Source organism: Falco peregrinus, chromosome 5, assembly GCF_023634155.1.
Source record: "Falco peregrinus isolate bFalPer1 chromosome 5, bFalPer1.pri, whole genome shotgun sequence".
NCBI lineage: Eukaryota > Metazoa > Chordata > Aves > Falconiformes > Falconidae > Falco > Falco peregrinus.
In genome coordinates, this window is record NC_073725.1 from 70,497,784 (window position 1) to 70,633,024 (window position 135,241).

General features: G+C 54.7%; 10 protein-coding genes across 23 annotated transcripts; 7 read left to right on the plus strand and 3 right to left on the minus strand.

Moving 5' to 3' along the window:
• The first annotated feature begins 2,028 nt into the window (after nt 1-2,028).
• On the plus strand, nt 2,029-68,941 carry GATAD2A (GATA zinc finger domain containing 2A). 6 transcript variants are annotated; one of them, XM_055804807.1, is made up of 11 exons: nt 2,029-2,154; nt 34,839-34,905; nt 44,561-44,832; nt 55,418-55,547; nt 56,068-56,199; nt 59,923-60,054; nt 61,145-61,312; nt 62,149-62,428; nt 63,042-63,331; nt 64,199-64,385; nt 65,298-68,941. In XM_055804807.1, exons 3-11 carry the CDS (start codon nt 44,570-44,572, stop codon nt 65,426-65,428), a joined length of 1,713 nt encoding a protein of 570 aa, XP_055660782.1. In that variant the 5' UTR covers nt 2,029-2,154; nt 34,839-34,905; nt 44,561-44,569; the 3' UTR covers nt 65,429-68,941. The 6 variants fall into 6 exon arrangements, with proteins under 6 accessions (XP_055660782.1, XP_055660783.1, XP_055660781.1 ...); XM_055804808.1 differs by lacking the exon at nt 2,029-2,154 and adding an exon at nt 16,005-16,130; XM_055804806.1 differs by lacking the exon at nt 2,029-2,154 and adding an exon at nt 16,137-16,303.
• Nucleotides 7,655-16,128, minus strand: THAP11 (THAP domain containing 11). The gene is made up of 2 exons (XM_055804892.1): nt 15,904-16,128; nt 7,655-8,464 (listed from the first exon to the last, which is right to left on the minus strand). The coding sequence occupies exons 1-2, from the start codon at nt 16,126-16,128 to the stop codon at nt 8,402-8,404; spliced, it is 288 nt and encodes a 95-aa protein (XP_055660867.1). The 3' UTR covers nt 7,655-8,401.
• Nucleotides 68,942-76,476: 7,535 nt separating the features above from the next.
• Nucleotides 76,477-78,117, plus strand: NDUFA13 (NADH:ubiquinone oxidoreductase subunit A13). The gene is made up of 5 exons (XM_055804881.1): nt 76,477-76,632; nt 76,719-76,797; nt 77,329-77,400; nt 77,478-77,547; nt 77,856-78,117. The coding sequence occupies exons 1-5, from the start codon at nt 76,539-76,541 to the stop codon at nt 77,973-77,975; spliced, it is 435 nt and encodes a 144-aa protein (XP_055660856.1). The 5' UTR covers nt 76,477-76,538; the 3' UTR covers nt 77,976-78,117.
• A 4,004-nt stretch (nt 78,118-82,121) lies between these two features.
• YJEFN3 (YjeF N-terminal domain containing 3) lies at nt 82,122-85,952 on the plus strand. Of its 3 annotated transcripts, none has more exons than XM_027796297.2 (5): nt 82,122-82,347; nt 82,484-82,592; nt 84,199-84,309; nt 84,395-84,508; nt 84,955-85,724. In XM_027796297.2, the coding sequence occupies exons 1-5, from the start codon at nt 82,289-82,291 to the stop codon at nt 85,402-85,404; spliced, it is 843 nt and encodes a 280-aa protein (XP_027652098.1). In that variant the 5' UTR covers nt 82,122-82,288; the 3' UTR covers nt 85,405-85,724. The 3 variants fall into 3 exon arrangements, with proteins under 3 accessions (XP_027652098.1, XP_027652099.2, XP_027652097.2); XM_027796298.2 differs by adding an exon at nt 85,731-85,952 and having other exon boundaries at nt 82,292-82,592; nt 84,955-85,105; XM_027796296.2 differs by having other exon boundaries at nt 82,292-82,592.
• A 1,129-nt stretch (nt 85,953-87,081) lies between these two features.
• CILP2 (cartilage intermediate layer protein 2) lies at nt 87,082-94,270 on the plus strand. The gene is made up of 9 exons (XM_027796289.2): nt 87,082-87,215; nt 88,809-88,907; nt 89,269-89,541; nt 89,809-89,991; nt 90,376-90,534; nt 90,640-90,900; nt 91,038-91,146; nt 91,243-91,400; nt 91,501-94,270. Exons 1-9 carry the CDS (start codon nt 87,155-87,157, stop codon nt 93,891-93,893), a joined length of 3,696 nt encoding a protein of 1,231 aa, XP_027652090.2. The 5' UTR covers nt 87,082-87,154; the 3' UTR covers nt 93,894-94,270.
• A 6,857-nt stretch (nt 94,271-101,127) lies between these two features.
• Nucleotides 101,128-106,189, plus strand: LOC114014046 (coiled-coil domain-containing protein 194-like). 6 transcript variants are annotated; one of them, XM_027796418.2, is made up of 8 exons: nt 101,132-101,531; nt 101,679-101,742; nt 102,080-102,149; nt 102,223-103,481; nt 104,492-104,588; nt 104,795-104,927; nt 105,093-105,173; nt 105,357-106,189. In XM_027796418.2, the coding sequence occupies exons 4-8, from the start codon at nt 103,137-103,139 to the stop codon at nt 105,364-105,366; spliced, it is 666 nt and encodes a 221-aa protein (XP_027652219.2). In that variant the 5' UTR covers nt 101,132-101,531; nt 101,679-101,742; nt 102,080-102,149; nt 102,223-103,136; the 3' UTR covers nt 105,367-106,189. The 6 variants fall into 6 exon arrangements, with proteins under 6 accessions (XP_055660816.1, XP_055660815.1, XP_055660814.1 ...); XM_027796419.2 differs by having other exon boundaries at nt 105,093-105,158; XM_027796417.2 differs by having other exon boundaries at nt 105,093-106,189.
• Nucleotides 106,190-106,592: 403 nt separating this feature from the next.
• On the minus strand, nt 106,593-108,831 carry LOC129784508 (uncharacterized). The gene is made up of 3 exons (XM_055804845.1): nt 108,497-108,831; nt 108,035-108,188; nt 106,593-107,763 (listed from the first exon to the last, which is right to left on the minus strand). The coding sequence occupies exons 2-3, from the start codon at nt 108,110-108,112 to the stop codon at nt 106,879-106,881; spliced, it is 963 nt and encodes a 320-aa protein (XP_055660820.1). The 5' UTR covers nt 108,113-108,188; nt 108,497-108,831; the 3' UTR covers nt 106,593-106,878.
• Nucleotides 108,832-108,956: 125 nt separating this feature from the next.
• On the plus strand, nt 108,957-111,679 carry PLVAP (plasmalemma vesicle associated protein). Of its 2 annotated transcripts, none has more exons than XM_005244221.4 (6): nt 108,957-109,366; nt 109,757-109,844; nt 110,060-110,649; nt 110,973-111,096; nt 111,208-111,286; nt 111,373-111,679. In XM_005244221.4, exons 1-6 carry the CDS (start codon nt 108,989-108,991, stop codon nt 111,377-111,379), a joined length of 1,266 nt encoding a protein of 421 aa, XP_005244278.2. In that variant the 5' UTR covers nt 108,957-108,988; the 3' UTR covers nt 111,380-111,679. The 2 variants fall into 2 exon arrangements, with proteins under 2 accessions (XP_005244278.2, XP_013160104.1); XM_013304650.3 differs by having other exon boundaries at nt 111,376-111,679.
• An 809-nt stretch (nt 111,680-112,488) lies between these two features.
• On the minus strand, nt 112,489-116,209 carry GTPBP3 (GTP binding protein 3, mitochondrial). Its single transcript, XM_055805178.1, is given in 11 exon segments — nt 112,489-113,106; nt 113,183-113,350; nt 113,352-113,462; nt 113,572-113,737; nt 113,883-113,952; nt 113,955-114,028; nt 114,116-114,188; nt 114,289-114,491; nt 114,602-114,688; nt 115,334-115,570; nt 116,149-116,209. Coding segments are annotated over 11 exon segments (1,482 nt in total). The 3' UTR covers nt 112,489-112,874.
• Nucleotides 116,210-119,279: 3,070 nt separating this feature from the next.
• ANO8 (anoctamin 8) lies at nt 119,280-129,896 on the plus strand. The gene is made up of 17 exons (XM_055804771.1): nt 119,280-119,559; nt 122,266-122,376; nt 122,715-122,847; nt 122,923-123,061; nt 123,602-123,698; nt 124,184-124,300; nt 124,379-124,506; nt 124,747-124,908; nt 125,092-125,244; nt 125,332-125,458; nt 125,562-125,617; nt 125,700-125,774; nt 126,472-127,143; nt 127,237-127,428; nt 127,506-127,637; nt 127,961-128,071; nt 128,190-129,896. Exons 1-17 carry the CDS (start codon nt 119,460-119,462, stop codon nt 128,865-128,867), a joined length of 3,183 nt encoding a protein of 1,060 aa, XP_055660746.1. The 5' UTR covers nt 119,280-119,459; the 3' UTR covers nt 128,868-129,896.
• Nucleotides 129,897-135,241: the final 5,345 nt, after the last annotated feature.

Here is a 135,241-nt window from a genome sequence, read left to right on the forward strand (position 1 = left end):
AAGTCGTTAACCAGCATAACAACTGGTTGTAAGCCACGCTAATAACCCTGAGTTACTTGTAGCTAAAATTGTCTTGTACAAAGGGTGGAGGAAGGTACTTGATAACCAAAAAACTTGTGCTCAGTCTTAAAAAGAATATGGAGCACAAAATGGTTAACAAAACCCATGCATCTTTAGAGTGGAAAGTGGCTATGAAAAGTTGAGTATGTCAGAACTTTCCTGATCACAGGCTGGACACGGTCTGGGAGCTGGCGTGCTGGAGCGGGAGGGATGAGGCCTGCATTGTAGCTTTGCTTCTCCTGCTCTTTTCTTGCAAAAGCCTCGATTACGTGCTTTCTGCCTTCCCTAGTAAAGTGGGAAGCACACAGATTTATGCTTATTAACAATTATGAATGAAAATAATGAGTATTATCTTTCACTCTTTTGAAACAAGCACCTAAAAAGCCTGATATGAAGCTACATCTAATCTTATAATAAGCTGCACGTGGAAAATAACTGATGAAAGACTGGCGCTGGCATTATAAAGTGCAGTTCCCGTCACTTTATTTACCCTCGATTATAAACTTGCTTCACCCAAGATTTCTTCTTTTTCCTTCTAAGAACAAGCTCACTCGCAGGTGCCTAAAAATGCTGAATAAGAAGTCCTGAGGCTTATGTCAGAGACAGCGAGGGCAGGTTGCAAGCTGGCAGCTCACAAGACATTTTTTGGGATGAATACAGTTGTTCAGGGAGTCTCACGGGGCAAGTTAAATTTATTAATTCCTTTGTTCCCGCTTCCACGCATTGGCTTCACCAGGTGGGTTGAGATGATCCCCCCGCCCCTGGCGCTGATGCCAAGACCCCGAGGGCGGCCAGGGCTGCCCGCAGCAGAAGGGTTAACGTCCCCTGGCCCGCTCCTGCGGGAGGGTCGGTACCGGGGCCCGGCGGAGGTGTGGCCGCTGGCGCGGAAGCGTCTGCGCACCCCTGACCCAGATCGGTTGAGGAAGCGGGGATGAGTCACCGCAACCGCGGCCTCTCCCGCGGGCGGTGCGGCCCCCGACCGGCCTGCCGGGGCTTGCCGCCGGCCCCGGGGCCTGCCCCCCTTGGCCAGCTCAGGGCCCTGTCCCCGGCCGCGGAGCCCCCGGCCAGCCCAGCCCCCAGCCGCGGAGCCCCCGGAGAGGCGCGGCCCACCTGCCCCCTTCCTCTCCGCCCCACGGAACGGGCGACCCCGCTGCCGGCCCCTATCTGAGGCCCCACGCTGGCCTGCGCGGGCCGGATAAGGGCCGCCCGGGGCCTCCCAGCGCGGCCGGCGGCTCCGGCCCCTCCCCGCGGGCAGCGCATCACCTCAGTCGGCCTCGGCGCGGTGCCGGCCCCGGGGAGGGGGGGAGGGGGGGGGCCGGCCCCGCCGCGGAGCCCGGGTCGTGGGGGGGTGGCCGAGCCCCGCTCCTCACAGCGCAGCGCGACCGCCGGCCACGCCCCCCCACGCGCTGCTCCGCGGATTGGCCTTCGTTCTCCCACCTACCCAGGGCCGCGGAGGGTTCACTGGCAAGCCCACCCGTCAATCAATAGGCTGCCCCGCCTCTTTTCCTCACCGCTTAGTAAGGGGGCGGGCCAAAGGCGGGCTCTGGCTGTCATTGGCTAGTGGGGTGGGAAACCCCAGTTTTTCATTGGGCGGCGCGGTCATCCGTACTTCGTTTTAAAAAAAAAAAAATAAAAACCCACACGACACACACCCCTCAAAAAAATAAAAAAAAAAAAAAAAGAAAAGCCCCGCGCAGGCGGCGCGGCCTGCACAGCCCCGGAGGCCCGGGCGGGAGGCGGGGCGAGGCGAGCGGAGGGGCAAGTTTACCCAAATCTGCCTAGCAACCGGGGTGGGCGGGAAAGGCGTCCCCGGGAGGTGACGGTTGGTGGCGCGCGCGCCACCCCGGGAGTCCCGCGCCGCCGGCAGCGCGCGGAGCGGCACGGGGGGGGGGGGGGAGGGGGGGGGAAGGAGGGAGGGAGCCCGGCGCGAGGCGGGTCTCCCTGCGCGCGCAGCCCCCTCCTCCCTCCCTCCCTCCCTCCCTCCCGCCTCCTGTCAGTGGCCACCTGAGGGAGCCGCCTCCCCTCCCCCCACGGCCCCAGTCCGGCCCGGGCCCCGCTGAGGAGGAGGAGGCGGCTCTGAGGGGGCTGAGGAGAGTGAGTGACATCGCCACCCCCCGCAGCCCCTGGGGACCTGGTGGTGGGGAGGGGGGGGCCCGCTCGGGGAGAGGGGGTAGGGGGGAGCTCACCCCGAGGGGGCGAGGGGCTGAGGGGAAAGGGGCGAGTGAGGAGGTGGGGGGGGAGGGGAGGGGAGAGGCGGGAGGGGGGGGGCTGTGGGGCGGGAGGGGCGGGGGGTCGCTGCGCTGGGGGGTGTCGCGGAGCGGTGGGGGTGTGTGTGTGGGGGTGCTGTGGGGCACGGCTGCCCCCCGGGGCGCGGGGTGTGGGCGCCCCGCGGGCGGCGGGGACGGGGCGGCAGGGCCCGGGCACGGCGGGGGAGGGGAAGGCCCGGAGGGACGCTGGGGAATTGGCCTGAGGAAGACCGGGCCTGGGAGGAGCGCTCACAAACCGGGGGGGGGAGGGGAGGGGGGGGGGGGGGAGAGGAAAAAAAAAGGGGGGGGGGGGGGGGCTGGGGAAGTACCAGCGGAGGGTGGGCAAGGCTGAGGGGGTGCCAGGGAGGAGCGAAGAGTGCATCCTGGGAGTTGCCCGATAGGCACAGCTACCAGAGCATGTCAGCAAAGCCAGATGATTAGTCCCAGAGACTTGGGAAGGCGGGGGAGGGGAAGTGGGGGAGGGGAGGGAACTACCGATGCTAAAGATGGGGCATCCGGGAAAAAACTTGGGGCCACCGGGCCGGGCTGGGTGTAGCCAGCCGCGGAGCAGGCGGGGAAGGGGGCATGGAGGGGAGAGCCGGTGGCTGCAGGGGGAACAGTGCTGCTAGGAGCAGGGGGCAGCTTTTTTGGTAACGAAGGTACCAGGACTCCTGAGAGAAGCCTCAGTGGTGCGTGCTTCGGGGGGAACAAGACGTCCACTGCAAGAGAAAGTGGCACTCCAGAAATGGACAAAGTTCTGCCACGGGGCAGCAAAAATCGAGGGGTCTTGCCCTGGATGAGGCGGCCCTGGGAAGAAAGGGTGAATGCAGGCAGGGTGAGGCCACTTACGGAGGGGACCTGCTAAGCAGGAACAAAAAAACTGGTTGCTTGCTGGAGAGTGCCAGATGGGTTGAATTCACGACAGGACTTAAGATGGAGGTGTTTTGTGGGGCTGATGCCAAAGAGGAGTCCTTATACCCCCTGTGTCTAGATGTGTGAAGGCTATGTGTGCAAAGAGTGAGAACCAGGCTCATTTTCACAAATTTGAAAACACCACTATTGCGTTTGCCTCGATCGCTTTCTTTTTTTGGCAGCGTTTTATCTCTGTACTACTTGGGGAGGGGGGGATTTAGTTTGTACGCAAGACAAACTCTATTCAAAATAAAGTTATATCCTGTCTGTGGTCTGCCACCTTCTCCTCACCCCCAGCTATCTGCCATGTTTCACAGAACGTATCTAGAAGGCTTCTTAAAAATCTAATTCATTATTAATTTTCTATCTATCTTCCACTTTTTTCCCCCATCTTCATGATAAGCGTGGTGAAAAGCTAGAGAGAGAGTACGAGGGAGTATATGTATGAGCCATGTGCGCTGTGGCAGTTGCTATAGGTTAAAGAATATTACCAGCTGAAGTATTTAGAAGTAACCTAACTTCACAAATTTTGGCTCCTCACAGCATTTTAGGAGCAAATTCCAAACAAGAAAAAAGTGTAAGGGAAGAAAAAGCTTTTCTTCCTGCTCTTAAGAAGGACCCTTAAATATAACTCCTAAACATCTTAGAAATTGGTGGTACAAATACTTATTTGAATTCACTGATCACGAAGCACTATGGAGTACAAAGAAAACTGTGAAATGCTTCAGTATTTTTCATGACTGCACTGAGCGCTAATTTTTAAGAAAGAAAACACATATTTTCAGTGGACAGTCTTCTTTTAAGCTGTAGATTGGGCTTCTAATCTCTGTGTCAGTGGTACAGATGACTTCTTTTTTTCAGACCTTCTCAAGAGTTTAATGACACATCTTACATGAGCCTGAGTATGCATACTGTTCAGACAGTGACTAACTTTTCCAGAGAGTAAAACAGATGATGTTCTCACACAAATGTACCTGCAATTACGTCTGTACCAGTGGTCCCTAAATCCTGCTGTTTAGTGGGCTACTATCTGAAGCAAGCAAAGTGCTGCAGGCTGTTTCGCGTCTCCCACTTGGCTTCATTTTAAACATCTTAATTTCCTGTTGCCATGAGCAATTTCAGAGGGTCTTGCAGGAAGAAACTTGTCCATAAGCAAGGAGTTGGGGACTACAAATAACAACGTTTTGTTTAAAAAAGTACACAAGCACAAGCACACTAGCTTTGCTTTTGAAAGCTACTTGAAGAATGTGAATTAGCTTTCACCCAAAGTTAATTACCCAGTTTCCATCATGACGGTCTGAGTGCTTCAAGGGTTGTACATAAGAGGCAGAATCACTGAAAGTTAGCCTCCTTATTGCAGCAAAAAATAAAACGCCGTTGCTAGTTTTAGGTATAACTGAATGTTCTGTATGCCCATAAGACTTCAGCAGTCTGGGCCAAAGGGACGTGAACCGATTTCTACCCTGATATCTTCAGCTTGAATTCAGAGTCTGCTGAGTCTCTAGGGCAACCGGCATGTGTGCTGTCTCAGTTTCCAAAAGGCAGGCAGGGAATTTAAAAGTAATGGTGGAATTCCGATGGTTGCAGCCACATTTTTAGAAGCACTCCTGAGGGGGGAACAGGAGAGAGAACCCTAAAATGTTTCTTAGTAGTAGTGTAATGCTGTGGAGTGAAGACTTGGAGGTTTTTTACTGCTAAGGGCAGAATGAACTGGAACAGTGGATTACAGACTGAGAGTTTTCAAAACTTTTGGACCATTTGCATCTCTGGACATACATGTTTCCACTTGAGGAACTGTGCAGTACCAGTGGGCTACTACCATAGTCTGAAATATCTATGTGGTATTCTTGCTTAGAGAAAAAACTCTTCAGGAAGATATGTGAAAAGTATTTACCTACTCTGGCTTGCCGGTCGTGCCCTCCGTTCCTTGCAGAGTGCTGGGGTTTGATCTCATCCTCGTTTCTGGGCTGGCTCAGAGCATCTAGTGTCACAATTTTGGTGCGCAACCAAAAATATCAATGGATGTTGCAGCCAGAGAACAACAGGAGAAGACGTACCATAAGAATACCCCTTTTGCTGACTAATTCCCTTTTCTTTGGAGCGAGGTGGCATGCGCATTTTTGGAATCCTTACTGCTGCGGTTAGTAGCCCAGGTCTGAAAACTGAAGGCATTTGAGCTGCCACACTATGCACATACGGGTAGGCTGGCTGTTGAAGAGCATCTGAGAGTACCTCCAGAGGCCAGTGGTCTTACCTGTTTGTTTGGTTACGTATAGAGATGCCAGAAGTTACTTTCAGAATAGGATAATAAATATTTTTACCCAAGTAAAATAAATCACATTGACCAAATCTGTTGACCCATCTTAATCACAGAAGAAAATACTACTCTCTGGGCATTCAGCGAAGTTAGAGGAGAAAGCTTAAAAATCAGTATGCAGAGGAGGACAAGAATCACTACTGTATGACTGATTCCTCCCTGCCTTTTCACTTCAGTCATTACTTTTAAGCAAATAGTTTTCTAGATTTGCAAAATAAGCAAATTAATGCTAGTTGTGACGATACACTGTGGAAAACACAGTTTCTCTCGAAACGGGTACATGAACATACTGTCGCCATGTATGAGCTATTGTGTCTTTATCATAGCTTCATTTTACAACAGGTTCCTTATGTCAGCCGTGACATCAGTTCACCCTTTAGCTCCCATGGCTTAGGACAGATCTGTTCCTTGCTGCAAGTGAATAATCAGGGTGTTAGTGCCAAGCTGAAATGCCGGAACAATACCTGCAGTGTTTGCTTTTCGGTTGCCTGGCATAGTAAACCAATGGCCTTATGCTCATGGAGCTACCAGAGATATTTTCTGGATTTTTGCATCTTTTTACTGTTTTTGCAGCCAATAGCGGCTTTCCCTTTGCCAGAAAGTGCCATCTTCTAATCCACCGCCCTTGCTAGTAGTGTTTTATAAGTTCTCTAAGTTTATGCAACTGAGCCCACTTGCCCGGCTGGTAAAGCATGGGGGTTCCAAGGGGGCTGGAGAGAAGAGGATGGTCGGTATTTGGTGACAACATCTGGCCTTTGGGTGCAAAAGACCCCGATCAAACAGCTTCACAGTCAGGGAAGGAGCAGACTTTGTACCATGACTGACAGCATAAAGTTAATTTTTTTTTTTTTCTAGCTATTAGTTTTCACCAGTTTTTCAATGTACATGCAATATAATTACTGATAAATTACAAAGCATTATATCTTTTAATTTATAGATAAGGATCTCCAAAGACCATCTGAGCCCAAACGCAGTTGCTGTGGTTCCTATGCGCAGACCAGTTAAACTATCCTTCAACAATTGATTTATATAACTGAAATAGCTAGGGAAGTGAGAAATTTCCTTCCTCTTAGGATACAATGCCAAGGATGTCAAATCTCCAGAGAGCCTGATGATAAGAATTGGGCTGACCTTTTTTTGCAGTTATTAAACAAGTATATGATTATTCATTAGAGCACTGAAACTGTGGAATGTGGTTCTGTGGCACTCCCTCTCCTCCCTCTTGGTGCCTCTGCACCCTGCAGACCCAGAGCAAGTGTGTGACAGAGGACCAGCCTCCTCTTCAAAGGAAAACAAAGGGTGCTTCAGCTTTTGGTGACAGAGATGTGACTTTTTTTTCATGAGAGCCATCTCTTGGCAGCGCACTGGGAGTGGCATGTAACCAGTAGCAGTATCTGATGGCTGTGAGGGATCTCCCCCACTGTCTTTTTCCCAGAAGTATTTGGATTCATTGCCCAGGACAAATTTCAGATCGCAAAACAGCTCACCAAAGTCTGCCGGTTGGCAGAAATGTTCTCCTCCTCTTCCTCAACTGATTCTTGTTCCTCTTGAACAACCTGTGTTTTCTGAGAGAAAGACTAGGGGAACCCGCATACGCGATTTGTGAAGTACTATTAAAATATGAGATTGTTTTGGAAGAAGAAAATCTCTGATCTTGGCCTTCCAGTAAAAGCTGTGTTAATTCTGCGAAGGTGGTCTCAGCAACTAACACAACGCACATGCTGAGATTTATAGTTCAGGACTTCTGTAAACTCTTAAGTAAGAAGCGGTAACTGCTTTATGAGTACTTTTCCCTTGAAATCTGCCTGAAAAAATAAAACCAGTAATGACTGATCCCATCAATACTAAATTTAGAAATGAATCTAATTTATAAGCCTTGCTTTTCAGCAGGAAAGCAGGTTTCAGAACTGACCTAGTATAGTGCTGTTGGGGAAGAGAGGCAACTTCATAGAGCTGCAGTTAGAATGAGCAGGGAGGTAGGGGAAAATACGGCATTTTTTATGTGCTGATAATAAACATCTTATTACCAGAAGGAACAATGTTAATAAATGCTTGTAGTAAACATTGTATAAGACTCTCATAATCCTCGTGAAAATACAGAGGTTTTCAAAACGCAGCGTACTCCACCTAGCTGACTTTATTTAGATCAGTAAAACCCGGCGGTGCTTTTTCAGGCCTTTTGCTTTACATCAGTGTCCCCGTGATTGCTTGTAACATAACTTTATGGTAAGGCTCTCTCGGTATCTTATAAATACACAGTCAAGTCCTTGAGAATTACAGGTAACAAAGGACTCAGAGTATTCATCATCAAAAAATAACAACATGAGTTACAGCAAACTGAGGTCACGTTGAGCTGTCAAAACTTATTCACCTCTGAAAGTTTAAAAGAAAGTTGTTTGAGAGGTACAGATAACTTGCTCGCTTGGCCTTGACATGGTACAAATTTTAATAAATTTAATTATAATGAAGGAGATGGTTTTGTAGCAAAATGGCACAGCTGTCTTTGGATGCAATGCAGGTGTCAATGCAGTGCTGATCCCTGGGGTGGATGCCTTGAGAAACCAGGAACAACTGGGCACTCGTTTTCACAGCTCTAAGGAAAATGCTTGATTTTACTGAAGGGAGAGTATTCTGCATGTGTTTTGCTCAAAGTTCCTACTTTTTGCATTTTAGCTACCTTTTATTGCAGTCACTTTTAAACCAGGATTGTACTATGTTCATTTCTTCTCTGTTGCAAGACTTCTACCATTGTTTTCAGTTCTCTGCCTGGCTCCCTCCAATGCTGCCTTGACTTTGGTCCTGGAGATGATCAGTGCGCTGAGTTAATTACCATCTGAAATGTAACCTCTCATGCCGACCACCACGCTTAGTGCTTTTGTCTGTAGCCAACCAGTAGTCCCACTCTTTGGGGTAAGAAGGGCTTTACATTCTGGGGAAGGAAAAAAAAAAAAAAAGACTAAAGCTTATTCAATTAAAAGATGACTTTATACACAACCAGCCTCAGTGTTCTTACACAGTATGGGTTTTAGCTACAGGGAGAGCATAAATCATTTGGCTGCCTGTGTATTTAAAGAAATCTGAAATAAGAGTAACCTGACCGTGTTTTGGAGGATCTTGTACCCATTTTCATCAAAACTGTATAGTGGAATAAAAGGGTCTCGCACAGGCAGAGCTTAAAATTAATACAGAATATGTTCCATCGACTCTATTTCTCAGTTACCCCATCCTTCTGGCTACAGAGCCAGAACTCGTCTGTTAAACCACAGAGAACTGTCGATGTCATGGCATCCATACAGACAGATATCTGATTGTGCGCGCGTTAATCTCTGTGAGGAATCTAGCCTGATGCTGGACTGAGAGAATAAACTACTGGGAATTGCTCAAATACATCTGTGGAATTTAGGTGGAGTTCTTTGGGCTGCAACTACAAACCCCTTTACCTTGTGAAAGACATTCCCTACGCGCTCTGAAACCCTTAGTTTGCAGGGTCTCAACTGTAAAAACAAATCCTTCCTGAATCAGGCTTTTCTGCGTCGTTTGCCAACTGGTAAACACTGACTGGGGGGGTTGTGCAAATCTGATTAATAACGATGTATTATTAACAACGACAACCTGGAGTCAGTAACAACCACCTCCTGCAATTTCAAAGACGTTTTGGCAGATAAACACAAATCATACTTGGAAAATAATTTTGAACCCTTTGGGTTTTAAGTTTTGATAACCTGAAAATTCACAGCTCGGCTGAGCAGCACAGTCTGGCTTTCAAACTCAAAATCTCTCAGTTGCCGAAAACAGCACCACAGCCCTGCACAGGGACACCCCGTGTGTGTCAGAGGGAGAAAGCAAAGTCTGAGTCATGGCATCTGCCATGTTGTCCGACGTTCAGATCTGCTGCTTAATCTTCTTGAGAAACAAAACATTTCAGCCCAAGTACACCAGGCAGCCTGCCTGGTCCCCTCAAGGATAAAAGCTGGTTTGCTAGAGACTGGGGTAACTGCAATAGAGCTTTCGGTCACTTATCTTCTGCAACTGGTAAGAACTACCAGTTACTGAGATTGTATTTGTATTTCCCCCATTACCTCTAATTTGGAGGTCAGTAAAGACCAAAATGCTCTCCACGATGGAGGAAATGTCACACACATTTTAATTCCATGAGGACTTCCTAATAACAGTGGTGCGGCAGCTCTCTTTTCTCCTGCCTTCGCCACTCAGGGTTTCAGAGTGTATGGACATGGATACTAGTGTGAATTAGTAATTTAAATATTTTTTATCAGGAGTCAACAAAAAAAACCCTATACACAACTGGAAAGTGTTCATTTTTGCACTCTGGAAGCAATTAATTCATAAAATCAGACAAAATAATAGCACAGCAGTCCCATAGCACTCAGAGTGCCCCTACCCTGAAGAGCTTACCAGTTAGAGGAGATGAAATGCAATATGTGTGTGTGTGTGTAAGATGAGAGGAAATTAGCAGATAATTATAAAATCATCTGATTGCCTATGTGGACGGTGGCACAACCCTCTTTTCATTTAAAAAGGACAGTGTCAAGTGATGAGCAGTCCAGCTGATGTAGAACAAGCCGCTGCTGGTTGGCAGACTTCTTGTAAGCAGATTCCCCCAGTGCCGAGTAACCCATAGTCTGTTCTGGAAAAGGATTCTATGCTAGAGAAGAGACTTATGGACTAAGCCTTATCTCTTGCACAAAATGATAAAACCGGTGAGGTTTGTGAGGAACTCCTGGTTTTCTTTTGGTGCATCACACTTACCGGCTGCAGATGAGACAGTTAAAAATAGGCTGGCAGGTCAGATGAAAGGGATTCTTGGGAATATTGATACCATCGGCAGGAAGGGAGCCTGACATCTCTTTGTAGGTGTGCACCCACTGAGTCGAGTTCCTGCTTATCATAGGACTGTTTGTGGCCGTTAAAACTTCCAGAAAGTCAAATTATACGGCAACTCTGGAGTTTTCTGCGACTCGTTAATTCTTCTTTTAATTGGGGTCAAGTACTGATGAGCCATGTGACGATGATCAGTGAGCAAGCCAGAAGAAGTGCTTGTTTACAGCCATTCCCTCAAGTATGGGCTCCGTGGGTCTGACTCACTGTTTGCCAGCAAAACATTTGTGTCCGAAGCTGCAGATCAGAAGACGAACTGGAAGGGATCTGCGACACTCTCTGGTGGACCAGTTTTCAGGACGTTGAGATGTTCTTTGGCAGATCTTTAAATAACGGCAGTGCTGGGTGAACTTTGTTCTCTCCCACTTCTGAGCAAAATCGATAGTCCATGAAGCGCTTGTCATTGGAGCAAAACTCCTAATATATCCTCTTCCAACCATAAAAGTGCTTATTAGAGGCAGGGTCAGATAATAGCACCCTGAAGGCACCGTCTTGGACCAAGCTGCATTTGCATACATCTGCCGCTTTCTCCATTTGCCCAGTAACTTACTGATCTTTAATTTCTTTCGGTTCCAGAAAGATTAATTTTCATTTCTATTTCGGGTCATTCACCTCACTGCTTAGATTGTGGAACTTTGCCTGTTTCCAATCTCGTGTTCTGTTTTGCTACAGAAAATGTTTCACATGTAAGCATTGCTCCCAGTGGGTGGGAGACAGGCAAACAGACCCAGTGGTACAGATTATATAGTGATCCTGAAGTGTCTCAGACTCTTTGCATCAAAAAGCACCAGTTTACAATCTCATCCTATTCCTGAACTACTTACCAGAAATTCTGTCTTGAGCAGCTGGTGGGAGCTCAACTTGCACTTGCATGAAAGTAGTTTTGCCAGAAAATAAGTGAAGGACCATCTCTTGGTCTCAAGCCTATGGAATTCCTTTCATTCTTAGCATAAGCCATCTTAAAATTGTATTCTTAAGATTTTGAGCATTGTTACAGCACACTTACGATTTTATCCTTTTTTTCCTTAACTATTTAAGGATGTAGTCTGTTAATTTCAAACTTCTAGCCAGCAATAGAAAAGATTTTAAAAAAATATCTTTACAAGGTGCTGGAGTGTGCTTTGATTTAAAAAAAAAAAAATAAATGTTTGCAGTCTGTCTTGTCCCAGTGTCAGACTCCAGGTCAACGCACACCCAGCAGCAGCCCCTGGTTTTATCTTCTGAACAGTGGCAGTTAGGTGAACCTTACAGACACAGACCTCGATCTGAAGCAGCTTTCAGAAGGATCTGTGCTCCTGATTTCTTGGTCCTCTAGACCATCAAACGACTTCAGAGTTGTGTTGTCTACCTTTACTAAAACACGTATCGGCTATTGAGCTTAAGAACTTGTTTAGCCTGTTTAGTATGCCAATATTAGCATGTTCCCATGCCTCTTACGCCTGCTGTTGGTTGCAGGAAGATGACCAAGTCTACCAGATCTGGCTTGAGCTTTACTGCTTGTTTTTCTTTGACCTACATTCTGATGTGCTTTGAGAAAAAGCTTAATCTCGTTTTTCATTCTTCCTTTAGGGACACTTGTGAATTTTGCCTGAATTGGTGGGGTTTTTCCCCTCATATCCCAAATTCTGCTATTGTCTCAGCAAAGTTAACATCCTAGCGTGTACTGTATTGGGTGGTATTTTTATGAAAAGTGTAGTTAGTGTATTAAAATACACAGGAAGGATGAAGTATTTGATCCGTGTTATCTATGGACTTTGCATTTGGAATCCGGGAAATACCTTTGGAGGAACAACTTAACAGTTGGACTTTTTGGCTCCAGCAAAATCTTGCTTCTGTGATGAGATGTTCAGCTTTAAAGTAGAATCTAGGCTACGTAGTATCAGTTGTGGTTATCAGAACAAATATTTATGCCGTTTTCTGGGTTTATGCCACGTTCTCAAAATCATGCGCACGTAAGGATTCAAGGCGGCTTGCTAGGTTGGATCTTTGTAAAACCTCTTTATAAAAAGGGAAAAGCCATACGAACAGGCAGAGTGCGTGACTGCGGCATGCCTGGCTGGAAAGGCTGGCGGGGACGGCTTCCCTCCGGAGCCACCCACGCAGAGCCACCCACACGCAGCCCATCTAGGCTGCCAGGCACCAGGGAGTGCCATTAGCACGGTGCGGCTGATGCCCTCCTCCAAACAGTGTCACCTTAGTGACACACCCAAGACTTGCCAGCTTCGGTTGAGACAGCCGGCTGAACTCCGTCTTTCCTTCTCCCATTTGACCGCAGACGCGTGGTGCTTTGCTCCGTGCTTAATTGAGTAGCTTTAATCAAGGCCCAGGTGAGGAACGGTGAGGTAATACTGTTCTGGTATTGCTTTACTGTGCATCGTCTGATTCGTAACAAGGGAAAGATTTGCAAAAGTATAGCTGTTTGCTTACATAAATGGCTTCTCTAATTTTCAACTATTGGATTTTAATTTAAACGTAGTATTTAATTTAGTTTAAAATCCAATAATGTTAATAATGTAATATTGGCTGTTTTAATAAGGGTGTAATACGGTGATGCATAGCAACCAAGTATTTAGTTCGAAGGTACTGGGTCCCAAAAAGGAGTATATTCGGATTAAAGGCGCGCTGATGCTTGGCTCTGAAGATTTTAGGTGCTGTTTTTAATGGGAGAGGGGGGCTGCTGTAATCATGTATTAGCAATACTCTTGTACTGGCAAATACTCTCTACCTGGCAAAGGTGTGTACATACTAAACCAGGGATAAGATACTATTTATTAATTACTGTTTCAGATGTCTGGTTTGGCTTGTTTGGACCTAAATAGTGTCAGCTTTATTTTTTCCTGAACACAAGATACATAGTGACAGAATTCCACCCCAAATCCCAGCTCTTTCAAAGTCTGACAGATACAGGTAGATTCATTAGCTTTTTTCCCATAATTTGTTGCAGTTTCATAGAACTTTCCTCCTGAAAGCAGGACTAGTTTCACTTCAGCAGTTAACATAAACATGCTGTGAACAAGTTACTTGACAGTAGGTATGTATTTCTAGGAATACACAAGTCTGTGGCGTTTCTCTTGCTGATAGAGCCACTGACTTGCCACACTTGACTGTCATTGAAATAACAGCAGCTTGTATTAAACAGTTACAACACTGATGCACCTTCCAGGTGACTGAATTATTGACAGTCCCTCTTGATGCAACACCCATACCGTCCCCCAGCAACATCTCATTGCTAAATTTTGAACTTTGCCCCCAAAGAGAAGCCAGTCTTTATTACCCAAAAAAATCAGTTGCTGGTCTTAAACCACACACAATTCTGAAGTATTGACTAAATAATCACTTATTTCGCTGTTTTAAGTAAACTGATGATGGAAAAAAATGAAAAAGCATTCTCTTCAGTCTGCGGTAGCGTTTCTGTGCACTATGTTTGAAGGCCTGTAGGCGGGTGGTTTGGTTATCTAGGCTTACGGTTACCTGACCTGTAACAGCTAAAACTGAATTTTCCCTGGGAGTCTTCTTGCAAGAAGGGGCCGGAGGGAGCTTTGCCACTGGGTCCCACTGCGGGGTCCCAGTGGGAAGGTGGAGAGCAAGCTGGCTGCTGTGGTAACGTGGCTTTCCCTTCCCGTGCCAGCTCTCCCTTGGCATTTCTCTGAGAGGGCACCTACAGGTTTTTTACAAGGAGTTGTCTTGTCATTTTTAATTAAAAAAAATAATAATTGGCAAGACTCTGGATCATGTGCTGACTGGGAGGCAAAGTAATGGTGCAGATGAGTGAACTGTGACTGTTGGAAACCCTTTGTGCTGGAATATTGGGTATAATAAGGGGATGTGACCCACAAAGAGGCAGAAGGGTGTCCCTGTCTTTTCACAGGACCTATGAATTAACTTTCAGCCTTAGAATTAAGTCACCAAAATCTGAAAAAAACTAAAGCATCGCTAAGTTATTCTGCTTCTTAAATCTCTTTCGATAAGCATCACACTTGGAAGTGTGTTGGTGGGGAGCATTCATACACGGTGTCTGGTAGATATATCGCTTTTGGAGTAGCTTCCCTAATTCCTTGTGACATCCCTCCTGGTTTTAACTTTGTGCTTCAACTAGGGTTTAGAAAATGGGTCTGAAATACGAGTGCAGAGCCAGAAGCCTTCATCCTTTTAAGGAGGAAGGAGGACCCTGAGATGTGGTGTATAGCCCTGCTGAAAATTATTAACCTGAGACACTTACTGGGCTTAGTGAAGAGGATACAGGCAGGCTGCTGAATTAGGAGCCAACAGCCCACATCCAAAAATAACCTGTTTCCAGAACTGTGGAAAACTGGAGGTCTTGAGGTTTGTTGGCATGAGTCCGCTACAGAAAATCTAGAAGAATTTGGGATCTTTTGTAACTGGCAGAGGTTATTCATATCCTCATGCCTCAGGCAGACCTGTACGGGGATTACAGCCCAAAGAAATATGAGGGTACGAATGGTCTTCAGTGAGCTGCCTCTGCTGATGGACAGGAGAAAAGCAGTAGTTAGTTGGAAAACTGCATCAGAGATGTGCAAGTGTGTTAAAGGGATTGGTAATATATATATTAAAAAAAAGAAACCAGAATTTCTTCTATTAATTTGGTCTAAATTTACCAGCTGGATTTCTGACCTGGTGATGGAGACTTCCGAAAGCCCTTTGAAAGTGCTGTGAGGTGATGGGAGGCAAGCAGTGCAGCGGCCACACCGCATCACCCGCAGCAGGACCTGCAGCTCGGCCCTGGGTGCCGGGCTGTGCGGGGCTGCGCTCCTGGGGCTGAGCTGCCCTTCTGGGTATTTCAAAGGCATTTCCAGGCGTTCTGCTGCTTGCTGACCCACTGTGAGCTGCGGCGGCACTAGTGTGAGCTACCCTCAGGCTCTCGGGTGTAATAGCGATTTCTAGCGTTGCTGCTTAGTGTCTCTCTCGATCCGTGGGGCGCGGATCGGCTCCGTCTTCGAGACGGGTTTCAAACCGAGCCGAACCGTGCCTCCCCGCCGCCCGTCCGCGCTCGGCAGCCAGGCCTCCGAGTATCGGTAACCCTGCCCGGCATTCGCCACCTGCCCCGGGCTCGCTCCCGCAGCCCGGCTGCTCTCCTCCCGCTGCCCTTCAGCGGGCCGGGCGCGGGCAGCCGCTGCTATCCGCTTCCTTCGCCAGCGCCTGCAGACGCTCAGGAAGGAAAAGCGAAGTGGCGCCGAGAGCAGCCCCGTGCCAGCGGCGGTCCTGCCGTCGCACCGACCCGCGGCGCCTGGGGCAGCCCCGCTCCGCCCGGCCCGGCAGCGGCGACGCGCAGGAACAATGCCCGCCCGGGCCGGGCACGGCGGGGCCGCCGCCGCCGCCACTCCACGTGGCCCCAGGCGCCGCGGCGGGACCCGCGCCCCCCGCGGCGGCGCCCCCCGCCCGCGCCGCAGCCAATCCCCGCCCGCCTGCCATGTGCCGCGACCCCTCCGGCCAATGGTGCCCCGGGTCACAGACCTGCTCCACCATTGCCCGGAAGCGGCGCCGGGCCCCTGCGCGCTGCGGCCGCTGCTGCCTCTGCTGCTGCTGCCGCCTCTGCTGCTGCTGCTGCTGCTGCTGCCGCCGCCGCCGCTGTCCCCGCGGCGCCGCGCCAGCCCCGCCGCCGCTGCGGCGCAGGACGGGCCGCCCTGTGTTTCGGGGGCCGCCGCGCGCATGCTCCGTCGAGTGACGCCGCGACTCCATGTGTGAGAAGCGCATTATTTGGCAAGGGGAGCCGCGGCGGAGAGGATTAGCCGGGGATCCCTGGCGGCGCGGAAAAGGGGGCGGCGAGGCGCGCGGGGGAGGCGAACCGGCGGCTGGGGAGCGGGACCGGCGGCGTCCGGATGCGCGGGGAGCAGCGGGCAGCGTGCCGCGGCGTGTGAGTGCCTCGGTTAAAAGTTCTCGTTGGGTTTATTGTCTTGGGGAGGGAAAGGCGGCGGCGGCGTTACTGGGGAAGGGCAGCCGCCGGGGATGCCTCTGCGTTCCCGGCGAAGTTCCGGGAGAGCCCGGCCGTGCGGGGACCGCCGGCAGCCCTCGCTGTCCCGGGAAAAGTGCAAAGTCCTGCTCTCCGGCCGCCGGGCGGGCTGGTCGATCACCGCCTGCCAGGGAAGGAGCTGGTGCCCCTGCCCGCGGCGGGCAGCCCGGGGGGGAGCGGGGCTCCCGGGGGGCATCCTCGCCGGTGAAGGGAAAGTTTGGCGGCGCGGCGCGTCCCCCGAGCCCGGGGCCGAGCGACCCGGGTCGCCGCCGGCTTTTGTTCGGCGCCGGGACGGCAGCTTGCGAGGCGTTTGTTTCGGAAAGTTGTTACGGGCTTTCCGCCGTGCCTGCTTCCTCTTCCTCCTCCTCCTCCTCCGTCGCCGCCCGGGCCGGCTGGGGCGAGGGCGCGGGGCTGGGGGCGCCCCGGACCCCGCTGTCCCCCGCGGCCGGCGGCACGGCCGAGCGGAGGCGGCGGGACCGGCCCCGGGGGCCGCGGCGGGGGGCGAGCGGGCTGCCAGGGCAGCCCCCGCCCCGGGCAGCCCCCGCCGTGGCACTGGCCCGGCTGGCGGCCAGGCTGCGGCCCGTGTCACAATAAGAGTCCCCGCCCGCCCGCCCTTCCTGCGGCTCAAGGTGCGCCGGGCTGCGCCCCCCGGCCCCGCAGCGAGGGGGGGCGCGCAGCCGCCGCCCCCTGGGCTGGCGTGTCGGTGCTGGGGCTGCGGGTGAAGGTCCCACCGGGCGCCCTGCGCCGGTGCCCTGGCTTCTCCAGTACTGCACGTTCCTGGCGCCCGCGGGAGGGGCCGGGCAGGATTGGGCCCCGGTCGGGACAGTCCCCGGGGAGCGGCGCTGCCCGGCCGCACGCACCGTCCAGCTCCCCGGTGCCCAGCGCTCGGCGGCGGGGGTCGGGGCTTGCGGGCTGCAGCCTGGTGGGCATCGCTCACTGCATCCCACCGACAAAGCTGGGGGAGCCTATAAGCTGGGACGCACGCGCTTCTGTCTCTGGAGCATCTGCTTACTACTTTTTTTTTTTTTTTTCCAAATTTTGCACACACTCTCAGTCTTGGGTTTTACTTTCGCTTGTGTCTCTTCTTCTGGCTGCCCCATGCTCTTCTATTTTTGTACTTTGTGCAGTAAACCCCTTGTTCCCGGACAGAGGTTCCTGACCTGCTGGGTACGGCGCTAACTGTGGCAGTCCCTTTGCAGCCATTGCCCTGATCCTCATCTCCAGCTTCTTTTGCAGGTGTTTGACTTTCATGTTTCTCTCTTGCTCGCTCGCCTGTGAATGCAGCTGGAAGCAGAGGTAGCAGAGCTGCTTCTAGAGACAGTTACACAGGAAGTGAAACGAAGAAGGGCCTTTGGGAATAAGAGACATGCCAGTAGGCTGGAAGCTGCCATACATCAGCGGGAGAAGAGAACGAAACCCTGCTTTCTTCCAGCCAAACTATTGACCAGCATCTCCCAGTGGAAGGAGATGGGGGTAGGAAGAAGCAGAAGCGTATGAGACATGCTGTTAGCAGAGAGGACGAGGTGGTAGGGGACCCAAGGCAGGAGGTGGCAGAAGAATGTAAGAGATAAAGGGATGTGTAGCATGTGGAGAAGTGTTTGTGTAAGTGAACTGCACGGTGTGCTCCTGCATTGCGGTTCATGTGTGCTCCACGAGCCTGGCTCTGGTGACAAATGGTCAGTCCCACCGAATCTTGGGACAGCACCCACTGGGACGTGGTGGTGATGCCACACTGATGCTTGCTGGCGCTTGCACTGTGGGGAGGCCGATAGCCCCCTGAGCGCTACAAGCAGGGACCACGCTGTGTGTGGCAGGGAGAGCTGGCTGTCACTGGGGGCCTTGCCCCCAGTTGTTGCCTTACAGCCATCTGAGATTGTGCCATGTATGGAACAGCATATTCCTGAACATCATGTTCAGTTACTTGCTGTTGGCATAGCCATTGGTGCATCAGGATCGTTGAGCTATGGACAGAAAAACCCAGAGTGTGATGTGATATCCTGGAGGCAGCAAGCCTCTGTGGTTAAGCATCTCAGGTAGGATCACAAAACACGCACTTTTCTGGGCTGGGAGCTGTTTAGTTTGGGTTTCTTCTACCCCCGGCTATCTGGTTTTGAAAAGGGGGAGGGCTGCGCAGTGATGCTCAGGCGGCAAAAGCTCACCCCTTTGCGTGCTGTCGGTGGGTAAGCAGCAGGCTGATGCTCCTCTCGCTCCTCCTTGGAAAAAGAGCGCATGTTACCGGTTGATGTGCTCTGGTTGAACTTCGTGTGAATGTGAAAAGGACCGAGTTCTGTACTTGGAATTAAAAGCTGCCCTGCTGAGTGTCACAGGAAGGGAGAGGGTGGTATCTCTGTGGTCACTGGGTGTCCAGCAGTGGAGCAGGCTGCAGGTACCCCAAAGTATTTCTCTTCCCTCAGAGGTGCAAGCACAGAGGAGCAGCTAATACCATCCCTAACAGCATTACATAGTCATGAGGTTACATCAATGGGTGATGATGCAACGCTGTTGGCATATGATGCAGTGTCAGTATGCTAATACTGTAACTTAATATAGCTGCGTTACAACTTTTTTGTAGTAATTACAGGCCAGTAGTCGTATGGGGAGCTGTTTAAAATCATTGGTTCCCATTCAGACGGTGCTGGTGTATTGTGTGATGTTGGTGAGGTTTATGCAGGGCAAGATGAAGGATTTGGATCCCTGTTTCGGCCACGCGTACGTATGTACAACCTTGGCCCTGCTAGGGACCGCTCTGCACGGCCTTAGGTTTGGACTGGAATTATCCCTTTGCTGTCAAAGGAACTGTAATTGTGGGAGGAACTCTGGGCTTACTGTCTTATGGTCTTACACTTCTATTTCTGGGTGTGCTCTTTGTTAGCCCTACCCATCTGTATGGGCTATAAGCATTCTTACTTTCTTACTGAATCACTTCTGCTATGCTACTTTTGGGGCAGGGAGGGGGGGGAGAAGAAGGAATGACGCTTGGCATAAAAGAATTCAACTTCTGACATCTTGAGGATAGTGCTGGAAGTATTTTGAAAATTAAGTCTAAAATTCATGCAGCTGTAAGGAGGCCACATTTGAAATTGTCTTAGGTTTTCAGGGGTACCTCTTGACATGGTGTCCATGTTGTGAAGTCCCTGGCTGGTTGCCAACCACCTGAAAGTGATGGTATCTAGTACAAGAAATTGGGAAGGACAGAAATGGCAAGATGTCGTACCGGTCAGCAAAGCTCAGGTTTTCCATTTGGATGGAGCGTTCGCTTTATGTGTAAGTTCCAAGTGGAAAATGCTGTTTTGCTGACTAAATTCAGAATGTTTTCACTGAGCGTGTTTTGAACCACAAACTTCTAGATGCGATACCTAGTTGTTACTCGTGGATAGTAGATATTAAGCATACTTATGCATTTAAGAATTCAAATATTTGGGCATCAGAACTTCTTTTTTTTTGATACTATGCACATATGAACTGTGAGCTCTTCTCCAGGCTTCATACTTTGGTTTCTTACTGCTGTACTCCTGAGGGGAGTAGCAGTGTGCGTATTTTGCTCGCATTTCACAAAGCACCATGTTTCCCTTTTATGTGTCTTGTGAGGTAGAAAGCTGTGTGCTCTGTACAGGGCTCATGTGTGAAAATGTGCTTGTGCAGGTACAGGCTTTTATCCTGAGCATCAATACTGTGCCAGTAGGTCATGGTGAAAAAGTTGGGAAGAAAACATGCAGTGTGTGCATTCCCCTTTTGACTTAAAATACATGTGCTGAGGTCTCATTATGAAATAAAAGGAAAAATGAACTGTGATGTGGAGGTTTTTTTATTCCTCCTCTTAGAACGACCAATGTCTTTTTCAATAATAATCAAAGTAACAGAACCGCGTGGTGTGGTGTGGTGTTTTTTTGTTGGGTTTTATTTTTTTTCCCCACTCCAAATGTTCCTGGAGACTGTGGTATCTGAAAATATGGTAGGCTTATTTTTAGACTTGGGGAAGTAACGTTTGCTTTTGTGTAATGCTATTCATGTTTGAGGTATCACAGCACACGGTCTGTAGACCAGTATGTGAAGTGCAATGTAGTTAGCATATTTTGTTGATTGGGAGGGGAAAAAAAATATGGTACGTGAGCACTCTTTTCTTCTTCTCTTGGCATTAGACAAAATAAATGTTCAGAGAAGTATGTGCCGCTGACAGACTAAGAAACTCCAGGACAGCCTTTCAGTTGTATTCTTCTTTGAAAGTCTGTCCTTGATAGTTCCATCACGCTGTCCCAGCTCTCCCTGTGCCACCCATGCTGCTTGTTTTAGATTTGTGCCCTTAAAACTTAGAAGCTAGAGCTTGGCACTTTATATATAGACATTCTGCTTATTTATGCATTCATATGATGATTGATCAGTGTAAAGACTTGCTTGGGATCTTTTTTTTTTTTTTTTTTTTTTTTAAGGCTTTTCTAGCCGCCTTCTCCCTCCTCTTGCTCTTGTATCTGCATTTCTGTGGCATCCCTTCACCAGGGTAGCTGGACATCTGTTGAATACTCTGGCAGTTAGTGGTTCCTGCTTTTATTTCGTACACACCACCTGGAATTTCTGCGGTTATTCATTTCTTTGTGATGTTTTCTATCTGCTTAGCACCGCGCAGTCTGAATGCCCTGTGTACATCAGTGAACCTCAGTGTCAATGAATCATGTACCGATTTTCAGGTGGGGGAAAAGGAGAGTGAATTGCCCAAAGCAAGCATTATAGGACAGGGACAGAACAAAGGTTAAGGTTTATTAATACGCAGTTTCCTATGTTGGCTTTTTGCTGTTCAGCACTTCTCTTCCTTCCCCGGCTCCTTAAGGTACCGGCATTTCTACCTTTCATTGCCTTTAATAGTCTTCTTTGGTATTTGACTTCTTGGTGTGTCAGGTCTTGGGACTCTCCAGTGGGGCACCAGTAAGCAGCTGGTGTTTGCCCGCAAGCATCTGTGTGTGTATCTGGGTGACCTGTTCGGCATCACCTCGGGACGCTGTGGCTACCATGAGGCAGGCAGGAATTCTCCCCATACAGCTTTCCTACCTCTTAATTACAGAGCACCTCTTCATTGTGCTGGGGCTTTTTAACCTGTTGTCCGCTATGCTCCTCATTTTCTCCTGTGGATGAGGCTGGAAAGCAGCGGCGCGACTCTCACTCCATGAGCACGGTTCACTGTCTTCGAGTGAAGAGGGCATTTGGAGGAGAGAAAAAAAAAAAATCTGATTAGGCCATTTGGGCTGTATGGGGTGAAATCAAGGTTTAGCAAGAAAGTTTTGCTTGCTTTTGATGTGTTGACTCTCAAGAAAACAATGTTTTAATGTGTTGCAGTTTCAACATACTGAAATAAGGCAGAAAGTGGAAAACCTTCACTACGTGCAGCTGTAGCAATGCCCTTTTCTCCTCCTTGTCTTTATTATCAGTAGGGTTTGATGCAGCTCAGCATTGCAGCTCGAGCGCAGGATGGTGCTGGTCGGCAGCAGGGTGGTGTCTGGCCACAGCTGTTAGGTCCAGCGCAGTTTGGGGGTGCAGTGGGCAGATGCTAGGTGTTTGTCCATTACTGCATCTAGAAAATCATACTGCTCGGGAGCAGCTGATGTCCTGTGTGCTGTAGTACCTTGTTCTCACCTTTACCTTTGCTTCCCTGTCCTCTCTGCATGAGAAGTTTTATGTTGCCTTGGGTAAGTCACTTAAACGTCTCCATGCCTTGGCTATCCCATCTGCAAAATGGGTATAAGCATGTGTTACAAAGGAAGCATGCAAAATGTGGCTTATAACAACAATTCCTTTTATTTTAACTTTCATCATCTTTAGCTTTTCTCTCTGAAATTATTGATCCCGGTATCATCTTGTTTTTCAAATGAGAATTCCTGGTAGGATGTAAGATGAGATGGGGAAGAGTCATCAAGTTTACCTCATGATCTGCAATGCCAGTTTGGTGTATTAGGAAATGCAAACACCTGAAAGGTCTAAGGAGAGTAAAATTTAACAGCCAGCCATGGACGCTGAAGGCCAGACAAATATGGGGAAGGAGCAGCACGTGTCTGATGGGGAACTGGCAAACCCTGAGAACAAGGGAAGCAGGGATTTCACCCCAGACTCTTCGTGTTCGTTATTTCAAACCTTCATTTGTTGGTGATGTGCTCCAGTCAGGTGAATTTTTGAGCTCAGCAGAATTCCTTCTGTATAGCCCTTACAGCTGGTGGGTCTCTCCCGGCAGCAGGGTTGAGTCTCTGCGCCTTTAACCTACACGTGTGGAAACTTGTGATCAGGCATGTTGACCTTGTCTTTTATTTTTGAGAAAGCTCAATTTTGGGAGGCTGTTTTTCCATTCACCTCTGTCCTTCCTGGAGAGCCCTTGGGCATCGACTGGATTCCTTGGGTCCTGCCTCCGACAAGCTGATCCGCTGGCCCTGACGCGGCGGGGGTCCTTTCCCGTTCGGAAGTCTTCCACAGCTAGATCAGGTGCTGCTCCCATTAATATGTCAAATGGGCTGTATCGCAAGAATGGAGTCTTAAAGTTTCCAGGAGTTTCAAGTCTCGTTTAGGTATCAAAGCACTATTTAACACGTGCACCTCTGCGTTTGTATCAGTCTGTTCTGCTTGTATTCTTTCTTCGTGAATTCTGGTTTGAACTTTATCTTTTTGCTCTTATGAGCGAGTTAAGCATTTCAGCCTCTATTCATTCTCCTACTTCTTTGTTTCCTTTCCTTCTCTCTCCTCTCCCTCCCCCCTTTTTCTCTCCAAAAGAAATCCCAAACAAAAAAAAAACCCAACAGTATTTTGCAAGAGTAAAGGAGTTTTTGGGACTGGTTTTGGGTGACCCTCCAGGTGAGGTAGTTTGGCCATGACTTGCCACTTCAGAGACGTTGGCAAGTTTGGTATTCCAGATGATCCGGCATTAAGTTCAGGCTCTGCCAGAAAGGCTTTCTTCCAAACATGGCCGGAGTAAGAGTTGGTCTCCAATTCCTTGTAACAATTATGAGGTGACTAATAACTTGAATGCAGTTTCCCTGCTAATTTGTGGTGCCCTGTAGTGAACTCTGCTGCAGCATAAAAGGGATCAGTGTGTGAGCGCTTCGTCTTGGAGTTTTGGTGTCTTATGCGTCACCTTCTGACTTGGGCTTATTCCTGTATAAACACGAACCAAACTAAATTAGAAGGTTACACTTAAATCTCTCTGGACCCAGTAGCCCAAGCCGTGGGGACTGGGAGTCGGGAGGCAGTCCACCACGCTTCCAGTCATCCATAACAATATGTGCTTTTTGTTGCCCTCGCTCCAGCGGTGTGAATGGGAGCTGGAAGGACGGAAACAAAAAAAGAAGCCTGTAACAGAGCACTCCCACAAGGCAGGAGATAAGCCCTGACATGAAGTAAACACCATTCCTCCCCCTCTCCCCCGACTTCCAGTATCTTCAGCTGAATGTAAATCAGTATTTTAAGAGTCAGGCACCTGAGGAAGTTTCTAAACCACCTAGTAGTAAGCAAGACTGTATGGTATATTCTTATTTTTGCATCCCTTCAAGTGCAAAGTGCTTATCGCTGTTTAACTGTGTAAATAGTTTGGATAGTTCCAGCAGAGAGTGTGAAAATAGATAATCTGCCTCTCCAGCCAGGAGGAGGTTCTGCTAACTCTTTTTATCATAATTGCTGATTCTTTAATGTAAATGTTGTTACTCAAAGGTCTGACAAAAGCGGGTAACGACAACCTCTAAGAATGTTAGGCGGCACCTCAAAAGTGTGGTTGGGTTTTTTTGGTTGTATTTCATGGGAGACCAGATGAACAGGGTTGTAAGTATGTAGGTAAGTGTGAGCTGATCACAAGGCAGTTCCTCCCCCCCCGCGCCCTCCAAATATCCAAAATAAGTAGGAGTTTGTGGTGGGGCCTTTGCATTAAAGTGCCATATTGCTGGAGTTGAAGGAATAAAGGCTTATTTTGTAGCTTTTCAATGGAAAAAGAAATAATGAAGCCTTGATTGAGTTTGCAAGTAGTCTTGAAATTGATTTTGACATGACCTGTCTCGTTCACTTTGGGTACGACTACCCAATTTTGTTACCTGTAAGACTATAGGAGCTGACATTCAGGAAAGCTTTCCTCCCCACCCCTCATCCCCCACACCCCTTTTTAAAAAAAAAAAAGTTGTTAGAACACTTCCAATTGAGTGATGCTGGTCAACTTGTTTCTTGTTTCCTGACTCAGTCTAGATGGAGAGACTTTTGTCAATGTCAGCTACTGAAACTGCGTCTCCTGTGCACTGGTTACCCCGCAGCTGACCCGGTCGTTAGCAGCAATTTGTTAAATGCCCAGAGCGTGGCTGGACCAAACGGAGCCCGGCACTGGCATGGGATGCTGCTTAAACAGGGCAAGCCTCACTGCAGCCGCAAAGTCGTTTTTGTGACTGTTTTGTAGGGAAAATACTGCCAAAGGTGGTCAGCTTTTCTTTTAGTTTGGTTTATGCTACAAATGGTGAAGGCTTCCCAAATACTAAAATTAGTCAGAAAATCGAATCATTAGTTTTCATGTTAATGCTGATTTACCTATTGCTGCAAGTGGGAGCAACTTCCTTGCCATAGCCTTTTCATGGTGCCCAGTATGTTCATTTGCTGAAATAACCATGTGACCACAAGCTTTGAAATGCTTGTAAGAATTAGAGGAAGTAAACTGGAGGCATTCATATTTAATAGGATCTTAGAAAATCCTGTCTCCACCAGAATTGGGTACTGCAGTTGTACATGTGTCCCTAGTGTTGCGGTATGTACCGACATGCTCAACCACCTGTTGAGATGCATACACAATGTAAATCTAAAATTTTCTGGTTTTCATTGTAAAATAGTGAAATTACATGTGTGCCAGCTGCAGACTTGGTGCTGGTATTAAGCTCTGTAGAATGCTGTTGACTATGGACTTCCAGTTTTGCTTTCTGCTGGCTTGCTCATTTGTTTTTAAGGCTCATGAGAGGTAGTCTTTGAAAGCAAGCACCTAGCGGTAGAAGACCCTTGCCTTGTAATCAAGCCGCCTGTTTTGATTGCTGTCTGCAGAGGGTATCCAGCGAGGCTTCGCTCCATCTGTGGGTTGTGCTCGTGAAGAACTGAGGTTGCTCTGTGGGCAGTATCCTTCCTTCCTGGCCCATGTGTGTGCTGGGGAGAAGTGTGCTTTTAACGTCTTGATGAACTCCATAATTGCGACAGGAGCTGGGTGTCTTAGACCTTTTTTTAAATTCAAATTCACTTTTGCAGTCAGAGGGGAAAAGCAAGACTATGTTTGTAACAACTTTTCCGTACCTATTCCTGAAAACAGGTGATACTGCAAGAAGACTGTGGCTCATGGTGTAGCTTTTTCTGAAAGGGAAGTTCCCAATGAGGAGATGATGTTCTCCATAAAACCTGAAAAGGAATCTTTGCATAACTTTCAGAAGCTCAGCTTGAGGCTAATCTGGGTTGGCTGTGCATTAATTCTTATTTTCATTGAAGTTATGCTGCAAGATAATAGGTAGCCCTTACAGGTAAGGCTGGCATTAAATTAATGCCTTGCAATTCATGAGAGATTGCTAATTTGTAGGAACCGCTACTGGTCTGTGGGCTATGATGGAGGATCGAAGAGGTGGATCACCAAGATGAACTTCTTGGTTGTTTTATCAATAGGTCTTAATGTATTTTGCAAATACTGTTTGTGGGAAAGTTTATGAATAGTCAAAAAAGGAGCAAAATGAATTGGTAACGTAGAATACCATGCTGAAAGCGTGGTGCCTTTGGGAATGGTCTAGTCTATGGCACATAGGTAAGGTATTCTGTGGAGGGAAAAGCTCTGAAATTCTTAAATTCTGAAGAAGGTAAACTTTTTACTTGACATCTTTAAATAAATACGCAAGTTTTGCTATTGTGATCGTGCATTTCTGTGCCATGCAGGAAAGGTGGCATCTGGAAGGCAGAGTACACCTCCAGACTTGTTACCTGCCATCTTCATTCCCTTCGTTTCTGTTGAAGGGATTTAAGATTCCGCTGCTTTTCCTTCTTCCTTTAGCAGAGGCATACAGAGAGGGAGGTATTCATTCCTTTTGTTGGTCCGAGAACTGTTTTTAAACCTGAAAAAATGGTTTAAGGAGCAGCCAGCACTTCTAAGTGATAGAATTGGCTTTGGGAACAAAAGCATGTGGATCCTGTCGGTTCAAACCTGATGGGTAACCTATTTCTGTGAGGTGCTTAAGAATTATGGTGATGAAGAGTATAGAAGTAATAAAATAAGACTCATTTTAATATTGCACGTGTTACTGATCCCTTAGGACGTTTAGATTCACAAACTTAATATGAACATCTCCTTTGCAACATGCTGTTGAGTGTAATTGTGACAACTCTGGCTTTTTTACCCAAAATGCCCTCATGTTTTTGTGGAAGTTAAATGTTGGTTTACATAAACCTGCTGAAGTAACCAAGAGTCACAATTTCGTCTTTCTCATCTTGGGTATCTGTTCACTTTCCGCTTGTTCTGGTTTGAAGGACCCTTAAAGTTTGTTACCAGTGGCTGGGCTTGCTCGAGAGTAAAAATCGCCCTCGATCCCCTGGATGATAATGACTACTTTTGTTTCCTTTTCCCCTCTAACTGCAGGACCAGGGGCTCAGCATCAGCCCCACAGCCTTCCGTGTGTTTAGTGCAGACGTGGCTGCGTGCAAGCCCAGCTTGCGACGTTCAGCGCATGCAGTGCTCCCTTTTGATCTCAGGTGGGGGATGCAGTGTGCATCCAGATCAAGTTTTGTGTGCGGAGGCTTCTGAATTAATTAATGATGGTGGCTGTGCTTGGCTTCCCCTGTAAATAGGTGTGGCCGCTGGGTCCCTGCCAAGCTGCCATTTCGTTCCCTTATTTGGATTTCTGAGCAGTGTCATTCTCTACACACACCCTCAGTTAGGTTTTTAAATAATATAGGTGGGGAAGCTACAGTTGCTGCTACCAAATTACTAGCTTACGGGTTGTTAATGTACTCCTACAACTGAGATTAAGAAGGTGTCATTAGTGGAGGATGGTGTCTAGAGCTCCACCTCCCCCCCAAAAAAAAAAACAAACCAAAAACAACCACCAAACCAACAAATTTCTGTTTTAAAAAATCCCAAAGATTACTGCTGTGATTGCACTAGCTGATCCTAAAGACAGGTAGGCACAAACCAGATTATTCAGGAGGAATCAAGTTATGCCCAATTAAAGTCACTGGCACTTGGTGAGCACAAGCTGCCCGCAAAGCACAGCCAGGCTTCATTGCAGCAGTGAGCACTGGCAAAGCAGATGAAAGCGTGTCCCTAAATTTGGCATTCCACAGCAAACATGATGCATACAAAAGGCACATCTTACTCGGTGATGAAAGTAGAACAGGTTTTTTTCCACCGGAGCTAGAAATAACAGTTTGCCACCTGCTTTTATTATTTTTTAAAAAAGAATTGAACGTTGCCACTCATTTTGATCTCCCTGTCTCCTAATGCGAGACCCAGAACTTTCCAGTCTTCTTCCCTGGGGTTGTTGGGCACTTGGTGAAAGAGGTGATAAATTCATGCGCGCATCCCTCTTCCCTTGTTTAATACTCTGCCAAACAGTTCTGAAAACGCATTTCATAATGCTGCCTCTTTGCATAGAAAAGAGACACCCCCTTCCTTTGTCAAAAATATATTCTGCGTCTGAAAACAGAAGATAGTAATTCCAGTTCTTGAAAAACATGTTTCTACAACAATCTGTAGAGACCGGCACCATTAGGTGATTAGATTGCACTCCTGATTAAAACCAGTTCATTGCAACTGCTTGGTGTGGATGGAGGACCGCCGGGCGGGCTCAGGCATCTCGAAGGAGACACAGAGCATGTCTGTCCTGCAGCGTCAGAGCCACAGAGCTGGTGGTGATGATCTGGATGACGGAGATTTGAGTGATAGGAGCCCTTGCTGCTCATGTTGTGAATCCAGGAGATCTTGGCCGTGGGTGGGGAGCAACATAGTTGGCCATAAATACAGAGTAACTGAAAACTAGTTCCAACTACGCTGTGTTTAAAACAGAGGACCCCCAAACTAACTCTTGAATCTATTTTTAGCTCTTCTTGGTGTTCTCTCCTTCTGCTTAACAGTAAATATTACAGTTCCTCTTCTTGAAACGGGCACAGCTTTGCTCATGTCTCCCGCTTGGCTGCTCTTTGACATGCAGGGTGTTTTTCTGTTGTTCCTGCAAGTCGTCAGCCTCTTGCAAAGATTTTGATTTAATGAGTCAGGTCTACCCATATAGTAATTACAAAGATTAACTTGGATAGATTTGAAACAGATGTATAAAACTGTTTGGACCTGGCTTCAGTGCAGCCCTCTTAATCAGTGGATTCATCCTTTCTCTGACTTAACTCCCGTTTCACAGTTGAAACTACTAATTGTAAAATTAATGACAGAAAATAATATTTTCTCTCTGGACTTCCCTAATTCCTTATCAAACCTTTTTGTTCCTTTGGGTGAGAGCACAACATTGCTTAGATGCTTCTGTACAAGGGAATACAGCTCTCGAAACCAAAGCAGAACAAAACTGGTCTCCCCAAAGGGTTGCTCAAAGGTTAACTTTATCTAGAAATGTCAGCTTTTTAACACATTGTTCTTGCTTTTATGAAACTGAAGTGTTTAGAGCTGTTTCCTCTGGACTTTTGGAGGAATCATTATTTTTTCAGAGATTTGCTGGGGATCCTGCCCCCCCTCCACCCCCGTTTGAAGACATAAATTGTATGATGAGTGAAAAGCAAGCGGCATGCTTGTGTCTGCTAGAGCCTGTAGTGGTGCAACCCTAGACAATCATGGGTGTTCCTATTCATGAGTAGCCAACCAAATCATGATCTGGGTATTTTGAGCCTGCCTGATCTTCTGAATCAACCTGCAGAGAGATGCACTCCATTTTGTGCTGACCTGGGACTCCGCGCGGGGCTAGCCACTGTTGCATTTTCCACGTAGCATCCGTAAACTCTGTTGCACTTGCTGTGGGTGCTTCAGTGTTGTGAACTGCTGAGCAGAACAGCAGTAATTGGGTACTCCAGGCTCTGGTTACAGAAAGCCAGATTTGCAAGGCTTTGAATAGCCAGGCTTCCTGGAAGAAAAAAAGTCGCAGTTAGTGTTGATTTTTTTTTTTTTTTTTTTTCTTTCTGAACTGTGTTATTGCAACATCTTTATCTTTGCATCTTGCAGGTATCCACACTTGACTGAATTCTGGCTAATCTCGGTAACAGCACAGGTAGATCGTGGGGCTTGTTGGAGGAGGGAGAAAGGAGCTTGGTAGCGTAGTTACCACCAAGGTACTCCAGGCCAAGGAATGAGAGAAGTCAAAATGCACTTGCACTTTGGTCTCAAAACAGTAAGTTTTGATTGCAAGAGATTAGATTATACCAGTGTTTTTCAAAAGGTTCAGCCTGGATTTTCTGGTGGAAAACTTACTCCCAGATTTCCTCTTTTCCTACAAGCCAGTATATGTGGGTGGCAGGATTGGAGAGGGCCGAGTAACACCGAACTCTAGTTTTGCTAAAGTAGTGTCAAAATCTGTATGCAGCGCTTTGTAGCAGGCGTAATTAGTAGATCATACTCTCCCAGATCCAGAAGTAAGTTTCTCCTGGAAGGCTGTGTGCACTTCCATAGATAGGATTTGGCAGCCCTTGGTATCCAGTAGAGAAAAAATGCTGGAAAATAAGTGTTCTCCAAAAGGAGGATGTGCTGGGGTGACGTGCTGGAGGAACAGCTGTTGCCAGTAAGTAGTTTTTCTATATCTGACTTTCTGCTGCTGCCTCAAATGGTGCCCTCGCCGGCTGGCGCAGCCTCTGATCCCCGTCTACGGACCAGCTTAACTAAAGGGTTACTCCAGCCCCTGGTTTTCCTGCCCCAGGAGTGCAGGGATTGATCTGAAAGCTGTAATTATAAATGCTATTGATGGCCTCGGAGGGGAGTCGTATGTTTTCTGCCTGGCACAGGAATTCAGGAGCGAGTGGGAGAGACTCTTAATTTGTAACAGGTTTGATTTGCAATCTGACTTGTGCACAATAAATGGGTAGCGGTGGTATTAATGAGCATCTGAAGGGAGCTGTTTTCTTTGCTACAAGGTGGCACTTCACTGGGGAGAGGCTAAAACCAAAGAGCCAGGTATGCAGGGTGTTTTGGCAGCTTTCACCTGAACCTTGAGGCACACAGAGGTTAGGAAGCAACGCCTGAATATTTGGAGAAACGCCGATATATGCCAGGTGCAGAATGGATCGGCATGTTCATAAAAAGCCAGAGAGGTGCTTTCCTGCTCCACAATGCTCGCTGATGCTGTAGTGAGACGTGCACCATGACTGTTATTTCTGACCTATGGCTTTTCCTAGAATGCTGTAGTGATGCGTGCAGGGAGGAACCGGTGGGTTTGGAGCGTACAGAAATGCTTACAACTGGTATTTCGGTGCTTAAAAAAGCCAATTTGATACTTTGAGTTCTCCTAGACCAATTAAGTCTTCGAAGACTTTGTATTAAAAAATGTTTATGAAAGTAAAGCCTGAACATATGAGACAGAAGCTAGCCCCTTGTCTGTCAATATTTAAACTGAAATGTGACTTTTTTTTTTCTTTTTTTTTTTTTTTTTTTTTTAATCTGCTGACCAGTTCACTTAGCCTTCCAAAAAGTACAGAAGTTTTCTTATCTCGGTTGTTTGAGGTATGTACAGCAGTAATGCTAAACTGTGGTACCTGTGTCATAGTTTCCTTGCCTTAATCTTCTTAGAGAATCTGTAGCCTGTCTTATTCTGAAAATGTAATGTTTATAAAACCCTGTTTTGTGGGCTAAATCTCTCTTGAATTTTACTGGATCGTAATTACTCTACCTAGTGTTGACGCGATTCAGTAATGTTGCTAAAAATGCGGACCCTGGTATTCCAGTCTACAGCTTCCCTCATCATTTCATAGAGAAATAAAAATATGAGTGACGAAGTGGGCTTTGAGCAAATAGGTCTGACTTCTGTCCTGGTGACGCCAGAGGACACTGTCCTGAACATTTAATTTCCTGAACATTTCACTTCTTACGGTCTTAAAAAGTTGCTGTACCAGAATAAGAACCACAGTTCTGTTTAAATGAAACATCCAGCCTTTGGAAGAAACGGCAGAGTGTTGGAGTACTAAAGGTTTTGTTTTCCTTCTCGGTAGAGGAGCTGATGCGGGACCCATGGGACAGGCAGTGCCCTTAGGTGCCAGCAGCCTGGCACCACTGCACACCGTACCGCAGCTTGGGTGTCCAGCCCTGTGCTCTGCTGCTTCTCCCAACCTTCTACAGTGACTTTTCCTGATGGAAGTGCTGTCAAAACTTAGAGCTGCTGCTTAGAGTTTCCCTTCTTGGTATTAACTGTTTAATTGCCTGCTTCCTAGGAGGTTCCCGGAACAGCTGCTTTAAAAATTAATCCTTAAATATTTGTATAAAAAGATTTTAACCTTTTTTCCTTAGTGGCATGTGCTGCAAAAGCAAGGTTCCCATCTTGGAGATGGAGGAGAAGGCTAAGCTGCGGATGGAGGTGGCTGCGGAGAGATGGAGCGTGGGATCCAGAGCAGGATCCAGGGCGGTGGTGCCCGCTGCCTCCCCGGGTGGTACGGCGCTGGCGCTCTGCTGGGTTTCAGTGGAAACTTCCATGCGCTGAATGTGGGTCAGCGTGAGAGGTGGCCCTGGTCCCATGCTGCCAGCATCCCGCGGCACTGAAGCGGTTAAACTGCTCTTCTGGTGTCCTCACAAGATGAAAACTATTTTAGTCCCATGACACTGAGCACTATGGGAGTTTAATGCTACAGTTCATTAAAAATGGAGGCTGGCCAGAGCCTCAGAAATACGATTCGGTAGTTCAGGCTTCCCATGTCCAGAGCATGTCGGAAGGAACAATCTCTACACAACTCCCCCAAACCACGGGGAGCACTCTGAGGCGAGTTTACCGCCGAGCTCATTCGTGTAACTGTGTTCTTTGTTGGGGAAAACTTTTTGCAAAGTGCAGGCTCCCTCTGTGCTGGAGGTGCCTTGTCTGTCACCCCCCCGGCAGAGCTAAGCCAGCTTCAGCCCAGCCAGTGCAGCGCCGATGCCTGGAGGATCCTCCTCCCGTGGCGACCTTACCCGTGCAGCAGTTATCTCTACCCAGCATAACAATTCCTTTTTTTTGCGGGGGGAAGGGGGTGGTGTCCCCCCCCAAGCAGTGTTACAACTTGTGGCTTCCTGCTGGCTGCAATAGCGTCATAACTAGCAATTACCACAGTTGTGCTACAGTGCCTGTCACGACCTGGTACGCCGTGTGTGTCATGTGTGTTGCTTTTTGTCGTCTTCAGTGATGAAGAAGTGTTTGTTCGTGCCTGGGCCAGATGCACAAGGAGCAGCGTGGAAATATTGCCATGTCTGTTGGGTTTTATAGCACTGTTGAGGGCCTTGGAGTTGCTGTTGCAATGGTTTGCAGTGGGCTTCTAATTAGAAAAGCATTGAACTAATAGGATGAGCTATAATTAGCAAGACCTGCCCTCTAGATCAGGGACCAGAATTCAGTTGCATATCCATTCATTTTCTAGCTTGGTGCTTTTGTAGTAATTTCTTCAACCTGTTGGAACCTTTTGGGGTGCTTTAAATAGTGAGACAGAGATGCGCTGGGCATAGCTTTTCTGGGATGAGATGACCTCTGAGTGTGCTGGAGTTTGATCCTCAGGGGGGTGTCGGAGGGGGGACCCTTTACAGCCCCCTCTCCCTATCCAGAAAGGAGGACTAGAAGTCAGTGAGCTGTTGTCCTGCCTTCTGGACAAAAGAAAATAACTGCAACTTTTTGAGGAGGGAAATGACTCAGTTCTTGGTGGCTTAGCAAAAATAAGAGGCCGAGCTTCCAAGGAGTTGCCTTGGCAGGCAGCGTGCATCAATTACTGTGCTCCACTGCCAGCCCAGTGCTGCTGCCGGCTGCCCCCAGAGCCGGCACGGGCGTTGTGTCGGCGTGCGCTGCCCTGGCCAGCCCTGCTGCTAAAATTGGGGCTGTTGCTGCTGATTCGCTTTGTGCTGTGTAACAGCAGGCTGTGGTAAGGGGGGTTTGACTCGGGGTGCGCTGCCGACGCGGGTAACTGCCAAGCCAGTCGTATGGCAGAAGCAGCTGATTTTTCTAACTGACCAGGGTACACTGGCTGAGGTTTTCTTCCCTCAGTGTTTTCACAGAGAGGGAGGAGGGAGGTTTGGATATCGTACGCTGTGTGTAGAGGCTCATAAAAGGATTTTTGTAAAGCATAAGCAAGCATCAGCCAGCAGAACTTCTTCTGGAGTAAGAAGCAGATAAACCCATGAGCATGTTATTTTAGAATTATTTTTACGTACTGTCCTGTAGGACAAAAACTTCTTGGAGCAGTCATTTCCCCCTTCTTTCTCTGCTTCACGTGCAACTTGATGGAAGCTTCTGCAGGGAACGGTGATGCGGTCTCAAGTGGGACCAGGAACAGGGGGACAAGTGGCTTCATCTGTGTTATGGGTGTTGTGACTGGGCAGTGCTAGGTTAACAGTTGGATCAATGATCTTAAAAGTCTTTTCCAACCTAAATGATTCTATAATTCTGTGGGGGGTAGTGGTACCCCACCAAAACCTCTGCCTGTATTTACCCAGTGTGTCCAGCTTGGCATTAAAACTTGCTCTGATGTCCTTTAAGTGAAAATAGCAAATAGTCACTGAATTGCTGAAGTGAGCCTGTGCGTGAGCATGTGTGTGACTCTGGCGTCATGTCCAAAGCTGATTCTTCGTTTGCATCTCACGGTGTTGCTGCTGATTAAGTACTAAGTAATATTGCCTTCATGTAGGTAACATTGGGCAAATACTGCCTTGTTGGCTGCATTTTACTTGCTATTAAACTGCTCATCCAGGGGCCTGCTGGCTTGTTGTACAAATTAAAAGCAACCAGTTTCACTCTGAAGATGTGTCTTCAAATGGTGTTCTCCTGCACGCACACATGGACCCGTACTGCTTTTGTCAGAGAAGTAAAATGGGGAGGTGGCACAGCAATTGCTTTAAGACTTCCCCGAGCAAGCTTCTGTGGTACTTGCTGTTAGGACAAGTGCAGGACTCGCAGGTCTCTTCCTCCTCAAGGGAAACTGTCAGTTAGAAATGGGAATACTGCTTCCAGCAAGTGTTCAGGTCAAACCAGAGATACCAAGAAGCAGTTGGTTTCCTCCTGGAGTCTTAACTTTAGAAGCAAAGACTGAAAAAATACAGAATAGGAAAAGAAGTAATTCTAAAATCTTTTTGCGTGTGCTTTTGTTTTAAACCCAAATGCATTCGAACACAAGTCTGATTTGCGGTTCCTCTCCTTAAAATAATAGAATGCAGACTGTTCGTCTTTCGCACGGGTACCGACGTTTAAAGATGACTGTCTTCTCGGCAAGCATGTTTGGGGTGGAATGGTGGGCATATCACCAGCTATGCTAACCAGCTTGTCTCTTTCCCCAGGATCCTCGCTGCAGTCACTTTCAGACTAGTCGGGATCCCACCTGGAACCCATGAACTTCGCTGACAGGTAGGAGTTGTGAATGGGATGGAGGATAAGTCTCTCAATATTGCACAGACGTCCCCTCTCCCCTCGTTCAGTACAGAAGGTGGGGAGCTGTGCTGGCAGGATGGAGTGGTCTTCTGGTCTTGTGCAACTTCAGCTCCTGCCTTGTCCAGGAGGACGAGGAAGAGCTGTAAAGGACCTCAGAGATAAAACTCAGATCAGAATTTGGTTCCTCTCCCTTTACCGAAAGTTGCCTTTTAGTTCACACTTAATCCATGCTCCAAAATAGGTAAATCTCCCTGGTTTAGTAAGGGACAAAGAACTTTCACTTCCTTTTAACTGGGCAGTCACAACAGCTGCACAGTGGTGTCGGTCTTGAACAAGAGAAGAAGCAGAAGCAAGCACACAGAAAGTCTTCCCTTGAGTCTTTCTGTACACTTTGATCATTTGTGGAACCCCCAGAAGAAAAATTGTGAATGGGAACAAAATTTCTGCAAGATACCTTGTAGCTCTGGCAATGCTTGGTGGTAGCTAGAGTAAAGCTCTGGTGACCAGCTGTCCTGTGTGTGATGGTGCTCACCTGTCCCACTGTGTTGTCAAATAAAGCATTTTATAAATAGCAATTTAAGGATCTCTCCAGTGGGGTATTTTTAACATGTATTGCCAAGGCTCTGGTGATCGATGTTAAGTGTATCTGGTTTTGCTTTTCTTCCAGTCTCAGTTTTCCTGGTGTAGGTGTTGATGTCTCTGCTTGTAGATTTACTCCTTTGATTTACTATGTTTTACCAGATTTGGCTTCAGAAATAACATTGTGCAAGCCACGAGGAAAAACTGATTTTTGGGGCCATTTATTACATAAGTTCCCAAATCTTGTAAAGTAGTGCCATCTTTCAGGAGACCAAATGGCTAAATGAAATCATAAAAACACCTTTCTTAATGACATCAGCCAGAGTAACGCTGAGAGTAGCAGAGAGTGTCGCACTTAGATGTCTTGACCATAGCTTGGGAATTTCTTAATCTGCTCTCTCGTTCAGTGAGTTTTCACCATAAAACATCTGAAAAACCTAGCTCTGTGCAGTTGTAGAGCAGCGTGCACGAATACAATCTTATTTTGCCAATTCATTTGTTATCCAACTACTGTGTTTTGAACCGTAATCAAAGCTGGTATTTAATGGTTATCCTGCACTGAGGAATCTCCGTGATTTTTTTTTTTTTTTTTTTTTTTTTTTTTTTTTTTTTTTTTTTTGGTAATACAAAGCCCAGACATAGTCATTAGCAGACTTCCTGCCCAGTAGTTTCTAGACAAAAATAGATCTGTAAAACTTGGGGGAGAATTCAGGTCAAACAGATCCCTTGTGTAGTGGCTGTAAGTAGTGCCCTTTAAAAACACTTTTTAAACCCAAAGCAGTGGACCTTAGAATTAAGAGTTTTAAAGATCTCTTTAGAAGAATTAGAATATTGATTGGTAAATAAGAAAACTCCTTAGTTGTATAGATCTTTCTTCTGGTGCCTTGTCCTTTGTGTCTACTTACACCAGTTCCCTCTATAATCGTACTGAGGCTGTATTAAATAATTTATATCAGGTTGAGTGTGAGTCCATGGTGCGGCATTTCTTGGAGAGGAGTGATGCTGAAGCCAGTTTGGATGGTCTGTGTCCACAGGAAGCCTCCCTTTAAGTTTTTAAAATGCAGAAAATCCAAGGAATTGCCCGTATTATAATATGCACAGCATGTGGTGCTGGAAAAGCTGATTGTTGTTGTGACTGGGTATTTAAAGATGCTAATTTTGCTGCTCTTGCATTAAAATAAATGAACCAACCTAGATCCCTCCTCTAATAAGAAGCATACATTAAATGGGGAGGGGGGTCGAAGAAGGGGAGGGGATCTGATTGCAATCGATGGTACCATTGCTTAGTATTTAAATCTCTTCCCACCAAATGAAAATTTAAATCAGGTTTTAGTTTTTTAAGTGAAAGGTTTTATTTTTGAGTCCAAATAAACCCTGGATAAACAGTTTTTAATGATGAGTTAATATCTGTGAGGATCGATGTGACTGGAGGGTCCATACCTTGCAGAAAGGCAGAGCCTGGCTCACCGAGGTGGAGTCAGACACTGCTCCTCTGATAATAGCTGGTGTCTTTTAACAAAAATGACTTTGATTTCATTATTCTTTGGCTGCGTCGCGTGAGGGCGGTTGCATTCCCCCAGCAAGCTCGGGGTGACAATGAACCAACTCCGTACTGAACCGTGCAGTTCATTCCTGAAAACTACAGCGATGAATCACGGCCACAGAGCATGCGAAAAACTGGCACCGCTTTGCGGAGCGAGGCAGGGAATCTGTGTCATTGTGGCAGGACAGAGAAGTGGGGGGGCTTTTTGCAGGCTGGATACTCCAAGGAAAGAATAGCAACACTAGTAAAAGGTATTTAGGAGAACAAACTTATTTTATGCAGCTCTTTCAGTTGCTTTATTACAATTTTTTTTCTAGGATAAGCTTGATAGCGAACACTTCTCTGAAGTTCTTAACAAAAATTTAGCAAATTAATAGATTGATTTTTACAGGCAACAGCTATTTTCCATTTACACAGCTACATGTTTAATATAATCGATGTGGCACATTGAGCTTTCTGTTAAGAATTGTGAATGCTTCTCTCTTTGTTACACAGAGCCCTTAGTGGTTAGACTCCAGACTAACAAACGGAGCCAAACTCGGTCATAGTAGTGATTTTTTTTTTTTAAGGTGAGTTGACACAAATACCGGGGAAAGCAGAAGGGTGACTCCTGCTGAAGTGGGACCTCAGCTACCAAAGTCCCATTTCTGGCCAAATACTGAACTTCATGTTTCTGGTGCTCCGAGCTCAACTTCAGTGCCTTTCAACAAATGTTTATCTGTTCATTTCAGTAAATATTTAGTCAAGCCCGGGCTGAATTGCTTCCTACTTGCACTATAATGACTGCGAGCGGTTGCAACGTGGGCATGGCGCGTGTCTTAGTGCCTGGTCACTCGGATGGAAATAAAAGCTTCTGCGAGGCTCGAGGTACAGGAGGAGCTGATGCAGGTGCTGCCGCCCTCTGAAGCTGGGAGCAGCCGTGGGGATATTGTGGCTTTTTCAGGACAGGGTAGGATCCTGGGACCCCACATTTTGGCTCATTTCCGTCAGCCATTCCTTGGGCTGGTATCCCTGAAATGATGCTTCCCTGCTGGTGGATTGCTCCACTGCTGGAGAACTTCCCTCTGCTGCCTCCGATGCCCGACACCCGTGGCACAGAGGAAACTTGTGGGCTCTGCCTCCTTTTAATTGCAAGTACTTAACAGTCCTAAGCAAGCTCATTTATTTTAAATTTTTTTTTTTTTGCCTGAATGCTGAAAGAAAAGGGAAATAATAATAGTAGTGAAGAAGGGAGGCAGGACTGTGCAGGCGGGAGGTGCTGTGGTGGCCGGCTGGGTGAGCACATGCAGCTGAGCAGCGTGGGAGTCCGGCAAGGGAAGGGTTAAGGGCTGCCATTTTGTTATGTAACACCCTTAATGGACATATCGGTGAATGGCACCAAAATGGCAGGGCTTAACCCTTGGTGGGCTGCAGTGCTCAGCCAGCCAGGGGCTGGGAGCCTCTTCCCGCTGGGAGCAGGGAGTGGGCTGCGGAGCAGGTCCCCTCTGCTCGTCCCTTCTGCTGGAGGGGGCTCCGGCATTGCAGTTCTTCTCATTTTTTAGGTCTCGTGGAATGGAAATAATGGCTGAGATAGCAAAAATGATCAACCCACCTCTGCCTGCTCTCACACTTTTTTGTTGCCTTCATCCGGGAAAGGATGGATTTTTGGTTGGCCAGTTGAAATCAGTTGTGGGATGATTTATTTTTCCCCCTCCCCAACACCAACCTGCAAAATAACCAGGGTTCTTGTCCTACTGCTGTTGCATTAGTTTAGACTTTAAAAAAATTAAAAGTCTAGTTCTTTCTTTGGCTGTCTAAGGTTTATTTTTCTAAACATCTACATAAGGTCATCAACTCCTCTGTGTGCATGTGTATGCACACTTGTACGCATGCACATGTGGACACACATGCACCCAGTAGTACGTACACACACACACACACACACACACATATAAAAATTTTAATGACTTTTTCCAGGACATCTCACTTAGGGCTTAGTGATCAATGAGTATGTAGGAAAAAACCCCACTTAGAGCATAACGAGAAAATAAGCTCAGTTGAAAATGTGAGTTCTCAATGAAAATTTTTATATTCTGCTATGAGAAGTTAATTTCTCAGCATCATGGGAGGGTGCATGTGGATGACCCGAGGTGCCTGCATGGGCTGTGCTTGCAGGAGGCCTGTGGTGTGTGCATCGTGCTGGGCGCAAGTGACTCTTCAAAGAGTCAGAAAGTTTTTGATCAGCTAGCTTTTTGATCAGCTGCCTTTAGAAAATATTCACTGAGGGGCTCCGAATGCGTCTTAACCTCTCCGTTTCCTCTGTAACATCTCCCCCCTGGCTTTTGCTGTAAAATTTTCCAGACCATGCTGGGGAAGAGGGTTGTTGATCGTTGCTTTTGGCTACCAAAAAGGGCAAGTGTTGCATCGCTGGATGGGTTGGTGTGCGGTTGCAGTGGGATTCGAGCCTGTCTGCAATGGTCGGTGCTGAGCCCCTGTCTGCTGCTGGTGCTTGCCAGCACCGCTGACTGCTCCAGCACAGTGTTGAGATGGCATTTTAACCTCGGTCCTTTTCACTTCAAACTACCGAGTTGTGCCAAACAGCGAAAAGTAAGCAGAACTTCTCCGTGAAGGAATCGCTTGGAATTTGTACAAGGAAGTTATAAATCATGGGACGAGAGAGGAGGTGATACGGATAACTCTGAATGTGATATGGAGAAAAGGGGAAGTGTACGTTACAAACAGCAAGCAAAGTGTGCTGCTTTCCCCCCCGGGTTGTGATTTTTGTCTTCATGTACCGTGTTGGTGTTCTCTGTGTGCCTGTGCACCAAACCTGTTTCAGCTGCCACCCCAGTTGCCTCTTCATGCCCTGGTCAGGCAGCAGCCAGGTGCGCCGGGCATGGCTTCTGCAGCTGCTTGGCTTTATTCTAGGCTGGACCACACATCTGGAAAAATCAGCATCAACTAATTAATTTCCCAAGTGTTAAACTGGAACCTTGTGAGCTTTTTCCTCTTCTGGAGCTTTTCCCTCAGTGGCAAAAGGAGGCGTGAGCAGGTGATGGCTGTAGCATCCTCAGCCCTTTGCGAGGGGATGGGCTGTGTGTCACAGTGTCCCGCATGTCCCTGCTGGAAAATACACTGGCTGGGTTAAACCAGGTTTGCCGTCTTGGTCTTGCTGCTCTGCTCTTTGGGGAGAGGAAAGGTCTGGAAGATGGCAAGATTGCTCTTTTGACCCTTTTCCCGATGGAAAGCATACAGGTGGCATCGCAGGCATACACGATGTGTACCGGGCTAGCGGAAACAGGTTGTGAACGCCAGAGATTTTGGGTTTTGCCTTTTGTTGGTTTGCTCGGGGGACGGTGGAGCTGCACATGAGAAATTTTTGACAAGGTTTGAGGGTGACCAGTGTAATGGCCTGCAGTTCAAGGAGTTCACTGTGGTTTATATGGGATACTGAATTGCCTTTTGAATTGATCATAGTTGTTAATCTGATACAGCCACAGCACTTACAGCTGAGTATTTGCTGCTCAGGTCCCAGGCGCTCCACCCCGAGCTATGCCATTCCTTGTCATAAAAAGCAGAAGCTTCCATAAAACTTAGTTTACTGTGTAATCCTTACTTCCCCTTCCTTCTTTCAAATAGATGGTATAGTTGGGTTGAATCAAAGCTGTTTGTTGTTCATGTCGATTGGTTCCTGTTAACGGTGGAGAAGCAGAAGTGGGGATTTTGGGAATAGCTTCAGAAGTGATATGTTATCCTTGAAACAACCTGGATGTTTTGAAACATCCAGCTGATTTATTCTCGTCTAGTGGAATCAATTGGTGAAGATGCGATCTCAGTAAATCCAGCAGACTTGAGGGCTGGTCAACAGAGTGTACTGGTAAGATACTGTTTAATAGTGGTGGTAAAATCTCACGTGGTGATTGGCATGCCCTCCTTGGGTGATGGAGATTAAGCAAATTACCAGATTTGCCATCAAAAAAGAGTTTTCCTCCCAGGTGGGTTTGGGAATGAGGACACCATCCCTGCTGGTGCAGATCCTCACAGGCGCGCTCCTCCTCCTTCTTTCTTCCAGGGCATCTCTCTGGTTTTAATCTTTTCCTACAGACCTTGAGTTCAGGCTGTTTGGGGAAGAGTTTTGTAGTCTGTCGTGTGAAATAGATCCTGCCACAGACTCACCTCAGCTGTATACCTGCTTCTTGGTGCCCTCTGACTTGCAGGAGATGGGGCCCATCAGCCCAGGCCATTCCCATCAAAGTCTCTGGCATTACCAGTTTTCACCTCTCTTCCTGAAAAGAGAGGCAGAATAGCTCTTTTTAAAGAAATCCTTCTCGCTATTTTATCTTTTTTTCTCCTCCACTTCTCTCAGTGCTACATTAATTTTCCTTTAGGTCTCTGCATCTGTAGCCACGTTAGCAAATTGTTTTCTGGTACCATTTCTTAAATGGGTTAAAACTGTTTTAGGGAGCTTGGTTTTAGGGCTCATCTGCAATAAACATGATTTAATCACTATTGTGGCAGGGGAACTGTGCAACCAGATCTCTCTATTATAGTATATAAAAACCTTGAGCCTGTACTTGCAATCTTCAGATTTAGCTGTAAAAATCTTGGTGCAATCTCGTCCCAAGGTCTTTCCAGTAATGTAGATCTTCCCAACATGCTGTTTCAGTTGTGCCACGGATACTCTTCTCTCCAGCAGTCGCTGTCCCAGCTTCCCAGCCTATGTCGCTGTGACAAGACGTTGTGAAATTTTAACAAAAAAATTGGACGGAATTTTGATTTGCAGAAAAGGTGTAGCAGCCGTACTGTTCCTCAAAGGAAAAGGGGGGGTGTCCCTTTGTGACTGGGGGAGCAGGGTACACACAGGGAAGCTGAGGCCGTTTTCAAGTCAAGTTTGTTCTCGGTGTCTGATAAGGAGGCGATGGCGTTCCAAGGAGAAATGGCTGCTGCTAGTTCGTCAGGGAATCATGGGGTGCAAGATGCGATGTCCTTGAGATTTGTAATGGGAGAGAGGTTTGTTGGAAAGGTACGTTGTGCGTTTTCATCAAGGTTGTTTATCTGTTCGGTCTGACCTTTGTAAGGAGTTTGCGTGGGAAGGGTTTGCCTCTGGAAGTGCTGTGGGTAGGGTGCTCAGCGCCTGCCTCTGGCACTCCAGCATGAGCTGTCTTGGTTAGCTAGAAAACAGTTGCTTGGTGAAGTATTCAGTATGCGTAATCTGTTTTTACATTAGGGTTTTGACTGCGTTGATTTTTTAAATAAAACTTTGTGCCAAGATGAGATGTAGATCATTTCCATGGCTCGTGATGCTTGCTCAAGTAAGTGAGATGCAGCCGTGAGTGCACAGTCCTGCCTGGCAGCCCTGCGTGTGATGCTGTGTCAAATACCCCCGTGCAGCTACTGCCTTTCCCCATCCCAGTCGAAACTGGGAAAAACAAAGGAGTGAAAATACAAAACGCTCTTAAAGTTTGGAGCCTGAGTGCCTGAAGTGCCACTGTGGCTCTGAGATCTGTACGTCTTGCGGCTTCTCATCCCTGTGAGGCTGAAGAATATGAAAATAATGAAAATATACCCAGATCAGGGTTTAAGGAGGTTTCCTACTAACTAAGCAGTCTTGCTTCAAGAAAGTCCCTGTGGTTAAGAGCACATCACGGCATACGTAAGCTGGGCGATAGGTGGCCGGTCCTTTGTTTTAGCCCTGGGTTCAGAGGCATTTACACAGAGTTAATAGGAATAAGATTTGCTATTGCCAGTCAGACTGTCTGGTGGCTTATTCATGGGGGAAAGAGTTACACTGCTGTTCGGCAGCAGGGATACTTAACCCGAGGTCCTAGTATCATTACAAGCTGCCTGTCAGCCTGGGTACACCGAGCTGCGCCGAAAATCGCCGTGCTGCTGGTGGCGTGCCTGGGCTCGGTGCTGTTTACTCGCTTTCATAAATACCGACATTAACTTCGCCTTTCTGTAAAACACACCTTTCTCCCATTATTGTAGGTTCAAGCGCGGTCACGCTGTAAATGCAGATCAGCCGAGGGGGAGGCACTTTTGTGTACCGACTGTGATTTTAAATCTCCCCTCCCACCCTTAAAAAAAAATAAATTATATATGTTTCATCCAACACCATGCAGAGAAACTCGTGGCCACTTGCATGGAGCTTACACTATCGAAATGGCAATTTCAGATAATGCTTATGTGACATTATTGAATAACAGGGTGGTGGGGGTGAGCAGAGATTAATTATGTTGCGTAATTATGTTAATCTCTTGCTGCTAAAAACATTTCAGACACTTTTGTTCAACTATTGTGTGATGGCCTTACACTTGGAACCCATTTTAAAAGGAGGAGAAAAAAAAATCTTGAGAGATGGGAGGAATGCTTAAAATAAATAAATAAATCAATTAATTAATTAAAAAAAATTTAAGGGGTGTGTGTGTGTAATTATCTCCCTCTCCCCCCACCCTGCCCCAGGCCACCCCCTTGGTGCCCAGTGTCCCCGAGCATCCCGAGGGGAGCAGTGGGTGCCGGAGGAGGAGGAGGGATGCTCCATCCCAGGGTGCCGGCCAGCGGCGGGGTTAGCCCCGCTGCGGGTTGCCTGCTGCCGGCTCAGACTGGTTTCTGGAAAGTGCTTTGTCTCGCAGGCTGCATCCTGGGAAGGGTCATGTGGAGCCCAGTGATGTCATGGGATCAAAGCCTGACTCAGCTCCGCGTCCGACGGATGGGTGGCCGCAGGTACCGAAGTGCAGGCTGAGATGGCAGAGCCCACCAGGAGCCAAACTTGCCATGGCTCCGGCAGGCGAGGGGTTAAGCCTGGTTCCCCTGAGCCCAGTGCTTCCTCTGCTGCCTGGAAAAGCCTGGCTCCTTCTCCAGGAGGGGAGAAAGTCTCAACTTGAGCGTTACAATGGCAGTGCCTTAGCCTGGCAGCAGGCTGTCAAGAGCTATGGAAGCCTCCCTTCACGCAGGGTGTGGTGGTCCTTCTCCCCAGAGTCTCTGATTCCCGAAACTTGCAATCAGGCTTAGGTCCTCAGAAAGATATGGCAGCAGTCCCAGGGAGATCCTAATCTACAATTTTGTAATTGCATTTATTTGCATGTGAGGCAAATACATACATTCTTCTGCCTTTTGGTAAAGAGCCAAACTTTTTTTCCTCGTGGGGGTTTGTAGAGTCTCCTGTACTCTAATGCAGGGTTGTGTTGGTTGGGTGGTTGTTTTTTTTTTTTTCTCCTCCTCGGTGATTCTAGTTTATGCTTAGTGAGGTTTGTGTGTGTGTTCTTGTTTTCCTTTTTTTTTGTTTGTTTGTCTTTGCTTGACATAAAAAGTGTAAGTACAGTGATGCCGGGTGCTTAATAGCTTCAGACTGAGATGTATGTTGGAGATAGGGTAAGTGAGCATACGGGCAACACTTCTATTGCTCTTTTGGAGCTTCTTTTGCAGTAACCGCTGTACTTTGCCCTGTTTTGAAATGAAGGTGTTTTGTCCAACTTAGATTTATTTTTTTTGCCGGTGCTCTTAACTCCTTTGTGTCTCCTCTCTCCCCAGAGCCTCACAATGACAGAGGAAGCATGCAGAACACGAAGTCAGAAACGAGCGTTAGAACGTGAGATAACACATAACGATGTGGACAGTAAAAAAATAAAAATGGAGAAAGGACTGTTAGGAACAGATATAAATGCTGAAGGCGACATGAAAATAAAAACTGATCCTGGAGCTGGAAAAGTGCAAGGATTATTAAAAGGTGGAGAGGTGAAAGCAACCATTAAAGTGGAGGTTCAGACGGGAGATGAGCCTGTGGACATGAGTACCTCAAAAAGGTGAGTTATGACCTACGTGCTGCCATTGCACTGTAACGTTTGGGATACTGGCACAGCAAAACGTGGTCGGATTGCACGAGGAAGAAGTTCTCTGCACCTTAAAGGTAGAGAGAATTAAAATTTTGCATGTATGTTGCAGCTCTGGCCCTTCACATGAGATTCAGCATCTACTTCTCTGTAACTTCTTTACTGATTTTTCTTCCCCGAGCCTTGACAGCAGTGGCAGCTGTGATGAGCAGCTGAGTAAAGAAATAAGGTCTTGAATAGAAAAACATATAAGTTACAAAGAGGATGCGCTTTGAGCTACTGATTGAGATTTATGTGAGGAAGAGTGGTTTGGGGTTTTTAATTGAGCTGTGATATAGGAAAAATAATAGATAGTAATTGTCTAAACAGAGGAGTTTTAATTGCAGCGTGATTCTTCCTGACAGAGCAGTATGTGTGGATAAGTCTGGCTTTCTTTTTGAAGAAACTTGTGGATTTTGACACTAGAAGCGTTGTGAAAAGACAGCACCTGTCTGCAGCAGTTCTCTGTAGGGCAAGTTCTTAATACTTTTTTGAAAGTTCAGCCTCCTTAACATGTCTGAATTTTGACACCTGAAAGCATAAATTCAAAGTTCTTTATCGCTTTGGAGAATTTTATCATTACAACAAAAATAAAGCTCTTCCTTTGACTTGTGTGTGAGATGCACACATGAATTGGGTGGTTCTGACATAGGGATTTACAGGCATCACTTTAAAGCCAGATTCCAAATCTTCTACCACATTTCTAACCCAGATTCTGGCTGTGCCAGCATAATAATTCTGTGGTCCTGATGTTAGTTAGCCCTTTGAGGTCTTGCTTTTTTCTTTATAGTGCAGTAAGATGCAACATGTGGAGTAGGGAGTCTAGAAGCCTCATTCGTTCCTGGTTCCGACACCAGGTGATGCTGGAGTGGTGGATACGTAAGAGCTGAGACCTGCCTGTCTGTGCAAAATCGCTTAAACGGTTCTCAGAGTAATCTGTGTTCACTTGGATGTCGGGTATTGCGGCAGGGCAGATTTGAGGTGTGAAACTGAAAACACCAGATCATTATCAGCAGCGCAGGAATTATTGGGAGGAGGGGCACCTATGGCTGCTACTAAGAAAATTGGTATCTTTGATGTTTAATGGCAGTTCATCTGGAAACTCTTCCAGACTTTTGATGCTTTTCTAAGAGAAGTAACTTAGACTGCAAGAGCCTGATTACTTTATCCAAATACAGCTTCAGTGTATGTAAAACACGACCATCCTCCATCAGTGTGACTGAGGGGGAGTGGTAGTTTTCAGGTTTCTCCACAAACCTTCTGCCAGAGGGACAATGACACAAGTTGCTCAATTTGATATTTAGGAGGTGCTTGTGTCTTGCACAGAAGCAGTTAATTGGGGTAATGGGTGACTTCCATGTCAAGCAGTTGTATTGTGCTAACTAGGAGTAAATCTCTGAAAGTGTCTTCTAGTGTAATTGCTACCTACTAATTAACCCGGGTATGCATGCTGTTTGTTTTGTTTTGAAGAATATCTAAAAAGATTGCTCATACCAAAAATTGAATAAATTAGAATCAGGTATTCTAACTCTTTTGTTGCAGTACTTGCCCCCACATGCATGTGCTGTTGGTGAATTTATAATATTTTTTGAAATGCGTGCCAGTGTTTCTGCTTTGTTGGTGTCCGTCTCTGTTGCAAGACGTGTGAACAGGATGATGAAAAGGGGCTGTACACTTAACTTCCCAGAGAGCATCTGGAACAATAACACCTATTTACATGAGACGAGAGAACATCCTTCCTCCGTACAGCGTTCCTGTTTCAGGTGGTAATAGGATATTGTTGCATTCAGTTTCGGCAAGGCGGTAGAAGAGGCTTCCCCTACAAAAAAAATATGCTTGAGTGAGGAGGCAGTCTGATCTCAAGTCCACTGAAGTTAATCATAATAAATATAATTTAGAATTTTCTGAGGCTTTGGGTAAGCTCTTTGGATACTGTTTAAGTTGGAACACCTTTCATAACACTTATTGGTATAAAATTTTTAATAGAGAAGGATTAAAACCTCAGTCATCTCAAATGACAAAAATGAGCTTGAGTTATTCTGCAGACTTCTGGAAGTAAGGCAGCAGCTTCCCAAGCTCTCTCGGTCCCTGCGTGGCTCTGCTCCCAGAGCACAAATGTGGTGCTGAGCAGCTGGCCGGCCGCAGGATGCAAATATCTCCAAGCAAATGCAATTGGAGTCTGGAGATGCCAGTGATAGAGAGGAAGCTTGGCTCTGGATGGGTCCCATCTCTTGCATATATATGAATACAATTGGCATTTGTAGGGAAGGTGGATCTTAATTTCATAAGGTTGTTGTTTTGGGGGGGTTGGGGGTTTTTTTAAGTATGGGACTTACCTTTCCACACCTTTGATCTTCAGAGGAATTTAGCTCCCAGCTTTCATGAGACCTGTGTCTTTCAAGCAGTTGAGCTGATTTTCTGAGATGAGAAAAGAGCTGTTGCTTAAAATGACTGAACTGCTACAAACTTCTTGGGTAAAATTCATGCTTAGTGATGTATGGTGCTTTGGCTTTTAAACTTCCTTAATGCTTTTGGAACGGCAAACATAATATTTTCCTTGGAAAAGGTGGCCCAGCAATAATCACAGTTTAGCTGACGTAAAGCTGATTGAATGGATTATCTTTCTGAAATCAGTTGATTTTTCAAGATTTGAGATACAAACCTAGCCATATCTCCATGTTAAACTTAAAAATACCTTTCTTTTTAATATATTTTTTCCCCTAAACCTTGAAGCTAAATTTAAAAATAGTCTGGTTTGAGCACATTTTCTGATGCCAGACGAAACAGAAGAAAGTCTGTAGTGGTAGAAGTCTTTGATGAGAGGTCACCCAAGGCCAAACCAAAGTCTTGCTCCTCTGCCTGGCATTTTTGCAGCACTGGGAGCTAGCTGCCCTGGTGTGTAATTATCCTAGACCTACTGCAGAGAAGGAATGGGAGGAAGGAGAGTCCTCCCGCCTCGATAAGGACACGTCTGGTTTGCAGTGGGATGGTAAAACAGTCCCACGTCTGTCGCGTTGCTTGTGGATGCACTGGTTTACATCAGCATGGGTGCTGGAGGGAAAGAGCTGCTTCAATCCTGACATCTTTCAAGCTCTGCTTTCCCTTTCCTCTGTTCTGCCCCTCTCCTCTGTTCCTTCCTTCCCCTTAAACACAGTTTTAGCACATTTGCCCTGCCTTGAGCATCAGTTGCTTCCAGCTGGGGCTTTCTCCTGGAGCCGTTCTTGGGTCGTGCTGCCTGCTGCGTCACGGTGCATTTGGCGTACTCCAGATGCAGCACCCTCCACCTACAAACGTTTGTTCTGACTGTTTTTCAAGGTGTTTTCTAGTACTCCTCCCTGAGCCACACAACCGAACTACTCACACATAGAGCCCTGGTTCAGCTTCTGATTCCTGGTGTGCTCACAGTGAGGTTTGGCAGAGACCAAGCGTGATCCTTCTGGACACAGTTGTGTAACTGGCTATCTGGACAGGAGCTGTTGTGCTCAGACAGGTCTAGGATGACACGTTGTCCTTGCTTCTAGGGCAAAAGCATCAGGATCCTTCAGGAGCAGTGTACCGATGTCCCGGTAGCAGGAAAACCTTGCTGGGAGGTGTGGAGTGTTTACAGGAAGGATACTACCTGACCCTGTGAGCGGCTGTGTTGTGCTTGGTTGATGCGCTCTGCCCTCTGAAATCCTCAAAATTATAGTAACTCTCCAAATAGATAATATCAAAAAATGTTTCACTTCAGAATTCTAGAAAGCGAAGCTTCTCAGTGATACAGGGAAAGTGAGAGAGAGTGAGAAAATGCTTTTGTCACAGCACTCAAGTGTGATGGCAGTGGTGAGGGTGATATTATTAATAAAACATGAATACAAGAGTTGGCTTCTATCTATCTGTCTGTCTATGCCCAGTTCTTGCTTTGTCTTGATAGCAATCTTGGGGTGAGCACGTCCTCCGTAAAGCAAACTGGAAAACTTTTTAGGCTGTGGAACATCTTGCAGTTTTTCTGTGTTTTCACTATTTGCCAAGAGTGGTACATTAGCGTGTTAATTATCTTATCTGTATTAATTGTGGCTTGATCAAAAACAGCTAAGGCTGGCTGATAAACAGAAATTATTCCTACGGGATTTGTATCAGTTGGGATTTTATTTAAAAAAAAAAAAAAACAAACACCAACCAACAACAAACAAAAGAACCCCACATTCCAGAACACTGTATGTGTTGTGTCCCCTTGTCACATTAAGCTACAGAGTATGGATTTTCCTTCTAATTGAAATGTAAGCCCATTGGATAAGCCCAAAAGTCTGCATTTGATACATTTGGTTTGTTTTCCCAATAATTGCTTGCATCTCCTGATGTGGGGTACACACAAATCTACCCGCAGCTTGAAGATCTCACTTCTTCAAATTACATGTGAGCTGGCCTGGCTTAAGCCACGCTTGTTTGCTTAAATGAAAACTCCATTTTTCAGGAAGGATGAGAGTGAAGAGTTTGTAGGCATCCGTATAGTTTGTGCTGTCAAATAATCTATCTGAATGCCTTAGTTCCTTTAATTTTAGATCTTGCTGGTTATGATTTGTGTGCTTGAAAAATCTTGCACTGCTCTGGAACCTCAGGATAATCTCATCCCTTTGTTACGCAGGATAATTAAAAGTAACATCTAATAGAGATTGTTTTGAGATTGTAGGAAAGTTGGCCTGGTGGCTGTGCTCCGAATTTTCGTGGTAGGGTTTGGATGCTAAATGTTGGTGCTTTGAAGGGTTTTAGGTTGTTTTGGGGGTTTCTGTTTTGTTTAATCTGGCCAAATCACACTTAAAACTTCCTAAATGGTTGGGTTTGACGCTGAAATTCTAACATGTGCTTAAGGACGTTGGGATGCAGCCTGTGTTGGCTGACCAGACTCTCCACTTTACTGGAATTTACTGGGAACACTGTTCACGGCAGTGCCAGTAAAGAGCAGTAGGCTCCTCTCGTCCCATTAGTAAGCCTGGAAATATGGCACAGCCCCATACTGTAGATCTCCTTTTCATCTTATGTAGGTTGTGTCTGTGCCTCCTGGTATGCGTTATAAAGGATGTGACAAAACCTGTGCCAAAGCTTCTTGGGGAATTTTAATGTTTTATTTTAAATGCACACATAGTTTGAGTAAAGTTTCGTTCCTTTATGTTTGGAGGAAGGGGCGAAGTTTGTTCTACTTCAGTTTCACACCACAGTCACTAGATCCATTGCAACTTCTTTAATTCACGTAGATAAAACATCTCCAGGGAAAAAAAAAAAAAAAAGAAAAAGAAAAAACCCACAAACAAACAACAAATTCCCCACTGCATGGTTTTTTCTTTCCTTGTTTGTCTTCCTTTCTTGCCAGCTACTTTTGGGTGAGAGTATACGAGAGGTTGTTGAATGGACTGAGACAAAACTGTTGCGTATTTGCTAATGCAGATGAAGCTTTATTCTGAATAACCACTGTGATGGTGTCTCTGGTTACCTGCGGATGGGCGGAATATGGGGGGATACCGCAGGATGGGGCTGTGCAGTGGGGTCTTTTGCTCTGCAGTGGGGCGTTGCATGTTTCGGGTCAGTAGTTCTGTAACTTGAACGAAGTGAGCATTGCATTGATTTTATTTTTACCATTTAAAAATTTTTTTTTTTTTTTTGGAAGAGTGATCAGAAGGACGTTTTAGAGCATGGGTAGGATCTGGTCTGTAAAAGGAAGCTTATTTTTTGTGTAGTGCTTCTGGATCAGTAGGAACATATGCAGAGATGCTTGTTGAGATCCAGGAGCTCTTCTGTTGATGTTGTGAAGCTCCAGTCCTCTGAAGTTAAACCCTCCACCAGAGCCAGTAGTTCCTGGGTGTCTCTTTTTCTTTTACTAATGTTAAGTTTTAACTTTGCCTTCCTTGGTTGTATTCCATTGAAACTTCTGTCTCACAGGAATGTGAATCTGTTGGAAAAAACTTGAGTCCGCACCAAGGTCCCTAAGACCTCAGATGTATCATCTTGAAGACAAAAATTTAATTCATCTTCCTCTGGCCCAGCTAAGTGGAAGCAGACCTCCAAGGCTGGGTTCGGCCACCTGACCTTCTTCTTTTCTTCAGATCAGCAAATAAATACAGTGTTCCCACAGGGAAGTAGCTTCTTGGTTTGGTTTGGTTTGGTTTGTTCTGGAATAGTTGATGTGCTCTGAATTGCTACAGGATGCTCCAAGACACCAAGGAAAACTCTTTGAATAGCATGATGCATCTGTCCTTGTGCTCTGAGGTTTTAAAAGAGGATATTGGAGGAAGTGTGGCCTTTTTCTTAGGATACTTGGTGACTTCGGAGGTCTGCATTTGATTCCTTACACAAACTTTCTGTAAGGTCTCTGTTAGATTGTGGTTTATTGCTGCAAATGCTTAAACGGGTGTACGTAACTGGGCAGCAACCCTGCCTTCATCTTCCAGCGCAGAGTCCAAATGATTGAGACAACAACACTTATGAAAGCTGAAGGGAGAATAATAGAACTATGTCTTTATTTAGCTAAAGGATATGCCTGATGGCTTCAAAGGATAAAGGTCATAGTATCAGGGCAGTTATCCCAAATTATTAACTGCTGGTGGCAGTATTTTTCTGCAAGTGGTGATATTTCCATTGTCTGTCTTATTTTGAAACATCTGCTTTGAATTTTTTGCTTTACACACAGGCTAACAAAAGAGTAAAGCAAATTTCTTTTTGAAGGAAGGTTGTTTTGCAGAGTTCTGGTCCGCATTTCTGGCGTTCAGCCTTGTGCCACCTCATTCACTCTGCAGTTGGTTGTGCCGCTGAGGATATAAATCCTGAGATACTCAACAGCAGTCTGAACAATGCTGTGGTCAATATGCATTGCCTTAAAAAAAAAAATATATATATAGTATCTCTCTTTCAAGAAGGGTTTTCCTCTGTGAGGTCGCATGTCAACAGGCTCAGCGTTGGTGGAGGGAGATGGTTGTAAATAGATACAACTAATGCTTTTGTGGAAATACATGAAAACTCTGAACGCAGCGGTTGCTAATGCAGCTTTTATTAGATCAGTGTCTTACAGTGCAGCTGTCAGGAATATCATAATGTACCTCGCAAAGCAGAGAAACCGTGCGGGTTCAGGGAAGCCCTTAGATGGAGAGCTGTCAGGCTGGTGATGGGCACTCCTGGTCTCATCTCCTCCTGCTTCACAGCCCGAGTAAGGGATGGGGTTGATGGCAGAGCTGCTGGGGCAAGGTTTTACTGCCTTGTTCCACATCTCCTGTCGTGGTCCCGCAAAATGGCTTGGGCAGCCTTGGTTTTGTGGGGGTTTTTTGTTTGGATTTTTTTTGTTTTGTGCAAAGCAGCGGTATCTTGTATAGATGCCTTGCTTTGATGTTGCTCTCTTCTAAGTGTGTGGAGGTGACAGAGGGGACCCCTGCCGCCGAGGGGACCCCTGACCCATCTCCTTGGCAAAGATGCTGTTGGCCCATCCCGGGAAGGACTGTGGGGGAAGGCGTGTGTGGTACCCCAGTGTGGCCAGGCAGCCGCTATTGGCCTTGGCCGGGCGGACCGATGCCCACCCTGGCTCCTGGTGGCCTGGGCGTGGGCTGGGGGCTGGCCCGAAGCGTTGGGAGCAGCTGCCGGTGCTCGGTCCTGCATCGGGAGCATGAGTGGCCCCTCGGCCAAGACCCCGGCTTGGCCCACACGGTGCCCACCTCCTCCTCCTCGCTCCGGTGGTGGCTTTTTGTGCTTCCAGAAGTGCTTGGGTGGCCGATGAGTGCAGAGTCCTGTGGGTCCTGCTGGGCTGCGGGTGGCTCCGTTCCGTGCCAGCACCTGAGCTGGGCCAGGGCTGAGCTTTTCCTCCCTGTGCTGTCCCAGGGGCCACCCGGCCTCATGTCTCCTTCGTCCAGCCCGAAAATTAAACCCAGAACTCCACAATGCGCTCGGTGACTCCCTTGCGGTGTTTCAGAAATTATTTTTTTTATTTTATTTTGCCGTTTCTCCCTTATTTTCCTGAGAAGTGCCCCTTGGCGCATGTGCCCGCAATGGGCGGTGGGCACCGGGGGTGGTGGGGACCCCTGGGCACGGCCACTCCATTTTCTCTGCCAGCACCTGAGCCCGACCTCACCTCACAAAATGACGGCTGGGCAGCACCGGCTGGGACCGGCCGTTGCCATGGTTTTCGCCGTGGCGGTCACGTGCTCGGTGTCACGTGAGGCCCCGCCGTGCAGAGGGGACAGCCCCGGTGCCGCCATGGAGCCGGTTCAGGCACTGCCGCCTCGGCTGGAGCAAAGCTGGCCGAAGCGTGGTAGCGGTGGCTCCGGCATGGACCCTGAGCAGCTCCCAGCTCCCGCCAACCTCCCCACACAGCACAGCCCGACTGCTCGGAGAGGGGGCGAAGCATCGCTGCTGGCAGGGTCATCATCCCTTTCCGGATAAAATCTTTCCCATCGCCACGTGTTTGCAGATGCATTGGGGCTGTAACTGTTGATCCCGTAGCTTTGGGCAGCTCCACTCCCTGCGGTGCTGTGGGCAAGACAAGCCCTTGTCCTCCCGGAGCGGGCTGGATCAGCTTGGGAACGCTGGCTGCTCAGATCCTCGTGTTCCTGTGATCCTCCGCTTTTCAGCCAACTTAACCACCTGTGCTTTTCACGAGGGATTTAACTGTAAAGTTTGCGGAGGAACGGCCAGTGCCTGATGCCCATTGAGTCTGTCCTTCACGTGGAGCTGCCCGGCTGTCATCAGGAAAGGGCTCAGCAGTGCCGAGCTTGGCACGTCGGTGCATCCCCTGCACGGCTGCTCTTTGCCGTTGCCGGCAAAAGTTTACCGAGCCGGTTCGAGCTTGGCCCGACCCAGTTGCTTCCCCACTAAGAGCAATCTGAGCCCATTTGGTGCGTTCAGGTACAGGAAAAAGCTGGAAATCCTTCACCTGTGCCGCTGTTCATTTTGAAACCACCCCAGGAGTGTCAATGGCTCGAGTTTACTGGCTCGCTGTGCCCTCTAGAGGACACTCCTCTACTTTTAATTTTTCCACTGGCATGGAAATTGTAATTTAAAAGTTGGGGTTTGCAGTATTTGAGGTGGGTTTTGCAGTGTCCAAACCACCGTTTGACCTGCTGTGTGTACTGAAGGGGTGAGCTTCATAGAGCTCAGCAGGGCACACGGCTCTTCAGCGCCGTTACCCTGTGTGAATAGCCTTTGCAGCACTAAATAAGATAATAAGGATTAATTTCTGTTAATCGTTGGGTTCCTAATAAATGTGGCCTATCAGTTAGGTCTATAAATTCTTGTTTAGTCTAAGAAGTAATAGCCTGATATTTAAAAGTACAAAGCTCATATGCCCCATCTCTTATTTGTGAATGGTACAAGCCACGCTTACGTATTTGCTTCGTCTGGCTTGATGGAAATTCTTTATGCATTTTGTTTAATGAATAACTGTAAGACGGAAGGTTCTCACTATAAGCTTTATTTGTTCCTGCTTCTGGCTTTGGGTTAAAAGACAAATACTTGTGTTACATTCTCCTAAAATTCTTGTTGATGGCCCTTTCCCAGGCACTGTCCTTTCCTGGGCAGTGCAGAAGACTTTGCTGTTCCATTCCTGTGAAGCTTCTGCTGGATCTCTCAGCAAACATGCTGCAAACCTTGCCCTAAAATACTTGCCCTTCCTAGTTTGAAATCCCAAATCCTGGTTCCAAAGGTCATCTGACAGTTACCAACTTGTGCAGCAGATGAGAGGACTGGCGGCTGTTGTCACATCACGTCATCTCTGTCCCTTTTGCTTCGTGTCACTTAAGATTTGGTTCTCATATAATAATAGTAGGTGATGGAGCCAAGAGGTCAGGACTTCAGGTGCAGCTGTCTCAAGGCATGGAGCGTTTAAAGCCAAGTAAAGAGTTAAATTCAGTATAAGTCTGGACCTTTCGGTGGTTTTGGGTGAAGTTGCACGGCTGTGCCATCGGTTTTGAGGCTGTTAGAAGTTTCTGCTGTTAATAGTGGGGAAAAAATTTAGTAGCATTGGTGTTGAAAGAAAATAATGCCATAAAGTACTTAAACTTAGGTAGGTGAATAGGTGTGTATTGTTTGTGTTGGGTTTCCTTCAGATTCAGGAACTTGGGTGAGGAAGAGTCACAGCTTACAGATATTTGCATTAGGAAAGGGATGAGCAAAGGAGGGCTATGGCTCTGCCTTGGGCACACCAAAGAGAAGCAGCAAGTGACCTGTTTGTCCCTGGGGCTGGGATATGGTCTTCCCCTGGTGCAAGCAGAGCCCTGGAATTCTGAGGGGAGTGAAGGCTGATGGAAAAGCTGCTCATTTGAAGGAATTCACCATCGTGATGTGTTGTGGCTGCATCTTGCCTCGTGGCACGCTTTCATACTGCGCAGCTTGATACCCGCAAGGAGAGCAGTAATCGATGGAGCTCGTCCGCGTCAGGTTTATTCAGAATCTGAGACATTTGATATTAATCTAGAAGAAGGTTGTAAATAACGTTGCTTTGCAGGATGAAGTAATTGCTTACTTGTTTTTATTAACATGTTCTCTGTATTTTAATTTTGATTTGCAGTGAAATTAAAAGAGAAAAGAGGGTCCCCTCACCGGACGTTATAGTGTTATCCGACAATGAACCTTCTAGCCCTAGAATGAATGGTTTAACAAAAATAGCATTAAAAGAGACCAACACAGAGGCACTCATGGTGAGTCTTCTTGTCTTGACACACTTTAAATTGTGCCAACCAGAAAGAAGAAAACACACCACTTGTTTCTACAGAGGCACCTGTGATCACAGGGCCACGTGAACACGTGGTTTTATAAAGATGGATTTGCAAGTGGGGAATCTTGAAGCCATTAAAGGCTGATACCCTTTTTGACTTTTTCCAGACTCTTAACTCCTTGATTTTTATATGCTTCAAAAGTGCATCTTTTTCAGAATTGGCATTTTGGTGGATGCAATGTCCCTTAGCACACCATAACACAGATTTGTTGTCTTGACTCTTCATTTGACTTTGTTTTGCTAGTGAAAATGCTTTTTTTTTTTATCGAGTTCTTTCTCTGTACTCAGTTCGTGTCCGTATATTGCAGGCATGTCGGTGATATTAAGACATACATGACAATTATAATGCTGTAAGTTCATGTTGTAACTTGTATGGTATCTGTTCTTTTGCCTCTTCCCCCTCCCTGTTTTCCCATCCTCTATTGCCTTACCTGGCCCTGCAGAAAAGCAGTCCAGAGGAGCGTGAGAGAATGATTAAACAACTAAAAGAAGAGTTACGGTTAGAAGAAGCAAAGCTTGTTCTATTGAAAAAGTTACGGCAAAGTCAAATCCAGAAGGAAACCACTACTCAGAAGGTATTTATTTTCCTACAGATACTTACCATCTCGTCTTTTGAAATGGAGGGGAAGAAATTTCAGTGACTGTGGCAGTTGCCATAACCTGTGGAAATGAAATAGCTTTAAAATAAAGCATATCTCACTTTTCATAAAATGTCTGTGTTATAGGGCTTTATGCTGCTAACCATTCCTTTTTGTAGAATTCCTCTTTTTTTTGTCTTGCCAAGACCAATCAGCAAAACAGTTTTACCCTATCAAATGTATTCAAAAACCAAAGACCTTTTCATTAAAACTCAGATGCACTGATGAATGTAATTTACTTCCAGTTATTAAACACTCCATCCAGTCCTTAATGCCACGTAGAGGGATTGCTGAAATACGTTTGGGAGAGATTCTTGCACGTAACAAATGTGCTGACAGGTAGAGTTAAAAGTGTTTGAACCCTAGGCTCAGGGAGCTGGCGGCAGAGGGCTGCGTTCTGCGGCAGAAGCCCAGGTCTGGATTCCAGGTCTTGCCAACTGAAGTAAGTCTACAGTTAGCTACACACTTGCATCATCCAAAAAGATCCAGGCAGCCTCTGGAAGGAATGGTTTGGCCCTCCCACCTTGAACTCCCTTCCCTTCCCTCCCTCCTCTTCTGTCCCCACCCCTCATCTGACACAACAGCGCGCAGTGTGCGGAGTGCTGGGAGGAGAGCTGTTCCCAGCATAAAATGTAACCCAGCAGAAATTCTACCTGAGTCAGAGTGGTCGCCTGGTCTGCTCACACCACGTGCCACCCATGCTGGCACTGAAGGGTAGAGGTGGAGGGTGGCAGCAGAGGAGATGGGAGGTGAGGGGGCGTTCGAGCACCCCGCGTGCTGCTGTCAAGGCACAGGCTAAATTTCAAGTGTTGGTAACAATAGCAAATAAAAAAAAATTATTTTACAGCATGTGATGCTGACTTGATGGATATTGTGATGGGGGCAATGTGTAGATTTAAGTGCACTTGATGGTGCAGATGGATGTGCATACAGCTCTCTTGGCTGGTTTTGGTTGCTTTACTGGCGTCTTTTCTCCTGGACTTCCTGAGCGCTTCAGTAGGTGGGATGGAAACTAATGCAAGTACCTGCATCGCTCAGCTCGCTGCTGAACGCTGAGCAGTGAGCTCTGGGTGTTTGAACTAACTAGGGCGAAACGGACACTATCCTAAACTTCCTAATATCTCAAGTCTTTTTTTCCTAAACTTTTTTTCACTTTGCATTATGCTTGAACATTATGCTTGAGATGTAGTGAGATGTACTACTGCCACTAGTAGTAACGGTGGATAAGAGTGAAGTGGGCTCGAAGCTGAGACTGCTGAAATAGATTTCCACATTGCTCTGCTTTTGGTGTATAGATTCTTTTATTTTCCGGGTGTAATCTTATCTATACTTACCTAATGATTTCTTCATTTAAATACGCATGTTGAGATGGTTGGAGGAAGAAAGGGCTGGGGGAGGGGGAAAACCACAGTCTTTGAAGATTCTCTTGCTGAGGCGCAAGGAGGTAAACACTTTTATTCCCTGAGCTTCTGTAATTCTGCTTACAGCCTTACACTCGTCTGTGCTTTCTTTCTGGTTTTTCCTCTTCCAGCCTGCTGGTTCCTCTGGGAGTGCTGTGGCCACCCCTCCGCCCTTGGTGCGGGGACCGCAGAGTGTTCCTGCTGGCAAGCCGTCCCTCCAGGTCAGTGGGGTGGGCCAGGCTGCCAGGTCTAGGGCATGGAGCAGAGAAGAAGGTGCATATAACAGGAAAGACAGTCCCATCGTATTAATGGCTTGGAGCCAGGTGGAATTTTTTGTTTGTTTGTTTAAACTCCCAAAACCCCACCATAAGCTTTTCAAGGCTGGCTGGGGAGGGAGATGAAAGTAGGATGTCAACACAGAGGCAGTGCTCATAAGCTTATTTTTTGGTGGCTGATCATCCTGATCCACTCTGCTGATAAATAGATTCATACTAGTACTAACAACCTTTGGCGAAAGAGGATGCCATGGAGTCATGACACAGAAATATTGTGGCAGCCTGTTGCAGTACCCTCAAGAGACGTAATTGTGCCCTCAGTGTGATTAACTGTAAAAGCTGAGTGAATCATACGATTTTCTCTTCGCTTGGTGGCTGAATGGCACATGATGGTAGGAAAGATCTTGGTTCAGACTAAATTAAATGAAATGTTGGAAAGCCTTGGGGAAGGAAAAAAAAAAAAGAAGCAGAGGCAATTGACATCTGTCAACCTAATCTTCCTCTTGAGTCTAGTATCTTGTTTCGCTTTTGAATTTAAAACATTTCTGGTTATTTACCTTGGGCTAATTTGAAACAAATTTCAAAACTGCTTCAGCACAAAATGCTTTCACTTGGAAAATGGCAACTCTTCATTTCAAGGTCCCCTAGAACGCTACACCTGAGGGAAGGGGTAAATTTGCTATCCATTTAGGAAACATTCACAAAACCTAAAAGCAATCTGTCAGTTGACGTAATCTCTTCCTTGAGGCAAGTTGCCTTCACTGAAGACAGCACTTTCAGAGGAACTGGACCACGAGTTAAATCTTCAGCGATCAGACAGTGAAACTTCGGTTGGACAGAGCAGAGAGCTGGGAGCTAAGAAATCAGAATTGAAGTGATTCTGTCTAATTTGCAATGTTTGGGCAAATTAACCTAACCTCCATCTGCTTTTGCTTGACTGTAAAAACTCTTACTAATTCCTGTGTGTAGGAGTTGAGTTAACATTTGGCCTTCAGTTGAAAGACTTAACAGAAGTGGATAAAACTTCCCACGTGCCTAAATACGTACGTGTGTGTACACATTCGGACTGGTGGGAATGGGAGCCTTAGTGTTTTTAGGAGGCTTTGTTCACAGGTGATGGTCAGGTTGGGGCTTGAGCGAGGGAAGTGGCAAGGTGCATAAAGCCATGTGAAGGGGCCGGAGAGGTTTGCTGCTCTTGAGCAGTGAGCGCTTCTCGGGCTCGATTGCGTAGCGTGAGTGCTCTGCAGGAGTGTGATACCTGGAAGCGTGTCACTTTTTATAGTGTTATGAGGAACTATGAGGATTTAATGCAGTCTGCAGCCCAAGAATCATGGGCAGCAATTTTTCAAACTCCTCTAGCCTGATTCCTTTTCTTTTTCAGTTTTCCTAAAGCTTTCCCCTTTCCCTGTCTTTTTTTTCCCCCTTTCCCACATACATGCACATGCCCAGTCTGCTCACCTCCCTGGGTTCCCGCATCTCCAGCTTCTGTCTGCCCCATGCTTCTCCCTGAAGGCAGCAGTTAGTATTTCCCCATTCTCTTACTCCCCCCACACCCCCATATACCTTTATTATTATTTTCCCCGCCCTGACATTAAGTGCACTGAAGCCAGCCCGGCCGTCTCTTGTTCTACAGTCCAGGCAGATGCAGCACCTGTCCTACCAGCGGAGGGGAGAGCCGTGCTCCCCGCTGGTGCTGGGGCTCTGGTGTGCTGCTGGTGTGTCTCAGCACGGCAGTTCTTCAGCTGTTGAAACCCAGTGGTGGGAGGGCAGAGGAAAATGTTGTCCAGGCTGGCTCTTTACTCTTCTGAATTCCGTGCAGGATGAGAGAGAACGGTCCCCGAGCATGTAGCCAGACTGCCATCACGGCTGCATGGCTGCGTAAGGTTTGAGGTGCTGCTCTGTCAGCACGCTAAGCTGCAGAAGAGAGCATGCGTATAAATTTTCCAGGACAAAACAATGCGAGTAAACTATTTTCTGTTTTGCAGACCTCTTCTACACGTATACCAGGCACTGTTATTCCTCCTCCCTTGGTCCGCGGAGGGCAGCAGACTTCATCAAAATTAGGAACTCAGCAAAACACGCAGATAGTAATGCCACCTCTTGTCAGAGGAGCACAGGTGAGTATTTACCTTGCAGTCGATCTGCTCTGTTTTCCCTTAATGCATCTTAATTATTTTCTTAATCATCTTTCTGCTTGTCTGGAAGGAACCTATGAATTTCTTGCTGGAATTGCTTAATGTGGCTAGATGCATTGCCACTGAAAGATGCCTGCATCATGCTGGTTTTGTCCCGCAACGCTTCCAGTGCAGCATGAGAAAACCCTGTGGGATGCAGGGTGCTGCCTTACCCGTCTGCCTCCTTCCCTTAGCTGTGCCACTGCAGTTTGTATGCCTTTGTTAGGAAAGTTAATTTACAGACTTCCAGCTTCACCTGCTTTTTAGGAGAGCAGCAGCTGAGGAAATGAAACACAATCCCTCGTTCTTCTCTCCCCCCCCCCCTCCCCCCCACCCTTGTGTCTGTCTTGCCATTGAATAAGAGCTGCTGAAATGAGATAGTCGACTGGAAGTCTGAAAGTGCTGCTTTGCAGGGTCTTTATCACCTATAACAGAAAATAGTGGTGTCAGTAAAGGAGTAGGAAAGCAGTTTTTAATTTGATACAGTCTTCTAAAATTAACACTTCTGTGGGATACCAGGAAAAAAAATATTTCCTTGTTAAATGAGGATTTATTTTGCAGTGAAAGGTCTGCTTTGATCTGTTGCACAGCCAGCATTAAGGAGGAAGGTAGAGATTTGTATTTCATTTTCTTTTCTGTTCTGACTGTGGAGAAAAACTCATTCTGAGAAATAGCTTTCCTAATGCCCTTAAAATGAAACGGGCTTAACGACTATACATTTTTTAAAAATTTGACTCTGAAACTTAAATTTATGGTTTTTGTGGCACAGCTGTTCTGGCCACAATATGGTGGCCTCACATGGGAGCATCTCTTCTCATTTTACGTTCTACTTGTTCCATTTTGACAGAGGGAAAGGGAAAAACATCCCATTTTGACATGGATGTTATTATCTCGCTTTCTTTGCGTTCCCTGCCTTGCCTCATTTCCACTGTCCCATGTCACCCCATTCAACTCCCACCACTTACTGCCCGATCCCTCATCCCTGCCGCTGTTCCTGGCACCACTGCATCAGCCCATTTCTGTCTCTTCGCAGCAAATCCACAACATCCGACAGCACTCCAGCACGGGGCCGCCGCCGCTGCTGCTGGCACCGCGGGCATCGGTCCCCAGCGTACAAATTCAGGGGCAGCGAATTATCCAGCAGGGTCTGATCCGCGTTGCCAACGTCCCCAACACCAGCCTGCTTGTCAATATCCCGCAGGTGAGTTCCTGAAGATATTTTGTGCCAAATATAACATTAACCTCAGAGGAAGGGATAAATGGTTTTAATTACTGATTATCCCAGTTACTGTATCTAATTGGTGTGGCCTGCCAGCATCTGGCTGATGTGGTTGCTTATTACTACAGCTGTCCTGCTCCTTGCTCTTCCCATGCAGTCCCTTCCTCTGCTCACATCAACCTCCTGCACGTAGCAGTGAAGGAAAACACACATTTCTTCCCAGCACTCTGTAATATTTCAGCGAACTGAATTTTGTGCCTCACTTCACATTTGGCATTTCGATGTGAAGGTGTCCATTAGAGTGGTTTTTTTTCTTCTCTCTTCCTTAAGAAGTGTCAGTATTCTGGTAAGCAGAGCTCAGAACGGGCTGTTTGGAACGCCAAGAGATACTGAAGCAGCGACTTAACATCTACGCTGACACTGCTGTACAGGTGCTATAGATAAACAAAACAATTTCAAGTCAGTGCTTTAACAAAATCATAAGGAAAAGGACTCCTGGGGGTTTTTCTTCAGAATTTCTAAAACTGCCATATAAAAATGATCAATGAAGGAAAAGAAAGTTCTTTAAAAAAAAAAATTAGAGCGTTAGATGACAGGTGTGGTGTTGCAGCAAACGTACGTATTGTGGGCTTGTCGGTCACCTACCGAAGCAGGGTGTGGATGCAGGGGCTTTGCCGTAGCCCCAGGCAGCCAGCCGTCCCCACGCACAGACCGCCCCGCGCCACCAGAGCCACCATCACCTCCCCCGCAGTGGGAGAGGAGCACGCGTGTCCAAACGTCTGGCACTCGTCACCGCGCTGTGTCGTGTTTCCTCCCAGGCTTCACCAACTTCAATCAAAGGTACAACCGTGACATCTGCTCAGGCTAATGCTACTACAACCAGCGCCACTTCCATCGTCAACTCCAATGACTCGCCAGCCAGCCGGCAAGCTGCCGCCAAGCTCGCCCTGCGGAAGCAGCTGGAGAAGACACTGTTGGAGATCCCTCCTCCCAAGCCGCCTGCGCCGGAGATGAACTTCCTGCCGAGTGCAGCTAATAACGAATTTATTTACTTAGTCGGGTTGGAAGAAGTTGTGCAGAATTTGCTGGAAACTCAAGGTGAGAGAGCATTAAAAAAGTTCCTCAGGGGTGAGGAGAGAATCTTCCCCATCTGGACTTGACCTCGATAGCAGGCGGCAATGAGTTTTAGGTGTCACAGCATTAAATTGCCATACTGGTTACGTTGCCGTACTCTTGTCAAATCTAGGATTCACTTCAATGATTTTCAAACTGCTTTCTTTAAAATTTTATTTGAAAACCATTATTAAATGGCTATTTTAAAAGTTTATTTTTAAAAATGTCTAAAATGTTTATTTTAAAAAGTCTAAAGGAAGAGTCTTTAAAAAAAAAAATTATGATTTCTCATAGGCACTGATTGTAAAGATTTCTCTAAAACGCATCCTGTTGCTGTTTGCTTCCTATAGCACTTGTTTCTCCATCACCACTAAATTCTCTAACTGGTATCTAAAGACGTATCTGCTGGGTTCCTACACGCACAAAGAGTTTAAAGATTTAGTAACGTAAAAGGCTTCAGACTGAGGAGTTAAGGGTAGAGGTTTTGCTTTGGGGTGGGCTTTTTTTTTTAATGCTGGAATATTAGGAGGTTTGTCAAGTATTCCTTCATCCATGGAAGCCGCAGCTGGAGCTGAGCTAAGCTGGTTGTGTTCCCCAGGTAAAGTTTCGGTTGCTGTAGCATCTCGCGAGCCCTATATGTGTGCTCAGTGTAAGACTGACTTCACCTGCCGTTGGAGGGAGGAGAAGAACGGAACCATTATGTGCGAAACCTGCATGACATCGAATCAGAAAAAGGCCTTGAAAGCTGAGCACACTAACCGACTGAAGGCTGCCTTCGTAAAAGCACTGCAGCAAGAGCAGGAGATTGAGCAGAGGATACTGCAACAGACTGCGTCTCCTGTACAGAGCAAGGCAGACCCCATTGTGCAGCACCACTCGCTCAAGCAGGTGAGGCTCTATCTACCAGAAACCAGGTCTTGGTGGCGACGGGGCAGGGGTCCCGCTGCTCCCAGTGCCAGCGCTTACTGTGCGGGCGTGAAAATGATGCGTGAATTTCCTTTCTTTAAGCTCCACGGTGTGTCTGTGTGAGTGTAAGCTTAAAAGCAGGCTGGTTACGGTGTTAACATTTTGTCACATGGGGACCTGACACCTAAATTAGGTTCTCTGTTCCTGAGGAACAGAAGAGAGTGGTGTTCTTCTGCAGAATCATAATTAACCAGGGTGTTTAAGTTGTATCCTGCTAAATCTGTTCGTGGGGGGTGGGGGTTAAGGGTGTACCAAATGGAAGGAGGTGCTCCAGCACCCAAACCACCAGAGTAAATTGACCTAAGTTAGGGGGGGGAAAAATAATTGGCTTGAGCCAGGAACATCTAGTGTTGCCTGTGAAGTTTTAAGGTGGTGGTAGCAACCATCCATGATGGAGACCGGGTCTGACATGCCTTGTAAAACCACCTTTCAGGTGGAGGAAGCCAGAAGCTGTGTAAGTGCTGCTTTGAGTTGGAATAATCGAGGCGCTGGTTATTTAAGACAGGGAAGTAGTGTTGCTTGCCAGTGGAGGTGCTGACACTGCACATTTTTTGCTGCTTTGCAGTTGATGGTCATTCCTCATCTTCACAGGTGCTTTCAGAAGTAGAAAGCTGATTCTTACTTTGTTGTAGAGATGCCTGGGAAGTTTTCAGCCCTGAACCACTAGTGAGGTGTTCCAGGCTTGGCAGAAGCAGCCAAGGCAGGGGAGAGGGGCAGTAAAGCTCCGTCAAGGCTGTTGTACTCCAGAGAAAACTGCTGTGCCTGTCTTACCATTTGCTCTCTTGCCAGACTTCTAGCCAGATGTCTCGAGGTCCTCCTGGAGCTCCACGAGGAGTGTTGCATGCATTTAGCCAGTCACCCAAGTTGCAGAATGCATCGTCTGCAGCAGCACTTGGGAGTAGGCCAGGTAAGCATGCTGAGAGACCAGTCAGCAAGGGCAGCGCTGCCGCCTGGAAGAAGACTCCCATCAATACAGGTAGATTTTTCTCTAAAGTTTCTTTTCTTTGTACTTAGTAGCTGCACTCTATCCAACACTCATAGTTCTTTGGGTAAGGATGCTTTCTCGTTGACACTTCTGCATGAAAGTCCGGCGACGCCAAGGCTTTGCTTGTGTTATGGTTGGCCCTTGCTTTTGGTGCGGTTTATGCTCATCAAAACGGGCCATCAGGTGATGCTACCGAATAAAAACTACTGCTTTATGCATTTTATAAATAGATGTCATATCAGACTGTTCGTTGTTGAGTCTGTACCATGCTGCAGGAGTTTGGCTTTTGGTTTTGGGCGTTTAATTCCATTGTTTCATTTCTGGTTGCCAAAAGCAGCACAGGTAACTAGATGGTTTTGCTCTAGGTAAGGCTACAGTGTGCACTCCCCACGTTCCTCAAGGGTTGAAATAACTAAAGCTGTTGCTTTGAACGAATGGAAATTGCAAATTCTAATCTAGTCTTTTTTTTATATGTATTGGAGAATCTGATTTGAGAAGTCATTTGTTTTTCTTAAATGGTAATTAGGATCTCAAGGAAGGAAACACTGTAGCAAGTAGCTCTTTTGTGATCTACTTTCTTGCCCAGTATTGAATGCATTTCTTTTTAATTTTATTTTTTTTCCTTTTCCTCTGACAGCTTAATTTATCATTTAAACTGTAATTTCATTGCAGAGAGCTCTAACCCGCTCAAATCTTCATTTCTGGTACCAAACCTTGCTCCTCTTTGTTCAGATGATTTTGGAAGCTTTCATCTTCTGAAGGCGCCTGACCTTCGTGCCCCATGCTTAGATGATCTGTTTTCATGTTGGATAAAATGCGAGTAGTGTGTGTTTGCCAGTGTTTTCTCCCGTGGTTGTATCATACTGTGACACTTGCTCTTTCTTCTCTTTTGTGTCTCGTCAGGTGGGGCTTTACCTTTCGTCAATCCTAGTTTAGCTGTGCACAAGTCATCTTCAGCAGTAGACCGCCAGCGTGAATATCTCCTGGATATGATTCCCCCACGGTCCATCCCACAGTCCGCCACGTGGAAATAATGCAGCGGAATGCCCAAGAGGAAGACTTTCCTGTTTCTGCCATCCTTTTTATACCACATTACAGTGGAATCTGCTTTAATCCCAGCTGGATATGCCCCAGGCTTTATAGGATGCAAGAAGACCACTCCTCATCCCATCGAGTGCTGCTGTCCCTGCTATGAAAAGACACCACGTGGGTGGGAAAGACTTAAGCTCATTTGGTTCTCAGATTCTTATGATTGACTGATGATGAAGGCTGTCAGGGAAGGGGAAGAATATTATTTTTGTTTTTAATATTTTTTTTTTGCTTTATGTATTTAGTTTGGATTTTTTTGTCACCAGCACAAAAGGAGGACTAAACGACTCTCTGCCTTCAGTTTCTTTATTAATAACTACCCGTTCACCAGGAACTTGGTGTTTGTTCCTGAGCAAGCACGGATGTCAGTTCAAGGAGAGAGGAATTTCAACCCTGTCTTGCAGATGCATATAGCTAAGCCAAGTTCACGTTGGCTTTTCTTCCCTGCCCCTCCTCCAGCCAGGAAGGCAGTCTACAGATTATAGTGTTTTCAAATCTTCTGATGATGAGCTAATGATAAATAAGTTGCAAACTCAAATTCCAGTTGAGTATGTTTTTTTTTTTCCTAAGGGACTGGCTGCCACCACAACTTGTCTGGTAGGTGGGAACCAGTGCAGGAGTCTCTCACTTTTGTTGGATTCTGTTTTGAATAGACTTTGAACTGCTGATAGTCTAAAAATCTAATTTACTGAATAGACAAACACCTTTGTTCAGTCTTTCTAATTCAGCGAAGAGCAGTTGGGCCTTTCATATGTTCCCAGAGACTTAAAAGTGAAACTGGCTTTGATTATTTTCTTTTTGGAGGGTTTTTTGTTGTTGTTGTTGTTGTTGTTTTGAGCAATTTTACTCAAAAAAAAAAAAAAAAAAAAAAAAAAAAAGGAATTCCAGAAGCTGCACGCAATCAGAAAGGGCAAGTGGAGGGAGCAGAGGAGCGGGGTGCTGCCGTCCGGTCACAGGCTCCTTCCTCTGCCGATGCTCGCCAAGATGCGGCTGTTCCTGATGCTGCGGTGGCCCGAGGACTGTGGCAGCACGTCCTGGGGGGCCCAACTGCCGCCCTTGATCCCTCTAGAGCTCCGTTCTTCCAGGCGTACCAAGCATGCTCCTCTGTCCGTCACTTCAGTATTTCATTTTTTGATAGAGCTTTAGGTATAACCCTGCTTTAAGGACAGGTTTCTACGTGGGTTTAATATATTTTGGGGATTCCACAGGTTAAATCCGAACCCATCAGGTCCAGGTTTTGGTTTTGGTTTGTTGTTTTACTATTTTTTTTTTTCCCTTCTCATCATCTTCCCTCCTTCTTCCCTGTGCTTCTCCCAAATTAAAGTTGGATTCAAGTGGCTGAAATACATGCCTTACTACTTATGTTGCATATCAGTACTAGAAGTAGTGCTGATGAGAATTATTTGCAAAATTATATATATATATCTATATATCTATATATAAAAAAAAAAGGGGGGGGAGGGGTTACTATTCAGTCTATGCTGAATCTATTTTCTTAGCAGTTGCTGTTAGATCTAACTTTAAACCAATAACTGTATTGGGTGGTCCCCCTGCAGATCTAACTATTGCATAGTGAAAAAAAAAAAAAAACGTTCATTTTAGCCCCTCTTCTGTTGTGTGAATATCAGTATTTAGATACTTTGAAAACTGTTCAGTAGTTATAGAAAACCTAGTTTTGCAAAATGGTATTTGTTGCTGTATAAAGCCCTAGAATTTCAATTTGACTTTGTTTTTTTGTTTGTTTGTTTTACAAATGTATATTAAGAGCTAAATGGGGATGAGAGGAATTGGTTTGAGGTTTTAATTTTTCCTTTTCATTCCAAGATATTTTGGATTGGGAGATGTGGAGAGAGAAATTGAGTGCATTTTATTTTTGCACTTTGAAATATTATGAAACAGTTTCAGTTCCTTACCTGTGTGGAGTTTTTTCGGGGTTGGTTTTTTTTTTTCTCTCTTCTGACAAATTGCCTGCATTATCTCATCGTTGGTGCAAATGTCTAGCACTGTTACATCACCTGAGTACATTTGTTTAAAAAGAACGAGCAAAACTCCTCAAACTAAAATTCAAAATGCCTTTTTGGGAAACCTGGACAACTTCCACCATCTTTTTTTTCCAGCGTTGGGGTAGCTTTAGCTTCAGCTGGTGCTGGAAAAAAGGGGAATGGAAAGAGGGGCAGAAGTATTAAACTTGCCTGTTTCAAAATCTATGTCAAAACCTTTTTTGGATACCGCCAGTTCAGTACAAGCAGCTTGTAAATTTTAATTTCAGCACAATGGATAGGGGAGATTTAAAATAAGCCTGAAAATAATTGAGAAGACTTATTTTAGGCTTTGGAACAGACAGTAAAAATGAGTCTGCACATACCGTCTTACAAACATTGCTCCCTCAGCAATGCTAGACTGCAATCTGTTTTCGTTTCATGCCGAATAAAACCCCACAAATACAATCTTAACGTGTCAGGGTAGAATTATTTGGAAGGCTTTGTAAGTGAAGAGAAGATACTACGTATATATTGGGCTGTCGGGATTCAAATCCGTTTTGACATCTGTTTTAATCTGTGGTTCTTGGAGTGTTGCAGGTAACTTTAGAGGATATATTTATTGCATATGGGTTTCTGCAGAGTTTAAGGTAAACACAGGGCAGACTGCAGTGGTATACGTACGTTAAATGCCAGCAGAATTGCTTCTTCCTTTGTAGTCAAAACTGCATATTCAGTTGAGCAGTGTTGAACTGGGCTGGTTAAGGTACCATGCTAGGTTTAGTTAGTCATTAAAACACTTGCTACAGTCTTTCCAAACCTCCTCCCCCGCATCTGTATGTTCCCCTTCTTGCAGGAAAAAAAAAAAATAAAAAAAAATTAACTAAAAAAAACAGCAAACAAACAGAAGAGCTTGGTTAGCTGGAATACTCACACAATGGTGTTACGCCCTAAAGGTTAAATTGTTTGGGAATTGGGAAGGAGGGGGGTTTAGACACACTTTTAAGAACAAATCCTTGGTTTATTTCTCCTGCTGTCATGTTTGGGATTCCTGCCTCCATAAGGGCTACTAGTTCTGCTGCAGAGCTGTCTGAAAGTCCCTTCCACCGGCCCTCTCCTGGAAAAAAAGACCATTTTACTTAAAGCTCCCTCAGAACAAGAGACTGAACGTGCTGCTCGACAGTTGAAGCTGTAAATCGGGATCCTTCAGGTGGAGCGCCCGGCATCGTGTCCCGTTTCCCCGACCCTCCACTGCTTCGCTGCAAACTGCTGCATGAGCTGGTTTGACATTGCTCAGATGCTGCTTGCTTCCCCCCTCTCCTGGGGAGAGGGTTAGAGCAGCGTTGGTTCTTGCAAGCCATATAACCTTTCTTTGAGACATTGCGACTACAAGATTTTATAATACAGTAATAATGAAAATGACTATTGTACTTAGATTTTAGCAACTTGTGAAATAAAACCCCGGATTTTCATTTGAAACCCGTGTTGCAATTTGGGAGCTGTGTGGTTTTTTTTGTAATTTTTTTATTATTTTTTTTTTAATAACCTGATCAATTACCGGTTTGATTTCAGAGCGTTGGCGAGGTCGCAGCCCTTTGCCCAGGAACACGAGTGGCCCGGTTGAATCTTGTATTTTTAGAGTGCAGTTGGCTGACACAGCATTTCCAGTTTGTGGAAATGGTGACTTGGCTAATGTTTGTGTTCTAGGGATTCCTGTATGTGGCATCCAGCTGTAATGGCCAGAAGACTCTGGGTTAATCTTAAATTAGAGATAATTTGGGGTTGGCTTTTTTTCTGTAGCTATTTCTATCATCGCTTTAGGGCAGCATTCACTTACCTCTGACTTCTCGGACCTAGTTGTCACTTTTTTTTCCTTTTTTTCTTTTTTTTTTTTTTTTTATTTTGTTTTGTTTCCTAAGGAGAAAAAAAAAATTACCAAAGTACAGTTCAGAATGGAAAATGGGGGGACTTGTGCTGCAGAAGTGAGTAGAGCAGAGCAGGCTGAGGCAGGTCTTAATAGAAACTGCACTTGGCTCATTTCTCACCCTCTCCTTTTGGAAGGAGGGGATCGCAGAAGGCATTTTTTAAAATTATAAATATATATATATATATATAATGCAAAAAGACCTCAAGGAACTGCAGTAGTGTTTGTCTGCTTAAGGCAGAGTTCTGCATATATTGCGTTTAGCAAAAGAACTTGCATTGTGCTTTTTTTAAAAAAAAAACTAGAAAAAATTTATAATCATCTAACAAAGGAGCGTAACAGTCACGTTACGCCAGCGCAGGGTATGGTTTTGTCACTCGTATTTATTGTGACTCTAAATCTTTGATAATAAAACAAAAATCTAAAAAAAAAAATTAATTTCCCACTAAAACCTGAGAAGTCTCAGTGGTGGAAGAATCTGAAATGGATATCTGTGTATATTGTATCGTGAGGGATTTTTAGTATTTGACTGACAATAAACACATGGACAAAGCCTTGGGTCTGCCTCTTATTTCTAGTATATATATATGTAAAGATATATGTATATATATGTATAAAGATCGATATATAGGTCTTATTTCCACCGCTGGTGACTGCACAGTTTCTTCCCCGATGGGAGACCGGGAAAGGAAGAAGGCAAAGTCTACGTGGAATTTTGTGGATTGAAGTTACAAACCACCAAACGGATTAAATGTCCTCCCAGGTGCCGTCTCTGGATGCAGGCTGGCACACGAGTTTTCCAGGCAAGAACGAGACCCTGGCGCCTCTTCAGCCCTTCTCACTTGGAATCGCCACCTCTGCCCCTCGGAGACCCTTGGGGTCCCATCCCTTGTACGTGTCCTGTCGTAACAACTTGACTCCCAGGTCAGCATCCGAAGACGCTGGAACAACGAAGTTTTCCCTGCCTGCCACAGAGCAGGTGGGAGCTGAAGCGCTGCGGTTGCACTCACTCTGCCATTCCCAAACTGGGAATATAACCCCGTGCACCTCCTGAAATCCTTCAATACGTCCGTAAGTTTATTTAAATCCTCCAGGATAACTCAACAAGCCAGTGGAGAGGAGGAGAAAGGGGAGATTTGCATCGCAAACTTGAACAAAAACGTTGCCGGAATATTTCTGGCCCCAATTCTGGATTAAAAACAAAGTGGTTGGAGCATCACTCGGCTGCCTGGGAAGTGCCCAGCTTGAAGGGAGGGAAAAAAATACGTTTGGGGTTGGTTGGGGTTTTTTTCAGCTCGGGTTTGTGTATGCAGCGTGTGTGTTTGTGTTGGCAGGGGCCAGACCATAACTCTGGATTCAGGGATGTGCCGGATCAAGCCCTGGGCATTTGTGTGTCCGTGACACTTAACTGCTTGTCACTGGGCACAGCTGGAGCCCCCCCAGTCCCCATCGAGTATCCCAGCCTCATCCTGCCCGAAATTGTGGCCGTTGCCAGCCGCGGTCCCTGAGGTCGGTGGGAAGATGCTGTTTCAGAGCAGTGATGGTTCCTGCGCCTTCCTGATGGCACCGCCTGGAATCGCCGAGGCTGGGAAGTGCTTTGCTCCGGGTGTGAGCAGGAATAACTGGGTGTGAGCAGGAATAACTCGTTTTGGCGTCGTCAGACCCTGTTTTGGAAGCGCAAGAGGTGACGGGAGGAGCTGCGGGGGCTGCTGGCGGCGCGTGGGGGTAGAGCAGCAAGGAGAGGGTGATGGCGAGGGGCAAAGCCCCTTCCCCACGAGGGGAGCCCTGCGGGTCCACGGCAGTGACCGAGAGCAGCATGGGGCAGCACCAGGTACCCCAGACCCACCTGGCTCCACTTTGACCCCAACGCAGTGTTCGTGGGGTTGGAAACGTTTGACCTTCACCATGTGTGTGGGGGGTGTTGGGGTTTTTGGGGGGGTTCTTTACGAGCTTTTTCTGACCTTCTAGAACTGGAAAAAATTCTGAATTTCTGAATATGTGAGTTCAAGAACCAGTTTAGATGAAGAACCAGTTTAATTCAAGAACCAGTTTAATTCAAGCTGTTTTGTTTTCCTCAAAGCTGTGTAACTGCTGTGCTGGTGAGGGCTCTTGCTGAGGAAGTCTTTTTTTATGCAAAACTGCTGAAGTGCAAGCTATTAACGCTATTTTGGTAGCAAACCCAGTGATCTGCTGTGGATTAAAGTGGCAGGAGGTGGCAATATCCCAACCTAGTTGATTTTTTTTGGGGGGGAGCACCTGGAGCAGGTACCGGTGCAGAGTCAGCAGGTACCGGTCAGCATCTCAAAAGTCACGGAGGCGATTCTGCTGCGCAGATTGTGCGGGCTAATCGAGATATTGCTGGCAGCTGAAGGGTTAAGTCCACTCCACCCTGGGAAAAACTCCCAGTTTAGGGGCTGTGTTAGGAAATTCAGCCACTGGAAATTATAGGTGTGCAGTGGGGGCAGGGGCTGAGCCCCTTGGGAGGAGGAGGAGGAGGAGGACCAGGAGGAGGAAGAGGCCCTTTGGGTATCAGCAAAGCACGTCACCTCCAGGGTTTGTATCCTCCCGATAACTGTTGCAACACTGTCCACAACCCATTTTATTCCCATTTCCCAGCAGCTAGAGAAGACCCCCCAGCTTCCCAGGGCAGCACTGCACCTGGACCCGCTCCCGAGCTCCGGCTCTGCTCCCCTCATCCCCTCGGGAGCAAAGAGGCTTCGAGGTTCATTTGGATCTTACAAATGCCTTGGCCGGGTCCCAAGTGTGACGCGGCCCTGTGTAACAGCGGGACGGGATTGCATCAGCTCCTGCGCTCCAAATGAAGCCGCCGGCGGGGTCTCACCTGGCTGGAGCAGGTGGGAGCTGCTCCGTCGCATCCCGCGCCTCGGCGCGCTGGTCTCAGCCAGGGAACAAAGAAAAGCTCGGGCTGTGAGCCGTACGAAGACAGGCTCCTTAAATACCACCTTTGTTATTAAAAATAAATCATAAACACAAATTATGAATGAGAGAATCCTTCTCCATCATTAGCTACAGCAGGTGGAAGGCATAACCAGGGAGAGATGGGTAAAACCACTTTTAAATACAAGTAAAATATTAAAAAGCTGATTTTTGTGTCGGTCCCCTGCTCTGGGCTTTGGTGGTGATGGGGAAGCGAGGCATGATGTGTCCTGGGCCATCCCAAACTGGGATAAATGGGATGTGGGTGGGTGCGGGGCAGCGTGGGTGAGGGGATGCTGGAAGGAGCCAAGCCCTCCCCCTCCGGGTGGGAATACAGAGCTTAATAAACCCTTCCACAGATGCCTTAATGACGAGTGTTTGAATAAGGAATTCCGCTCCGGGGGATAAAGGTTCTTCGTTGAAAAGGAAATTTGTCAGACAACCCAAATGTGAAACAGTTGCTGCTGAAAAGCAAAGAACTGAATTTTTTGTTCCCTTTTTTTAGTAGTAAAGCCTCGGTTTTGTTGGGATCAGGAGCCGGAGGGTGTTCAGAGCGCCAGCCCTGGGGGGTGATTCCTGGTGGCTGCCATCCTGCCGGGAAGGGACCGACGCCATCGTGTTCATGGCTGAAATCGGCGCCGGGTCTGAGGGATGACAGGGTGGGCACCGCGGTGCTGCTCATCCGGCTGCTCCTGCGCTTGGGAATGGCCAGTGGAGCCATTTGATGGGATTTATGAGGGGGTTGAGCTGACGGCCCTCGGGAAGGGTGAACGGAGGGTTGAGTTCAGGCAGTACGTGGGAAACCCATCACATGCGTTCCTTGTCCCTGTGGTACAGAAATAATCCCATTGATGCAACTGCCGGTCCCAGCACAGCCCATTGCCACGGTCTGGGAACTGCTGGGAATAACGGGTCCTTGGTGTCCAGGAAAAGCTGCACAGCAAAGAGGGGCTCTTGGCTTGGGGGGAACTGGGGTTGGGGGGGATTATGACCCACCCATGGATGCAGGTCCCCAGCCCGAGGCAGCCCCACTTCACTGGGAAGCTCTTCCCAAGGGAACCAATATCAAGGAACATTGTTCCCAGCAATTCCCATATCCCAGTGCTGCTCCTGCCCGTGCTGCCTGGATGGGATGCACGGGGGGGATTATGACCCACCCATGGATGCAAGCCCCCAGCCTGAAGCAGTCCCACTTCACTGGGCAGCTCTTCCCTTGATATCAAGGCATGTTATTCCCAGCAACTTCAAGGCACGTTATTCCCAGCAATTCCCACATCCCAGCGCTGCTCCTGCCCATGCTGCCTGGACAGGATGCACGGCTCTTCAGGCGAGCTGCCTGTGCCGCGGGGTTTGGGGGTCCTTGGCAGCGCACAGGGCTGCAGTGCCGGGGTCCCACGGCTCCCCATGGACCGGGAGGCAGCAGGAAAATTACACCTCGTGGCAATTAACCAGTGACGTGAAACATCCCAGGATGCTTTTGCACGGAGCTGGTGCCTGGGGCAAGGCTCTGGCCTCGGTTTTCCCAGTGGCTGGAGTCTCCCACAGCCTTGAGCTCCCCCACTCCGGCCCAGGACCCCCCAAGGCAGCAGGTCTGGGGGTCCTGCAAAGCCCCCAGACCTGGTGGGAGTTAAAAGGCAAAAATCTGGCTTCTGAGGTGGGAGCTGGGGGCTTCGGCCACCCAGGGATGGGGGTTTCTCTTTGTAAATGAGCCAACTGATTCCTGCTTTTCTTCTCCCTCCCTGCGCACAGCCAGGCGGGATCCAGGAACGTGTGTAGGTGTCCCACCAAAGTCCCGCCAGCTTCATTATGATAATTTACCAGCAGAAAAAGCCCCAGGTAAACATTCAACACGCCGAATCCAGAAACAAACCCCCAGCTGTTGGGGATCAGGCTGAATCCCTTCCCCTCGTCCAGCATCTTTAATTGATCCCAGGCCGTAAGCCCGGCCGTGGCTTTGGAGGTTTCTCCAGCATTTCCCTGGAGCATCCACAGTCCTGGGGCATTTCCCACCTCCCAGCCCACTGCTGCCTTCCCATCCCCTCCCCATCCTTCCTTTTCCCAGCTCATCAGCTCCGGGAGCTTCCACATGAGCCACCAGTGACTCTGTCTTCCCAGAGCTGGGAAAACGGTGGAAGCAGCAGGTTTCTATCAGTTTGGTTCCTCAATGGACCCAGAAGCTGCTGGATGGAGACCGGGATGTATAGTCGTGCCTGAAGGTGCTGCTTATTCCAGGGGCACCCACTGGGAAAGCACTTGGATGGGAGATAATGCCTGTGTTGCCCCACTCCGGTGCGCTGCCCCGGGGGGTGTCGGTGGGAATCGGGGGTCACTGCCAAAAGTGGGGGCAGGATGACGAGGCCCAGAGGTGGCCACTCATTCCCCGCAAGGATCTTTGCCCACCTCCCAGCTGGGTTCACCAGCGAATCCAGCTGCGGTGAAAGGATTTGATCCCGGGAAGGCTGGTCTTCCCTAAAGGCTGGACCACCCACAGCAGATGCAGGGGAGACCCCAGCTCCAGGGTCATTCGGGATGGGGCAAGGAGCAGGAGGTTTTCCTGCATCCCCCGGTGCATCCCGCCAGGAACACGGGCATCCCGGAGCATCCCGGGGCTCACCCTCCCCCATCCCCTCCCCCAGCTGGGCACACGCTACTCCCAGGCAGGATTGGCCCCATGAGCAGCAATCCAGCCCCCAGCCCCACATATCCCATGGGGGGCTGGGTGCAGGGCGGTGCTGGAGAAAGTGGGGAGCTGCTGCCTGTGGGCCTGGCCCAGGCATCCCCCCACCTTGGGGTGCCCATTCCCCCCCCCCCCAGCATGCTGGTGGGTGCCCCCCCGGCCTCGCCAGCTGCAAAGTTATTATGTCCCCGCCACAGCGGAGGGATTACGGCGCGATTAGAGATTAAGACAAGAGTGACCTTGATCTGTGTCCGAGGGTTTACAGGACTGGGGGTGCAGGGGAACCACCCCAGGGCCGGCGGGGGGCTGGGAGGGTCCGGGCCCTCCAGGTCCTGCCCCATTGGTCTGGGGGACACAGCAGGGCCAAGGTTTGGGGTGCAAGGGGCTGGGGGGGCCATGCTACCCACAGCCTGTTCACTGCTGCGTGTGTGCTCCAGTGTGAGTGTGCTCCGGGCACACTTGCCCTGTGCACCTGCTGCTGCTTTTTTTTTTTTTCTGCATGTTTCTTGCTGCATGCTTATTGCTGGATGCATGCTTTTCGGTGCACACTTCCCAGTACACACTTGCACAGGTTTTGCTGCATGCTTGCTGGTGGGTGCACACTTCTTGGTGCACGCTTCCCAGTGCTCGCTTGCCTGGTTTTTGCTGCATGCTCACTGGTGGATGCACTCTTTTTGGTGCACTACACTTGCATGTTTTTTGCTGCATGCTTGCTGGTGGGTGCACGCTTTTTAATGCATGCTTCCCAGTGCATACTTGCACAGTTTTTGCTGCATGGCTGTTGCTGGATGCACGCTGTCTGGTGCATGCTTCCCGTTGCATGCTTGCACGGGTTTTGCTGCATGCTTGCAGCTGGGGGCACACATTTTGGTGCACACTTCCCAGTGCACGCTTGCACGGTTTTTTGCTGCGTGCTCGCTGGTGGGTGCATGCTTTCCAGTGCACACTTGCACACTTTTTGCTGCATGCTCAGTGGTGGATGCATACTTTTTGGTGCACACTTCCCAGCACATGCTTGCCCATGGCTGCACTCTTGGTGCACACTTTACTGGTGCGTGCCCACTTTTTGGTGCATGTTTTCAAGTGTTTGCACGCTTACTGCTGGGTGCACGCTTGCTGCAGGGTGCACGCTTTTGGTGCGCACAGTCGGGGGCCACCTGCAGGTGGGTGCCCCCCACTCTTCGTTCCTCATCCCGGGAGTGCATGTGGGGAGAGCGGGACCCTGGTACCGGCCGTGCACGCGGAGCACTGAGCACCCCTGGGTGCAGGCTCCGCGCCCGGAGCAAAGCGAGCACCCCCGCTGTCCCCACCCCCTGCCCGGGTGCTCGGCGACACCTCGCGGCGGCGGCCGCCTCCCGCTCTGCCCACCGGGTGCCCGCCCACCCGCCCAGCTCCGCACCGCGCCCGGCGGGTTGGCCCCACCGCTCCCTGGCCCCCGCGTTGCCCCTTTAAGGCGCGGCGGACGGCGCTGTCACGTGGTGCGGCCGGCAGAGCGCTTCCCGCGAGCGCGGCGGAAGTGACGTAGCGCGGCCGCCGGGATGGCGGCGCCGAAGGTGAAGCAGGACATGGCCCCGCCGGGCGGGTACGGGCCCATCGACTACAAGCGGCACCTCCCGCGCCGCGGGCTCTCAGGTGGGCGGAGGGCGGGGAGCGGGGGCGGGAGGCCCGGCGGGGAGGGCCCGGTGCTGCCGGTGCCGCGCTCACCCGCGCCCCCGCAGGGTACAGCCTCTTCGCGCTCGGCATCGGCAGCCTCCTGCTGGGCTACTACACGCTCGTCAAGTGGAACCGGGAGCGCAGGTGCCGCCTCCCCAGCCCCGGGCTCCCCCCGGTTCCCCCGGGCTCTCCCCGGGGTCCCCCGGGCCTACCCCGGGCCCCCCCCCGCCCCGGGCCCCCCCCCGGTCGTCTTGTGGTCCCGTCCCTTCCCGGCGGCCGCGATCGTCGTCCCGCCCACCTGGGGTTCCCCTCGATCATCTTTGTCCCGTGCCCCCTCACCGAGCCCCGCGGGTTTGTCCCCCCACCTTCCCCGAGGTCACCCGCCGGGTCGTTCTGTGTCCCATCCCGTGTCCCCGGTTTATCCTGTGTCCCCCCTGCCCCGGGCGTCCCCCCACGCTCCCACCCGTGGGCTCACCGGTTCTGGTTCCTTGCTCTCCCGCCCCGGTTCCACCCCCCCGGGATTTGCTTTCCCCATCCCCTCCCCCGGCTCTTCCCGGCCCCCCCAGCCCCTCCCCCCGGTGCTCACCCCCAGCCCCCCCCAGCGGTGCTTCCCCGCGGTGCTCCCCCCCCCCCAGCTCACAGCCCTGCCCCCCCTCCCCCCCCATCCCACCGCAGGCGGCTGCTGATCGAGGACCTGGAGGCACGGATTGCCCTGATGCCGCTGCTGCAGGCAGAGTCAGACCGCAGGTACCGAGGGCGTGGGGGAGGTCCCCACTGGGCGTTGTGCCCCCCTGCTCAGGGCTTAGCCTCCCCTTCTCTCGCAGGACCCTCCGGATGCTGCGGCAGAACCTGGATGAGGAGGCCAAAATCATGAAGGATGTTCCTGGCTGGAAGGTTTGTGACCCAGGTGCCCCGGGGCTGGGCGGGGGCCGTGCCACTGGCTGCCCCTCGGTGATGCCCGGCACAGTGGGGGGGGGCGGAACCGGCCACCCCAGCGGATTTGGGTCTGTGCCACATCTCTGGGAACGCTCACATCACCCAGGCTTGAAGAAGCCCCCAGAAACCAGCGGCATAGGGGGCTACGCTGAGCAGTGAAGCTCATTCTGCTGCCTGCCAGGGCTTGGAGCCAGAGGGGGGGGGGGGCACCGCTCAGCTGGGGGGCTGCGGCTGCCCCCCCCCCACCGCTCTCCCCCCCCCCCCAGGTGGGCGAATCCCTGTACCACACCGACCGCTGGGTGCCCCCCACGCTGGAGGAGCTCTACTACCTGCGCCCCACCAGCGAGGTGGAGAACGAGAAGTTCGGGCTGCAGTACTATGTCTGAGGCGCGGCACAGCATGGCACAGCCCGGCACCGCGCTCACCGGGCTCTGGCATCCCCTGGTGCCGTGGGGGGGCGGCGGCGGCTGCCCAGTGCTGCCTGTTCCAATATCTGTCATTAAACCTACACGGATCCGCGGTGTCGGACATGGTGTCGGCATGTTCCTGGTGCAGCTCCGTGTCCTGGAGCGGGACACTTGGCTGGCCCCGGGGGGGGTGTTGCTCTTCCTGCTGCTGCATGTTGGGGGGTCCTGGCTCTTGTTCCCAGAGCCCCCCCAGCGTGGGGGGAGCAGGGGATCGGCCCCGGTTGCTGCGTGGCTGAGCCGGGCCCTGCTCCGGCTGCTGAAAACATCCTGATGGGGGCTGGGTAGCTGCAGCCCCGGCCCTGCGGGTCCCCTGCAGCAAGGGCTTGTCCCCCAGTGTCACAGCTGGGGGCTGGCAGGTGGAGGGGGGAGGGGCGGGGGACGGACTCAGCCCACCCTCCGGTTGCTGAGGGTGGCACCCACCGGGGTTGAGTGCAAAACACCGATTTTGAGTGTTTGGTGTGTCCCAGTTGCTGGGGGGGGGCATAAGGTGCTTTGTGGATCACTGTGGGGTGCAGGCAGCTGCCCCCCCCCCCCCCGCTGTCTGGGGGGGGGGGGGAGGGGCGTAGAGGCGATTTCGGGGCTCACCACCACCACAAACCGAGCCGGGGGCGGCGGGGGCGGGCCTGGGGCCCGGGCGATGCTCCCGGGGAGGGGGGGCCGGGCGGGGCGGGGGCAGCCGGAGCCGCCTCCCCCGGGCGGCATCGCCAAGCGCCGGGGGTCCGCGCTGCTGCCGCCGCTCCCGCAGGGCTCCGCCGCCGCCGCCGGGATGAGCTCCGCGCCCGGCCCCGCCCGGCAGCCGCCCCGCTACCTCAGGTGAGCCCGGCCCCAGGGACCCCCCCGACGGGGGATGCCAGCAGCCCCGAGGGGGGTCTGGGGTCCCGCCGTGCCTGTGCCCCTCACCGTACGCCCGCACCGGAGCTGCTGCCCCACCCCAGCCCCCGCCGCCGCTGCCCCCCGGGACGGGCTGGGGGGGAACCTGCTACCCCGGGACCCCCTCCCCCCGGCTCGGCTCCTGCCTCCCGTGATGCCCCCAGCGCCCCGGTGCCGCCAGCCCCCCTTCCAGCTGTCCCCACGCATGTCTCACCGCGGGGCGATCCCAGCCCGGCTTCTCGCACCCCCGAGGACGGGGGCGGGGGGGGGGGCCGGTACCCAAATAACCGCGGTTGCCAGAGCAACTGCATCCCGGGTCGCCATGGCTGCGGCAGGGATGCTGGGATGGCTCCGGCACGCGCGGCCCCAGCGCGGGAAGCGGCACGGGGGAGACTCCGGTACCGCCTGGGGCTGGGGACCCGTGTGCGTCCCCAGCTCCCCGTGCTTGCACCCCGCGGGGCGGGGGGGACGAGTGGCGGGCAGGGAGCCGGGATGTGGGACCGGGACACGGAGCCGGGTGTAGAGGCGGGCACGGAGCTGGGATGCGGGACTGGGATGCAGAGGGAGGATACGGAGCTGGGATGTGGGACTGGGATGCAGAGGGAGGATACGGAGCTGGGATGTGGGACTGGGATGCAGAGGGAGGATACGGAGCTGGGATGTGGGACTGGGATGTGGGACTGGGATGCAGAGGGAGGATACGGAGCTGGGATGTGGGACTGGGATGCAGAGGGAGGATACGGAGCTGGGATGTGGGACTGGGATGCAGAGGGAGGATACGGAGCTGGGATGTGGGACTGGGATGCAGAGGGAGGTTACGGAGCTGGGATGTGGGACTGGGATGCAGAGGGAGGATACGGAGCTGGGATGTGGGACTGGGATGCAGAGGGAGGTTACGGAGCTGGGATGTGGGACTGGGATGCAGAGGGAGGATACGGAGCTGGGATGTGGGACTGGGATGCAGAGGGAGGATACGGAGCTGGGATGTGGGACTGGGATGCAGAGGGAGGATACGGAGCTGGGATGTGGGACTGGGATGCAGAGGGAGGATACGGAGCTGGGATGTGGGACTGGGATGTGAGACTGGGATGCAGAGGGAGGTTACGGAGCTAGGATGTGGGACTGGGATGTGAGACTGGGATGCAGAGGGAGGATACGGAGCTGGGATGTGGGACTGGGATGCAGAGGGAGGATACGGAGCTGGGATGTGGGACTGGGATGCAGAGGGAGGATACGGAGCTGGGATGTGGGACTGGGATGCAGAGGGAGGATACGGAGCTGGGATGTGGGACTGGGATGCAGAGGGAGGACATGGGACTGGGATGCGGGACTGGGATGCAGAGGGAGGACATGGGACTGGGGTGCAGAACTGGGATGCAGAGGGAGGACATGGGACTGGGGTGCAGAACTGGGATGCAGAGGGAGGACATGGGACTGGGATGCGGGACTGGGATGCAGAGGGAGGACATGGGACTAGGATGCGGGACTGGAATGCAGAGGGAGGACATGGGACTGGGGTGCAGAACTGGGATGCAGAGGGAGGACACGGAGCCGTGATGCAGAACTGGGATGTGGGACTGGGATGCAGAGTGAGGACATGGAGCCGTGTTGCAGAACAGTGATGCAGAATGCGAGGTGCCCTGCCCCTGGAACTGGGGTACAGGAGGGGACACAGGAGGGATGCTTTTGAACCCCTCATCCTTCAGCTCCTCCCCCTCCCGCTCCCAGTAAGGTCTCTGCCCCGCCAGTGCAGCAGCAGCTCTGGCCATCCACCACGCCCCAGGAGGCAGCAGTAACTGGGTTAAACTGCGTTGGACTGGGCTTTGCTGGGTTTCAGCAGGGCTCAGTGGGGCACCTACCCCTGCACAGGGGACAGGAGCAGCGTGTCCCCCCCTGCATCCCCAGCCCCTATAGCAAAGCCAAACCGCAAAGCGGGGAGGGCCGAGAGCGCACGTGCACCCCAGAGCGCTTGGAGGGGACTCTGCTCCCGGGGTGGGCAGCGAGCCAGGACTCGGGGAGCCCCACAATGTGTGTCCCCCCCCCCCTTCCTGGGGACGATGCCAGGACCGCGGGAGCCAGCCCGGGCCGCAGCCCAGGTTTCCCTGCCAGCAGTGATTACGGGCAATGTTCTCCCCTGGAGCAGACGTGGGGAATTTTGTCAGAGCCGAAAATGCGCCTTTTGTTGGGTGACTGACAACACAGCTGCACTGGGGCTAGCTGGGCTCTGCCAGGCCCCGCACAGGACCAGGGAGCAGGGGCTGCATTTGGCCCCTTTTCCCCCCTTTTTGCCCCTGGTGTGGGGCTGGGGACAGGCTGGGACTCACTAGAGGGCACCAGATGATTGGGGATGGGATGTGGGATGGGATGAACAGGATGGGAAAGGAGAGGAGGCATGGGGCAGGGTGAGGGTTTTTTTTCTTCTGGGGGTCTGCCAGGTTGGGCAGGGCACTGGGGTTTTGTGGGGTCTGCCGAGGCATACAGGGGGTATGGGGTGGGCCTGTGGGGACAGCCAGAGGATGTGGGGTCAATGAGATCTGTCAGCACGGCCAGGGGACAGGGTCTAAGGGGTCTGCCAGAGTGACCAGGGCATGGCAGGTCTATGGGGTTTGTCAGGATGGCCAGGGGACAGGGTGGGATCAGCCACGGTGGCTGGGGAGTAGGGGGCTCTCTGGGCTCTGCCAGAACGACCAGGGGATGTCAGAACTAAATGGTCTCCAGGCTTTGCCAGGACCCCCAGGGGACAGCCTGGTACGGGCTCTGCTGGGACACAGGGGGCTCTGGGCTCTGCCAGGACACCCAGGGGACATGGCTGGCTCATGGGGTCACCCTGGACAGTGCAGGGTGACCCTGCAGCCAGGGACTCAGCAAGCCCCCAGCCCCTGTTCCCCCCAGCTCCCAGGGCTGGTAGCACCACACCTTCCTGCAGATAGTGGAGGGCCAGTTGGTCCCCTCCCTGCGACTAGGACCGAGCAAGGTGTGAGTGTGCATCCCCAAAGCAGGAGCATGGCCGGGGCCCCTCAGCTGCCCCTCAGGCTGCAAATTTTCCTCCCTGGGCCACAAGCATCCCGACTGCGGCCTCTCCTAGGGGCCAGATTTCACGTCCCTTCCATGACAAGCGCACAGCAGCTCACTGGACCCAGCACACGCTGTTCCAGCCGCGGCGCAGGTGAGCCAACAGATGTGAGCAATTATTGTCCAATTTGGAGGCTCCCGGACCCTGCCAGCTCCTGGGCTCGCAGCGCAGGAACAACCGCAGCATTGTTTGCTTTTATATAACAGCCCGATCCCCACGAGCCCGGGGATGCTGCCAAGGCCGTGCCTCGCACGAAATACAGCCCCCCCCTGTGCTGCCGGGCTCCCGAATGTGCCGGCCGTGTGCATCCCCAGCCCCGAGCCACCGGCCATGCCCACCCTCAGCCTTGTGAGCCCCCAGCCCGCTTGCCCGTTGCCCCCAAGCATCCCCTGCCCTGCACCGCGGGGATGCTTGGGGGCCCAAGGGGCGTAGTGCTGGGGCAGGGGGGTGTCCCTGCCCTCACTGCTGTCCGCTCCCCCCGCAGCAAGGCGGAGGCAGAGGCCATCGAGAAGGAGCTGCTGGAGGATTATCGGTTTGGGCGGCAGCAGCTGATCGAGATCTGGGGACACGCCTGTGCCATGGCCGTGACCAAGGTGAGGTGGCCAGTGGGGCCCAAGACCCCCCCGCCGGGGTGGGGGGGCTGCCGGCTGCTCTCCCCCCCGCACCCTGTCCCCCTGTGTGGCCTTTCCCACCCCAGCTGTGGTCTCCCTCCCACCCTGGATGGAGGCACAGGGATAGTGGGATGATGCTCTGGCCATGCCAGGGCTGCAGCCTCACCCTGGGAGACGGGGTGGGGGGGTGGGGTGTCTGCATTCCTCAGCTGCCCTTTGTTATCCCCCCCGGGGTGAACTGGGGTCACCCGGGGCCAGTGGGTTCCACCATCCACCCCTGCCAGGCACCGGCTGCCTTTGCTGTGCGTGGGGAGGAGGGTGCTGGGGGGCTCCTCAAGCCCTGGCATTGCTCCCCTGGTGTGGGGAGCCCCGAGTGCTCGTGCTGGATGGGACGAGGAGGAGGAGGAGGAGGAGGAGGAGGCAGCAGCTGGGCAAGTGGAGGTGCAGCATCAAGGGCAGCTTTGTGCCTCGGCAGCCGCCGAGCTCCGCGCCCACCTGCCTCAGCTTTTCCGTTGGAGGTGTCTGGACTGTGCTCTGCCCTTCCCTTCTCTGAGGGCAGAGAAGTTGCCTGAGGAGGGGAAATATTTGGGTGTTGGAGCCTCTCTGGATCCTGGGGCTGGTCCTGGTCCCTGCCCCAAGGCTGGTCCAGGTCCCACAGTGCGGGGCTGCCCACCCCTCCAGGGCCCCCCCTGTACGGCAGCACCCCTGGCTCCACCACCAGCCCCAGCTGGGGAGAGTGGGGCTGAGCATCCTCTTCCTCATGGTGTTGAGCCAGGGAGAGCATCCGCGGATCCCAGTTCGGGCATCCCGCCCCCCAGTCAGGATCCCCTCCCGGTGCATCCCCTGGAGCCACAATGCAGGTTGGCACCAGGGCAGGGCCAGGGCCAGGCGAGCCTGGCTTTGTCCGGCACCGCAGCGCTGCAAGCGGGCCGTGCTGCTCAGGTCTCTGGCGGCTGGATGGGACCAGGAGCCAGGCTCTGCGAGCAGGAAAAAATCTGTCAATGGATAAACAGAGCCTCCCTTTGCAGGCTGCTGGTATGTGGAGTGCTCGGCCACCTCCCTGCAGGCTGGCAGGGAGCCCCGTCCCGCCACGGGCATCATCCTGTCCTGGGCATCGTCCTCAGCCCACCTTGGGCACCTTCCCTATCCCACCGTGGGCATCGTCATCATCCCACCATGGGCATCATCATCATGCCACCATGGGCATCATCATCATCCCACCGTGGGCATCATCATCATCCAACCATGGGCACCATCTGCATCCCACCGTGGACACCATCCTCATCCCACTATGGGCCCTGTCCTGCCCTGGGCACCATCCAAGTCCTGCTGTGGTGCCATTCCCATCCCACTGTGGGCATTGTCCCCATCACATGCCCCCTCCTGCCATGGGTACTGTCTCCATCCTACTGTGGGTGCTGTCCCCATCCCACCACACACCACGCTGCCCACCCAGCAGCACAGCCTTACTGTGGGTCATCAAGCCCCGGTCCCCCCGCCACATCCCCGATGCTGGGTGCCATCCCCAGGGCTGCCCCAGAGGGACGGGGCTGGGCAGTGACATGACATCCCTGTCTCCTCTCGGCAGGCCTTCCCGCTGCCGTCCCTGCCGCGCAAGCAGCCCACGGTGCTGGTCGTTTGTGGCCCCGCACAGAATGGGGCCATTGGCCTGGTGTGCGCCCGGCACCTGCGGATCTTTGTAGGTATCTTCCTTCCCTCGTGCTCCTCTTCATCCTCGAGTGGTGCCAGGCTCCCACACCGCATCCCCACTCTCCATCCCACAGGACTATGAGCCCACCATCTTCTACCCCAAACGCTCCCCGGACCCCCTGTACCGGGATTTCACGACACAGTGCGAGAAGATGGACATCCCCTTCCTCTCCTACCTCCCCACCGAGGTGAGACCCCTGGAGCCCCCGTGCTCACTGGCTGATGTGGTTGAGTTTGTTATTCTTTTTTTATTCCTTCCATCCCCCCCGCAACCCCGCCCCCGGCTCTGCTGGGAGCCCGGGGATGCCATGAAATCCAGCGGCGGCTGCTGCGGCCCCGCCAGCCACCGGCTCTGTTGTTGTTGGAAGCGTTGGGCTCGGTGGGAGGAATGTGACCCGAAAGCACTGCCCTGGCCAGGGCCGCGTGTCTCGGCGTGCTGGGCTCCGCCGCACCACCGCGCCCCTCACCCCCCCCTCCCTGCCTTGGCTTCTTGGGGGGGGCGGATTTTTTTGGCAGTAGCTCTTGGATGAATCTATTTATGCAGGAAGACGGGATCCCTGTGTGGGGTTCGGTGCCTGTCCCATAGGGGGGTGGGGGGGACCCCCCAGCTGCTGCCCACCGTGTCCCCCCCCAGGTGCAGCTGATCAATGATGCCTACAACGCCGTGGTGGACGCCGTGCTGGGAGCTGAGGCGGAGGCGACCGAGGGGAGGGAGCCCTGCGCTGCCATCCTGGCCACCCTGAAGCTCATCCGCATCCCCATCGTCAGCCTGGATGTGCCCTCAGGTCTGGCACCATGCTCAGCATCCCCCCAGGCAGGATGGAACCCCCCCAGCTCTGTGCTCACCCCAAGATTGTCACCCAGCCCACTGTGGCATCACCCTGGGCTCAGCGCCTGGGTGGTGGGGGAGCCCCTGCGGAGCCCTCCCAGGGTGGGGACAGCCCCGGGGACCCCCAGCTTTCCCCCCCCCCAGCCTGGCAGCATCCCTGCCGGCAGCCCAGGCTGGCAGCCGCTCTCCACGGATGCGTTCAGGGCATCCACGATAAATAACAAACTCCTTGAACTGAGACATGATGTAATTTGAAAACACCCGGGTGTCTGGTGGCCAGGCCTGGAATTGCCATCACACCCCCACACCGCGTGTGCCCCCCCCCCCCCGGCAGGAGCAAACAGGAGCTCTCGGCACGGCTGCTGGTGAATCCCCACCAAGCAAAACCCCGCACAGTGCCAGGATGCAGCTGGAGCGGTGCAAGGCAGCGATGCTGGGGGGACACACACGCACCCCCTCCTCCCTGCGCCCTCCCCTCCTCCACCACCCCAGAGCATTCTCCACCGGCAAACTGGTGCCCGGCAGCGCTGTGTCCCCTGGGGTGCCCTGAACCCCTCCCCGTGTCTTTTTTGCCATGGCAGGGTGGGACGTGGAGGCCGGGAGCAGTGGTGGGATCAGCCCCGACGTGCTGGTGTCACTGGCGGCACCCAAGCAGTGCGCTCGGCGCTTCCTGGGCCGCCAGCACTTCGTGGCCGGGCGATTCCTCCCCTACGACGTGCAGAAGAAGTTTGAGCTCAACCTGCCTGAGTACCCCGGCACCGAGTGCGTGGTGGCCCTGCGAGCCCCCCAGCAATAAAGCGCTTGGTGGCTCTTCCCTGGGGTCGATGTCTGCCTGGGAACACGGGGTGAGGGGACAGTGGCCTCATGGCAGGGCTGGGCTGGGGGCTTGTGCCGGGATTTGGTTCCATGTCCCGTCCATGCCAGGGAATGGCCCCGTGCGCAGCTTGGCCCCCCTGTGCTGTGTCCCCTGGGACCTGTCACCAACCTGCTCTCAGGGGCAGACCCCATGTGACCTCCTCTGTCGCCTGTCCCATGGGGATGTGGGCAGTTCCTGGGGTCCCATGGGTGGGTGTGGGGTCCCCATTGCTGCTGCATTCCCCCATAGCTTGAAACCCTCAAGCGCACTGGGGAAGGGGCGCAGGAGCAGCCCCCTCGCTACAGGGTTTTTTAATTAACAGGGAGAGCAGTGACAAGCCACCGCTGGGGACCGTCCCCGCCCTGTCCCAGCAGAGAGGGTCTTCTTGACCCCGCACCAGCACTGGGAGCTGCCTCCCCCCTGGGGAGCTCGGTGCAGCTGGAGTTTTGGGGAATGCAGGGAATGCGCTGGGATTTCCGCTGGCGGGGCTGTGGGAGGGGGCTGCGGTCCCCAACCGTGGGGAGCTGTGGTTTGGAGGTGACCCTGGGGAGGGTCCCCAGCCCATCGCCCCCCTCCCCCCCCCAGTCACCATCACTTGCCAGCGCCGCTGGGTGCTTTGCATCCTGCATCCCAGGGGGCAGCTGGGGCCATGGGTGCACTGAGCTCTGCACGGCCTCAGCGCCACCTCGGCATGGGGCTGCGGACAGCTTGGCACACCCACGCGGGCCAGGTCACTGCACGGGCGCCCACCGGCCCCGCCAGCCCACCGTGCCCCACGGCAGCGGGTGCCAGGGGAGCGCTGGCACCCTGACCCCAACCGCAGGAGCGCCGAGGCTGGGCTTGCTTGGCTTTTTCCCCTTTCCCTCCCCTCCGCATTCCCAAGTGCATCCAATTTTAGCAGCTCTGCAAAAACAAACCCTCAAGTTTCCCGGGCTGGAGCAGCGAGTGGCAGCGCGCGGCCGGCTTGCTGGGGAGGCCGCCTTCCCGCTTCCCTCTTGACACCGATCCAGCGCCGGCAGAGCCGACAGTCCTGAGTGCCAGGAGCCGATTGCTGCTGTCTGCCGGCGCAAGGGGGAAAGGCCTCATATATAGACCCACGGTGCCGCCGCGCTCACAGTTGCCGGCCGCCCTGCCACGGCACAGGCAACCATGGGTGAGCTGGCACTGGCCCTCCTGGCTCTCGCCGCCCTGCATGGTGCCAGGGCAGCAGGTAAGGCCGGGACTGGTGGCTAACCACGGCGCAGGGACCTGTCAGTGCCGCCGGCCGGGAGCATCCCTGCCATCCCGGGGGCTGGTGGTGGTGATGCGGGGCAGGATGGGGCTGGGGCTGAGTGCTTGCCAGATGTGTGCCGGGGCCAGATGTGTGCCAGGATCAGAGGTGCGCCAGGGTTTTGACCACAGCTGGGGACAGTCCCTCCGGCATCTGCTGGCAGGAGGACGCGTTGGCGAGGCTTGGGGCAGGTTTGCCCTCCCTGGGGCCATGTCACCAGAGGGATGGGGATGTGTCCTGCGCCACGTCCCCACCAGCTCTGCCAGCTGTGGCGCTGGATGGCTGAGCACCTGCGGGAAGCCCCAACTGGCTCGACCACCACAAGCTGCTCTATGGGGCTTTTGCCCCCTGGTGCTGAGCCCCCCAGACCCGTGGGGGTCCCTGCAAGGTGCCAAGGGCAGTGACTGGGTGAGACTGAGCTGGGACCGTCTCTGGTCCAGGGACAGAATCCATCCACCTGCACAGTGCAGGCTGTGACGGGTCCCGCTGTCCCCCAGATCCCTGCCACCTGGGGAAGGGACAGGAGGTGGCAGGGTCAGGTCCCCGCTACCGTGGGATTGCTGCTGGCGGAGGGATGGTGCCGCTGCATGGCCATGGGGCGCCCGTGGGGTCCCCACGGGTACTTTAGGGTGTGCCAGGCTGCACAGGGGTGTCTTGACTGCTTGGCCGCATCCTGCCCAGTGCCTGTGGGTGACAGGCACCAGGGGCCAGTTTTCTCCTCAGGGACCTGCTCCCCTCATCCGTCGTTTCCAGCTTGGCTGAAGCCCCCAGCCCAGCACCTGGGATCACCTGCACGAGGGGCAGGTGGGCAGCGCTGCCCTTGCAGACCCCACTCCCTGGGTTCAATCCTGGGATGCGGCTGGCTGGGCCCAGTGGGAGCTGGGGGGGTCCACCCTCCAGCTGGGGCACGCAGCGAGCCCCCCGGGCCAGCTGCTGCCGTGGTGGTGTCCCCGCTTGGCCGGCTGTGGTTTTACAGCCCAGTTTCCTGCTGCCTCCCGCTTTGGCTGGTAGGGTTTGCTGTGGCGCCAGGTTCGTGCTGTCATCTTGGCGTGGTGGGTGTGTGCGTGGGCACCCTGGCTGGTGTCCCCATCCCACATCACCCCTGGGGATGATCTTGCCCCAGGGCAGCTGGGAGCTTGCGGGGAGCATTTCGTGGCAAGCAGCCCATGAACATGGCATGGGCCCCGGTACAGCCGGACTCGCCACGCGGCACCAGCCTCAGCTGCCCTTTGATCCACCCCTGGCTGGCCAGGGGGCTGCAGCCTCTCCTTGTCCACCCCGGATGGTGACACCACCGGCCTAGCCCCATGGAGCTGGTAAATCCTGCCCAGAGCCCCTTGCCTGGAGCCCCTTGCCAGGGGGCAGGGTGCTGAGGGTGGCGAGCCCCCATCCCCACTGAGACCTGGTGTGTCCCAGCACTGGCTGCGCTTTGCTTCAGTGCCCACGGCTTGGCAAGGGACCATCTGAGCACCGCTGGGTGCCCTGGGCAGAGGGTGCCCTGGCACTGGGTGCTCTCACCGTGTCCTTCCCCAGAGCCCACAGAGAACAACTCGGAGCCGGGCAAGAGCGGCACGGCAGGGAAGCCCTGGAAAGCAGTCCCCAGCCTGGCAGACCTCGACCTGGACACAGCAGGTATGGCTGTCCCCGAGCCCCCGCCAGACACCGTGCCCTGGGGGACCTGCAGTCAGAGCCCCCCAGAGGGGCTGCATGGGGTAATACCCACCGTGCCAGCCTGGCAGTGCCACCTCCTCCGTGGCAGTGTCCCCACGGGACCCTTGCAGCAGGGATGCTGTGCACACCCTGCGCTCCCTGTGGCTCCCATGCTGCATCCCCTGGCGCCTTCCATCCCCACACACTTTCATCCACCTGTCCCTTGCCTGTGCAGCCCTCGGCATCCCTGAGCTGTGCCCAGCCCTGGTGGCACCCTGGGATGCTTAGGGACAGGGTGGGGGGCTGCTCCCCTTTCACTCACTCAGGGCTGGCTCTGTCCCAGGCAGAGGAGCTGAGTGGACATCGTGGTTCAACATCGACCACCCTGGGGGGGATGGGGACTACGAGAGCCTGGAGGCCATTCGCTTCTACTACCGTGGGCGCGTCTGCGAGCGGCCGGTGGCCATCCAGGCCCGCACCACTGAGTGGGAGCTGCCCGAGGAGGTGGGTGAGGTGGTGCACGTCAGCCCCAAGAAGGGTTTTCGGTGCATCAACAAGGAGCAGCCGCAGGGGAAGACCTGCTCCAACTACCACATCCGCTTCCTCTGCCCGCTGGGTGAGTGCCACCCCCCCGGACCCCGCTGGCATGTTGGGGGGGTCCATACCCATTGCTGTGCTCTCCCCTTGCTTTTCACACCCCCTCCCGCTGTTGCATCCCACCGAGTGCTGCAGTGCTGCGACTCCACCAGACCCCCCCCAACTCCAGCAATCACCCCTTGGGTGCATGATGCTGGGCATCATCCCAGGGGCCAAGTGCACACCCATGGATCTGGACGTGGGTGGTGGGCCCCCAGATAATGCCTCTTCTCCCCACTCCCACCAGAGCATATCTACTGGTCGCACTGGTCCTCCTGGAGTCCCTGCTCACGCAGTGCCTGCGGCAGCAGCGGCACCCAGACCCGCACTCGCCGATGTGTCAATGCCCAGCTGGTGGCCACGCTGAAGGAGGTCAAGTGCAAGGGCAAAGCTGTGGAACGCCGGCCGTGCAGCGCCGGCCCCTGCCCAGGTAGGGACCCCGGCACTACCAGCACCCACCTGCCCCCCAGCCAGTGCTTGCCACCTGAAGCCAGCCACCTCCATCTCCTCTTCTGCCCATGCCACTGGTGGCACGAGGGGTCCCAGGGGGCCGTTGGCGCACAGCAGCTGCCTCCCCATCGGTGCAGCCACCTCCTGGGCAAAGCTGCTGCTGCCTGCGCATCATCAGCTTAATTGCAATAACAGAGGCCGTGCTGGTAAAAACAGCTTGGCAGGGGTAAGCCAGGGCTGGCTGGGCACAGGTGGCTTGGAGGGACCCTCCCTGTCTGGGGACCTCCCGTGTCCCTGTGTTATGGGACCACCCCGGGCTGGGGGGAACGTGGTGCCCGATGCCTGCCCGGCGTCTCCCTGACAGAGCCAGCGTGGATGGAGTGGGGCACCTGGGGCCCCTGTTCTCACAGCTGTGGCAGCGCTGGGACACGTGTCCGGCGCCGGAGCTGCAAAAAAACCAAGAAGATGCCGTGCACCGGCCGCCCCACCGAGGTGCAGAAATGTCCCCCCTCGCCCTGCCCAGGTACCTGCTCTTGGGGACACAGGGACTCCCTCCCCGGTGCCCCCAACCCGTGTGGCCCTGCCGCCGGCCACAGCCATGAGGTCTGAGCACCGTGCCACCCCGCAGCCTGCCCTGAGCACACACTGCAGGGCACCGTCGTCTCCACCACCGGCTCGGCACTGCCGGACGCCCACATCTACCTGGAGGGCCGCCCGCCGGTGCTGCTGGCCCGCAGCGATGCCCACGGGCACTTCACCGTGACGGGGCTGTGCGAGGGCACTGCCGCCAACATCAGCATCCACCGCGAGGGCTTTGCCCCGGGACTGGCATCCGTCGTCTCCAACGGCTCTGGCGTGGCGGTGGTGCATGTGAGGCTGCAGAGGCTGGGTAAGCATCGCGGCATGAGGTGGGGGCTGCGCGGTGCACCCCTCGAGGGACATCCCCAAAGGATGCACGGTGTGAGGGAGTGAACCAAGAGGGGGACTGCAGCTCGTTGCTTCCTTTGCCACCTTCCTCCCCTGCAGAGAAGCCCTACATGGTGCTGCATCCCAAGGCGAAGGTGCGGGTGGCCGGGCAGGAGGTGACCTTCTGCTGCAAAGCCTCGGGCACCCCGGTACCCAAGAAATATTACTGGTGAGCGGGGTCTGGGCAGCAGAAAGCTGCCATTGGGGATGGTGGGGAAAGGCAGACCCAGCTGTATCCCTGCTGAGCCCGTCCTCATCCCTGCAGGTACCACAACGGGACGCTGCTGGAGCGGAAGGTGTACCGCTACAGCAGCCGCCTGGTGCTGCGGGGGCTGGCACCAGAGCAGGCTGGCACCTACCACTGCAAAGCCAGCACCGAGGCAGGCGCCATCAAATCGGCGCCAGCACCACTCACCGTGCTGGGTGAGAATGGGATGGGCTTCCTTAGCCACACCATCACCCTGGGATGGGGGGTGTGGTGGGGAGGGTCACCCTAACCCTTGGTCTGCCCTGTGTCCCCCAGCCCAGGGCCAGCAGAGCTGCAAGCCGGAGCCTGAGCCGAGCCTCGTGGAGCTGCCCAGTGAGTGCCCACAGGATGCCGCCGGCTCCCGCTACTACAATGTGGGGCGCTGCCCGCCTGCCCCATGTGCCAGCAGCCTGGCCAAGCAGTCGGGGTGCGGGGCAGATGCGGGGCACTGCTGCGGGGTGCGAAGGATGGAGATGCGGGAGATCCCCTGCGCCGGCTCCCTGCTGCCCATCAAGGTGGTGGCTGAGTGCGGTTGTGGACCCTGTGCCCAGCCCCGCGTCCTGGTGCAGGGACGGGTGACAGCAGCTGACACTGGCGAGCCCCTGCGCTTTGGGCAGATCTTCCTGGGTGGGAAGAAGGTTGGTTTCACTGGCTACAAGGGTTCCTTCACCATCGAGGTGCCACCGGACACACAGCGCTTGGTGGCTCGCTTTGTAGACCAGCAGCAGAGGTTCGTGGATGCTGTCAAAGTCCTGCCCTTCAACCACCGCGGTGGTGCTGTCTACCAGGAGGTCAAGATGCTGCGGAAGAAGGAGCCGGTAGATCTGGACAGCAGCCAGAGCAACGCCATCCCACTGGGGGAGGCAAGCGGCCGGGAGCCCGTTGGGGAGCTCATCCTCCCTGCTGGTGCCTTCCTCCGTCCCTCTGGGGAGGTCTTCAGGGGCACGGTCAAAGCCAGCGTCACCTTCCTGGACCCCAGGGACATGGCGACAGCCAGCACGGCCTCCAGCGACCTCAGCTTCGCCAACACTGAGGGAGAGATCATTCCTCTGCGGACCTACGGCATGTTCACCGTGGATTTTCGGGAAGGGGAGACAGGTGCGGTGCTGCAGACGGGGCCAGTGGAGGTGCGGATGGACGCGGGGCAGGTCTGGATGCCAGAACACCTGCAGAAGATGAAGTTGTGGTCCTTGAACCCCGAGACCGGCTTGTGGGAGGAGGAAGGTGTCCTCCGCCCAGCCGGGGGGAGCCGGGGCAAGAGGGAGGAGAGGACCTTCCTGGTGGGGAACCTGGAGATCCGGGAGCGGCGTCTCTTCAACCTGGACGTGCCGGAGGACCGTCGCTGCTTTGTCAAGGTCAGGGCTTACAGCAATGAGAAGTTCAACCCCTATGAGCAACTGGAAGGGGTGGTCATCAGCCTCATCAACCTGGAGCCCCAGCCCGGCTATCCTGCCAATCCCCGGGCATGGGGGCGCTTTGACAGCGTGGTGACAGGTCCCAACGGTGCCTGCCTGCCCGCTTTCTGTGATGGCCAGCGCCCCGATGCCTACTCAGCGTACGTCACGGCCACGCTGGGCGGCGAGGAGCTGGAAGCTGTGGCCTCCAGCCCCAAGCTCAACCCCAATGCAGTTGGGGTATCCCAGCCCTACCTGGGCAAGCTGGGCTACCGCCGGTTGGACCACGATGACCCCAACTTGAAGAAGACAGCTTTCCAAATCAACGTGGCCAAGCCTGACCCCAACAACGTTGATGAGACCAATGGTCCCATCTACCCTTACCGCAGCCTCGAGGAGTGTGAGGAGGCTCCGGTCAGCGCCAACCACCTCCGCTTCTACCGCGTGGAGGTGGACAAGTACGAGTACAACGTGGTGCCCTTCAAGGAGAGCGACCTGACCTCCTGGACTGGCGACTACCTCTCGTGGTGGCCCAACCCTCAGGAGTTCAGGGCTTGTTTCATCAAGGTGCAGATCGAGGGGCCGCAGGAGTATATGGTGAGGTCCCGTAATGTGGGGGGCAGCCACCCCCGCACGCGGGGGCAGCTCTATGGGCTGCGTGACACCCGTAGCGTGCGGGACATGCTGCTGGAGAACACCTCAGGTGCCTGCGTGGAGTTCAAGTGCAGCGGGATGCTCTTCGACCAGAGCCTGGTGGATCGCACCTTGGTCTCCATCATCCCCCAAGGCAGCTGCCACCGCACAGCTGTCAACAGCCTCCTCCGGGAGTACCTGAACCGTCACCCGCCCGTGGCAGAGAACAACCACACAGCTGCCTTCACCATGCTGGCACCGGTCGACCCGTTGGGTCACAACTATGGCATCTACACGGTGACGGACCAGAACCCGCGGCTGGCCAAGGAGATCGCCATCGGCCGCTGCTTTGATGGCACCTCTGATGGCTTCTCAAGGGAGATGAAGGCGGACGCGGGTACGGCTGTCACCTTCACCTGCCAGGAGCGGCCGGCAGGGCGGGAGAGCTTCTTCCAGCGGCTGCTGACGGCCCCAGCCGAGGCGCTGGCTGAGATCCGGCGGGAGATGGGGACCAGCGAGATGCGCCGGGCTCCCCCCGAGGTGATGGACTTTGCCTCCGGCGCTCGAGCCCCAGGCCCCACGGCCACCCGCCAGACCCCCAGCAGCCGGCGGAGGATGGGCCAGATCCGGGGGCAGCCATGAACACCGCACCCTCCCTCTGTGCCCCCTCCCCGGCTCAGCTCTGCCCTCCCTTTCCCCGTTGCTTTTAACCGCACTCATTTATAACGACTAAGGGGGACACACACGGGACACGTGGAGTGGGACCCTCCTGCCGTGACCCCAGGGGACAGCAGGGCAGGGTACCACTGGGCTGTGGCGAGGGGGGCAACAGCAGGCAGCCCCCACCGGCCTCGCCAGCCCCCCCCCCGGTGCTGCCCCTGCCCTTGCCCCCAGCCCTGTGTGGGGCAGCTCTTGGTGCTCAGCCCCGGGGACTGCGGTGCCGGTGATGCCGGCAGCAGAGCCACGGCCCCACGGGGGTTATTTAAATAAAAAAGAATAAAAGAGGGGGTGGAAGCAAATAGGGGAAGGGGCTGGGATGGGAAGGGGTCCCCACCCGGTGCTTTGCCCCGTGTCCAGCACTCATGGCTGAAGGTGCCAGGAACGGGAGCACCCCCTGCACCCCTGCCCTGCATCCCACAAGGAAACGTGAGGTTTCTTTTGGGGAAAAACTGAAGGATGTGGATAAAATGCCCTCCCTGCACGCTCTGCCCCGGAACGGTGCGGTGACAGCTATCCGGCCGGGCGCGGGGGCTCCGTGGCATGCCTGGGATGCCAGGCTCCATCCTTGCCACCTTCACCCGAGCTCAGCCCAGAGCCTGGCTGGGCCTGATCCTGCACCCATCCTGCTACCACCAGCCAGGCTGTTTTCCCCTTGAGGAGCATTTTGCCCCAACTTTTATCCAGGAGAGAAAAAAAAAAAAGATATTTCTTAAAGCCTCTCCCCAGCGCAGGGACACCCCCCCTAAGTCCTGCGGTGCGCCTGGGCCAGGGGAGCGAGCGAGAGGCGATGGCAGGATGCGCCCCCACAGCAACGGTGCTGGCACGCACCAAGGGCGCGTGCGGATTTGTACATTATTTATTATGAAATATATGGTTGTGTGTACACCCGCCTGGCTGCTGGGCTTCTCCGGGGGTGCCCAGACGCGTGTATGTGTGACCCCCCCAACTCCTGCCCCATCGCCTCCCGCCCTGCACGGTAGCACCGTCCCAGCACCTCCTGTTTGCCTTGGTCGTCGTTCAGCTGGTTGGCGGCAACACGGGGGGAACCGCGCCAGCTCCCCGTGGCCAGGGGACGTGGCAGCTGCGGGGGGGCCCCATCCAGCCCCGTGACACCCTCCCGCCCCCCTCATGCCCCAGCACAGGGATGTAGCCAGCACAGGAGTTGGGCACCCAGTGGGTGACCCCAACCGTGGTGATGGGTAGGGGTCTCTCTGTCCATCTAATGACTGTCTGTCCCCTGACTCAGGGTGCTGGGTGGGTTTCGCAGGTGCACACCCCCCCCCCATGCCCCCTCCCAGCCGTGGCTCCAGCGGATGCTGTAATGGAACAGGCTGCATTTATGGGGCCAGCCCCCCCAGCTCCCGGGACAACGTTTCCCTTTTACAACACGGTTTGGCCGGGATGCGGCATTTTTTCACCCTGACACTGGATGTGGCCGCTCGCAAGATCAAAGGGGACAGGGGACACCCGGGGGGGCACGGGTGGGTGCCAAACCAGCGGCCAAATCCCAGCTTCTCTCCCCATCCCGCCTGGGTGGGAACCCACCGCAGCCAGGCGCCGGCACATCAGGTGGGCGACGCCACAGCACAGCAGGGGAGGGGGCACCTGGGACGCGGAGACCCCATCACAGCAGGGCTCCCACCCCCACAAAACCTGGGTGCTGCCCGCTCCTGGGTGCTGCCTGTCCTTGGACTCTGCCTGTGCCTGGGTGCTGCCTGTCCTTGTGTGCTGCCTGCTCCTGGGTGCTGCCTGCTCCTGGGTGCTGCCTGTCCTTGTGTGCTGCCTGCTCCTGGGTGCTGCCTGTCCTTGGGTGCTGCCTGTGCCTGGGTGCTGCCTGCCCCTGGGTGCTGGGTGCTGCCCCACCGGGAGCCACGTCCCTCGCCAGGGGGGAGGCTGGTGGATGCTCCCCATCGGGCACCACTGTCGCCAGCGCTGGGGCCAGGGCTGGGGGGGCGGGGGAGTGCCAGCGGGCAGGATTGTTTTCCACCATCTGGTTGGCTTGGTCGGAGGCAGCTGCGCAGGCAGGGCAGATGGAAGCAGCTCCTGCAGCTCTGCTGCTATTTATGGCATCGGGAAGAAAAATGGGTGAAAAAAGACAAAAAGCAGCCATGCAAAGGGGCCAGTGGGACACCCCTGTTTGCAGCCCCTTCTGCTCACAGCTGCACCCTGCTCCACCTCGCTGGAGCCCGCCCCAGCGCCGGCCAGGACCTCCAGCATCATGCCATGGGTCCTGTGGGCTCTGGGAGCTGTGGGGGGACTGGTGCAGGGGAGAGCCAAGGGGGTGTCAGGGGCTCCCCCTAGTCCCAGGGACACGGAGAAGGAGCCAGGGGCACACACACAGCGATCTGCCTGGGTTGCGGGAGGCCCATGCTTGGGTGTCCAGCCCTGCCCCACATTCCCGAGGGCTGGAAACCCGCCCGGGGTCAGGGGCTGGGCTGGGGGCTGCAGCCAAAATCCTCCCGCTGCCCCCCTCCCCGGGTGTGGGACTCTCAGCTTGGGGGCTGAAGCCGCTGGCCCCATCCTGAGGGTCCTGCAGCCTCCAGCCCTGGGGACGAGGAGCCCCTCAGCCCCAGCCCTAGCCCCAAACGCCCCCCACAGTGGCCAGGGCCAGCCAGACCCACACCCCACCCCTGTGCTGCAGAGCATCATCAGGTACCAAAATAACCCCCCGGCCCCTCCTGGCTTCCAGGCACTGCTGAGTGCTGTGCTGAGCCTCGCAGTCCAGCCCAGGGCTGATTACACGGCTGAGTGTCCAAGGCTGCCAGCTGGGACGCTTTTGTCTCTAATTCCCCTAATCATTAGCAGAAACCAGTGCCATGTGGTTCTGCGTGACCCACGGTGGCTACATGGAGGGTACCAGTGTGGGGAGCCCCGCCAGGACCCCACTCTGAACCTGCAGCCTGTAGGATGGAGAACCGAGAGGGGGTTTCAGCAACACATCAACTTTGGGGTCAAAAAACCCCCAAATCACTCTTTTTTTGCCTTCTCAGCCCCTTGGCAAGGGTGATGCTCCTGGCTCAGATCACGACAGGCAGGTGGGTGGCTGGGGCTGGGACGAGGACGTCCTTGGGTCCCCCCCCAGCTTTGGGTGAGCGATGGGGTGTGGTGGGTCCCGGCTGTGGGTTTTTGGGGTGTGCAAGGTGCAGGTGCAGGTGCAATGCTGCCCCGCTTGCCCCCAGCACTGGTGGGTCCATCCAGCTCCACTGATGCCTGGAAGGCAGAGACAGGGATGGGAACATCCCAGGAGAGCTCCTGGATGGCAGGACCATGGGATGCCAGTGAGGGGGCATGGCAAGAACCAGTCTCCGTGCGGGATGCATATCCCGTGGTGATGAGAAAGGCAGGTGGGGGGGCTGGGGGGGGCGGGATCAGCTGCTTCTTGTTACCCCCGGACCCCGGCCAAAAGGGAATAGCAAAGCAGGGAAGGGAAAAAGGAGCCTGGGAGCTGGCAGCTCCTGTCCCACCCCACCAGCAATTAGGGATGGCCGGAGCCCAACGTAAATGAGCAGGATGGTGCATCGGCACGTTGTTTGGTGCTGCTGGGGCCCCTGCAGTGGGGATGGGGCTGCTATTTGCTTGGTCCCCCACCAACAGCATCCCCACATTGGGGTACACCCCCCAACAGCCCCATTGCCCCCCCCAGGGCATGGGTGGTGGGAAGGGGGTGCTGCCACGCTGGACCCCATGAGCATGTCCTGGTGCTGGCCAGGAACAAAAGCTCTGAGCAGCAGCCGGGAGCTGGAAAGCACCTTGGGAAGCAGCTCCCTTTCTTTCTTCTTCTTCTTTTTTTTTTTTTTTTTTAATAATGGAAAATATAATGACATTGCCTAAATTAAAATAATAAAAGAAAGCAGCTGAAAAGCCAACCCAAAATAGGAGAGAAACCCACGTTTCAGGCTGAAAGGGAACAGACGCAGGCAAGGGATGAAAGGGAAAAGCAGAGGCGCTGTGCGTGCCCAGGACCCTCCTTTCAGCCCCACAAAGGGGCTGGGGGAGCTGTGCTGCCCCACTACCTCCCCAGGGCTGAGCCATGGGGTGAGGGGCTGAGGGGGATGCAGAGTATCACCGCTGCACCAGCCCCTGCCCCTGGCAGCCTAAAATGGGTCCCCACACACCCTCTCCCTGCCGGCTTTGCTCCTTTGCACCATGCCCAGCACTGCTGCTTCAGGGGCCGCATTCTGCCCAAGGCTCCAGTCTCAGCAGGTGCAGAGGCATCTCCTCCATCCCCTGCCCTGAACTGGAGCATCTCTTTGGACCCAAAACTAGAGCATCCCTGGGGACCCTAAACTGGAACATCCCCAGGCATCCAGAGCATCCCCAGGGACCCTGAATGGGAGCATCCCCAGGCATCCAGAGCATCCCCAGGGACCCTGAACAGGAGCATCCCTGGGCATCCAGAGCATCCCTGGGCATCCAGCTGCAGGGGGATATGGGAGGTGCCAGGTCCCCGTCTCTGCTGTTATGGCAGGGCCAGGCCAGATCCAGCTGCCGAATTCCAGGCCGTCTGGCCAAGAGACACTGCTCCGCTCCCGGCACTCCCTCTGGACAACCTGCCGGAGGAGGGGAAAAAAGCTCTGGTCCTCAAACATGGACAAGCCAGAGGCGAGAGACCCCGACTCCTCCCAAAGTGGATGCACTGAGGGGTATCGCTGTTCCCTGGGAAAGCAGCCATTGGAAGCCAGGATTTGGGGGAAAACTGGGAAGAGGGAGAGGGGCTGCTTGGAGCGTAACACTTTCTGAAGCAAGCCCAAGCCGGGACACCACGGGGATGGCCAAGCTCCACCGTGCTGGGGCGGCTTCGGGGCAGCCCTTGATGATGCACATTCCTCTCCCAGTTGCTTTTTAGATATATTTTTTAAGAGTTGCATCTCAATATCTCACTGTTCAAAGTGAGCTGGTTCTGGAAAAAACATCCATTCCCATTTTTCAAGCTATTTTTGAAACCTTTGGCCTTCGTTCCTCTCCAGGCTCCAGACCATAAATAATAATAACAACATATTTAAAGGCTTTACGCTGACAGCTCACCGAATCTGCCAGACCCTTTTAATTCTCCAGATGTTGAAAATCTGACTCAAAAACTTGAAGTTTGGTAAATATTTTGTGTGTTTTCAATTTCACAGCCATTGCTTTTTCTATCACATGAAGCTGCAGAATAAAAATACTAAAACTGGAACAGCTATTTCTGGAGCTGGGGGGAGGAAAGGTGAGGCGGTGGCCGCTGCCTCCACGTGTCAGGATGCGGCCGGAGCATCCCTGGGGTTGGGTTGCCTGTGCCAGGGCTCTGTGCCTGGGGTCTTGGCTCCCCAGCACAGTCACAGTGGCAGGGACAGTGGCAGCAGCAGCTGGCTGTGGAAACATGGTGACAGCAGGACACCCCACACCCAGCCACCTTAGCACCCCTCCAGCTCCAGCCTGGCCGGGGTTGCTCCCAGTAGGCATTGCCTTGGCTGGATTCGAATTTATTTAGGTGATGAGCTCTGGTGTGAGGCACAGTGACATCCCTGGCTGCAGAGTGCCACCCCAGTCCTGCATCCCACACTCTGCATTCCATATCCCATATCCTATATCCCCATATCCTGCATCCCATAGCCCCATATCCTGCATCCCATAGCCCCATATCCTGCATCCCATAGCCCATATCCTGCATTCCACATCCCAGATCCTATATTCTGCATCCCGTATCCCATATCGTGCACCCCATATCCTGCATCCCACATCCCATATGCTGCACCCTGTACCTCACATCCTACAGTCCACACACTATATCATGTATCCCATACCCAAATATCACATCCACATCCCATGCCGTGCCCCCCATCTCCTCCCAGTCCCACACAGTGGCAGGGAGATGACCTGGGAAGACGCTTTTCCCCATCCTCCCAAGTGCTTCGGGGTCCTTCAGGGCCATGATGGACCAGCCAGTGCTGCCTTTGCTTGGGGGCTGTTTCCCTGCTGAGAAATGACAGCAGGAAAAGCATTAAAAAAACCCAGGATTTTAGCATAACTCCTGGAAAAAAAGCGTTTCAAATTTCTCCCCAACAGAAGGAGAGCAGGCGCTGGCTCAGCCCTGCTCCCGGCCTCCCAAAAACCAGCCCATGCGGTGGCTGGACTGCGATGCTGCTCCCCAAGGATGGGAGTGGAGGGCTCGCCGCCCTTCCCCACCCTTTAACCCTCCTCCTCCCCCCCTTGCCAGCTCTTCTCCCCCCAAAAAACCCTCCTGAACAGCAGCCGAGGAGTGTTCTGGATGGGGAAGTCCTGTGAAAGCCTGGACTGACGTGGTCATCACGGGACCAAGCGCTCGCCAGAAGCCAGGGCGGGATCCTGGCGCTGGCAGAGCCCCCGTGCCCAGCCAGAGCTGGGGCAGCCACGCCGGGCTGGGGGGAGGCTGTGCTGTGGGTTGGCAGGCTGGTACCACCCCCCCCAGTAACCCCACACCCTGGGTGCCCCGCACCCCAGGTACCCATTCACCTGGCTGCCCCACACTCCCATACCCAAGGTAGCCCTGAGCCCAGGCACCCCAAACCCCAGTTAGCTTATACCCCAGGTACCCCATAGCCTGGGTACCCCATACCCCCATTTCTTCATACCCCCAGTACCCTGTACCCCGAATTCTCCATACCCTGAGTACCCTGTTTCCCTAATTCTCCATATCCCCAGTACCACATACTCCTGATTCTCCATACCTCCAGTGGCCCGTACCCATAATTCTCCATACCCCAAGTACCCTGTATTCCTAATTCTCTGTACCCCCAGTACCTCATGCCCCCAGTACCACATACCCTAAGTACACTGTACCCCTAATTCTCCATACCCTGAGTACCCTGCATCCCTAATTCTCCATACCGCAGGCAGCCCGTGCTCCAGATACCCCCCTCATTTATCCCCCCTCCTCCAGCCCACCCCCGCCCACCCCCGCCCCTATTACCCCTCACCCTGGGGGATGCTCTGCCTTGTGTCCCCCCCCACTGTGGGCACTGGCCCCACTGGCAGCCCCATGGGGCTGCATGTGCACATGCAGCCCACCAGCTCTGCCCCCCACAGCCTGGGACACAGGGCTGAGATCACCCCCTGCAGTGGGGGGGGGTCCCCTGCAGCATCTGCCCAGGCCCTGCCGGTATCAGCCCCAGCCCCAGCAGGGACCCTGACAGCTGAGTGGCTGCTCGACTCCCTGAACGCTCCGGACGCAATGAACCACATGATTTCCTGGAAAGTCCCTCTCTGAGAAATGAAACTGGTCGATTTCGGGGCAAACATTAAACTTCCTGCCAGCACCGTGTGTTTTTGCCCGGGCAGGGCATCACAGGCAGGATGGTGGGCTGCAGTCCGTGCCGGCTGCTCCCAGAAAAGATGTCTTGGAAGAGGTGTAGCGCCCTGGCCTTTGGGGTAGCTGTCTTGGTGCTGTCGGCGGTCCTCACCTTCTTGTTCTGCCAGCAAGTCGTGGGTTCCGTGGTGGCAATGAACTGCTCGGTGGGGCTGGCACAGCTGGAGGAGGCACTGGCCAACACCAACCAGTCCCTCACCGAAGCCCGCGGGCAGAGGGATGACTGCAGGAAGAGGCTGGTAAGTTGCTGAGGTCCTGCTGGTGGGTGGAGGGCCAGGATCATGCAGGGAAACCTGCAGCCCCTCGGCCTAAATTGGGTGTGCTTGGATGGTGTGGGGGAGTGCCCGAGCGGGAGCCTCCAGCCGCTTTCCTCTGCCCCTGCTCAGGGTATGCTGGAGGGGAAATCCTTGGAGCTGGAGCAGGCACTCGCCAATATAACCCAGCTGCAAGGTGAGTCCCGGGTGGGAGGGGTGCAGGGGAGTGTGGGCACGGGCAACAGCCCCTGGGCTACCCTGGTCTCTGTCCCCTGGGACATCCTGATCCCTGTCCTTTGAGGACATCTTGATCCCCAGTCCCCCGGAACACCCTGATCCCCATTCCCTGGGACATCCTGATCCCTGTCCCCTGGGACACCCTGCTCCCCATCCCCTGAGACACCCTGACCCCTGTCCTTTGAGGGCATCTTGATCCCCAGTCCCCTGGGACACTCTGATTTCTGTCCCCTGGGGACATCTTGATCCCCATCCCCGGGACACCCTGATCCCCACCTGCCATCACCTCCCTGCAGAGGAGAACAAGGCGCTCAAGACAGAGGTGGCCCAGCAGCAGAGGCAGCTGCAGGACCTGCAGAGCAGCAGGTGAGCCCCCCACTCCCCCGTGCCATCCCCAGCCCTGCGCTCTGTCACCGACTCTCCCTGTGTCCCTCCCTAGGGACAAGCTCCAGCTGCAGAACCAGCTCCTGCAGAACCACCTGCAGGACATGAAGAGACAGCACTCAGGTGGGAACAGGCTCTCGGCAGTGTCCCTCAGCCTCCTGGCTCTCCTCCTCCCCGGGATGCTCCTCCTGTGAGCCCACAGCAGCAGGAACATGGGCCCCAATGATTCCCCATCCCCTGATGTGGGATGAGGAGGGACCGTCCTCATCCAGCCCAGTTGTCTGGGGGTGGCAGCGGGCACAGTGCCCACTGCAGGAGCCCACTGCCCACTCAGCCCTGCCTCCTGCTCACCCCTGCCCTAGGACTGCCTCTGGCCACTGGCCATACCTCCCTGCACTCTCTGGTAGCCAAATCCACCCAGTTCACCATGGGGCATTCCAGGGAGGTGATTTCCGTCCAGGCACCAGGGGCTGTGCCCAGGACGAGGGAGAGGACAGGCCGGGGCTGCAGGGGACAGAGACATGGCAGGGCTGCCCTGAGGCCTCTCCATAGTTAAGTGATTTTTAACCGATTTGTAATAAAACCTTATTGAAAAACCAGCATTTTGTTGCTCCAGCACTTCTTGGGGACCTGGAACCCTGACCCTGTTGCACAGCAGGGGCAAGGGGGTGATGCAGAAACCCCCCAGGCAGACAGCAGCCTCAGCATCCCTGACACCCACTGGACCCCAACTGCATCCCCGCTTCTCCCTGCAGCTGTCACCCATGGTCAGGCACAGGGACAGAGCACCCTCCCACCTCCAGCACAAACAAATCTATTCTGGGCTGTGACCTGTGAGAAACCGCAGCCCAAAGCGGTGTTTGGTGAGAAAAAACCCACAGGCGGCAATTACAGCAACCCAGGGAGTGACCTGACCCAGGGACACTGGCACATCCCGGGCAGGCACCGCTGGAGCGGGCGAGCAGCCCCATGTCCCCCTCCGGTATGGACCCCGCCGTGCCCAAAGCCACCCTGAAGGTGCTGGGGCTGTGTGCGATGCTGCTGGTGCTGGTGGCGGCGGTGACGGTGGCGGTGGCAGTGATGGTGTGGCGTTCAGAGGCAGTGGGGAAGCTGCAGGGCTGCCGGGAACAGGCGGCCAACGAGAGCCGGGAGCTGGGGAACCGCGTGGCCGAGCTGGAGCAGGAGCAAGCCCGGCTGCAGCGGGCAGCGGTGGCGGGCGCACAGGCAGAGGATGCTCTGCGGCAGGAGCTCACCCAGGCCCGCGGTGATGGCAAGAAGCTCAATGCCAGCCTGGCATCCTGCTGGGAGCGGGCGGTAGGTGCTGGAGGGGATGGGGACAAGGGGGGGACCTCGGCCATATGGCTGCTTGCACGGGGTGAGCAATGCTGGAGCGGAGAGGGGGGGTCCTGGGGGAGCTCAGTAGCCAAGTCCAAGAGTGATGCCTCATCCCTGGAGGATTTCAACCAGGCTTGTGGAAAGCCTCGGCACTGATGGGAAGGATGCTGCAAGACACGCAAGCCCTGGAGAGCAAAGGCTGGCTGGAACGATGAGCCGGGATGAGGGGGAGGCAGCCCCAGGGGGGCATGGCCACCTTCCTGTATGGGACACCCCGAGAGGGGAGCCCCGGCTGCTCCTGGACCCTCGGCACTGCCCTGCTCCTGCTGACCCCCAGCCTGGGTGCCCTTGCCCGGCCTGGGGCAGCTATTCTTAGCTGTGACCAAGCTGCTCCACGCACATATAATTACCCCATCCCAAAGCAGCAGCGGAGGCTGGAGCTGATGCGGAGCTGCCGTTTCTCCTCCCAGGTATTTTTAGCTGTGGCCCTGGCTGGGAAAGGGCCTGGCCTCAGCGCTGCGGCCACAGCCCGGAGGAAGAGCCGGGTCCCACCGCCCCTCTGGGTTCATCCGGCCAAACAATGGCCCAGAGAGGCTGGAAAAGTGCTCCAGCTTCCCAGGGCTGGCGCCGGGAGTGGGACTGGGTTGTTGCCTCTCAGGGACACGGCTGGGAGGAGCCCCGTCCCCTCCCAGGCACCAGGGATGCCACCCACTGGGCGCTTGGGTGGCCAGGGACTCCTGCAACATCCCTGGTGCACCAGCATCCTCACCAAGCTCAGGTTGAGCCATCCTTCCAGGGAAGCGTGATTTTTCCCAAATCCATGTCTCTACCTCTTTGAGAAATGTGACGGGGGAACCTAAGGCCACCAGGGAGCATGGGGACAGCATGGGGACTTGGGGCAGTGGTGAGGAGGGGCTCCAGCAGCAGATGAAGAGATGGGAGGGCACTGCCCACCTCTGTCCCCATGCTGCCATGTCCCCTCTCCCCAGGCCAGGCTGGAGGCCAATGTGACAGTGCTGGGGGACAAGGTGCTGGCCCTGCGGCGCGAGCGGGCTGAGCTGGCCCGTGACAAGGCAGCTCTGCAAGGTGAGCTCCATGCCCCCACAGCAGCAGCGTGGGGCGCAGGTCTCCGTCCCCATTCCCCCCCATGCAAGGAGCCCCATGCCATTCCCCCAGCCACGTGCCCTTTGGGGACAATGCCCAGCAGGGCAGGCTCTGGTTTGGGGTGTGGGGGTTTGGGGTGTCAGGGGTTGGGGTGTACGTGTGACCCCGCTGTCCCCTTCATCCTGCAGAGGAGCTGGCGCAGGGCGAGGCGCAGGTGCGGGGGCTGCGGCAGCAGCTGGAGGAGGCAGCAGAGCAGCAGCGAGCGCTGCAGGCACATGGGGAGCAGTGCGAGGCCCGGCAGAGAGAGCTTGAAGCCACCCTGTAAGGTCCTTGTCCCCTGCCACAGGCTGGGCACTCCAGAACATCTACCCCCCCAACCCAGCCCAGCCCCTCCATCACCCTGCCCTGGCCCCCCCTCCCCACGGAGACCCTCCATCGTCCCCCCAGGCAGAGACACCCCCTCACACGTCTCCGCTCTACCCGCAGACGGGACTACGCGGCTGAGGTCGACGTGCTGCGGCGGCGGATGAGGGACCGAGCAACTGGGCGCAGGTGCCCCCCGTCCCGGTACTTTCTGTGGGTGCACAGCTAGGGGAGGGGCCCGGCCTGGGGAGGGGGCTTCACCAGTGTCACCAGTTTGAGTGCTCATGGGCACGCTTGCCGGCATGTGCCATTGTCACCGGTGTCCCCAGGGGAGCAGGACCCGGGGGCTGTGGAGGGATTCACTCCCTGCATTCCCCTCTTTTGCAGGAAAGGCTGAAGCCCCGCAGCCCCCCGTCCCCGGAGGCTGGGGCCGGGCCCCCCCGCCCCGCTGAGCCCATCATTCCCAGTCCCACAGCGCCCCTTAGCACTGGGACCCAGCAGCGGCTCAGCCCGGCCGCGTCCGACCGGAGCCAGCGCGTCCAGGCGAAGGATGCTGGTGGGCACCGCCTGTCCCGATCCCACCGCGTGTCCCGACCCTGCCGTCTTGCCATGATGCTGCCCTGTGTCCCAGCCCTGTCGTGCTTCCCGATCCGGCTGTGTGTCCCGATCCTGTTGTCGTGATGCTGCCTTATGTTCTGATCCCGCCGTGTGTCCCGATCCTGACATCTTGTCATGATGCTGCCCTGTGTCCTGATCCTGCCGTGTGTCCCAGTCCCACTGTGTGTCTCGATCCCACTGTGTGTCCTGATTCTGCCATCTTGTCGTGATGCTGCCATGTCCCGATCCTGCTGTATATCCTAATCCTACCCTGTGTCCCAATCCCACCGTGTGTCCTAATCCTGCCTTCTTGTCGTGACACTGCCCTGTGTCCCGATCCTGCTGTCCCGATGCCAGTGCTGCAGCTGGGCCGGAGCAGTCAGCCATCCAGCTTGTGGGCAGTGTTAGCTCAGCCAGGGAACGGTTTCCCCACCGGCTGCTTGGGGCTGCTGTAACCAGCTCCAGGGTTTAGTGCCATGTTCCCGGTGCACTCCAGAAACTGGGATGACTGGGCAGGCATTTGGGCAATAAAGGCTGCTCTGCTCACTGGGTCGTCCCTCTGTTCCCCCTGAGCCCAGCTGTCCCCTCGAGCCCAGCTGTGCACCCCCAATTCCAGCTATCCCCCCAAGCCCAGCTCTCCCCCAAGCCTAGATGTGTCCCCCCCAAGTCTAGCAGTCCCCCCAAGCCCAGCCATGTCCCTGATCCCAGCCATGACCCCCCGAGCTCAGCCATGCCCCCCCAACCCAGCCATGCCCCCCCCCGCAAGCTGAGCCCAGCCATCCCCCAAGCCCAGCCATGTCCCTGATCCCAGCCATGTCCCCCCCAGCCATCCCCCAAGCCCAGCCATGTCCCTGATCCCAGCCATGCCTGCCTGAGCTTAGCCATGTCCCCCCTGAGCCCAGCCATCCACCTGAGCTGAGCCCAGCCATGTCCCCCCTGAGCCCAGTGATGGCCCCCAAGCCCAGCCATCCCCCTGAGCCCAGTCATGTCCCCCCCCCAGTCCCAGCCATGCCCCTCAAGCCCAGCTGTCCCCCCGAGCCAAGCCCAGCCATCCCCACAGCCCCGCTTGGGCATCACACACACCCCAGGGCTTTAACCAGGCTCTGCCACCGCGATGGCCAGCGGCTGCCAGGGCAGGACCCGGCTCTGCCAGGGACCCCAAAGACACCCTGGGGGGCCTGGCTGGGGATGAGGGGCCGAGTTGAGGATGGGGGGACAGGGATCAGCAGATGCTGCTGTTCTGCAGTCGCTTCCCAGCATCTTTGATCCGCTTTGAAGAAAGTTTCCAGGAAAGTTGCAGATTTTCCTGCTGTCACTGCTGCAATATCCTGTGCAGAGGGCAGGCAGGCTGCTCACAGGCATCCGGCCTCCTCCTGCCTGCACCCCTCATGGGGGATCGCACCCCATGCCCCCCACTGCCCCCCAGCTTGGGAGGGGGCAGGGAGGGTGCTGGCAGGCAGCTTTCCAGGTTGAAGTGTCTCTGCAAGGAGGTCTCCACCCAGGCCGGGGCTCCTCGGGCTGTGGAGCCTGTTGTGGGGGGACCAGCCCCATTCCTGCACCCCAGACCTGGTGGTCCCAGAGCAGAGACCCCAGCCCTGCAGCAGTTTGGGATGGGGAGGGCAACAAGGCACAGCCGTTCCCATGGCCCGACCTCAACGCAACATGAGCCCTTGGCATAGGAAGGATTAATTATAGGAGGGGTGCTAACTGGAAAATGGGACAGAGGGTGGGTCTGCAGCACCGTGGGGGGCAGTTGCCCCATCGGGATTCCTGCTGACCCCAGGAGGCTGTGAGGAGCCCTTGGGTGGATTGCTGGCGGGAGCATCCAACTGGCAAAGCCACCAGCGCACCAGGGTCCCAGGGCCAGCGCCAGGGCCAGGGGTCCAGCGGAGCCCCGGCAGCATCCCTGGTGGGGCCAGGGGTGACTCACTGTTATTTGCAGCTCAGGAAGGAAACAGCAGTAGCTGAGAATGGATTCGGGACCGACACCATCCCGGCTATCACAGACACTTCCCGGTCTCCAGGGACCGCGACGCAGCCAGAAGGCAGGAAACAGCGAGAGGCTCGGGGTCAGTGCCTGGTGCAGCCTCACGCCTCGGCCCCCCCAGCCAGCCCCCCCCAGCCCAGGCTGGGTATCCTGCAGAGCTGGGGGGGGGGTCCTGGGCACAGCCAGCCCCTCCACTGCAGCCCAGGGCTCCTGAGGGATGGGGACAGGGTGGTAATGGCCGTGGCCAGGATCTGAGCATGGTCCAGCTCAGCCCAGCCCTGGTTTGTGGTCACTGGTGCTGAGGGTCTGACAGGCAGCATCCCCCCTCCCTCCAGTCCCCGCCACGGTGCTGCCTGCACCCAATGAGACCCCTTTTCCTTGCACTGAGGAGCCCCCTCCGTGTCCCCAGCCTGTCCCCAAACCAGCCCTCACCCCCACCCCTCACCCCTCAGCCCAGTGTGGTGCAAAGGGGACCCCAGACCTGGAGTGCGATGGGGGAGATGGCTGCAAACCCATGGTTCTGGGCCACCGTGGCAGCAATGCTGGCATGTGTGGCCATCCCTGCATGGGGCTGGGGCCACTGCGCTCCTTGTGCTCAGTCAGGGCTTCCTCAGCAGCCGGGGGACCCAGCCATGCTGCAGATGGGCACAGAAAGGTCTGGATTTGCCCCTTGCCCCCCTCCACCAGCTGCTCCTTGCCCAGCAGAGATGTTCCCAGCAAGGCACAGAGACCAGAATCAGCTCCCCAGGCCCCACGGCAGGATGGTGGCTCTGCAGAGTGACAGCACCCATGGGTACAACAGCTGCAGGTTCCTACAGGTGGCTTCATCCCACAACCCCACATGCCCCAGCCCACCCCACAGCTGCATCCTTCCCCTGCCCACAAGCTGCCTGCAAGGTGCAGGAGAGCAGATGTGGAGCATCACTCCCTTCGTGCCACCGACCTGGCAAGCAGCTGGGTCCAGCGGTGACTCACACGCCACTGTCTCACCACGAGGATGTGACACCAGGACCAACCCGGGGTGCCCAGTGCAGGTGGTGGGATCCCCCTCTATCACCCACCAGCGAGCACCAGCAGCCGCAGACCACCCTGCTGCCCCTGCGGACTCATTCCCCGGGCATCCCTGGCACCCGCCATGCCCGGGTCTATTTCAGGGTGAGAGCTGGTCCCAGGGGACCACCAGTCTGGGGTGGGGGACGGAGGTCCCAGACTTCGCCCCCGTCTGTTAGCAACCAGGAACAATAGTCCTCCTGCAAACAGAAGCTGGGTCGCGATAACGTGGCCTGTCCAAGGCATCCGGAGAGGCAGGAAGGAACCCAGCAGAAGGAAATATTAGATAGAGCAATATAAACACGGCGGCGAGAGCGAGCTCCGCCCCGGCACGGCGCCCTTGAAAGGGACCGCCGTGGGGTGGGGTGCACAGAGCATCAGCGGGATGGAGAAGAGCAGCTACCCCATGGCCAAGTTTGGTCTGGAGGCCAAGGAAGCAATGCCCAAGCGAGATTGTGGGTTTTATGTGAAGTACATCTTCCTCTTCACCTCTCTCATTCAGTTCCTCATCATCCTGGGGCTGGTGCTGTTCATGGTGTACGGCAACGCGCAGGCGGGCACCGACACGCACCTCCGGCTGCTGGAGCAGCAGCTGCAGGATCGCTACAACAAGATCATCACCCTCAGCGGGAGGAACCTGAACCTGACGCGCACCCTCAACGCCACCCTCAAGGAGAAGCAAGGGCTGCAGGTCCTCACCCAGAAGGTGCAACGGGACCTGGATAAGTGCAATAGCACCCAGGCACCCAACTCCATCAATACGGTGAGACACCCCCTCCCCAGGGAGGGACGGCAAAGCCCCCTGGGTACTGAGGGCAGAGATGCACCCAGGGGTGCTGTGAGGTCCCAGCTTCTTGCAGCCCCCTTCAGCTCTGCGAGCATCAGCAGGTGCAGACAAGAGGGCAGGGGGTGGCAGAGCCCACCGGTGATGCCAATGTGTCCCCCCCCAGGCCCAGGCAGGTCTCAGCCCTGGCATCCAGACAGCAGCTGTTGGCCAAAGGGGTTCCAGTCTCGCAGCCCTCCTCCTCATCCGCTGCCCCCACCAGCCCCCAGTGCTCTCACCAGCACCTGGGAGGGAGCACAGTGATGCTGGGGGGGGTCTTTACAGGATGCTCTGAACCTACTCCTCTTCCTCCCTCCATCTCAACTGCAGGAGATTATGAAGATGATCATCTTCCTCCAGAAAACAAAGCTGGATGAGTGTCAAATGAACCGTAGCCGCATCGACGCCAACTGTAGCGGTAAGAGACCCACACACACCTGCCCCCCCACCCTGGGCACTCCCCCTCCCAGCCCCCTGGAGACCCCCAGCACCTCTCTGGCACCCACCACAGCCAGCATGGGGGGGTCTGCCCTCTCCCTGGGCTAGGCAGGGTTATTACCCTGAGATGTGGGGTGGGAGTCATGAGGGGGGGAAAACCACGTACCCTAATTCTGTGCCCCCGCAACCCTGCAGCCGAGAGGGTGCTGCTGCAACACCAGTTGGACCAGAAAACCCTGGCCAAGAAGGAGGTGGAGGAAAAATGCCGCCAAGTGGATGCCATGCTGACCAAAGCCACCCAGGAGCAGGAGAACTGCCAGTGGGAACTGCTGACCACCAAGGCCATCTACAAGCCCACCAAAAGCAACCTGGAGCTGCTGAAGCGGGAATGCAGTTCCTTGAAGTCTGACATGAACTACATCTTCCAGCGCATCAAGGACATGGTCAGCCCGTACAGCTGCAGCGCCGTCCACGAGCAGATCAGCCGGCTGACGCAGCGAACAGAGGAGCTTTTCCTCCGGCAGCAGGAATGGGAGACCAACTACATGGAGAAAAGCTTCTGTGACATGAATCTGGTCCAGTGTCACACCAACTGCTCCAAAGAGAAGCAGGAGTTGGACAAGCAGCTGCAGAAAGTTGAGGCACAGCTCAAGGGTGGCCAAGAGGAGAAGAAGAAGCTGCTGGCGGAGAAGGAGCAGCTCCGCAAGGAGCTGGAGGAGAAAAGCAGAGCCGCTGCGCAGGCTGTGTACTTCAAGGAGCAGCTGAATATCTGCATGGGCTCGAAGGTGAGGGAGCTGCTGGGGTGCAGGGACATCCCCCAGCACCCTCCGCAGCTGCACCGGTAGCACACAGGGCTGGACACATACATCCTTCTGCACATGCAATTTTGCATGCGCATCTTTCCTCTGCACATGTACTTCTGCAAACGCCCTTTTGCACACACATTTTCTTTTGCACATGCACTTTCGCAGGTGCATCTTTCTTTTGCAAACACAATCCTGCACAGCTGCGGGTGCACCCCGGGCAGGCACAAGCCGCTGCAGCACCCTCAGACCCCCTTCACCCAGAGGTGCCAGCACTGACTGCCACCACCCGCTCTCCTCCACAGATAGACACCTTCTTCGACATCACAGGCTCGCGGGTGCCGGGGAGCAGCGGGCGACTGGGACCCTTCACCAGCACGGGCTCCTACATGGATGCTCTGAGGAACCAGCGCATCTTTGGGAACATGGGTGAGTTCTGGGTAGGGGGCTCACTGTGGGATGCCCCCCCCCCCCCCCTCATGTTGGGGGTCACCATCCCCACTGCTACCCAGCTCAGATTCTATTGCTCCATCCCACCAGGCAAAATCAACATGGAGGAGATCCAGCGGATGGCACAGAAGATCACGGAGCAGTTTGCGTCCGCCCTGAAGGACCCCAGGTGAGGGATTCCACTGGGAAAGGGGGGCATAGGGGGCTGGGAGTGAGCAGTGCTGGGGTGAGGGCCTGATCCTGCCCTCTCTGCAGTAGCTAACAGCTGAGCAGTGCACGGAAAATGGCGGCGAGGGGCTCAAGAACAAGCCCGGGAGGTGCTTCCCATGGCACGGATGGCAAACCCTGACTGGGAGTGAACAGCCAGCACCACCACTGTCCTCCCCCTGCCCCGGGTGGGGGGCTGCCAGCACCGCGGGAGCCAGGACCACCCCACCCCCCCCTCCCCGAGTCCCTGCACTCATCCCCTCCCGCATGCTCACCTCCCCTATGCATGTACCTATACACTTGGAGACGGGGCGGTTGGCAGCTGTAAATACATCCAGCTCTGAGCACCAACACAGCTCGCTGCACGTGTGTCTGGATGCCTATGGGGGGGGGGGGGGTGTGCAGAGGCCACGGCCGGGACGGGGAGTAGGAACATCCCATCCTGGCTTCACATGCCCCTTTGGGGCGGGAAGCGCACAAGGCTGAGCGAGCAGGAAGCCCAGAGCCGCCGAGCCTTGGCAGCCCCATCCTGCCATCGAGCCCCCCTCGGCACACCGGGGCGTGGGGCCAGAGTGTGGTGATTAATCACCAGCTGCCACTGGCTGATACACCGTGCTTCCCACTCCTTCCTGTCCCTAAGGCCTTTCCTGCCTGCCGGGCTGCCTGCACGCCATCCCCTCCCCGGGAGGGGGATGCAGTGCTCCCAGCGTGCCCCCATCCCCAGCCAGCACCCCCAGATCCCATTTGGGTCCCGCAAGCCACATCCCTCCTGGGATACAGGGAGCCACATGCTCCCACCACTCTCTGCTGCTAGAGGAGGGGGATATCACTGGGTCCCCCCATCCCTGCCCAGCCCTTGGAAGAGCACGGTGGCAGGGTGGGATCGGGGTGACAGAGAGGCTCCCCGCTGTCCTAGCTGCCCCTGCACAGCCTGGCTGGGGGACCAGGGGGATCTGCTCGGTGCCAGAGGATTTCCTAGAGCTTCACTATAAAGAATCTTGGACCACCAGGCACATCTGCAGCCTGGGAGCCCCAGATGGGGCAGGGGGGAGAGCAAAGTCCCTGGGAAACCCCCATCTTCGGTGCTGAGTGCAAGCGCTGGGGGTATCCCACAGCTCCCCAAGCTGGGGACCCTAGGGGTCCCAAGTACCCAGCGCTGCATCTCTACGGCTGTGGGTGCAAGGATAAGCCCCGCCAACACGCTGAGCCCCACATCCCCCACTCCACGGTGTGGAGGGGGATGCCCCAGGGGGAGGTCAGGGTGACTTTTCCCTTCCAGTTGCTCCAGCTCCTTGTTTGTCCTCCTGGCCAGGAAACAGGGCCGCTCCCAGTGTTTTTTTCCATGTCTGGGGCTCAGGTCACGATCCCTCCGGCTAGGAAAACACTACAGCCCAGCACAGGGACACCAAGCCCCACGGCACTGGGGACCAGGGAAGGGGAACGACACCAGAGCTGCCAAAGGCACCACGGTTTAATACCAGCATGGAGCCAAGAGCTCCCCTGCCCACGGTCCTCAACACTGGCAGTCGGGGGGACCCCCGCTGCCCCCCTCACTTGCCAACACAAAAGTCCCTGAAGATGATGTCGAGGACGTCCTCGGCACCCACGTGGCCGGTGATGCGACCCAGATGCCGCCGCGCCAACCGCAGCTGCTCGGCCGCCAGCCCCAGGTCCCACCGGCGCTCCCGGCCATACCGCACCAGTGCCGCCACGCAGTCACCCAGGTGGAGGCTGTGCCGGCTCTGCGTCAGGCTGGGCGAGCCTGCCAGGGGGTCCCCGCACCTGGGGGGGCAAGAAACCAGCCTGCAGCACCCCCCCCGGCCAGGACAGGGTGGCCGGCGTTCCCCCCTATACTCACAGCTGTGCCAGCTGCCGTGCCAGCAGCTCCAGGAGGTGATCGAGCCCCTCGCCCGTCTTGCAGGAGAAGAGGATGGTGGGGGGCAAGGTGTCCCCCCGGGTACAGGCGTCATGCAGGGCCCCCTGGCCCCCCCGTAGCAGGTCAGCCTTGTTGAGCACCAGGATGCAGGGAGTGGAGGTGGGGGGGCAGCAGGGACCCCAGGGCAGCCCCCAAGGCGGCCGGCTCAGTGGGCACCGCCGTGGCATCCAGCACAGCCAGCACCAGGTCTGCTTGCTGCAGCCTGGGGAAGGGGGCAACAGCATAGGGCAAGGGGCTACATCTGCCACCTCCCAGCCATCCCAGCCCCTGCAGCAGGGGGTACCCCCAGACTGGCCACCCCCCAGCCTCACCGGTCCCGTGCACGGCTGACCCCTTCCTGCTCGACAGGGTCGGTAGCATCACGGAGCCCGGCCGTGTCGCTCAGCACCAGTGGGTAACCACCAACGTTCAGGGCCACCTCCACCACGTCCCGCGTCGTCCCTGCCACCGGCGACACAATGGCTGCTGGACGCTGGCCTGCGGTGTGTGTGACATGACAGGGCTCAGGGGACAGTGCCAGGGACCCCCTGCCCTCTGGGCATCGGGGACGGACGGTGGGCTGCTGTCCTCAGGGAGGGGGAGCCTCGTCCAGGCTGCCAGCAGCCCCCCGCGCCCCGCTCACACAGCAGGTTGAGCAGGCTGCTCTTGCCCACGTTGGGGGGGGCCGGCAATGACAGTGTGGACCCCCCCCGCGGAGCAGCTCCCCACGCCGCCCATCCTGCAGGTGGGCACCGATCTCCTGCTCCAGCGCCCGCACGGTGGCATCCACTGTGGGGACAGAACAGGGGGACATGGTGGGGAGGGACAGCAGGGACAGGGTGTCTTAGCACCTCCCCCCACCCCATCAGCCCTCACCTTGGGACAAGACCTCTTCCTCCACATTGTCATCCTCGCTGAAGTCAATGTAGGCTTCAAGGTGGGCGAGAGCCTGGAGTGGGATGGGAGGGTCAGGAAGAACAGCCCAGCATCATGTCCCCAAGCCACCATGCACCAGCAGAGGACTCCAGGCAGCCGACTGCCATCCGTACCTGGGTGAGGGTCTCGCTCCAGCGCTGGTAGAGCCGGCCCAGCTCACCCTCCATCTGCCGCAGTGCCTGCCGCCGCTGCGCCTCTGTCTCCGCCCGGATCAGGTCCCCCAGCCCCTCGACCGCCGTCAGGTCCAGCTTCCCACGGCGGAAGGCTCGGCGCGTGAACTCCCCTGGCTCGGCGGGACGCAGCCCAGGCAAGCGCCCTGCCAGCCCCACAGTGAGCCCCCCTCCCCAAGCAGGGGGCACCCTCCAGCAGCACCCTGAGGGGCAGGACCAGAGGGGAGGGGAGGAGGAGGGAGGGGGGGAGCCTCACCCAGTGCCCGCAGCACCCCGCTCACCACCGCCGGCCCCCCGTGCACGTGCAGCTCGGCACAGTCCTCCCCGGTGAAGCTGTGGGGACCTGCAGAGCCGGGACATTGCTTGGATGGGTGCTGGCTGAGCCCACCACTGGAAGCTCACCCCCAGCCGCATCCGGCACACCCCATCCCTTCCCCTCCTGTGGCAGCACGCGTGCTTCGACCCCCCAGGGATTTTGGGGGACTCAGAAGAGACCCACACACACTAGCAGCTGTACTGCAGCTATACAGGAGCGGTGCAAAGGGACCAGAGTTGAGTCAGGAGCATCCCCATGGGCATCCGTGCTGAGCCCACTACACGGTGCCAGGGAAGCCAAGAGGGGCTCAGCCCTGCCTGTGCCGGGCACCAAGACCCCCGCTGGGCACTGAGACCCCCACCAGGCACCGAAACCCACCACCATGCACCAGGATCCCCACCACCATCCACCAAGACCCACCACTGGCCACTGAGACCCACCACCAAGGATCCCCACCACCACTCACCAGGATGCCCTACCAGGACCCCCAGCACAAGGCGCCAAGACACCCAGCACCGGGCACCAGGATCCCCGGCACCACACGCACCGGGAAACACCGGGAAATCCCCAAGCACCGCCCACCGGGAACCCCCCCATCACCGGGACCCTCCCCAGCACCACGCGCACTGGGACCTCCCTGCACCGCCCACCGGGACGCCCCCCGACCCCCACCTGGGAACCAGACGACGAGGCCGCGGTCAAGGGTCTCGGCGGTGGCGGGGTCGCGGATGCGGCGCAGGGCCAGCAGGCGGGGTGGGGGTGGCTCCCGCCGCCCGGTGAGGCAGCGCAGGGCCCCGCAGCTGCCCGGGCCGCTGGTGCGGATCACGGCCACCGCGCACCGGCCCTGCCCCGACGACACAGCGAAGATGGTGTCCCCCCCCCGCCGCGGAGCAGAGGCGCCGCGCCCACCTGCAATGGGGGGCATGGAGCAGGGGTCCCTATCCGCACCCCATGGAGGGGGGGATCCCTATCCGCACCCCATGGAGGGGGGGGTCCCTATCCGCACCATCCCCCCCCCCCCGCCATGGGGCTGAGAGGCTGCTAATAGCATCTCTGCCCTGCTCCGGCAGTAGCACTGCTTAAGGCATGAGGACAGATTTTCTAAGTCCCCCCCGTTCACCCCCCGGGACGCCTCCCCGTGCACCCCACAGACACACATCCCACGGGGGTGCAGCCCCCTCCCTGTGCCTTCCCCCAAGAGCAAGGGGTGCAGCTCTTCTTTCTCCATCCCCCCCCCCGCCAAGGCTGCACCCATTCCCCTGCAACCTGCCAAGCAGGCAGAGTGCAGGGGTGCCCCCCCTCTCCCGCCGCCCCATCCTGAAGGTGCAGCCTCCGCCGTGCTCACCCCTGTGCGCACCCCTTCCCCTGCACCCCGTCCCCAGGGTGCCACCACCCCGGAGAACCCCCACCCCGGGGTGCCCTCACCTGCGCCCCGCGGCGCCCAGCGCCCTGCGCAACGCCATGAGCCCCCGGCGCACGCCGCCCACACCCCGCGGCGGCCTCAGCGCAGCGCCTAGCCCCGCCCACCTGCTCCCGCTGATTGGCCATCGTGCAGAGAGGGGCGGGCTTCACCCCTGCGGCCCCGTTTCTGATTGGTCAGCGTGCCAGCAATGACTCCGCACCGCCTGCAGCTGGGCAGTCGATCGCTTCCGCCCGGCGAGGGGCTGTCCGGCCCCGCAGGGGTCCCTGCCCGCCCCCTCCCCCCCCCCTTAGGCTCCCTGCCTGCCCGCGCCGGCCGGACAGGGCTGCCAGACTGCAGCCCCCCGCCCCGGACCCTCCCAGGCGCTGCACGCCCCTCGCCCCCCGGGTGCTGCCCCCGCAGGGTGCTGGGTTGCAGTAACCCCCACACACACCCCGGGGGTCCCCAAGGTATTGCGGGGCCGCCCTGCGAGTGCGGGTCCCGGCGGGAGCCGGATACCCACGACCCCCGGCTGCACCCTAAAAATGCCCCTCCCACCCCCCCGCCCCAGTGCCGTAGGACCCCGAGCTGTTGGGGGTCCCGTGTCCGGAGGAGGGGTGCAGCACCTGCGTGTGTCCCCCAGCAGAGCCCACCCTTACTCAGTTCCTTTCCCACCGTCCCCTCTGCACCCGACGCTGTCCCCGCCCCTCGGGGGTAGGGGTCCCCTTGCCCTCTTGCCCCCACTCTGGCACGGGCTCTCCAGCAGCACTTGAGCTTTTTGAGGACCCCTGCCCCCCTGGCGGGGGCCCTGCACTGAGCACCCCACACCCCACGGTGGCTGACCCCCAGCTCCTCACCCAATGAAACTGGAGCCACTTTTCCTCCAGAGAACCCCCACCACATCCCGGGGGTATCACCCCCACCATGGTGCCTGGGGCTTACCCCTGGGCTGCGGGGTGGGGGGGTCCCACCAGCTGCCCCCCCTGCCACGTGCACCTGGGGAGAGCCCGCAGCCACCCGCGGCCCCTGCCGCTCAGTGAACCATAGAAATTTTCCCCAAGCACCGCCAGGCTTCCTTCCCCCCATCCCGCATCCCACTCCCCACTCCCCGTTGTCCCCCCTCGCCCAGGCCTGGGGGACCTTATCCCTGTCCCCCTCCCCTCCTGCTCAGGGCTCATGGACTGGGGGTGGGGGGGTGGAGGCAGGCCAGCCGGTACACAGGGCTTGGGGTACCAGCAGCCAGGACCAAGGGGTCCCCCCCCTGCTCTGGGGGTCTTCACCACCCCCCCCCCACGACAGTCCCCAAAATTTTGACTCAGTTGTTGGCGGTTTGGTGGTGGCTGGGGCCTGGGGAGGGCTGTGGGCACTGCAGTGGGGGGACAACGAGGACAGGGACGGGGATGGGGCGGGGGGGGGGGGGGGGGGCACGACAGCCATGTAGACAAAGGCGCTGGAGCAGGGAGGAGCCAACAGCAGCATGGCTGGGATGCTGGCAGGGATACAGGCAGGGGTGCAGGCAGGGATGTTGGAATCCCCAGGATGCTGGACACTCACTGCCACCTCCTCTGCTGAATCCCTGTGGACACCCCCAAAGCCCCCGAGACCCCCATGCTCTGTGGGCACGGGACAAGGTCCAGGAGCTCAGAGCGGCCACAGAGCATCACCAGGGAGTGGCCCCAGCTCTGGGGCTAGTGGGGGTGTCTCCTGGGGGGCTCTGGGGTCCTCGGGTGCATGCTGCCCTGCACACACCTGCAAGGCCCCAGCGCAGACCCTGGGTGACCAGTGCAGCCTGGACCTTCTCCCCACCCTGGGGTTCAGCTCTATGGGCCCCCCCCTTTCCCCCCAGCTCTGAGCAGCTCAGCCTTCTCCAGCCCACCAAGCAGCTGGCCCTGGCCCATGGGGGTCCCAGGAGGATCTAGGGCGGATTTGGGCTCTGCCAGACCCCCTGGGCAGGGGTAGCGGGGGAAGCACCCGTGCCCAGCCAAGGCAGGGACAGTGGCCAGTGGCCTGTCCTGGGAGATGTGCCAGCCTGTCCGTCCCCCCCTCCAACTGGGGACAGCTCCTTGTGGCACCCTTCGTCAGTGCTGGCAGCCAGCCCCTGCCCCAAAATAGCCGCGGGCCTGTGTGGGGAAGGGAGGGGGGGGCAAGCGGGACCTGGCACAGGGGTGCCCCCCACTCCAATGCCCACACTGCCGAGGGGGCTCACAGGGGGCCCTGGCCAGGCTGTGCTGGGCCCCAGGACCCATGGGGCTGAAGGGGCCCCCCCACCCCGAGGAGGGCTGTGAAGTGGGTAGCAGAGGAGGGCTCCCAAAAGGTCAGGGCGGCAGCGTGCAGCCCCGGTCGGGTTACCGGTGTCCCCCCCTGCCCAGGCACTCCAGGGAACAGCCTGACCCGCAGGGCTGGGCGCCATGCCGGGGCCGGGGGGGGGGGGATGGGGGGGGGCACGGGGGCAGGGGGGATGGGGGGCACCCTGGGGGCAGGCAGGGTAGGAGGGGGTTGGGGATGCAGGGGCAGCCCGGGGTGGGGGATGCTGAAACATGGGGCAACCCCGGGGAGGTGTGGGGGGAGCAGGCAGGGTACAGGGGGTTTGGAGATTTGGGGGACAGTCCCGGGGGTGGGGGCGCTGCAGACGTGGGACAATCCCGAGTGGGGGGTGCTGGGGACATCGGGTGGGGGGCTGGTGGGGACACTGCAACCGGGGGTGGGATGCTGGGGACACGCAGCCGGGGAGGGGGGACGCTGGGGACACGCAGGCAGGGGAATGCTGGCTGAGGACATGCAGCTGGGGTGTTGATGGGGTCACGCAGCAGGGGGGGATGCTGGGGACATGCAGGCGGTGGGGGGGTGTTGGGGACACGCAGGCGGTGGGGGGGAGATGCTGGGGGCATACAGTCGGGGGGGAGGGGGATGCTGGGGACTTGGGGCAGCGCCGAGGAGGGGTGGGCATAGTGGGATGCTGGGGACACGCAGTCGCGGGGGGGATACTGGGGACACGCAGCTGGGGTTTTGCTGGGGACAGGTGCTGTGGGGGACACGCAGCGGGGGTGACTGCTGGGACACGCAGCCGGGGAGGGGGATGCTGGGGATACGCAGCTGGGGTGTTGCGGGGGTCACGCAGCGGGGGGAATACACTCCGCGCCCCCCCGCGGGGGGCTGAGCCCCCGCCCCGCTCCCCCAGGACCACCCCACGGGGCGCGGCCGGACACGCGTGGCCGGTGCGGCGGGCGCTGGGCGGCGGCGGCCCCGCCAGACAATTAAAGGGGCCGGGAGCGCGGCGCCCCGCTCCGCCGCCTTTGTCCCTCCTCCCGCCCGGCGGCGGCGGCGGCGGCTCGGGCGGCAGCGGCGGCAGCGGCCCCATGCACCGGCCCCCGCCGCCCAGCCGCCGCCGAGCCCCGCGCCATGCCCGAGCCGCCGCTGGCAGCGCAGGACGGCGACCGGCCCCGGCGGGCCGCGGCCGGGGAGGAGCGCACGGAACCGGCGGCCCCCGCCGGCGTCCTGGGTAAGGTGGCACCGGGCGGCGAGGCGGGGGGGGCGGCTGCGGGCCGGGGGGGCAGCTCCCTGCGGCTCGATGCGGATGTCGGCGGGGCCCGTCCGGGATGCGGCTCCCCGGGGATGGGGAGGGAGGGGGCTCTGAGCACCCTCCGTGCTCCCTCCGGGACAGCTCCGTGCCCCCCCCCGGCGTTCCATCCCTGGAGGGGGACTGGGGGGTGCTGTGGTTCTCCGGGGACCAGGGATGTGCGTGTCCCTCCCCACCCCACCACTGGTCCGTGACCCCCCAGAATGGGGTCCACGCACAGGTCTGTTTCCCCAGAGTCGAACCAGTGCCCCCCCCAGCACCGGGTCCATGCACCCCCCGTGTCACCTCGGGACCGTGTAGCTCCCCCGGGAAGGTCCATTTGCCCCCCTGAGACAGGCCCATGCCCACCTCCGACCAGCTCTGTGTCCCCCAGGACAGAGATTGGCAGCAGGTGCAGTACAGGGGGTTTGAGTCGGGGTCCCCAGGCTGGGGGTTGGGGTCTCCCCCCCCTCCATGTGGCCCCGGGGGGCAGGTGACATCCCCACGGCCGGGCTGGGATCCACCGGGCCAGGCGGTGCTGGCAGGGCCCACTGCCCGCGTGCCACCGAGCGGGACTCCCGCCCGCGGGTGGGTGACCCACTTTGTGCCCCCCCGGGACACGGCCGCCCGTGGCAGGCGGCATCGCCGCCCCCCCCAGATGCCTCCCTCCGCGGGCTCCGCTCGACAGCGGGGCAGTGCCGTGCCCGTCCCCACACGCTGCAGCTCCCGTGACCTTATCCTGGTGAGCCAAGGTGAGCGGCACGGCCCCGGCGTGACGGGGGGAGCGGGAGGCCATGGGGCATGATGGGGGGCACAGGTCTGGGGGTGGGCTGGGATTCTGCGGGGCTCCATCCCCGCGCCCTGCCGGTGGACCCCTCGTGCCAGTTTGGTGCTGGCACCGGGGGCTGAGGGGGCTGGGGGCCGCTCTCGCTGGCAGTGGGGCCAGGAGGACCCCGCGGCTGCAGCGGGGCAAAGGCAGGGTTTGCCCCCCCCATGCCCAGCCAGGGCGGGGGGGCAGAGCAGCACTGGGGACCCCCCTGCAGCTTGGCCACCTCTTTTCCCATGACCTTGGGCAGGGAAGGACCCTCCAGCACCCAGAGCCGAGGCCTTGGGGTGGGCGCCTTAGGGTGGACACCCACCCTGGCATCATTGTGCTTTGCACGCGGGTGCACACGCGTGTGCGGGTGCTGCTGGCTGCCTCCGCCGCTGCCCGGCCGAGCCCCAACGGTGCCCCCACTGTGCCACCTGCGCTGCCGGCCGGGTTACACCACTCCCGGCGTGGTGTAAATAATTCAGGATGGGTGAGATCACCCTGCCGGCATCGGCGAGCTGCCCAGCAAGCGCGGCCGAGCCACCGCCACCAGCACCGTGCCCCTGCCCCAGCACCCTGGCAGCCTGGGCCTGCGGTGCAAGCTGTGTCGTGGGGTGCAGGATCGGGCCCGCTCTGGGGGTGGCTGGCTGGCAGCCTGGCGCTGTCCCTGGCCTTCGCCCACGGTGCCAGGACAGGGTGGCCTTTCAGAGCTGGGCGCCGTGGCCCTTTCCTGGCAGCGGCTCAGGCGATGAGTTTGTTGGGTCTCAGCCCAGGTGGTGGGACCCTGCTGTGCTGCCCCCAGCCCAGGGGGGTCTGGGGGGACTAGACCTGGGGTGCATTCCCTGGGATGAGCTACCGGAGCAGGTTTGGCATTTCCTGTTTTTCGGGGCCAGCCGGTCCTGGGGTGAGCGGAGTTTCCGGAACCCAGGGACCTTCCCAGCCCTGGGGCAGCTGGAGAGGCCATGACATCCCCGGGCATCATGACATCCCCCCCCCCCCCGGCATCGGTCAGCCCAGACAGTCCTGGCTCTGCCACCCTGGCTCGGGAGGGGAAACTGAGGCAGGGAGGTAGCTGGGCACACTGCCAGCGTGGGGCTGGACGACACGAGGTGCTGTGGCAGGCACCCACTCCAGCACCACCGAGGAGCCTCATCCTGTCGTCCCTGCCAGCTCCAGGCAGCGTTTTGGGATGCACCTGGTCCCTGTCAGCCCCAGGAGGTGCGATGGGGACGCTGGGCATGGGGACAGCCTGTCCCCACGGTGTGGGCACCTCGCAGCAGACAGGGGCCATGTCCCTGCACTGGCCCCTGCCGGGGGGCGACAAGAGGACCCTGGGGACTGTCCCCATCCCACCTCTCATCACAGCGGCGCGGGGCCTCCCTGGGTTTCCATGGAGACCGGCTGCTTTTTCACTCTCCCCATTTTTCCTGCGGTTTCCCATCTCCCGTAGCCGCAGCCCTGCAAGATCCTGGCCCTGCCGAGGGGCTTCGGGCAGAGGTGAGCAGCTGGGGGGTTGCAGGGGGGCACCCCGGGGCTCCCCGCGGCAGCTGGCACCTCAGGGGTGCCAGGACACATCGCCAGCTCCTCCCCGGCAGCTGTCGGGGCCTTTTTGGGCACCCTGAGCTGCTGGAGGAGAAACCTGAGCCAGGGCCAGCGTCACCCTCACCACGAGGGAATGGGGCCGTGACCTGGCAGTGGCCACCGCTGGGGACATGTACCCGCACCCATCCCATGCGCTGACAGCTGAGTCGGTGCTTGGGGGTCTGGTTCCCAGGGCTGTGGGTGGGGGCTGCCCCACGCGGTCCCGTGGCTGCTCACCCCCTGCCTCCCTCTGGCAGATAAGCTCTTCGGGAAGCGGCTGCTCCAAGCCGGGCGCTACATCATGTCCCACAAGGCCTGGATGAAGACGGTACCCACAGAGAACTGCGACGTGCTCATGACCTTCCCGGGTAGGGAGATGCCCGGGGGCAGGGGCTGATGGTGCCGGTGTGGAGCGGCCGGATGGTGGCACAGAGCTGCAGTGGGGATGGAGGATGTGGGGAGGGATTTGGGACATGGGGAGGGATTGGGGACATGGGGAGGGATGGGGGATGTGAAAACGGGTGGGGGACATAGGAAGGGAAGGAATGGGGGATGTAGGGAGGAATGGGGGATTCGGGGAGGTATAGGGGATGTGGGGAGGGATGAGGGATGGGGGACGTGGGGAGGGACAGGGGACATGGGAACGTGTGAGCACCAGGATGGGCTGCGCTGGGGGACGTGGACCATGCTGACCATCACCGTCCAGACACCACTGACGATCACACGCTGCTCTGGCTCCTGAACCACATCCGCCTCGGCATCCCCGAGCTCATCGTCCAGGTCCGGCACCACAAGCACACCCATGTCTACGCCTTCTTTGTCACCGCCACCTACGAGAGGTAGGGTCCCAGCCACATCCTCAGTCCCCACTGTGTCACCCGCCATGTCCCCAGCTGCGTCCCATCTCCCTGCAGTTTGCTGCGTGGGGCTGACGAGATAGGGCTGCGAAAGCCAGTGAAAGCTGAGTTTGGCGGAGGCATGCGGAGCTTCTCCTGCGAGGAGGATTACATCTATGAGAACATCGAGAATGAGCTTTACTTCTTCACCTCTCAGGTGGGATGCAGAGGGACGTGAGGCAGGGATGCGGGGATGCAGGGATGTGGGGATGCGGGGATGCAGGGATGCGGGGATGCAGGGATGTGCAGATGCAGGGATGTGGGGATGCAGGGCAGAGATGTGAGGACATGGGGCAGGGATGTGGGCATACAGGGATGTGGGGATGCAGGGATGTGCAGGTGTGGGAATGCGGGGATGCAGGGATGTCGGGATGTAGGCATACAGGGCAGGGATGCAGGGACATGGGGCAGGGATGTGCAGGTGCAGGGATGTAGGGATGCAGGGATGTAGGGATGCAGGGATGTAGGGATACAGGGACATGGGGCAGAAAAGACAGGTCCTGTCCCCCTCCCCAGGTGAAGAAGGGGATCAGGGAGCCCCAGCCCCACTGCAGACTGATCCAGCCATGCCCCACGCCGCGTACAAGGCGGGTGTGGGGAGGGGACAGGGGCTGGGGCTGCGGGTGTGGCAGGAGAGGGGTCGGGAGCTGGGCAGTGGGACCATTGCCCGGGGCTCAACCCCACTGCGGTGCTGCAGGAACGGCAAAACATCATCAGGTACTGGCTGGAGAACCTGCGTGCCAAGCAGGGCGAGTCGCTGCACAACATCCACTTCCTCGAGGGGCAGCCCATCAGTGAGTATGGCACGGCACGGCACACCGCGGGACAGCACACTGCGGCACAGCATGGCACACCGCGGCACGGCACAGCACACCGTGGCATCACACAGCACACCACGGCATGGCACACCACGGCACAGCACACCATGGGACAGCACGGCACACTGCAGCACGGCACGGCACTGCCACCCCACTGCCTCTCGCCCCCTGCCCGAGCTGTGCCATGGTAGCCCCAGAGGACACAAGCCCAGCAAAGGTCCCCTGTCACCACGTGTCCCCATCCCCGGGGCTGTGCGCTGGACAAGGGTGGTGGGTGGGCAGTGGCTGTGCTGTGGCTGGGCACAGAGGCCCGGTGTGCCACGGTCACCCCAAAACCATCCCCCCTGTTGTGCTTGCCCAAAGCCGTCTGCGTCAGGGTCATCCGGGGACACACGTGGGGGGCTGGGGCGGGCTGCTGGTGTCCCCCCAGCCCATCCCTCAGCCCGTGTCCTGCGGTGCAGTCCCAGAGCTGGCAGCCCGCGGCGTCATCCAGCAGGTCTTCCCGCTGCACGAGCAGAGGATCCTCAAGCGGCTCATGAAGTCCTGGGTGCAGGCAGTCTGCGAGGCTCAGCCACTCGGTAAGGTATCGAGGGGGTGGCATGGGGGGGGAGGTCTGGAGGTCCCAGCCCTGCTCACACCCTGCTTGGCCCCTCCAGATGAGATCTGTGACTACTTCGGGGTGAAAATCGCCATGTACTTCGCCTGGCTGGGCTTTTACACCTCGGCCATGGTGTACCCCGCTGTCTTTGGCTCCATCCTCTACACCTTCACTGAGAGTGACCAGGTGAGGAGGGTCAGGAAACGGGGTACATCCCTGTGTGGGGGTTGTGGAGGGGTTTCCATCCCTCCTTGCTCTGGGCTTTCCCTATGATGCTTTAATGCTGCAATGGCTGCTGAGCTGGGAGGCTCCTGAGCCCACAGTGGTGGGGCTGGGGCAGCACCATGTGGCTTCCGAGGGCTTTGGGGGGGTGTTGGGGACAGGAGGGGACCGACCCTGGTGCAGTTGGTGCCACCCATCCCACAGACCAGCCAGGACATCTGCTGTGTGGTCTTTGCCATCTTCAACGTCATCTGGGCCACCCTCTTCCTCGAGGAGTGGAAGCGCCGTGGGGCCGAGTTCGCCTACAAGTGGGGGACACTGGACACCCCAGCCGAGTCCATCGAGGAGCCCCGGCCCCAGTTCAGGGTGAGCCCTGGGGAGGTGCAGTTCCCATGCCTCGGGGGTGTCCTTGGGGCTGGGGTCTGGCTGAGCCCTGCTGACCCTGACAAGCCATCCAAGGGGGTCTGTGCTGGGTCCCACCAGAACTGGGGTCACAGAGGGGCTCCTCACCGCAAGGAGGGTCACACACTGCTGTACCCCCCCCATTAGGGCATTAAGAGAATCAGCCCCGTGACCAGCGCAGAGGAGTTTTACTACCCACCATGGAAGCGCCTGCTCTTCCAGTGCCTAGTCAGCCTCCCCGTCTGCCTCACCTGCCTCTCCTTCGTCTTCCTCCTCATGCTGGGCTGCTTCCAGCTCCAGGTGGGTCCTCATCCTGCCCACTCTGGGCTGCCAGCCCCCTCTGTGCTGACCCTGCCCCTGCCCCTGCCCCCCTCCTCACCCCTGCAGGAGTTTGTGCTGAGCATCCAGGAGCTGCCCCGGATCATCCGTTTCCTCCCCAAAATCATCCTGGCTGTCATCGTCACTGCCTGCGACGAGGTTTACAAGAAGATTGCATACTGGCTGAACGACATGGGTGCGTGGGGGCAGCACCCGGGGGTGCTTCTGGCAGGGTTGGGTGCTGGGTGCTGGGACCCCTCCCTGAGCCCCACGCTGACACCCCTTCCTCTGCTTTGCAGAGAACTACCGCCTGCAGAGTGCCTACGAGAAACACCTCATCATCAAAATCGTCCTGGTGAGGGGGACTGGGGGAGGGGCAGAGGGACCGGGGGGGGGTCCCGGCAGCTGCCCTGTGCTCACCCCCCCCTCCCCCCCAGTTTCAGTTTGTAAATTCATACCTGAGTCTTTTCTACATCGGTTTCTACCTCAAAGACATGGAGCGGCTGAAGGAGGTAAGGGCCATGCCCAGGGGCGGCGGGGCCAGCCTGAGCCCCCCTGGCGTCACCTGGACGGACAGACGGATGTCCTCGAGCCACCCCTGCCACCACCACCCCCGCGCCCTCCCGGGGGGCCGGTGTCCCCACATGTCCCTGTGCTCCTGGCCGGAGGCTGCGCCAGGTCCCCAGCTCCTGCTCCTGCTCACGGTCTCTCTCTGTCTGTCTGTTCTTCTGTCCCTTCCACAGCTCCTGCTCATCTTCTCTCTCTCCCAAAGCCTCGTGCGTCAGCTCAGAGAGGCTCTCCTTCCCTTCATCCTCCTCCACCTCCACCTCTCTCTCATCTTCTTTAAGGGCCTCCTGGGCTTTTGCTGGAGACTGGGAGTATCCAAAGTAGGAGCAGGGAGGGACCCCCCACCTCGGGACCCCCACTGCCCCCGGGAGGGACACAGGTGTCCCCAGCTCTGCTCTGGCTGGCAGTGGCACGCATGACCCCAGCACCGCTGAGGTCCCATCCCATCCATTGTCACCGACAGGGCGGGGGGTCACAGGAGGGGGGGGACAGGGCTTGGGTGTCCCACTCCGCCAGCATGGCCTCGGGGAGGAGCAGGGACCCCGCAGGGGCAGGCGATGGGGGTGCAGGGACACATGCACCCCGCCCTGGGTGCTGTCCTCCCTCCCCAGGTGACAGCGTGTGCCCCATGTCCCCGTGCAGATGCTGGCCACACTGCTCATCACCCGCCAGTTCCTGCAGAACGTCAGGGAGGTGTCACAGCCCCACCTGTACCGCCGGCTGCGCCGGGGGGACCTCAGCCTCCGCAGCCTCCGCCAGCTCGCCCACACTGTCCTCTGCCTGCTCACCCCCCGCTGCCGCCCCCCAGCCCCCCCTGAGGGGTCTCGGGGGGAGAAGAAGTGTCTGAACGGGGGCTGTGGGGTGCCGGAGGAAGAGGAGGAGGAGGAAGAGCGGCGTGAGTCGGACTCGGAGGAGGAGAGCGCCCTGGATTGCGGGTTGAAGCTGAAGAAGGTGAGCTTCATCGAGAAGGCAGAGCGGCGCGGTGGGGAGCCCGGCGGCCCCGAGGATGAGAGCTTCCTGGAGGAGGGCAGCCCCACCATGGTGGAGAAGGGCATGGACCCTGCGTCTGTCTTCGAGCTCTGTGAGGATGAGGATGAGGCCGAAGGTCCCCCTGGCAGCCCGGTCAAGGCGGCAGAGCCGGCAGTGGTCCCACGGGCTGGCCGGAGGAGGCGGGGGGCTGAGAGTCGGGAGGAGGAGGAGGGAGAGGAGGAAGGGCGGAAGCGCAACCGGGCGTCGTGGATCGACCCACCAGAGGAAGACTACTCCACGCAGCTGACACAGGCAGAGGTGGAGAGCTGCATGAAGAAGTACGAGGTGAGTGGTCCAGGAGGGCACAGGGACAGTGGGGTGCAGTGTACCCCCACAGCCCCATTGCAGTCCGCTCTTCCTCCACCTCCTCCTTGCCAGGACACCTTCCAGGACTACCAGGAGATGTTCATCCAGTTTGGCTACGTGGTGCTCTTCTCCTCTGCCTTCCCCCTGGCTGCCATGTGCGCCCTAGTGAACAACATCATTGAGATCCGGAGCGACGCCTTCAAGCTGTGCACGGGGCTCCAGCGGCCCTTCGGCCAGCGCGTCGAGAGCATCGGGCAGTGGCAGGTGGGCTGGGGGTGGCGGGGGGCCCCGGGGGGGCCCAGCTGGCCAGGGTCTCATCCCTGGCACCATGACTCTTGCAGAAGGTGATGGAGGCCATGGGCGTCCTGGCTATTGTAGTCAACTGCTACCTGATCGCCCAGTGCGGGCAGCTCCAGCGCCTCTTCCCCTGGCTCAGCCCCGAGGGAGCCATCATCTCCGTGGTGGTGCTGGAGGTACGGTGCACCTGCCGCCCACTCCGTGGCTGGCTGTTCCACTAGGGTCTCCCTGCGCGTGACAAGGTGTCATCTTGGCTCAGCCAGCCGAGGATTCCCGCAGACCCTCCCTTCCAGGGATGGGGGTCTCAGCCCTAAACCCTCTGCTGTAACCCCAGGCAGCTCCCTGCAGGCGGTGGGTGCTGCCGAGCAATGCGACGGGCCAGGGTCCCCCAGGCTGTTATTGCAGGGTCTCTCTGGTCCCCTATCCCTGGTGGGGTGCATTTTGGGACGGGTGGTGGCCGGGGTGGGGATGCTCAGCCGGACCCATGTGCCCCCTCCAGCATTTCGCCTTGTTCCTGAAGTACATCATCCAAGTGGCCATCCCCGACATCCCTGCCTGGGTAGCTGAGGAGATGGCCAAGCTGGAGTACCAGCGCCGCGAGGCCTTCAAGGTAGGCGATGCCAGGATGGGACCTTCCTTGGGGCCGAGCACACAGTTGGGACCCCCTGTCCCCGGGGCCGGTGGGCTCCCCAAGGTGTCCCTGGGGCTGACAGGCTCCCCGTTGACAGAAGCACGAGCGGCAGGCGCAGCACCACTTCCAGCAGCAGCAGCGGCGCAAGCGGGAGGAGGAGGAGCGGCAGCGGCACGCTGAGTACCAGGCTCGCAAGGAACGCGAGTCCAGCCGCGACGATGCCAAGCCCGAGGCTGCCGGGCAGGACCCGGCCCACGAGAAGAGCCAGAGCAAGGGGAAGGGCTCCGGGGGCAGCTCGCATGGCTCCGACAAGCCCAAGCGACCCAGCTCCCTCCTGGCCACCAACAACGTGATGAAGCTGAAGCAGATCATCCCTTTGCAGGGCAAGTTCCTCTCCGGGGGGGCCGGGGCCAGCAGCACAGCCACTGCCAGGTCCCCCCAGTCACCCACTGGCAGCGAGAACAAACTCCCCGGCTTCCTCAGCTTCAAGTTCCTGAAATCCCCTGAGACTAAGCGGGACGCAGGGACCGAGAAGGTCCAGTCGCCCACCAAGCCATTCAATCCCAGCAAGCTCTTCAACTTCGGCAAGTCCGAAGGGGCTGGGGGCAACGGTGCTGTGGCCACTGCCTCCCCCCAGCCCCGGCCCGGCCCCTCGGCAGACACGGGTGAGCGGCTGGTCCCCAGCAAGTCCCATCTCAACGGGGTGCCGGAAGAGGGGAGCCGAGAGGAGCCAGATAGCCGGGCAGAGGACGAGAGCGGGAGCTATAAACTCTAACCGGACCTCCCGGGGCTGCCCGTGCCCCCCTCCAGGCAGCCGTGGACATCGTCCCCCCCTCGCCGCCCCTCGCTGTCCCCTGCTGCAGGGAACGCAGGGCTGGTGCCAGTGCTGGCCCCTCGCTCTGCACCATCCCCCTCTGCCGCGTCCCCTTGCATCCCTCCAGCCCCTCTGCTGGGATCTGCTGCCACCCCAGCCCCAGCGGGGGTCCGGCCGCATCCTGCACCAAGGACCTGAGCGAAGCGCCATCGGTGCGAGCAGCAGCAGGGTCTGGCCGCAGCTTTGGATGGAGCATCCCAAGAGGTTTCCCTCCTGCGGCTCTTCCCATGCTCACCGGTGGGAGATGCCCCGGTCTGGTTCTGTGCCATGAGCCTGGGGTCCCGGCCACCAGCATCACCCCAAGGAGTCAGCAAAGGGAGATGCCATGGTCCGGCCCAAGGAGACACAGGGGAGCGTGGTGCTGCCATATCCCCCAGGACCAGCCCGCCAGACTCAGCACCACGTCTCCCATCGCGGAGCGATGCAACCACAGTGCTCGTGGGAGCGGCGGCGAGAGGAGCTCCACTCACCCGTGCCTACAGTCCCCGCCGCGCAGCCACCGCCCGGTGTCCCGCCAGCACTGGCGCCTTGCCCTGCTCTGTCCTGCTCCTGGCAGCCTCCGCGTGGATTCCTTCCCAGCACCGGGACGTTTTCCTGCCCGAAGCCCGGATGGCCGGGAGGGAGGGGGGTGAGCAGCGAGCGCCAGCCACCTGGATTCCCATGCATGGGCAGCATTTCTTGCACTAAAACCAAAACAAAACCCAACGCGAGCGACTCTCTCCCCTTCTTCATCCGACGGCTTGAGGCAGCAGAGGCGAGAGCTGGCACCAGTGCCACGGTCAGCAGAGCCTGGCCAGGTGTGGGCAGCGGCCCCAGCGACTGCAACGCGAGCTGGGATGGTCCCTTCCCCTCTCCACTTTCTTATTTTGTGGAATTATTTTGCAATAAGGCACTCGCACGTGGAGGTCATGCTGGAGCCCAGGAGAAGGAGCAGGGCGGGGGGGGGGGGGGGGGAACGTGACCTCTCCACAAGGGAGGGGTGGGGGGTGGGAGCAGCTTGGCTTCTGCCAGGGCAAAAAGGGTTTGCCATCGCTGGGTCTAGTCGTGCTTTAACAGCCGCTGTCCTTGCTCCGACTGCGTGGGGAGGAGGCTGCTCCTTGCTTTTCAGCGGCTCTGCTCGGTGCTGCTTCGCTTTAGGGGGCAGGACGGGGTGGTGGCACCCCAACGCGGTGCCCACAGCTGACATGGCTGGGGACATCCAGCCCTGCCAGCTCCCTCCTGCTCCTGACCACCACCTCTGCTCACTGCCCACCAGCCACCAACCATTTCCAAAGCAAACGGGGGGGGTGGGGGGGGTGGCAGGGGGCTGCCGGGAGCCGGGGGGACGCCTGGGCGGCCACCCCATCACTGTGCCTGGTCCAGGCCTAGGCGGTCACACAGGGTCTGCCACCCCTCTCTCCCCAAGGCCTGGGCTGTAGGAAACGTCAGGTTGTTTTTCTGCCCCCCACCATCTCTTTCTACACGTCATGTCATTTTTTTGGGGTCTTTGAATCAAGCCATTTTATACAGCAATAAGGGCAGGAGGCGGTGAAGGCTTTACCTGCTGCTCCGCTCACCTGCGCTGCAGCATGGAAGCCCAAGTGCCGCCGATGGTCCAGCACAGGCAGGGAGATGCTCTCTGGGGCCAAGGGCACCATCCCCATCCCCACCAGGGTGGGCTCCCAGTGGGGGCGAAATCCCCACGTTAGCTGGGTACAGCCCTGTGCTTTGCTGTCCCCAGGGCCAGGGCTGGCTCCCCACAGACAGCCCCGGAGGTCAGGCAGAGCCCCCTCCCTGGGGCATACGACACTCCTGGTCCCCTCCTCACCCTCCCATGCCAGCCCTGCCCTCTCCTGAGCGCAAGGAGCCAAGGATGTGGGAGAGGTTTCTGGGGCAAGGCCAGGGAAAAGGGAGCGTTGGGAAACTGGGGCACATGGGTCCCCAGAAACCCAGTGAGCCCAGCACCACCGCAGCCATGCCCCAGGGCGGGAGCAGCAGCGCGTTGTGCGATAGCAGGAGAAAAGACCCCAGCCTGTCTGGGGGGTACTAGGTGACCCCAAACATCCCTGCCTCGGCTTGGCACCCTGCTGCCTGGTCCTTGGGGCTCTGCAGAGCCCAAAGATTGCCCCACGCCAGCCTGCCCGCACCCCGAGATGGGGCAGGACTGCAGGCGACGCACGCAGCGCTCTCCCTTTCTCCATCTCATTTAATTTCTCTGCTTGGGTTTGGCTGGTCGGGGCCAGCTCTGATGCGCTATTCCTGAACACACGCTGGTCTTAAAGGGAGTTTCTTTTGGCCCATTTCCCTCCTGAGAGTAACAGTCCTGGTACCATCCATTCCTGCCCCACTGCTGGAGGGGAGGGCAGGGTCCCACTGCTGCCAGGACCCTGCAAGTCCAGGGCATTTTTAAACATTTCTCTATACAAAGTATTTCTACAAACAGCCGCCTGTCTGGTATCTCACTCTTCTGGGCAGTTACTGTACGAAGGAGGGAAGAGTTAAGTTGGTTTGCTTGGTTTTTTGGTTGTGGGTTTTTTTTCCGTTCTGTTTTATTTTTTTTGAAATTAAAAGAAATTAAGGGGGTTATTTATTTCTTTTTAATTTATTTTGTCATATTTTTGTAAAACCTGCAGAAATGCAATAAAAATATATTTCAACAAGCCTGAGGCGTGGGGTAAATTAATTGCCTGCAGCAGCCTGCCCAGCGCATCTGCTCAGGGGACAAGGCTCAGGTCTCCTGTCCCTGGGGGAAGGTGGAAGGGGACGTGAGAGGACTGTGAAGGGTGACAGCATCCCTAACGCAGGGCAAAGCTCCAAGACAGCAACACAAGGACAAGCCCCACCGGCGGGGTTCGACACAAAGCACCCTCCGTCAACCCCACCTCGTGTGCACGGTCAGGCAGAGTAAGAATGAAGAAAGTTATAGTCCTCTAAATTCTGCAAATTTATTATACACAGTATCAAACATGGAATAGTTTAAAAATAAATGCAAAAAAATCCAATGGCCATGACATTCAACTAACAGTGTATTTACAGTCACTCCACGAGGGCAGCCCTTCTGCCAACATGCAGCTTTCAAGAAAAAAACCACCTCCTCCCAGCCCCACAAGACAATATTTTTTTTTTTTGCAAAAGAGGAAAATTCAAGTTGCAAAGACAGGTTGGAAATAACACAGACTCAAAAGCTCGACGCTGCATTGCAAAAGCCAGCCTGGGATTGCATGTGCTGAACGGACCAGAGGAGTTAAAAGCAGCTGCGGACAACAGAAGGCTCCAAGCCACGCTCAGACACCCAGCAGCGATGTGCAACTGGACAAGGATGGGGCGGTTTTCAGTAAAAATACCCAATAAAGCTCATTAATGGCACACTGTGTGCTGATTAATAAGAAATGAATGCGTTTGGAAATCAGCACAACTGTAGCACGGACAAGGCAGTGACTCAGCTCTGACCATCCATTCAGATCTCATGCTATTTCTTACAGTAAGTGATTAGTCATCCCATAACCCTGCATCCCAGAGAGCCATCAGTAAGGAACAAACCCGCTCTCCACCAGCTCACTCCGCTACCTCGACGCTCCTCAGCCCCTCACCTCTTTTCAATCACACACATCTGCTGCTTATCAAAGCAGGGGAGAGTATTTGACCTGTTAAGACCTTCCAATATCATGTGTCTCAAAAAAAAAAAAAAAAAAAAAAAAAGCACTGGGTGTGTTTAACAGCAGCATCCCAGGGACTGCAGCACTGCAATTCACTGAAGAGCGAACAGGGAAGAATCATCCTGGGGATGTTCATGGAGCTGGGAGCAATGAGGCAAAGTGAAACATTACTGCTAGTCACTAGCCAAGTAAAGTTTGCTTCGGTCATCAAGGCGAGGAAATTAAAAGCAGAGATAGAGCATAAAGAGCACAAATTACCACCCTCATTGCGCACAAGGTGGCTGTAAGGCAGCTTCGCTTCCCTGCGGGGCTGGCAAGCTGAGGAGCGGGGCCATGTCTCGCCTCTGAACGCTGCCGAGGAGCTGGTTGGGGAGAGCAGGTGACAAACTGTGGAAAACCTCATCTGCCACCATGGTCCACAGGCGTGCCCACTCGCCCTGTGCCACCCGAGTGATTCAGCCAGCCACCTCCCATACGAAAAATATCCCAGTTTGAAATAGGGTTGAGTTTTAACAGTGCTGCCCTTCGCTCTCGTCAGCTGAATACTTACTTTCAGGCTTACATCAGCAAATCTTGGAACTCTACCGTAAAGGTTAAAGCCACCCAGATGCCTCCAAAAAGCATTAAGACAGCCAGTAAGATTATTTTTTTTTTTTAGAATTCCAAGAACAACCCAATTCTAAAAATCACACACGTAGGGAGCCTTAGTTCTTCACATTCAGGGACACGCTAGGAAAGCCTTGCCTTTAAAAACAGAATCTCCAAGAAGAATTTGAAAGCTGGTATTTCATTCCCTTGTTTCAATTACAAGGATGTTCTTCCCTGCAGGCCAGTTTCAGTCTTTTCAGTATCTAGAAGATGGTTTTTTCCTCAGCAGTTAAAAAAAAGATGAGATTCTAGAAGTCCTATTTCCTCCCTGACATTAAACTCTCAAGCTGACACACGTCTTTTATATAAAATATAACTCGGCTGCCAGCACGCGCATTTCAGGATGAGCTCTGCAAGCCACTGTCATTCAGCACAGGCTGGACACAACCATTAGAGCCGTAAGTCAGCTGTCAGCTGGCACAGCCAGCCCACCTGGGCAGCTGCTGACTCAGCCTTTGTGGGTGATTCCGAGTGGCAAACACCTCAGATTGGCTGTTAGACGAGAGCCCAGGGCTGCACTCTGCGCTGTCAGGGCACAGGCATTGCCAGCCAGCAGCAGAGAGCCGAAAGCGCAGTCAGCACGGCATGAAGGTCAGTCTGTGCTTAGCGAGAGCCATGATGCAATATCCCCTTCTGGGCACAGAGGCCAGGACATCCTCGGCGCCGTCCCCCCCAAAATACCCTTAGCTGCTCTCAGGTAAACACAACCCTCTCTGCCTTAAAGAAAAGGATTTCCCACTCTGTTACACACCACAAAGATGCAAACCAACACCTGAGACTGAGAGATCAGCCAGAACCCCTCTGGTCACGGTCAGCGTGTTGCGCAACTCCTCTGCTGCCAGGCTGATGTCATTAATCCACGAAAACTAATTTGTTTTCCTATTATAGATATGCACGTCTTTGTAAAAAATCCTAAAAACAAACCCTGAAGCTAGTGGTATACAGACAAGCCAGGAAACAGTAAGTGGTAATATAGCTGACAGCTGCAGTGCTAGAAAAAACAATCCAAGATTCCTGCTTAGTCTTTGCCCTTAAGGCCAGTGTCGAGGAGCTCGCTGAAAAATAAAGCTTTGAAGCGACACCTGTTCTAACTACCCAGCAGAGTGAAAAGTTTAAGAATAACATCCAGCATGTTCAGCATTTGCCTCACAGGAAACAGTCAAAGCACCGACAAGCGCACTGCATAAGGCACGCACTGGAGGGGGAAGGAAACCCATTTTCCAGCCGATCCTACTCCGAAGCCAACTTCGCCGCCTTCCCCACACAGGGCGGTGGGTACAACCCAAACGGCTGCGCGCACGCGGAGCTCACTAACAGCTTGGCACATTTACCAGGGTGACCGAAAGCAGCGGTCGGGTGAAGTGTGTCCTTTGGATTCATCACACCCCAACTCAGCAACCAGTTCCCAACAGTCACTGGGATGGGCATCCCAGCACCTGAACCAGAACACTGCTGGTGCCTCACCTCTTGCCAAGGCTAAGAAAACTAGTCTTTTTTTCTTTTTTTTTTTTTGTCTTTAACAATCAGATCTAACGTACCTAGGTTATTCTAAAAGCCTGTCCTTTTACAGTGAAACACATCTAAATGCATCCTGGTAGTGAAATACCTCTAAAAACTTCTGCCCACACCTTAAATACTCCCATGGTAAAGAGTTTAGACCCACAACAGCCCCAGTCCAGGCTGAGTCGCAGCCGCTCGCTGCTCTTTGCGGCACAACGTGATTTCAGGGCTTGTCAAAAACTTTTGCATGTGTTTGCAAAAACTCTGTAAGCTCTGCTAGCGGCCTTCCACGGCCTTGGACAAACCCAAACTTTCCAGCCACACATTCTGCTGCGTTTTGCACTTCCTGGTGTTTACCCGTGGGAAGCGACGCCGGCAGGTCCCCCACACACACTCAAAGCACAGGCGACAGCGAACGCACAGCGGGTCACTGAGGGCAACGCGAAAAACTCCCAATGACAGAAACAGGAAACACCTTGGAGGCTGAATATG

What these genes read in the sequence shown, in the direction of transcription:
- THAP11 (XM_055804892.1), bottom strand. Translation starts at nt 16,128, where the DNA reads ATGGAGTCGCGGCGTCACTCGACGGAGCATGCGCGCGGCGGCCCCCGA. An exon ending in TCCGGGCAATGGTGGAGCAG is followed by an intron (nt 8,465 to 15,903) that starts GTCTGTGACCCG and finishes TTCCTTCCCCAG; the next exon opens with AATGTAAAGCCCTTCTTACC.
- GATAD2A (XM_027796209.2), top strand. Translation starts at nt 43,703, where the DNA reads ATGGGATCAAAGCCTGACTCAGCTCCGCGTCCGACGGATGGGTGGCCG. An exon ending in GACATGAGTACCTCAAAAAG is followed by an intron (nt 44,833 to 55,417) that starts GTGAGTTATGAC and finishes TTTGATTTGCAG; the next exon opens with TGAAATTAAAAGAGAAAAGA. An exon ending in AGCACCACTCGCTCAAGCAG is followed by an intron (nt 63,332 to 64,198) that starts GTGAGGCTCTAT and finishes CTCTCTTGCCAG; the next exon opens with ACTTCTAGCCAGATGTCTCG.
- NDUFA13 (XM_055804881.1), top strand. Translation starts at nt 76,539, where the DNA reads ATGGCGGCGCCGAAGGTGAAGCAGGACATGGCCCCGCCGGGCGGGTAC. An exon ending in CCCGCGCCGCGGGCTCTCAG is followed by an intron (nt 76,633 to 76,718) that starts GTGGGCGGAGGG and finishes GCGCCCCCGCAG; the next exon opens with GGTACAGCCTCTTCGCGCTC. An exon ending in AGGATGTTCCTGGCTGGAAG is followed by an intron (nt 77,548 to 77,855) that starts GTTTGTGACCCA and finishes CCCCCCCCCCAG; the next exon opens with GTGGGCGAATCCCTGTACCA.
- YJEFN3 (XM_027796296.2), top strand. Translation starts at nt 82,407, where the DNA reads ATGCTTGGGGGCCCAAGGGGCGTAGTGCTGGGGCAGGGGGGTGTCCCT. An exon ending in GTGCCATGGCCGTGACCAAG is followed by an intron (nt 82,593 to 84,198) that starts GTGAGGTGGCCA and finishes TCCTCTCGGCAG; the next exon opens with GCCTTCCCGCTGCCGTCCCT. An exon ending in TCTCCTACCTCCCCACCGAG is followed by an intron (nt 84,509 to 84,954) that starts GTGAGACCCCTG and finishes GTCCCCCCCCAG; the next exon opens with GTGCAGCTGATCAATGATGC.
- CILP2 (XM_027796289.2), top strand. Translation starts at nt 87,155, where the DNA reads ATGGGTGAGCTGGCACTGGCCCTCCTGGCTCTCGCCGCCCTGCATGGT. An exon ending in GCATGGTGCCAGGGCAGCAG is followed by an intron (nt 87,216 to 88,808) that starts GTAAGGCCGGGA and finishes GTCCTTCCCCAG; the next exon opens with AGCCCACAGAGAACAACTCG. An exon ending in CCGCTTCCTCTGCCCGCTGG is followed by an intron (nt 89,542 to 89,808) that starts GTGAGTGCCACC and finishes CACTCCCACCAG; the next exon opens with AGCATATCTACTGGTCGCAC.
- LOC114014046 (XM_055804839.1), top strand. Translation starts at nt 103,137, where the DNA reads ATGTCCCCCTCCGGTATGGACCCCGCCGTGCCCAAAGCCACCCTGAAG. An exon ending in CATCCTGCTGGGAGCGGGCG is followed by an intron (nt 103,482 to 104,491) that starts GTAGGTGCTGGA and finishes CCCTCTCCCCAG; the next exon opens with GCCAGGCTGGAGGCCAATGT.
- LOC129784508 (XM_055804845.1), bottom strand. Translation starts at nt 108,112, where the DNA reads ATGGCCACACATGCCAGCATTGCTGCCACGGTGGCCCAGAACCATGGG. An exon ending in TCTCCCCCATCGCACTCCAG is followed by an intron (nt 107,764 to 108,034) that starts GTCTGGGGTCCC and finishes CCCATCCCTCAG; the next exon opens with GAGCCCTGGGCTGCAGTGGA.
- PLVAP (XM_005244221.4), top strand. Translation starts at nt 108,989, where the DNA reads ATGGAGAAGAGCAGCTACCCCATGGCCAAGTTTGGTCTGGAGGCCAAG. An exon ending in CACCCAACTCCATCAATACG is followed by an intron (nt 109,367 to 109,756) that starts GTGAGACACCCC and finishes TCTCAACTGCAG; the next exon opens with GAGATTATGAAGATGATCAT. An exon ending in CATCGACGCCAACTGTAGCG is followed by an intron (nt 109,845 to 110,059) that starts GTAAGAGACCCA and finishes GCAACCCTGCAG; the next exon opens with CCGAGAGGGTGCTGCTGCAA.
- ANO8 (XM_055804771.1), top strand. Translation starts at nt 119,460, where the DNA reads ATGCCCGAGCCGCCGCTGGCAGCGCAGGACGGCGACCGGCCCCGGCGG. An exon ending in AGCCCCGGCCCCAGTTCAGG is followed by an intron (nt 124,909 to 125,091) that starts GTGAGCCCTGGG and finishes CCCCCCCATTAG; the next exon opens with GGCATTAAGAGAATCAGCCC. An exon ending in AGAGCATCGGGCAGTGGCAG is followed by an intron (nt 127,429 to 127,505) that starts GTGGGCTGGGGG and finishes TGACTCTTGCAG; the next exon opens with AAGGTGATGGAGGCCATGGG.